The 144,179-nt window shown below is 37.4% G+C and overlaps 6 protein-coding genes, 1 non-coding gene and 6 pseudogenes across 8 annotated transcripts in view; 11 read left to right on the top strand and 2 right to left on the bottom strand.

Moving 5' to 3' along the window:
- LOC113287612 overlaps window positions 1–6,265 on the top strand; it is a 6,588-nt gene extending 323 nt beyond the window's left edge. The window contains exons 2-12 of the mRNA XM_026536400.1: window positions 501–565; window positions 773–871; window positions 1,100–1,232; window positions 1,738–1,797; window positions 2,405–2,464; window positions 3,135–3,257; window positions 3,877–3,948; window positions 4,029–4,166; window positions 4,429–4,584; window positions 4,873–4,977; window positions 5,984–6,265. Coding sequence (XP_026392185.1) covers window positions 501–565; window positions 773–871; window positions 1,100–1,232; window positions 1,738–1,797; window positions 2,405–2,464; window positions 3,135–3,257; window positions 3,877–3,948; window positions 4,029–4,166; window positions 4,429–4,584; window positions 4,873–4,977; window positions 5,984–6,019 — 1,047 coding nt within the window. The 3' untranslated portion in view covers window positions 6,020–6,265. The remainder of the gene's footprint in view (window positions 1–500; window positions 566–772; window positions 872–1,099; window positions 1,233–1,737; window positions 1,798–2,404; window positions 2,465–3,134; window positions 3,258–3,876; window positions 3,949–4,028; window positions 4,167–4,428; window positions 4,585–4,872; window positions 4,978–5,983) is intronic.
- Window positions 6,266–7,379: 1,114 nt separating this feature from the next.
- Window positions 7,380–8,911, bottom strand: LOC113287611 (early nodulin-like protein 2). Its single transcript, XM_026536399.1, has 2 exons — window positions 8,622–8,911; window positions 7,380–8,535 (listed from the first exon to the last, which is right to left on the bottom strand). The coding sequence occupies exons 1-2, from the start codon at window positions 8,785–8,787 to the stop codon at window positions 7,574–7,576; spliced, it is 1,128 nt and encodes a 375-aa protein (XP_026392184.1). The 5' UTR covers window positions 8,788–8,911; the 3' UTR covers window positions 7,380–7,573.
- Window positions 8,912–37,916: 29,005 nt separating this feature from the next.
- On the bottom strand, window positions 37,917–38,020 carry LOC113292210. The gene has a single exon (XR_003331714.1). It is a non-coding gene; the product is annotated as a small nucleolar RNA R71 (small nucleolar RNA).
- Window positions 38,021–57,086: 19,066 nt separating this feature from the next.
- On the top strand, window positions 57,087–61,523 carry LOC113287608 (annotated as a pseudogene).
- A 526-nt stretch (window positions 61,524–62,049) lies between these two features.
- Window positions 62,050–65,898, top strand: LOC113290812 (protein SMG7L-like). The gene is made up of 6 exons (XM_026540403.1): window positions 62,050–62,446; window positions 63,114–63,275; window positions 63,398–63,970; window positions 64,300–64,422; window positions 64,541–64,701; window positions 64,890–65,898. Exons 2-6 carry the CDS (start codon window positions 63,174–63,176, stop codon window positions 65,896–65,898), a joined length of 1,968 nt encoding a protein of 655 aa, XP_026396188.1. The 5' UTR covers window positions 62,050–62,446; window positions 63,114–63,173.
- Window positions 65,899–72,208: 6,310 nt separating this feature from the next.
- LOC113287606 (switch 2-like) lies at window positions 72,209–77,550 on the top strand. 2 transcript variants are annotated; one of them, XR_003330186.1, is made up of 8 exons: window positions 72,209–72,806; window positions 72,939–73,045; window positions 73,333–74,254; window positions 74,464–74,711; window positions 74,922–75,048; window positions 75,135–75,678; window positions 76,101–76,481; window positions 77,419–77,550. XR_003330186.1 is itself a non-coding variant. In XM_026536397.1 (7 exons), the coding sequence occupies exons 1-7, from the start codon at window positions 72,438–72,440 to the stop codon at window positions 76,424–76,426; spliced, it is 2,643 nt and encodes an 880-aa protein (XP_026392182.1). In that variant the 5' UTR covers window positions 72,209–72,437; the 3' UTR covers window positions 76,427–76,642. The 2 variants fall into 2 exon arrangements, 1 of the variants encoding a protein (XP_026392182.1); XM_026536397.1 differs by lacking the exon at window positions 77,419–77,550 and having other exon boundaries at window positions 76,101–76,642.
- LOC113287607 (protein SMG7L-like) lies at window positions 77,430–82,631 on the top strand. Its single transcript, XM_026536398.1, has 7 exons — window positions 77,430–77,565; window positions 78,233–78,394; window positions 78,518–79,090; window position 79,327; window positions 79,417–79,538; window positions 79,657–79,817; window positions 80,006–82,631. The coding sequence occupies exons 2-7, from the start codon at window positions 78,293–78,295 to the stop codon at window positions 82,143–82,145; spliced, it is 3,099 nt and encodes a 1,032-aa protein (XP_026392183.1). The 5' UTR covers window positions 77,430–77,565; window positions 78,233–78,292; the 3' UTR covers window positions 82,146–82,631.
- Window positions 82,632–87,326: 4,695 nt separating this feature from the next.
- On the top strand, window positions 87,327–91,765 carry LOC113287605 (annotated as a pseudogene).
- Window positions 91,766–92,541: 776 nt separating this feature from the next.
- LOC113290811 lies at window positions 92,542–97,483 on the top strand (annotated as a pseudogene).
- A 5,071-nt stretch (window positions 97,484–102,554) lies between these two features.
- Window positions 102,555–106,879, top strand: LOC113287603 (annotated as a pseudogene).
- A 776-nt stretch (window positions 106,880–107,655) lies between these two features.
- LOC113287604 lies at window positions 107,656–112,599 on the top strand (annotated as a pseudogene).
- Window positions 112,600–117,570: 4,971 nt separating this feature from the next.
- LOC113287602 lies at window positions 117,571–122,008 on the top strand (annotated as a pseudogene).
- A 647-nt stretch (window positions 122,009–122,655) lies between these two features.
- LOC113290810 (protein SMG7L-like) lies at window positions 122,656–127,508 on the top strand. The gene is made up of 6 exons (XM_026540401.1): window positions 122,656–122,930; window positions 123,596–123,757; window positions 123,880–124,452; window positions 124,782–124,904; window positions 125,023–125,183; window positions 125,372–127,508. Exons 2-6 carry the CDS (start codon window positions 123,656–123,658, stop codon window positions 127,506–127,508), a joined length of 3,096 nt encoding a protein of 1,031 aa, XP_026396186.1. The 5' UTR covers window positions 122,656–122,930; window positions 123,596–123,655.
- Window positions 127,509–144,179: the final 16,671 nt, after the last annotated feature.

Raw genomic sequence — 144,179 nt, 5'->3', positions numbered from 1 at the left:
ATTTATAGGTATTTGAAGGGTTTGATTTTTTGAGGTATTGTCTAATTTGCTCATTGTAAGGGATAAATGAATAAGATATTTCTTGATAGTTTAAATTGTTAAAGTGTAAACAAATAGGTAAAAGAATCATCATCTTAATACAAAGAAGAGAAACGAATGAACCCATTGTCAGAATGGTCATGTAATGCTAGGCAACCACCATTATTTTGCATTTGTTGAGCTCAGTTGGACTGCATTAACCCTAAGTTCGTATCAAAATGGCGTCCTTGTAAATTGAAATTCAAATGTGTGATGTTGTTGTTCTGTGAGCTGTCCTTGGTTGGGTTAAAATGAGGTCAGTTTTGTACTTAGAGAAGTCAATTTGTATGATTTATGAACTATCGTGATGAGCAGTAACTATCAAAATGTCCACTAGATTCTCTCAACTAAGGGATCTTTAGCAACTCTTGCTGCCTTTGGTGATTTTAGCATACGTTTATAGCATTCATGGTTACCTGCAGGTTGTTGCTACCCTAGGTACTTATGACGTTGCTTTGGAGCTCGGAAAGAAGGTTATATGTCAAAGGTATGCTTAATTTGCTGTGTTTTTATTACTTTTTCGAAGTACTGCTAGGGCACTTTCACCTAGTGGATTATTATTCTGAGGAACAGCAGGTTTTGTCAGTTGACTGTTTTTTGTTGCGTGGTAATTCTGAATTCCAAATGAAATTGAAATTTCTTCTGGTTTTCACAATGTTAATTTAATTTAACTGATTGCTTTTGTGGGCTACAGGGATTGTCGCACTTGCAATGGATGGCAGGCATTGCGATGTACCATGTGCAAAGGTACTGGGAAGGTGCACTATCAAGTGAAGAACTATACATTGAGAAGGTGCCTCTCTTCTTTGTATATTTGGTGTTTATTTAGTGATTCAAATATTTGATTCTCCCTTCATTTTTTGGATTTATTAAATAAGTCACACCTTAATGGTATTCTACGATGATTATCACACTTCTATATTAAATTTATCGCCGTCTTTAAGGGGTTTGATTGGGTTGGTGTGCAAGATCCTCCTGGATTACAAATCTTATTTCATTGGTTTTTTAACATTTCTTGCAGTGGCGAGAAGGCAACAGCCGAGTGTATTTCAGATGCTATAGCTGATAACCGGGCAGAGTTGGTGCACTTTCCTTCTTCTATTGATCTGCATTTGCCTTTACCCTGTAAGGATTGCCCAACATGCACTGGATCGGTAAGATCTATTTGGTTACGATTTTGATTTTTTGAGACCCCAAGTTACAAATTTCTCCATGTTTTTGTGTACACCTCTCTGTTTTGGTTCTTTTCTCCTGTTTTATATAGTCGTATATTCCCTTTCGAAGTTCTGTGTGAATGTACACTTATAAATTGATAAGGACATCTGGACATGTGTTAACTCATAACTCTCAAGTGTGTCTGAACTCTGATGCATTGTAACTATGATGTAACGGTTTTTGGAACCACAGAGGTTTATAAATCTAAGTCTTAGGAAATCATCTGTACTCGTGTTGTTACTTTTTGATTACTTTGTGTGGGAAAAATGTTTGTTTAGTTATTATACTTTCCAGTACTTAGTTTTCCCTGTTGTGTTTATACATATATATTCTGCATAAAACATTTGGAGGAAATAAACACCAATATCTTTTTTTTGTAACTTCATTTTGCTTCAAGTTATTCTGTTATTCTCTAATCTTTTATGGTTTTTCTTGGTATTGTAGGGTGTCATGAGCTGCCCTGAATGTAAGCACAAGTTGCAAGTCAAGATCTCTGCAGATAACGTGAGTCTCTTTCCAAAGTTGTAACTAGGTGTTTTGTAACTTTCTCACTGATGGTATTGATTTAAGGCGTCTTGCTTTGTTACCATCGGTTATCCACACAACTACATATCAGACATTTTCCATTCAATGTGCAATTTCTATACTAATATTATGGCCCTTAAACTAATATCAGCTGGAGACTGGAATATAAAGGAACGTTGTGTTTACAAAAGAGGAAATAAATTAGTATGAAATAGGACGTAAGTGATCCATTTGCTTTATCATGCTCATGGTTCACGAAATCAAATGGTGTAGAATGCTTCCTATGGAAGTTTTAGTGTTTAGAGTTATCACAGATTCACAGTGGAGATAACCAGGCTTTTTCATTAGCTCTAGTAGTACCAGTTCCATAAATTAGGCTGTAACTTTTCATGTCTGGCAATGTTTGGCAATATTTGATGACTGAAGCTAATATTGTTACTACTGGAAATCATATCAGTTGTAACTTCTCCAAAAATGAAAAATCTGGAGCACTACGGAAACATCCTTAGGAATGGTCATTTGTAGAAACAGTTTTCTTCTATTCATCTGATATAATGTGCTTTGTTCTTTATTGATTTTGCCTCAGATAATGGAGCCACCGTGGAAAGCATATAATGTCATGAGAAAGATGGATTACCCCTATGAGGTTAGTGTCACATCTTCTATTCCAGGCATTTTGTTGCGAGGTTACTCTGGCACAAAATTATACGGAGTATACTTTATGTCATGCTGGAGAGTAAATGCTTTGGTAAATGTGGATAAAGGGACTGTTGTGAGCTTGACGTCACTTTGTGGACATGAAAAAGAAAGCTGGAAGTCATGAGGTGGTTGAGAAAAAAAATTGGGGAAATAAAAAAAGAAGATAGAAACTTGTATTCCTTGTACATAAGCATGAAGCAGAGCAACAATGGCTCTTTAGTAACAACACAAAGTGTAGTACCGCACAGTATTCACAATTCTCTTCTCGTCCTCACAGGGCATGAAAAGGTTGTGGAGAGCACACAGTGAAAAATGTTTCTCGTCTTTCTGAGTGAAACAAAGGAACACTGGCCCTTTAATAACAACACAAAGTGCAGTACCACACAGTATTCACAATCCTCTTCTCGTCCTCACAGGGCATGAGAAGGTTGTGGAGACGCACACGGTGAAAAATGTTATTTGACTTTCCGAGGCGTTACTTCATTGTTGTTCGTTTTGCTGCCAGAATTTTGCTATTATATCTTAAGCATGTCGATCAGTGGTTATAATTACGAAAGGAAACAAGGTTCATGCATTTAAGATCTTCCAGCTTACCTATTTTTTCTTTTGCTATTCAGAACATTCTTCACAGCATGAAAGACCCTAGTGTTGCTGCATTTTGGTTGATCACAATGCCTCAGATAATGGGAGGTTTCGAATATGATGACGAGGTCAAGCAGAAAATTTGGTGGCAATATAAGGTCCGTGGCTATACTTTCTTAACTTTCATGTGTTCCTCTAAAGTTTCGTTTTCGTACAATCTTTATTCTTCAGCTTTATTATTTAGTTTATTGTTGGAAATACGATTTTATACTTAAATTGGTAGATAATGTGAATCAGCCTTCTCAAAAACCTTCGAGTCAAGAGTCTAACACTGATCCATAACATCTCAACTATATAAAGATTTCAGTTCTTGATTATGACAGTGCGATCTGATCGCATGACTTTTTAATTTTTAGAGTGCAGAGTATGTGTTTGCCTGAGCTGCATGTGTTCAGTATGTAGATAATTAGTCCATTTCTTTCATTATTGAATGACTGAGCAGCTGATTCTTTTTCTTTTCGATAAATTGAGTTTATGGTAATAAGTGAAACTAATAACTTAATAAACCTTGTTGAATCGGAAAATGAGGTAGTTGGTGCATTTCATAGGAGCTTGAGTGCTAGCAGGATTTGGTAGATTCCTTCTCTTCTCTTCTCTTCTCTTCATCAAGTTCAGTTTGTTTTTAAGTTTATTGTATAGCATATTGTTGTAGGTGAAATTTTTTCTTTTTCCTTCAGCTGCGTCAACAATTAAATTTGACGTGATTTTATGATGTAGGAATCTATGCATTATGATCAGCTCCGGGATGTGGTAGCTAAGCGAGAACCTGGCTGGGAGCATTTACAAGAAGTGAGCTGAGAAATAATGTCCTTCAATACTTGAATCATCTATGTGAATGTTCTGAGTTTTAAAGGATATCTTCATCACAGGGACTTATATCCATAGATCCAGACCGTGCAAAGGATGATCCAATTATCGTGAGGAACATTCCTTATTACAAAGCTAAGAAGGCACTGGAATCAGAAGTCATGAAACTTCAAGCTCCCCCACGACCACAAAATTGGGGTGTAAGTCTTCTTGATCCTTGTCTTTTTTCTTGCTTTTGTTGGGCTAGCATGGGTGTTTAAGTGTCTAGCTTTTTGGAGTTCAACTGACTCTGACGGCAAGTACTGAGAATGAAACTCATTTCTAGGCACTATAGGAATTTTATAAGTAATGATCATTTCCATTAAAGCTCCAGCGTTATGTGATTGATGCTTTGGAAAATTGATGGGTGTACTTGAAAATACAAATTTATTTATAGTTTTACTTACTGGAGAGATTTTATAGGAGTTGAACCTTCCATTGAATACCTCTTCATGGAGCGAGGAGGAGCTCAAAGATCCAAAGAAAATGTATGAGATGACAGTCCTTCTTAACGCTCAAAGAGAAATGGCAGACAAGATGTTGGATAATCAGTGGGAAACAAATTGGCGTCAAAACAAGGTACTTAAGAAATTTCTTATTAGATCAAAGATGAAAACTGTCTCCTATAAGCTTATTTACTAGAGCATGGATGTAAGAGTTTCGGAATGCTTGTATTCTTAGGAGTTGGTCCTAGATTTTTCATACCAGCAAAAATTCTGGTTCGATGCTGTGCAGCAGTTGTGATACTATCAAAGATATATATTTCCTAAAGTTTGATAAGTATTTATAATGGTGTATTCATCTAAATTGGTTCGATATTCTCGTGAGTTTATACGGCATTTGATGGTGCTCCTTTCTGCATTACAGTTGAATGAGCTATTGGAAGAGAAGGTTCGCCCATATCTTTCAAGCTTTGACAATGGCGTCCTTCCTGGTCCTATTGTTTTACAATCCCAACCACAAGACCAAAAGGTTTGTCTCTTCTATTCTCATCTCTGTTAATGTGTTTCATTCTGTCGTCTATTTGCTATGCCTTTTTCGTCCGTGCTATGTTGGAGGAGGCTAAAGTAGCTTTCTATTTAGTGAGTGAACTGGTAAAAACTCTGTACTCCTTTAATAAAAATAATCTCAACTTCTCCATAAAAAACCAGTCTTATTGGGAGCTTAGAACTTATCCAAGTAAGCTTTTGTTTCAAACACATCCTAAACCTTCATTCTGCAAAAAAAGAGAAGCTGTTCTTCATTCCTTGGTAGTAGAAGATGATAGAATGATACCTCTGCTTTCTTGCGGGCCATTTACTGCCTCAGTTGGAGAGCCTCGCAATTAGTCACTCATGCTCTCTTAAGCATTTATTATCTTTCTCTGATCCTACCTTCGTTCTATCGTCAATATCACCCCGATAAAAGCCCTGTTGTCATCTTCATATGAAAGCCACTACTATATTTTGCTTGTGGTTAGTATTCTTGTGTCCATCAGATGAGTGTAAGGGCTAAAAAATGACAAGTGGAAGACAAAAAATTGATGTGAATGGAACTTGGAATTGCTGCAAAACTAATGGTTCCAAAAAGATAAAGTGAAAGGCCAATAGTGGTTGGACTGACATTGCAAGGAAGATATGTAGAGCACATGCAATTATTGGCGATATTGATGGAGGAAGTAGGAAAGCGTTTCTGACCTGTAGTAGTAAACTAGTAATCATATATGGGATAGGCAACAAGGATTACCTCACATTGTCTTATACCCAAGTATGTTTTGATCCCCAGCTGTCTGATCAAAACAAAAACAAAAAAAAGTATGTTTTGACTTTCATGTGAATTTACTTTATGTTCTTCAAATTACTGCATTATTTGCCGGATGCTTTATTTTGAGTACCTGCTGAAAAATAAAAATCCATCAAATTTCTTCTCCGTGAAAACTTTGAAATGCATGTGTGTATGTTTTTATAATGGTCTTTGTTCTCTTTTACATTCTCTGCAGAAAAGGACCAAGCAACGGCGATGGTGGTTCTTTTGATAAAAAGTAAATCTTAGTTGCAGGTGCATTTAGTATGTATGAAAATTTTGTATGTTGGTATCATATGTTCTTTCTCCTAGTTCGTTACTGTGAGTAATTTAGCTTAATGCTCAGTAAATGTTTTCGTACTCTTTCTCCCCTCTACAGAGTATCCATGTAAGAGCCTGTACTTTCCTCACCGTGGTTTATGCTGACGTGAGTTTTTTTTGAATGTAAACCTTGTTATTTACAGTTTTACACGTCTAATTTTGTCTGTTATAATTGAGATGATGGAAACCACATATACCTGGCACCTTAAGAAGATGCTCACTGCAAATTAGATAACAAATCCTCTAGCTAATCATCGATCAGCTTAGAGTTTTAATTGAACAACACTATTGGATCTGTCATCCAATAATAAAAAGACAGATTTCTTATGGCCACCTCATATTTTTCATAGACGAAGTCGGCATTCTCCAAAGACAAAGACTAACAAAGGACACGAGAACTTTAAGTAATCGACCTTCAACCCATTTCATTCAAACTCAACAGTGTTCACTTGAGTCTTTGGAGTGGACATACTGTATCATTAAATGAGATTATCTTTCACAAGACTGACTCACGCCATTGTGATGGATGTGTTGTTCCCGGTTACTATGGTTACTTGTCTAGTCACTGGAGCCCACCACTGGGTCCGGCTTAAAAATGACCGACACTGGAAATGAAACAAATGGAACGTCAATTAAGTTGGTGGTGGGACAGGAAATAGACAAACCGAACAGAAGTTTGTATAAAAATGAAAAAGTGAACATCAAAGGCTGTTGTCCCAACCATGCAAATAGAACATACTAGACTAGTATAGCAAGCTACACGCTCCACTAACTCATGCCCACTCGAGATAACCTATTAAAGAAGATTATGCGAAATCCTGACACATGGAATAAATTCTGATATACAAGGTAGGATAGCATTTTGAGGAATGTAATAATCGCATATTAATGCAAGAATTTTATTATGATTTTGATGCGTGTAACCTTTATAAATGTAAAGAGAATTGATTTGGTTTTTACAAAGTAAAGCCATAGTTTATGGCGAAAGATATTGTAATCTTAGGGAAAGATTTTGCCGTTTTTTCATATCTTTTAACAACATTGATTGAAATTTACAAGTGGCTCTCTTTCTTTCTTTCTTTCCTTTTTTTTTTTTTCTTTTGCTCAATGGCAGTTGGTTTTGCATACCGGCTTTCGGGAAAAAAAACGGGAAAAAAAAGAAAATCGGTATGCAAAACCCTACAAAAATGTAACTCTAACTTTAAATCTGAAGGACTCGATATTTTTTCTCAAAAGCTTAGTATCCAACAATTATATAGATATCAAGATCATGAAAAGAAAGAAAAAGACTAGCTTTATTGAGTTTTGTAATGAGATTGAACAACTTGGAACTATATAAACACAAAAAATGATCATGACATCATCCAACAACCTGAACTGAATCAAAACCCAATCTCTTTAATACAAATAATATAAAGTGTGTTCTCATGAATTCCAAACATAAACACTATTCATCCTGCAACAATTAAAAGAAATAGCTCAGTAGCATACTAACAAAAACAAGGCCAATAGAAGAAAGTGATGAAGGGGCTGAAGAAGGAGCCGGTGCTGGTGCTGTAGTATATGCATCAGAACCCGAAGGCTCTGGTGCTCCATCATCCATAGGTGGTAAAGATGTGGGTGTTGTCGATGCAGGAGTAGGTGGGTAAGGCATTGGAGATGGTGAAGGAGAGGACTTAGGTGGGTATGGCACTGGAGATGGTGAAGGGGATGCAGACTTAGGTGGGGTTGCACTTGGTGAAGGTGAAGGCGATGCAAACTTGGGAGGGTTGGCAATTGGTGAAGGTGAAGGGGATGCAGATTTGGGAGGGTTTGCTGGTGATGGTGCTGAGGACATGGGAGGGTTTGCAACTGGTGCTGGAGATGGGGATGCAGATTTAGGTGGGTTTGCAATTGGTGCTGGGGAAGGGGATGCAGACTTGGGAGGATTTGCTGGTGATGGTGCTGAGGACATGGGAGGGTTTGCAATTGGTGCTGGTGAAGGGGATGTGGACTTAGGGGGGGTTGCAATTGGTGCTGGTGAAGGTGATGAGGACTTTGGTGGACTTGCCTTTGGTGCAGGTGATGGTGAACGGGAAGAACTCTTTGGTGGGTTAGCAATTGGTACTGGTGAAGGCGAAGGAGAGGATTTAGGCGGGTTAACAACTGGAGATGGTGAAGGTGAAGGTGAAGAAGATTTTGGTGGTGGAGATAGTGGAGAAGGAGATGAAGGTGGAGTTCTAACAGCAAGAACAACAACAATCAGTTTTTGACCTTGAGCACAGTTACCATCTTTACCACTGATGAAATAATATGGACCAGATTTTTCTAATTTAAAGCTGGAATCTCCACCATCCAAAGTCTGAATTGGATTCTTTGTGTTGCATGCGTAGTAGCCTTCTGAATTCACTACCAAAACAGAGTCTGTTCCTTTCTTGTACTTGAAAACTAGAAAAACAAAAACAAAAAATCAAAATCAACTAACAAAAATGAAGAAGAATTAATAAAGAGAAATGAGAAGAAGTTGTACATACCAAGTGAATCATTAACTGAAAATCTAGTCTTTTCTGCCCACTGATTTAAACTCTCAGAAGGAGTTGCAACCCAACCATCCTTTCCACCAACATATTTGTTAGCAGCTTCAGATGAATAAACAAACCCCATTAACATCACAAACAAGATGCAACTTCTAAACTCCATTCCTGTATGGAGTAAAAACAGGAAATGGTTTTGAAGATATCTAAATAAAAATCAAGGTTTTGAGGATCTTGGCTACTTTAAAGTGAGAAGAGAAGAGAAGAGAAGAAAAGATTGATTTGTGTTAGAGGAGAAAGATTATGTTATGCTTGGTATTTATAGAGAGGAAGGAAAAAGATTTAAGAGTCAAATGTGAAATAAATAGGGCTACAATGACCGTTGTATAGATGGAAACTTTGGTAACCTCGGCAAGAAATCAGGTCCGTGTGACCGTGTGTAATAATGTTGCTGCCGTTTTTAAAGTTTTCATTTGCTCTCCTTATTTTTGGAAATATTACATTGCAATTAGTCAATTACAGCTTTTGCTATATGACTACTGTCATTTGCTTTGGTTAATGCAGGGTGTAATTTTAGGGGATCAACGGTCAAATTATACATAAACTTTTTTTTTTCTTAATTATGAAGGAATGGATTAATTAGTATAGAGTCTGTTAAATGTGATTTAGGGTAGTATCTATCTATAGAAGTATGACAACCTGTCTTTAGCAGATCATGTAAGTGGGATGTTTTGAGGACATTTTGAAGGTGAAACAAAAAAACATCCCATTTAGCCCAAAAAATCAATAACTTCTTCATCGGATTATAGTATAAACTGTCAATAATAGTAAACAACATTGAGTGCGTACCAGCTAGTGAGTACCAACTAGTATTAATTGCGTTAACCTAACCTTGCAACAATTTTCCATAGTGACTTCGGCTTAAAACTATCAAAAAAAGTCAGAAAACAATAGGCACCACCATTGTTTAAGTGGACCAACTCGCATTTGCTGATGGGTTTCCTGGTTGCAGTTTAAAGAATGAAGTTGTTGCAATTATTCACCCTCAATCCTTTAAGTAGAAAATGTAGGTTGCCTTCATTTAATGTCCATACCCAAATTAGGTTACATGCCTAGGCAGAATGCACTCAAGTCTTGCTACATAGACACCTTGGCAGAATGCATAGTGGCATTGGCTTTTCCATTTTGCATGCATTTCACAGAATAGCTGTATACGCGTACCCCTTATAGTAAAACATACTGCTGATATTTAAAGATACGTATAAGATTTATGAATACGATGTCTTTGTAAAGTCCATGAAAAGATCTGTAAAACGTGAGCAAACATGATTATCTACCCCGAATGTTCTGCTTGCGCAGCAGCAGATTACACAAACGTCATTGTCTGCCTAGTTGATGACTATGCACATATACTCGCTTGGTTTAGATGTTAACTATGTACTGTGATTGTCTTCCTAACTTATAGGTTTAATCGAATTTGGACAAACATGAAACATAAAACTGGACTGGATATAAAGGACCAGAGTGACAGTTAACTGATCTCGTTATCTTGCATGTTAAAATATTTAATCATGACAATGTAAGGATCCAACTAAGATCAACTAAGATTAAAATATTTTCTCTGTAAGCAATCAAATAGCAAGGTCGATAACTATGCCTCTTGGATATTTTGTCGACTCACTAGCTAGACCCTACGACGGAGAGATGACTCACCAAGTGATAATCATTGCATTAGGCCTTTTGTCTCTAAAGGAAATTAATACAGAAAAGATACAAAACTAAGTGGTTCATTTCTTCACTCAACAAGATATTTTTAATTAATAATAAAAGCCTGGATTTTTTTTGTGTTCAAGCCCCAGCGTGTCCGAAACGTGTTGTGAAACCCGTGTGTGACAAATCTGACATTGTTTAAAGTCAGGATACGGGAGGAAAAAAAATATTGGTCGGGGATGGGGACTATCTGTTACAATCGGGTCGACATAATAAGTTCTAAGATGATAGATAAGCCGCATATAACCAATTAGTCAGAGAAGACTAGTTTCTCGGATACTGTAAGGATGATGCTTTCTACTTCTAGGAAAACCAGAATCTGTAAAATAAAATGTAATTTAGTGACTTTGATAGAGATTTCATTTCACAAAAATAAAGTTCTTTCTATGGCTCTAAATCTAATTTTCGGCCAGCAACTATAAGTTAAACCTCACTAATTTAGTCTAACAACTAACACTCAATTAACTCAATTAATCAAAATGACTAAACATATCAATTTTGGTTATTTGTTTACTTTATGAGGAGAGAGAATGTATGGTTTTCACACAACTGTTAAGGTTTAGCCATCATCATCTCATCTTATCTCATTGGAATAAAGAAGAGCTGGGGACGGCGATCAGCAAGGGTCTAGGAAAGAGCAACGAGCAAAAAAAATAGGTAAGCATCGCAAACTAAAAAAAATAGGTTGAAGCTGTTACAAAAGGAAATGAGAAATCAATTTCTCAGGTTTCTAAAGTTAGCAAAGAGAAGTCTGATTCTTGATCTGAGGATCAGAGTAAAGGTGAAGAATGAACTTATATCGTAAGGAAAATCCGAAATGTGAGACCATTCTTCGTTTTGATGGGGTGTAGTTTGTGAATATAAATCTTTTGTTTTGACTGTAAAATTTGATGTTGTTCTCCTTAAAGAGGAATCAAGAAGTACAAAGGATGATACTCATTTCAGTCTAAGCCGGTCTTCTTTAGTTTGGCTCAATAACATAATGAGAAAGGAATTTAAGAAGGATTTTTACGAAGCTTGCACTGGATTTTTGAAAGGGTGCAGTGAGAAGATATTTTTTGGTTCGTGACGAATACAAACATGGAAAGCTTCTTCGTGCTACTATAGTAGTTGAAAAACCAAATCTCTTTTAACTTTCATATTTTTCCTTTTGAAACACCAACGCGTTTTTCTTTTCTTCTATTAAATATAAGAACATCATGCTCATAAAGGGTCTCTGGGATTATGAGGCATGTTAATCCATTTTTATCCATGACATGCATCGACTAACCCTATTCTTCTTTCTGATGAGGACTCAGCCGGTTCATGGATTGAAGTTGAAAGTGTCTCATTCAACCTTTGGTACTAGAATATTTCTCATAATATTGTAGTCAAGTTTGGTGGTTTGTTAGAGGTCCACTTATCAGCTTTTAGTTGGGAAGATACCTCTGCAATTTGGATCAAGGTCATCAATTCTGATCACTTATGTTCCACTTTCTTATTCCACTATGATGGTATGTCTTTTATGATTCAATTTAAACCCTTAACTCTGACTAATGGATCCCATGATCAATCTCTCGGAAGAATTAGAGTTCATAAGATAATCAAAGATTCTTCGGAAACAGATTCTCCAAAAGTCAAATCCTACGTGAGAGAAATTATTATAAACTTAGCAAAAAAAAAAAAAAGATTCTCCATAAAAGTCAAGATAACAGTCTTAGAATTCAGATTCCAAATTGTGTTGCCAAGTCTATCGGAATCAAGATCTATTCATAACAATTCTTGTAAGCAATGAAGTTTAAAAAAATTCTCTGCAAATTGTTTCTGCCATTTGAAATTTGAATTTGAATATAAGAACGGTACATATACATGCGGGGGAACATATTCATTTTATTGATATGGATGCTTTAACTTCAGGTTCGAAGCAAGATTTCATCCTAATACCAGAACCTAGTATTTCAAAACATATTGAGGCACCACAAGTTTTAGACTTGGGCAACTAACCTTCAACATCTTTAACTTATATTCTAAATAAGAAATTGATGAGTTTCTCAAGCAGGTTATGTGAATTCCTTGTTTACAGAAGCTAGACGCTGGAAAATTCTGTATGTTTTGCAGACTTCTGAAGATGTTAAGGATAACAACTATTTCGGGGGCATTTAGTTTTTTTGTAAAAATGGAAGCTTATGAAATTCAAGATGGATAATGCCATAAGAACTCATTTTGAAGATCTTATTGCGCAAATAGTGTCTTTGGGGCCTAAATTGAGGTTATCTTATAATGGGGGTGAAGCAGAAATTTCTGAATTAATGACGAAATCTTTCAAGAATCATTTATTAACTGGTGGGGGATTTGCTTCTTAACTGCATCGAAATAAGTGACTGCCAGGGAGTGCATGGAAGGGGGCAGTGTCATTGACGCAATAAGTGGAAGGAAAACCACATACCTGAATGAAATTCTGAAGAGCCAACTGATAGGAAAATCCATTGTCGGTTGAGAAAGAGCTACCAAGTATTGCCTTCCGCACCGATGCAGTCTGACACTGAGAGGCAAGATAACAGTAAGTGCGTGCGTCAGCCATGGTGTATATGCCAAGACCACCATCTTTGATGGGAAGAGTAGCCAGTCTCTGTTGCAAGGGCCCAAAACCAGCTCCATCCCCTGTGATTAATAACCTCAAATATTGGAACAAATGGTCATCAAATGATCCAACCTTTGGTTGTTGATTTACATTGATTGACACTTGAACATTGGTCTTTGGTACCGTTCAAGTTATTTCACATAATAATCAGGCTCACGGATTTCTATCTGTTCGATTTGCTGATTATATTATGAAATAGAGATATTAGAACTCTTTGATATACTTTATTAAGATTGAGTCTAGTTGATTCTCTTGAAAGTATATTGGAGTTAGTCCATACAGATTGCTAATCGAAATATTGGGTGAGGTTGTTGTACCCCCGCATTTTTAATTGGTATCAGAGCAGGAAAACACGTTTAAAAGACCTTACAAGTCTGTGTTTGTAGCAATATGATTATGTGGAAAAAGTAGTACCTCATATCTACGCATAGTCTATGTCTTCCCATACGTTTGACTATGTCAAGTGTTTTGCTTTTTCCTCAAAGGATAATTCCTTAGCTGATTCTTCCGATTCCAGAGAAAGAAATGAGACAATTGACAGGATATCAGAAGTAGAAAGGAATATCACCAGAACAAAGAAAATCCAACTGAGACGATTGATTTTCACAATTATTCTCAACTCTTGGATGAATTTAAGAAGTCTCTTAGTCGAGAACGTGAACTCTGTAAAATCATTGAATCCTTCTCTAACAATATCAAAAGACTCACTCAAGAAAATATGCTACAAAAAGAAAAGATTAATATTCTTTAGAATATTGTTAAAGAGGGAACAATTAGAGAAAAACGTTTAATTGAGACACACTTCTCTGATTTGAACAACCTTCGTGTTAAAACAGAATATTGCTGCATCTCTTCACCTAGCCCAAAAACGGTCTATCTCCTTGACTAAGGAAAACACTGTAATGAGAAGTTCTTCCGTGTCACGTGCTGAGTCTCAATATGAGTTACCTGACATGAAGAAAAACTCACTAAAGGAAGTCCCTGCAAAATATAAACGACAAACTTCCAAACGGTACATGGGTTTGAAACAGATACCTTTCAACAATTTTCTTCCATGAACTTGTTCCTTCTGTGGGAAAAGGAATCATAGTGCTAAACATTGTTTTGCTAGGAAGAAACAGATCTCCGATCTTCAAAATCTTCTTCTATTTACCGTCAACCGAGTTAATCATCTGGCGGCATCAAAAATGGATTTCACTTCCACAGAAAACCAGAATTCTCGTAAAAAGATTTTTAATGACCAGTCATTTCAAAGTCTTTACAGGGATCGTGTCTATACTCATGGCTCAAACTACTTATGGTGGAAAATTGTTATGCGAGCTTTTCTTCAAGCACGTGATTTTCAATCATGGATATATGTAGTTAATGGCTATGATGCTCCCGTTGTGGTAATAGGTAACGTTACTGTTCTAAATAATATTTGTGAATACGATGCTGTTGAGATACTTGCTGCGAAGCAAAACTCTGGCGGTTTGAATGCCATCATACATGCCATTACCCTAAATCTTCAGCACCATGTGTCAAATTGCACTAGGTCTAAAGATGCGTGGGGATATCTTAGAAACCGTATTCGAAGGAAATACCAGTGAAAAGGAAGCCAGGCTTCACAACCTAAATTCTGATTGGGAAAACCTTCGTATGGCAGATGAAGATTCATTTGATGAGTTTAATCACAAAGTGTATGAAATTGTTAATGCATCTTTTGCATTGGGTGAGACTATTCCTGACAAGGACATTGTAATGAAAATTCTCAAATCGCTGCCATCTAGATACGATTCTAATAAGCATGCCATCTTTGAGGGAAATAACCTTCAGTTTCCAAAAATACTCTGGTTGGAAAGTTAAAGATTTTTTATCTTGAAATGCAACAGCGAGACAAACATCATTTGGTAGTAAACTTTGTTACCACATCTGATAAGAAATCTTGTCGCCCAAAAGTGGTTGAAGAAAATGAGAATAGATTTAATTCATCTCTTTCATTGTTCATACAACATTGAAAAAGACACTCAGACAGAGTAAAAGAAAGTCTCAAAAGAAAAATACCTCAATCAAAAAGGGGAATAATAAAGATGAAAAGAATCATGAAAATAAGTATTGTTTAAAGTGCTACAGAAGTGTTCATACTTTAAAAAACTCTGATGATGAAGTTAATGAGTTAACAAAGGCTTGGATGGCTACTCTTGACTACTGTACGGAGGAAGAAATCTTCGTAAGTTCCTTTAACTTCTTTGCTGACAATCACACGTGTCCTCCAAACAGACCAGTTCACTCCAAATTACTCGATCATGTTTATCCAAAAGAATAAAGTCGAATGAAAAGGATTGAATATTTGGAAGATCAACTGGATGTTCTGAGACATGAAATTGCAAGCTTTCGCAATATTGATTCCCATAATAAATAGCATCCCTCGATTATTTCTTCTCATCAAATTATACATGACTCTATATCTAATTAAAAGGATGATATTGAAAATCACAAGATTGTCTCAATTGATTCAAATTCTGGTATCTTGTGTGTTGATCAGGATCATCAAGAAAATATAAGCACAAAAAATCAAGAGATTATCTCCTCAGTCAAAACATGCTTGCAAAAAAAGAGAAAGAAATCTTCCATATATACTATTAAAAGTACAAAAGAGATTTCTAAGGCCACTCGTAGCCTTCAAAGACCAACAAACAGAGTCCTTAACACTGCTCTAAGACAAATGAGAAAAACTCTCAATTCTGTTCATACAAGGGGAGAACGGGATCAAGAGATAAGTACACCCTTAAGATGGAGACCTCTCAATCCTATTCTGGATCAGGAGACACTTATTCTGTAGTAAGAATATAAGATGGTTCTTGTACCCTTTGTTTTTTACAAGAACCATATCCTACTAAGAGGGTTGTATTTATGTACTTAGTCTGGTTCTTATCTTTGTTTGTTTTGGTTAAAAGCATTCATAAACGGTTACTCCTAGAATCGTTTCCTTGCACCTACCCTTGACTTAGGGTTTTAGTCAAAAGATCTTCTTGGAATATCTTTTTCTTTTTAAGAAGAAGTCTCTTCCCTTGAAGGTTGAGCATTTCATTTCTCTCCTCCGCCATGTCTTCTTCCAGTCTCTCAATCAAAGAGAGTGATGTGTGGACTGTTTCGTTTCCATCTAAGAAGATTCGTTTCGACTCATCAGATAATGAGTTATGCTCAGACAAGCATGATGTATCTTTTAATGGAAATCCATCTGTATCCCAGTTTGAGAAACTCTCCTTGACCATGGATCTCGTTTTGGAACAAGTAAGTTCTCTGAAAAACTAATTGGTTTTATCATCCAAGAAACTGGAAGAAAATATTGAAAATCTTGAATCAAGGATTGATCTAATTGAAGATGATATTTATGAATATAGGGAATACGAGAAGAATTCTGAAAGTAAGTGAAATATTTTTCTAGGAAACTTCTTAAGAGAATTTTTATTCTTGTTTTTGTTAGGGTAACTAGGGTTTGGAATAGCCATTATTGTGAGTACACATAGCTATGTCCAACGTTTTCATATTCATGTTTTTAGATTTATTTGTTTAAATTCTAAAGTCGGTTTGGAAGATGATTTTTGAAGTATTAATCTTTATGGTTTTATATATTGCAATATGTTATGGGATATGTTTGTTTGCATCCGTGAACTATTATTGTCCCATACATTGTCAAAAGTTATCTCGTTTATATGTCGATATGCATGTATTGATACAAGATCGATGAACTTTTGACAAACAAAAGTTAAGCCTATTATGTCATTTATTGATGGAAGATAGGTTAAAATCTTTTGTTTACGAGGATTATGTCTATTGTATGTCATTGTGCAAATAGTGATGGAAAATAGAATGAATCCTTGTATATTCCGCAGTATTGATCTTCCCTGATCCATATCTTATGTATATACTGTGTGGCTCCATAAGTATTCTTGTGTGAGCATTTCCAACTAAGCTAATCATAGATTCGTTTGTGGTTATTTTGGTTGTGTATTCCGATTAAATTAATCATGGGTTCTCTTGTGGTTAGTTTAATTGAGAATTTTGGATACAAAATCATTTTGTGCTTTTTTTTGTGTCCAAAGAAATCCTTCTTTTCTCGTAAAAGTAAGGTCGCTCTTATTGTTCTTTCGGGAATGACATCAAATGGGGGAGAGTTCTTTTGAACTTGCGCTTAATTTCCATATCTTTGTGGGGAGTGCGGCTGTGGAATATATCAGGGGTTATCTTATATCTTTGTAAACTCCTTAATGAATGCATTTAGCTTCGGATTTATGATTGCATGTAAACAAGTTGATATGTGCTTTTCTTTGGTCTTGAAGCATCTCCGTGGAAATTTCATTAGGATCCCGTTTTCATACCTTTTCCAATTTTATTGACAAAAAGGGGGAGAATTAATATGTAGTTCACACTACAAGTACATATGGTTTACGTGTTTTACAGATCATTATGTAAGGAGGAGTGGTTTTCATGTTGAGATGAAAGTATTGACTAAGGGTGGAGTGATACATATCACCATAGTATTGTTGTCGAAGTTGTGATATAATAACTTTGATACCGTGTAATAATACTATGACACTGTATAACAATGATCGAGAGATTTTGTTTTCTCATTGTTATGGCTACGGATCTTCAACAACTATGATGCAGAATTGAACATCTATGGAATCATGGGAGTACTTGGAAAAGAGGAATTTTTCGAGTAATGTTGAAGCACCAAGGAGATCAAGCATGTGGACAAGAAGCTACAAAGTTTTATTTATTTTATAATCCATATGTATTGATAGTTTTGCCAGTAAAATTGATAAAGGGGGATATTGTTAGAGCATTGCTCGGTCGAACTGGCATGCGTTGTTATCTCAAGCATGTTTGTCAAGTTTAGTTGTCAAAACTATATGTCTTGATTTCTAGACTACTTATAGCAAAGTCTCATTTTAGGACAATTTAGTGTAGTTAAGCTCCAGACTCCATGACGATCATCTTACGAAGACGAAGAACTACTCAAGGAACCAGTGGAACTTCATCCGACTAAAAGGTATGTGGAGACTTGAACTTATCTATCATTAAAAAGTCTATCTACTTTATCTCCTACTCTTGAGACAAAGTCGTATAAGTATGATAGTTTTCATACATACACATTTGCTATTTCGACCCGAGTTTACTCGCCTATCTTTTTATCGAAATATGTGTTGGTAATCTTTCGCTTTAACCACTTTCATCTTAACCAGTGACGAAAGTCATGATGACGTTTCAATCTTGAAAATAGCTTTGATGACGATAGTCGTGAATAACGATTGTTATAACATTATAGAAGAATGTTTCAACGATTGAAATGTAGAGTTGAGATTACGTAACCAACTATAGATATAAGCATATATAGTGTGTTCGCACATTAATATATAAATCTGTGTGCCGGAAACCAAGTGTGTGCATATGTGTACATACAGTATTCTTGAAGGAGACAGGTTGGGTACGCGTACCAGCGGAAGTTTTCGAACCGAAAATTTCTGCTGAGTTTGTAAGTTTGCGAACTTGTTAAACCAGTCACCTTGGGTACGCATACCCGTACGCGTACCCATGGAATTTTTCGACCGAAAAGTTATGCTGAGTTTCTAAACTCAATTCCGGTAGCTATGGTACACGTACCCAAGCTGATTATATTTCTCAAATCGGAAGTTCATGAACTTAAACAATAAATCAATAAGGAATGCAATCCTTGCAAACCATGTCTATATTGTTCATGAATTGATTCAAGTGAATCAATTGTGTCTATTCATAAAGACCTAAGAAATTGAACAACTCTTCAACTAGTTCTTATGAGTCATTTGAACTAGTTATATGAAGAAGATGAATATGGTTAATATGGAAGTACTCATATGGCAAACCATTGGTTAACTATTTGTGAACCAACTAAGTGTACGCGTTTAGGTACGGTTACTCAAGCCTAAATAAATACATTTCATTTGTGTGTGACAAGCTAAGTTTCGATCTAACGGTTGAAAGATATTAGCTTGGTCAAATCAGGTTTTTCATCTAATGGTGAATATTGAATGCTTTGTTACCAAGGTAACTTGGATTGCAAACCCTCATTTGAAAACTATATAAAGGAGACATCTAGCAACTGGAAAAACTAATCCCCACACCTCCAGTGTGATACTAGTTGGTTTTGCTAGAGTCGATTATCCTTTAACCTTAGATTTCTTCTTGAGACCCTGTAGGTTAACGACTGAAAGACTTCATTGGGATTGTGAAGCCAGACGAAACTACTTCTCTTGTAGTTGAGTGATCTGATCTTGCCATTTTCTATCGTACTAGTTCAATTGAATGATTGACTTGAGATTATATCTCCGATAGGGCAAGATAAAAAAATCACAAACATCTTCCTCTCATCGTTTGTGATTCCGCAATATCTAGTTTCGCTACCATACGATTTGGATTATTGTGAGGTGATTGATAATACTAGGTTGTTCTACGGGAATATAAGTCTGGGTTATCAATTAGTTCATGTTCACCTTGATTTATCAAAATACGGAACAAAACTCATAGGTTTATTTGTGGGAGACAAATTTATCTATTATCATAGACTTTTCTGTGTGATACAAATTTGTTTATTAAAGTCTTCGACTTTGGGTCGTAGCAACTCTTAGTTGTGGGTGAGATCAGTTAAGGGAATCAAGTGTGCGGTATCCTGCTAGGATCAGAGACGTAAGGAGTGCAACTGTACCTTGAATCAGTGGGAGATTGATTAGGGTTCAACTACAGTCCATACCGAAGTTAGTTTGTAGTAGGCTAGTGTCTGTAGTGGTTTAATACAGTGTGGTGTTCAATATGGACTAGGTCCCGGGTTTTTTCTGTGTTTGCGGTTTCCTCGTTAACAAAATTCTGATGTCTGTGTTATTTCTATTCTGCATTATATTTTATTATATAATTGAAATATCACGGGTTGCGCATTAAGATCAATTAATTAGAATATCCAACCTTTGGTTGTTGATTTACATTGATTGACACTTGAACATTGGTCTTTGGTACCGTTCAAGTTATTTCACATAATAATCATGCTCACGGATTTCTATCTGTTCGATTTGCTGATTACATTGTGAAATTGAGATATTATAACTCTTTGATATACTTTATTAAGATTGAGTCTAGTTGATTCGCTTGAAAGTATATCGGAGTTAGTTCATACAGATTGTTAATCGAAATATTGGGTGAGGTTGTTGTACCCCCGCATTTTCAACGTTCTTTACGCTCAAAGATATGGAATCTCACTAGATTAACTCTTAATCTTTTTGAGAAATACTATCGTGATGGATCAGTTGACAAAGATCTATTTAGAGCATGTGAAAACGTTTTTAGATTCTTAGAAAAGCTTAATTCAGTTAAGAAAAAGAATCTCTCTGATAAAAGTTGGGTACATGTCAAATCATGTAATCATGATGTACGAAGTAGACATTTTATCAACACAAGTAGGCCTAATGAAATGGGTTCTCATGTTGTTGATGTTGGTTTAAGATATCAGAAAAATCTCCTCTCTGGTCACATGAAAAAGAAGTTAGAAATCCCGGTTAACCCTGAGTATCAACATTACCATGATTATATCACTTGTACTGCTCACAAATATCAGCCAAAAATGATGCATGAGGATCTCTCTACACACCTTTCCACTTGGTAACTTGCTTGGCACTACCCCATTTGTATATATCTTGAGATGGGGCAAGAAATGGTTTGATTCATGTACAGTTGGGTTAATATACTATTTTTTTCTTCTAGGATATTCGAATAGACTTAATACTGCACCGGCTTTTTACACGTATGTGTGTTTTCACGAGTTGCATAACCTTGATGTATGAACATCAAAGAAATCCTACATTCCTTTGTGGGTCGCGGTTCAGAAACGGGTCGAAGCCCATTAGTGGGTATATAAAGAAGGAGTATGTGTACCTTATTCTTCCTCCCATCTTACCCGCGTACGTGAACTTTCTAGGGTTCATGAAATTTCTCCACTAAATCATCTTTGGAGAAAAATAAAAAAAAAGGTGTTCAAGACTCATTCCAAGTAAATTTCCTCTTGTTTTCCTTTCCAATTTCTAGATCTCATGATAAATTTCAAGGTTTCAAAAGGAACTTCAAAAAATTTGGGTTCTTCATATTCTAGCAAGGATTTTCCTATAGATCAAGATTCTCTTAGGATTAGATTTGTTAATGATTCTTGTGCTAGAGTTTTTGAAAGGATTTCGTCTAATGGATTTATTTTAGAAAAGAAATTGGATTTCTCTAGTGGACATAAGGAGGATTTAATTTTCTTTGAAAAATTCAAGCTTGGAAATATTTTTGATGGTCTTGGTGAAGGTTTTGACACTATTACAAGAATCTTCTATGCTAACATTTATGATGTTCATCAAGATGACATGGAATTCAAGACCATGGTTAATAGACAAAGGATTCATGTAACTAGAGAGTTAATTTTAAGAATTACTAATATTCCCGTCGGGAATTTTCGCCTTCCAAGACCTAGTCATGAACGTCCCTCTTATGAAACCATCTCCATTTGGTATTTGTGGTAAGAGTGTTGCTTGGAATGATGGGAAGCTTCCTACTAATAATCTTAATCTTGCTTTGATGTCCTTTGGTAAACTTGGAATATCTAATCTTTGTCCCTCCACGATTGAGAATTCTTGTTGGAGTCGTGAATTTGCGGAATTGGTATATTTTCTTGTGTTGGATTCTCAAAGTCTTGACATTTGCGGGTTTATCATTTATCAAATGTTGTCAATGACGTCTACCAACAAGAAACTTGGATTTCCTTGATTGATTGGGAGAATTTGTCACACCCTTGTTATAGATCCGATTAGGAACTATATTGGTACTCCCAAGCTAGTCTGCCCTTGCACCTTCAGTAGCATGAAGGAGAATGCTTGCAAGATACAAAGAAGCAACACACTTGATGGCTCATGTGATTCCTCCTCCATGAATATTCTTCATCAAATTCACAGAGTTGTTTGTAAGATTAGTGCCAAAGTAAGGTGTGTTCAAGAACAATTACTTGTAATTGCTACTAAGTCTCCGGATATCAAGGATGACATGTACAGGATTCAAGCCACTCTTATGGTTTCCGATGATGAAGATGTTGACTAGTCTCTCCATGTCTTATCTCTTGTGATTGTTTTTTTTTTTTGTTTTACTTTGTCTAGGAAACTTCTTATGAGAATTTATTTCTTGTGTTTTTAGAAGGATTACTAGTGTTTGGAATAGCCATTATTGTGAGTACACATAGCTATGTCCAACGTTTTCATCTTCATGTTTTTAGATTTATATATTTAAATTCTAAGTTTTTGGAAGATGATTTTTGCAATTTTAATCTTTATGATTTTATATATTGCAAATTGTTATGGGATATGTTGTTTACGTCCGTGAACCTGTGACTGTCCCATACTTATTCAAAAGTTATCTCTATTATGTCGGTATGAAAGTATTGATAAAAGATAGAATCTTTTATGTCATTATTTGATGGAAGAAAGGATAAAACTTTTGTTTACAAGGATTATGTCTATTGTATGACATTGTGCAAATAGTAATGGAAAATAAAATGAATTCTTGTGTATTCCGCAGTATTGGTCGATCTCCGATCCACATTTTTGTGCACATACTGTGTTGCTCCGTAAGTTCTCTTATGTCGAGCACGAGTTGATCATTTTTGTGGTTGATTTAATTGATATTCTTGGATACAAATTCATGTTTTCATGTGATTTGGTTATGTCCAAAGAAATCCTCTTTTTCTTGTAAAAGCAAGGTCTTGCCGAATGACATTTTATGGGGGAGAGTTCTTTTTGAACTTGTGCTTAATTGCCAAATCTTTGTGGGGAGTGCGGCTGTGGAATATTATAGGGGTTATCTTGTATCTTTATAAACTCCTTTATGAATGCATTTACCTTCGGCTTTATGATGGCATCTAAATAAGTTGATATGGTATTCTCTTTTGGTCATGAAGTATCTCTAAGAAAATTTCATGAGGATCCCACTAGTTTTCATACCTTTGCCAATTTATATTGACAAAAAGGGGGAGAATTAATGTGTAATGTGGTTCTACAAATACATATGGTTTACGGATCATTATAAAAGGGGGAGTGGTTTTCATGTCGAGATGAAGTATTGACTAAGGGGGGTGATAATATCACCATAGTATTGTTGTCAAAGTTGTGATACAATTGAACTTTGATAATGTGTAGTAATACTATGACACTATATAACAATGATTGAGATCATTTGTTTTCTCATTGTTATCGCTATGGATCTTCAACAACTATGATGTTGAACTCACAACCTTTAGGATCATTGAGTACTTGGAAGTGACGAAGATTTTGAGTCGCGTTGAAGATGCCAAGGAGATCAATCATTTGGATGAGAAGCTACAAATTTTTATTTATTTTATGATCCATATGTATTGATAGTTTTGTCACTAAAATTGACAGAGGAGATTGTTAGAGCACTGCTCGGTCAAACTCGCATGCGTTGCTATCTCAAGCATATTTGTCAATGTTAGAGATCAAAAATATAAGTCTTGATTTCTAGCCTATTTATAGATGTCTCGGACTAGGACATATATTGTGTAGTTGAGCTTAGTTTTCACGCCGTTCACCATTTGAAGACGAAGTACTACTAGGGGAAGCTTGTGGAACGTCATCGGCAAAAGGTATGTGGTGAATTAAACTCATCTATCACTTGGAAAGTATATTTCTACTCTATCTCCTAAATTGAGACATAAGCCGTATTACGATATAGTTTTCTATATACACATTTGAGATTTCGAGTTGAATTTAACTCGCTTACATATTTCTCGAAATATGTGTTGGCAAGCTTTCGATTCGACCAAGTTCAGCTTATATCATGTGAAAATTTTCGAGTAACATCTTACATAGTTTGTGTGATACAATCATTTGGTGTTGTCTTAGAATGTTTCGTAATGATTATTTCAATAACTTGAAAATTGCTTTGATGCTAATAGTGTGTGAAAAACGACTATTGTCATCCTCTAGTAAAGTTTTAGTGATTGAAATAAGAGTTTAGAACACTTAACCATTATTGGATATGTCATGTTGTGCACTCTTGCACATATGTAATCCATGTCCGGGAACCATAGTATGCGCACCCGTTTGCGTACCTGTTGGTTTGAGAAATCCGGGAACCTAAGTATGCGTACTCGTTTGCGTATTGGTGTACAGGTTCATGTATGACAATTTCTGCGGGGATTTGAAGTTTGCTTACCCGTTTGCGTACTGGCGTAACTAAATCTTAGTCCGGGTATTTCAAGTATGCGTACCCGTTTGCATACTTGAAGGTTAAAGTTCTAAAATCGGTTTTAAACATGAACATAAACATTTATATAATAAGGAATGCAATCTTTGCAAACCCTGGCTAAAATGTTCATGATTGATTCAAGTGAATCAAACCTATTTTGCTTCAATTGTGTTCTTGTTTAATTCTATGAGAATATAGCAATTGAACAACTCTTTAACTAGTTTCATTTGAGTCATTTGAACTAGTTATGGTTAAGATGAATAAGGTTGATATGAGAGTAATCATATGGATAACCTCGGTTAACTATTTTTGAACCAACATGGTGTACACGTTTAGGTACGGTTACATAAACCTAAATGAGGGTACATTTAATTTATGTGTAACAATCTAAGTTCGATCTAATGGTTGAAAGATATTAGCTTGGTAGAATCAGTTTTTTCATCTAACGGTGAATATTGAATGCTTTGTTACTAAGGTAACTTGGATTGCAAACCCTGATTTGAAACTATATAAAGGATAACTCTAGCAACTGGGATATCTAATCCTCACACCTCCTTTGTGTCACTAGTTGCATAACTAGTCAATTCTCCTTTAACCTTAGGTTTCTATCGAGACCATGTAGGTTAACGACTTCAAAGACTTCATTGGGATTGTGAAGCCAGACCCAACTATTTTCTTTTTAGTTACGTGTTCTGATCTTTCCCGATTCTATCGTATTGAGTACAATTGAAATAATTGACTCGAGATTAATTTCTCCGATAGGCAAGATAAAAGTAATCACAAACATCTTCATCTCAGCGTTTGTGATTCCACAATATCTTGTTTTGCCAGTCGATTAAGATTATTGTGAGGTGATTGATAATAAAAGGTTGTTCTTCGGGAATATAAGTCCGGTTTATCAATTGGTTCTTGTTCACCTTGATTTATCAAAAGACGGAACAAAAACTCTTGGGTATTTCTGTGAGAGACAGATTTATTCAATTTATAGACTTTTCTGTGTGAGATAGATTTTTTTATCAAGTCTTCGACTTTGGATCATAGCAACTCTTGGTTGTGGATGAGATCAACTAAGGGAATCAAGTGTGTAGTATCCTGCTGGGATGAGAGACGTAAGGTACGCAACTGTACCTTGAATCAGTGTGAGATTGATTAGGGTTCAATTACAGTCCATTCCGAAGTTAATTGGTAGTAGGCTAGAGTCTGTAATGGCTTAATACAGCGTGGTGTTCAATCTGGACTAGGTCCCGGGGTTTTTCTGCATTTGCGGTTTCCTCGTTAACAAAATTCTGGTGTCCGTGTTATTTCTTTTCCGCATTATATTTTGTTATAAAATTGAAATATCACACGTGCGTTAAGATCAATCGATTATAATATACAACCTTTGGTTGTTGATTTACATCGATTGACACTTGAACATTGGTCTTTGGTACCGTTTAAGTAACTCCTCTTATATACAATCGGTCTCGCAGATTTCTATTTGCTGATTGCGGATTGAATTAAGAGTTAGAGATATTAAGATCTTTGATATACTTTATTCTAGATTGAGTATGACTGTCTAGTTAATTCTCTAGAAAGTATATTGGAGTAAGTCCTCTCAGATTGCCAAACGAATTGTTGGGGGTGGTTGTTAGACCCCCGCATTTTCAGTGTCTTTCAATAAAATTAGGTTCAGATGAAGAGTTAAAAAAAATTACGCAAAGATCTTCTCAATTCTTCCTCTAAAGAACTTTTAGGAGGCTTCTTTATCGAGAGATTTCAAAATTATTTGTTGGAATGTTAGGGGTGTCAAGGACCTCAATTGAAGGGATATTATTGAACAGAAATCAAGGGATTAGATCCTAGTGTTGTTGTTCTTTAGGAAACCAAGATTTAACAATGCAATGACTTACCTTTTTGGCAAACATGGGGTAATAAAAATGTTAGGTGATTAGATTATCATTCTAAAGGAAGATCTGGTGGCATATTGTGCATATGGGGTCAATCCAAAATTATTTTAATGGATTTTTTAATTAGTTATTATTCCATCGGCATATATAATCAATTGTGTGATACTAATTTCGAATAGATATTCATTGGTATATTTTCTCATTTCAATCTTGTAGAAAGAAAGATTTTTTCGAAAGAAGTTGAAGAAGCTTTTTCAATAAGAGTAGATTTGTTCATGAAAGATCTTCAAGTGAATATGTTAGAGCAATGCTCGGTTGAACCACAAGTTTTGCTATCTCAAGTTGGTTGGAAATGTTAGATGATCAAAACTATTTCCTGACTTCTAATCTACTAAGTCAAGTCTCGGACTAGGTTAGAATTTGGTAGTTGAGTATCAGACATCACCCTCAAACACTAAAGATCGACAAAGACATTTGGAGAAATTTCATTTATGAAGTATGTGAAGACTGATCCATTATATTTTACTCACTATCTTACCATTCGATCTGTTGAGACTATGTCGTATGACTTCTAATAGATTTACAAAGAATAATTTTCGAGTCAAGCTTGCCTTGTTAAAAATCTCGAAATATGATTCAAGCGTAGATGTTCAAAGGTACTTAACAATATTAATTTGAAACATTTTATTGATCGAGAATTAATTTATGGATCACATGAAAATCCCCATATAAGTGTGGGAATGGTTCAAACATTATAAGAGAGTAATTCATGAACTTATGATATTTCTGCTCATGGTAGGTTGGCAAACAAGTTTGCAAACCATATGTATATGATTTCAGAAATACAGGAAAGGCTGGCGAACCCGTTTGCAAACCGCAAGTTCAGTTGGGAACAGTTCACGAACCGTGGTGAACTAAAATTTTGGTGTTGGTATAAAAAGCTTAAGGTTGGCGAACCCAGTTCACGAACTGTGTCAATCTGAGTTCAGAAACCGAGTCTGGTTGGCGAACCCAGTTCGCGAAAAGTGTACTTCCGAGTTCTCGACCCGAGTAGGTTGGCGAACCCGTTTCATGAACCGTAGCTCCTGACTCATGAACTTTAGCCTTACGGTCCACAAACCGTTTCACCGACGGTCCCATTAGTATTTAGCAGATTCTCAAAGACTTACTTTTTAATTATGTTTGGCATTTCCATGACTCTCTTAAACACTTCTAAGACTTCATTGATCACTTAAACACTTATATGTGTGCATTATGATTAAACTCTCGACTGTTTAATGAACATCAACTTGGTTTTAGTTCAAAAGGCATATTTTCCAAATTAGAACGACCATTATACACGGTTCCGTAACCGGACCATTGTGGATATTCTTCCACTGTATTTTCCAGATTAATTCTCATATATTTTAATTGAAACCCTAATTAGAGTTTCATCTTAATAGAGAAAGTGTTTGCTTGATTCTCAAATTATCTTAGTTTGAATTCTAAGCAACCCTCTGTCTTGAAAAACTATAGATGGAAAACGTTCTTTCAACTGGAAAATTCAATCCCTGACACTTTGTGTCCTAGTTTTGATATCTAGACATGTCCTCTATGAACCTAGGTTTCCTTTGAGAAACATAACTAGGTTTACAACTAAAAGACTTCGTTGTAGAGATCCGTGAATCAGGTCCGACTATCTTTACCTTGACACGTGTATCCCGATCTTGGTTTTTTGTTATCAAGGTCGATGTTCTCTTAATCTCATTCAGGCAATATAGATAGAAATTGCAAAGTATACCTTTGAATTTGCGTTCAAATGATTCGTCATTCATCTGATCCAAAACTTGGAATAACTTATTTAGTTCATTACCCAGATTTTGGAATGGAATCGACCAACCAAGTATTCTATTTCCTACTATTGTCTAGAATCAATTGTTTTATCCAGCAGTATCCTAACTAATATTGTAATATTAGGTGGTGAAGATGATGTTGTATTAATAATGTCACTGAACCATTTCACGTCTGTATTAACAGGTCCAGTAACACTTATATTGTATTCACCAAAACGAATTGTGGCATTAAACACGTTAAAGCAATTTATCCAAATTGATCCGACTCCTAATACTCGCATCATTATGTCTGCAGCGTTCTTCATTAGCTTTTAGACAAACTCTTTGAGCTAAAATAAAATGTTCTTCCGTTTCTACATATTATTTAATTTCTCTGTATCAAAAAACAAGCATTATTGTACACCAGTACAAAGTTGTTATTAGGTTTAACTTAGAGTGAACTCTTTGTCCCCTAAACTTTAAAATCTCTTCCAGTAGGCACTAAACCAACCAAAAAAGTTATTTCTAAAGATTTTATCTTTAGGTTTTTAAGATTCTGATATAGAATTGCACAATTCTCCATTTTCTCAAGATGATTAAGAATCTAAGACTTTAAATAAATGGTCTCGGAGGATCTCTCCAAAGTTGATAAAAATTCCTTATCTCCATTCATCTTGTTTTGTTTGGATGAACAATATTCATTGATAATGATTTTCATTTTTCCAGTAATTCATTTTCTACTACTCATTCGCGTGGAAAAAATATTAAGAGTATGACCAAATGATTCGACATGAAAGACAGACTGGCACTTTGATGAACTGGTTCAATTTTTTGATTTTATTATTTAATAAATACCATGAAAATTCACTAACATCAATTTTCGTTTATATCTTTTCAACCAGACCTTGTTTTAAGAAAGTATCATTATGTAAATAATTAAGATTCTTACAAATACCTCAGTTTTCACCTATCAAGTGTGTAGCATATCATCCATAGAGACTATGAGCATCATATTTCAACACACTATTGTAGCTTGTAGTTCTCTTAGCCAGAGTCTTGATACCCAAAGAAGCATTTACACCTGAAATACTGATTTTGTAAATAGATAATTGAATTGGATTACCGTCTAACTCCTCGAACAACACCAATACATTACTATTTGGTTTGGCCATTTAGTATGTAGAGTCCTACATTTGATGAAATTGTTTCTCACAACTCTTGAGACACTGGTTTGTAAAATAAATTCCTTTATAATGGAAAAAAGTATTGCAACCACTCTGTGAAGTTAAATTAATTGACCAACAATGGCCGACACATAGACCATTCACCCATGCTTTTGTCATGCTTATTCATGTGTAGTCTGGCATGATTGTATTACTGCAGCAGGCGTGCTGAAGCTCGTCTTATGCAATATAAGTTTAAGATTAATTTTCAAAATTTAGTAAAAAGGTATGCATCATCAAAATAGACACATGTAGTATCCTCACGAATATGTAATCCAACGCCCATGTATACTTCTTTGAACATCATATGGTGATGCCTTTCCAATTGAAAAAACTATTGGAAAACTAATAGGAAACAAAAAACCAACAAATTGAACCTTTCTATGGTTTATATAAGACTCATGTTTCACCATGAATAACAACTTGATTATTCTCAACTATAAAAAAATAACATATTTCACTATCAGGAATCATTAAATTTATCAATATTTGATAACTCACCATTAAACTCTAAAGGATTATGGAAAACCTCTTTGACCTGATTTCGTCGGTCCTTTTTAGAAGTAGTGTTTATCTCCTCCTCCTCAACTGATGCAACAGAAATAACTCCAATAGTTTTTGTTAGTTGAAAATGAATCTTCTTATGTTGACAATGAATATTCTTTATCGTCATGTGAAACCTCATCCTTCATATGAAAACATTCATTAATTCTAACAATATCAAACTTATATTGACGCTCAATTTCAACGAATTCTTTTGTTATTTTCTCGAAAAGTTTTGCATTAACTGTTCTCATAATTTTAAAGGAATAAAACTTTCTGGTGGAAAAAACAAAACTAGTTTTTTTTTCAGTTAGGGTTTTGATTCACGAAAGCGATATAAGGACTAAAATTCTTGGCTTTGATGCCATCCAATGTAGAATGATAACTGGACAATGCAGTATTGAGGTTACTAGGGATTCGAAGAGAAGAAAGAGATGCGAATAGATGATATGAAAGAAGAGATAGATAAAAGATAAAAGAAAATTTGTGTTAAGCGAATAAAATAAAATTGATAATAATGTGTTTGATAATAAGATCTGTTTTGGGACAACCCCATATGCCTGTTTATATAATACCTAACTTAACTAGATTTCCAAATAAAAGAAATACTAGACAAGGAAATAATTATAACTTCTAAATATACGATAGATATCCTACATCATATCATTAGAATTCAATTGATATATCAGAACTCGTTTTAAGTTTGTTTATTGTATTCTCTACCTGATGGGCTGAACCCAAAGAAAAACACAACCATTATATTGAAAACATTCAATTTTCAGATCTGTCACTCTTAACTTCTCTCTTAAACTCCGTTCCACCATAAATAATACTTACTGATTCTTCAATTTTGTAATCTTTTGTCAATTAGTCATTTTCAATTGTTGAAGATCCTAAATTTTTTGGGTATTACAAAAAGTAGCCACACTTTCATACTCCGATTTACAAAATGGTCACACTATTATAATGTTTTTGTAAAATGGTCATTTGCTATTAATATTAGAGTTATTTCACTTTTTGGAGTTAAATCTGACATTGTTAATAATATGATAGATATCCTATATCAGATCATTATAATTCTAAATAATTTGACATATCAGAACCCATTTTAAGTTTGTTGATTGTATTCTCTACATGATGGGTTGAACCCAAAAAAAAAACCCAATCATTATATTAATAACATTCAATTTTCAGATCACTCTTAACTTCTCTCTTAAACTCTTTCCCACCATTAATAATACTTACTGATTCTTCATTTTTTTTAATCATTTTCAATTGTTGAAGATCCTAAATTTTTTGGGTATCATAAAAAGTAGCCACACTTTCATAGACCGGTTTACAAAATGGTCACACTGTTATTATATTTTTGTAAAATGTTCATTTGTCTATTAATATTAGAGTTATTTCACATTTTAGAGTTAAATCTGAGAATGTTATTACCTAATTATCCCTAAAAATGGGTTCATAATCATTACATTACATTAGATGGCATTCATACCCTTAGGGTTCATCGCTTTCCTTATGGTGTTTGGCGAAACTCCAACCCAATTCGAGATCGTTACACATCATTCACCTTATGCTTCACCACATTCCTTCTGGGATTTCGCGAAGCTCCTTAAACTTTCCCCACCACCGCCACCACTTTGGTTAACCGAGAAGGGTTATTTAGGAGAAAGCTCAAACTACTTTTTCTTAATAGTTAAATCCGACTCAAAATGATCATTTTCTAAAACCAATTGGGACAACACCATTTTATAAAACACCATTAAATTTTATCACTACACAAGAAACCTTTGTCTTCAAATTCTATACCAATGGCAACTTTGAAAACTTCCATAGAAATCCTAGGTATACTAATATCTAAAAGGCACTCCGGTTAAGATGTGGTCGGGCCACATATATTTTGTATGTGGCCGCTCTTAATATTTTGACACGTAATGAAATTAAAAACCTTTCCCCTCTAAATCCCCGTAATTGCTTTACTTTTTTGAGAAAAAGTAGAAAGTTAAAGTAAAAAGTAAGGTAATAAAAAAAATTTGGAGAAAAAAAAATGTATGTATCATTATATAAAGATGGGCCACATACTGGAAAACCCGACCACATTGTAGACACACCGTCTAAAAAGTCACTTTTCTTTTGAAGCCTATTATTGAGGGGTCACATTTCAATAGAGGGGCTTCACCTAATAGGACAAAAACGGGTCACCCATAAGTAATTTCAAAAACCCCTTATCTAAAATAATTTTATAATGACTATGTTGCGGTGCCAACACCTCAACAAGACTAGTTTCCCTTATTTAGTTAAACTCTATTCTAGCTCAATTAGTTTCCTTATTTAGTTGGTTTCTTAAATTTGGTATTACTTGTTAAACGAATCTAGTTAGCTATAAATACTTCAACCCTGAGCTTGTAAAAGATATTCAATCAATACAAAACTCAGTTCTTTTATTGTTTCTTCACATCAGAGGTGGCTAATCCCCATAAAAAAGGATTTTATCTTAGGGTTCTAGTTAGTTTGTGTTCTTTAACAACTGTTTTGGTTTAGAACCCTAACATCTGGTACATAGTAGGTTTGATATATTCTTAGAATTTCAGCAATTTTTTTTGTTTCTATAACATGACGGCTGTGGAGTTAACATAAGAAGTTAAGGGTTTGAAGAACGAGATCAAAGAATTGGTAGAGGGTTTAGCACAACAACGTCTCGATGAGATTCGAAAGCTGAGATTAACGAAGGAGTTTCTAAGGCTATTCGAATTGGTAGAGGGTTTAGCACAACGACGTCTCGATGAGATTCGAAAGTTGAGATTAACGAAGGAGTTTCTAAGGCTAATCGTATAGAAGATATCTCTGCCCTAACAACAACATTAACAACATCTTTATCAAACAACTTTGACAACATCCTTGTCCACTGCGTTAGCCGTTGCTACGAAAGAAGTTATTGCTGATGCTTTTAGTACACGCAGACCTGATGATATTGGTTTTCCTTCTGGTAATCACCAACATACTAATGGTCATAATAATGGTAATGGGGGTAATGGTGGTGATGAAACTATACCCACTTTTCGTACTGGTACAATCAATCTCAAATTCCCAACTTTTGACGGCGCTGATCCTGATGGTTGGATTTTTCAAGCTGACCAGTATTTCAGTTTGCATGGAATATTTCCAGCTTTTAAAGTTCCTATAGATGCTGCTCATCTCAAGGGTGATGCCAACTCGTGGTATCGTTGGACTAAACAGTCTCTTCCAACATCGACTTGGGAAGAATTTTGTATGTTATTGCGTAGTCGATTTGCTGATCACAAATTTGTCAATCCTCATATAACTCTAAAAAAATCTATCTCAAACAGGTACGGTTCGAGAATTAATTTCTGAGTTTGAAAATTGCTTAATATTGTTCATGATCTTCCTACTCAATATCTGGTGGACCTATTTATTGCTGCCTTACGCATTGATATTGGTACGGGTGTGAGTTTGTTTGAACCAAAAACTCTATCTGATGCTTTTAAGAAAGCTATACAACAAGAGGACACTATTCTTGCAACTTCTTTTTTATTTAATCCATCTTTTCGTTCACCTCATTTCAAACCATCAACTAATTCAAACACACAGTTTAGGAAAACTACATTGCCTCCTGGAGCCAAGAGGTTAACGTGGGAAGAACAAAAAGAAAAACGATACAAAGGTCTCTGTTTTAATTGTGATGATTACTATAAGCCTGGCCATTTGTGTGTTCAACCAAGATTATTACTTCTAGATGTTGCTCCAAACATTAGTGATGATTCTGTCACTCAACTTTCTGAGGAGGAAATTATTCATGTTAATCCTGAAGAAACGGTTGTACAGATCGATGAAAATGTTGCTATTTCTTATAACTCATTAATGGGTTCTACTTTTCCCAATACGATGCGCATCTCAGGACATACAAAAGCTCGACCTCTTACAAACTTAGTTGATTCAGATGCTACTCATAATTTTCTTCACCCGATTCTTGGTAAGCAGTGTGGTTATTTCATTGAGCCCAAGAATTCGTCTCTCAGTGTTACAGTTGGTGATGGTGGTTAATTACAAACTAAGGGTTCTTGCTTCAACATACCAATTAAACTGCAAAACTATATTTTTAAGGTTGATTTTCATCTTTTGGATATTAGTGGTTGTGATGCAGTTTTAGGTATTCAATGGCTCCGTACTCTGGGACCTATCATATGGGGTTTCGCTAAGTTAACCATGCAGTTCAAATTTAATGAGGAAAATATTACCTTATTTGGAGAGAACTGATGAGTGCCAAATAATGTATATATTTATCCCTTTTTGTTGGCATTTAACTCATCTTTTGTGCAGTAATTCTACATTTTATCCCATATTCTGTATTTTCATTGTTTTCAAGAATAAATATTTTTCTTACTTAATTTTGCATTTTTAGGTAATAAATAAAGTTTGGATGAATAGCAGAGCGGAAAAGAGCAGAAAAGTAGTGAAAAGCCGGGAGGAATTACACAAGGAAGCCGCGAACAAGACCAAAAGGCTAGAAGTGGGCTTGAAGAAGAAGAATTGTCCTTAAAGAAGATATGGGCTTGGCATAACCAAGGCCCAAAACCCTTACTCAAACACATTTCCACTATCCAAGCCCGTCTCGGATTTCAGCCGTCAGATCGAAGCATTTCAGCATCCTACGGTCGCTCTATCATCGCACATCAAACTCCGAAGCCCCCGCTTTACATCGCAACGCCCATCTCCATCTTGGGTCGTCCGTTTTGCTACATCCCCTCATCCGACGGTCGCTCCACGCTTACCTCCGTATCGCCGTTGGATCCACCTACCATCTTCCCATCCATCGCTCCTTGTCGCAGATCATCAAACCTCGCTATCCCTGCTTCACACCCTAGTCACCGAATCTTATTACCCAACCAAACGGACCCTTCTTCTCCATCGGGTTCTTCCTCTCTTCTTCCCAAATTCTCTGCAACTCTGCCATCTCCATCACCACCATCTCTTCCATCTCCACCTCGAACACCACCACTACCACCTTCCCCCGACAAACTCAGGATTCAATCACCACCCTTGTCTCTTCCTTTCTCGTATGTAGCATCGAGTCCTGATGCTACAAACTCGACAGTGAGAGAAGCTAGGGTTCACAGAAGTCTAGGGCTAGGCCAACAGCGCAACAAGAGCTAGAGGAGGAGCAGTAGAACATCAACAGGGCATGGGTCGAAGCCAATTTACACATGGGTATGTCGAATTTGATTTTCCCCAAAAGTTAGGGTTTGCAAATTTAGGGTTTTGGTGAAATTAGGTACTTTGTTGTAAGCTATAAAAGGGAAGTGATGTAGGATGTTAAAGGGTGTTCTTGGTTAGCCGAGATACCCCCAAATTTGGGTTAATCACTGTTTAATTTTAGTTTTAATTTTCAATTTAATATTTAGGGTTCTTCAATTTCTGTTTATGTTTGTTCTTTGCTGTTTAATTCCATCTTTCAATTTTTGTTTCTCACATGCTAGTTAGTTTAATTTCCTGTTTAAAACTTGACGAAGCCCTAGCCCTGTTGTGTTGTTCTTGTTATTCATGTGTTGTTCCTGTTGATCATGTTTAGTTCCATTGTAGTGTTAATTATGTTCTGAGTTCACTGCTGAGGCTCAGATGAAGCTGTAGTGCACTGTTAGATAGTGGAATGCTAGGTTAGAGCCTTAGTGCAGTGTGTTGATTGAGCAATGGGAAGAGATTGATGCTCATAGTTCCTGTGATTGATTGTTCTGTCAAAAGACAGTCAATGCTAGGGGCAAACTAGTGAGCAAATTAGTTTTCCTCCCATTCTAGATGTATGCATAGGATTTTCAACTCAACCTAGGATCACATTGTTTGGCTAGGACACAAGGGTGGATTCAAAGCCTTAGTTTAACCCACATTTTGTTTTCACAGTCACTTGCAACTTAACTGTTTTGTTACTTCTTCTCCTCCCTGCCCTTGGCTAACAGCCTTGGTTTATTTGGTTTTGTTTCCTGTTAACTACCACTGTTACCATTTGTTTCATTGCTGCTCCCTTGCCTTAGGCTAACTGCCTTTGTGCCTCATTGCCACTGATTTTTGCTTCTTTCCCATGATCATTGTTAGTTTGTTTCACTGCCATTGTTAATCCTTTAGTTATTGTTCCCTATTCTTCCCTGTTCCTCATCTCTGTCTGTGTTCTCTTTTATTCTCTTTCTTTTGCTATCTTTTGCTCTTCTAGTTTCTTTGTTTTGCTCCCCATTAGTCCATTGAAGCTCACTGTGGCCTAAGTGCATTGATCATTAAGAGCCCAGTCCAGTTCACTGTGGACTCATTCAAAAACCAAACTGATAGCTCTATCAAGCCCAGCTCACAGTTCACTTTCCAAGCTAAGGCCTGTCACTGTCAAGCCCAGATCCTCATACAAGCCAACTGAGCCCAAAGCTCACTTCAACACTGAGCCCAAGTTCAGTTCATTGAAACCAAAGGCTAAAAGCCCAGGTTCATAGCTAAAAATCCTAGCTCCAGCTAAGGCCCAAATCATACCAAAAGCCCAGGTTTAATCCCAAGCTCAGTTCACTATACTGAGCCCAAGGCCTAAAGCACTTCATCATTACAACAAACCCATTAAGCCCAATTTACTCAAAGGGTATTCAAAGCCCAACAGTTCCAAAGGGTATTCATAACCCATTGGTACCACAACCCTTTGATACCTAAAGCCCAATAGCAATTTAGAACCCAAATAGCTAGAAACTCCAAACACCCCCAGTCTCTGTGGATCGACCCGTACTTGCACGAGCTAAAACTGACGACCGTGCACTTGCGGTATTACTGTAGGCCCGTTTTCATTTCACTTCAATTTTATACGCTTTCCCGGGTCCACCAAGTTTTTGGCGCCGCTGCCGGGGATTGGTGCTGTGTTTTTCTTGTAGTTTTATTAGCTATTTTTGCATTTCACTACATAGCATTTGCATCTGCATCTGCTTCACTTCATTTGTTGTTGGACCTGCTGTTCTGAACCAGTTTTTCCTCTGCTGGGACGCCACCAAGGAAAAGAACCAAAGCCCAACTGGGTTTTTGCAACAATATCAGAGCAGCTGGGCTGTGCTTAAAAGGTAAACCATTTAAGAGAACCCGAATTGTGGGCTTCCAATTTTTAATTGTGGGCTTGTAATATTAAAGCCAATTTTTGGGCTTTTTATTTTCTGTTGGGTTTGTAATTAATTTTTGTGGGCTTGTTTGTTTAATTTGTGGGCTTGTATTTAATTTTTGTGAGCTTGTTTAATTTGGACTTGTATTTTGTATTCTGGGTTTTTAAACCTAGCTGAGCTTGTAACCGATCACGCTAGGTTAACTCGTTAGTGGGCCGAGTACCCAAATTCTAGGCCGAGATTTTGGACTCAGTTTCACCAAACGTTTTCAAAACCAGCTGAGCCAAAGCAAACACAAAACCAACAGTGGGCTTGCTCCCATTCAAAAACCAAATTTTATTTTCTGTTAAAAAAAAAAAAAAAAAAAAAAAAAACCAAAATTTTGCTCCTAATTTCAAAAACCAAAACTTTTCTCCCATTCAAAAACCAAATTTTACTTGCTCCCATTTTAACAACCAAATTTTTTCTTCTTATCCCATTAAAACCAAACTTGCTCCCAAATTTTAAAAAAAAAAAAAAAAAAAAATTTGCTCCTTATTTCAAAAACCAAAATTTTCCCAAAAATCCAAACCCATTAAAACCAAATATTTTTCCCAAAAATCCAAACCCATTAAAACCAAATAGTGGGCTTTGTGTCTTTTCAATATGGGCCAACCTAGTGCTCTCCATGAATACATGTATCCCACAATAAAAATTCCATTATCATGTATTGTATTACCTCAAACCAATACCCCTTTTAAAATAAATGCAAGCATGATACAAATACTTCCTATATTTCGAGGGTTCGATTCTGAGAACCCCTATACTCATGTAAGAGAGTTTGAACAAATTTGTCGGACTATGCAACCTGATCATATGTCCGAAGACTCTCTGAAATTGCGTTTGTTTACATTTTCTCTAAAGGAAAGGGCCAAAACATGGTTTTACGGTTTGAGACCACAATCAATCACCACTTGGGAACAACTCACTAATCAATTTTTCCAAAGATTTTTTCCACATCATAGGACCATCGCTATTCGTCAAAATATCAATTGTTTTGTCCAGTTGGATGAGGAAACTGTTTTTGACTATTTTGAACGTTTTAATGATTTGTTGAGCGAATGTCCACACCATGGATTTGAGAAGTGGAGACTTGTCGCTATCCTCTATGAGGGACTAGACTTTAAATCTCGAGCCATGGTTGAGTGTATGTGTAATGGTGAATTTCTTGATAAAACTGTGGATGATGCATGGAAATTTTTAGCTGAGATTGCAGAGAAAACCCGTCACTGGGAGTCCATTAGGGAAACTGAGACACTGTCACATGATATTGGTGGTAATGAATTGAACTTTGGAAATAGCATGTCTAGTCCTTCTCATGTGTATGATATTGAATATGAACCTAATCTAGAGGAACATGAGTTGACTAATGACACCACACTGTAATAGGACAATATGCATGCTATGATGATGATTATGATGATTGATGTATGTTAGAAGAACACTATGAAAATATTGTGGAACCTTTGGGTTCAAATACATTAGGCTTCTCGCCTCGACCTTCATGATGTTGTTCTTCTAATACTCATTGTATTCATATGATTTTGATATGACATGGGATTGTCCTATGAAGATGAGTGACATAGGAATAGTTGAATCTTCTGTTGACACTAATATGCATGAAAATATATTTGTGTCTGATTCTCTACCTGGTCACATTGTGATATTTCTCCTGATTTGCCGATGCATGAGAATAATCTTTGATGATGTTGATGACTGATTGTGATTTGCATTTGTTGATGATGAGCATGTTATGACACTTGTAGAAGACTTAGGAGATGTTGATGTGATTAATAATGATGTGCCTATCTTCCTACATAAGTCACAATCTGATGGCCTTCCACCCAACCTAGATTTGGTTTGTACCCATATTGTCAAACCGACTTTTTGAGAGTCCCTAATCTAGGTTTGGAACTGTGTGCTTCCCAAGTCCTCTTGGACTATTTTGCTCTAAGTATAATACTTTGAGGAACCACAGTTGGAATTAGCATGTTTGCCCGTCCCTAGCACAGTTCATTTCGAGCTAGACCTTGTGCATGATGAACCCCCGAAACTGCGCGATTTTGTTTTCAAAATTATATCTTCTGTAAAATCCAGGTTTGGGGGTAGCTCATTTTGTTTCACAGCTTCACTTGCATGCCTACCATATTATTATTGTGTGAAGCTGTTGAAACCTCTACACTTTGTCTTTTGGGTTGATCCTCAACTCTTTAGATTGTTAGTGGATGGTGAATTTTTGTATATAATCCAGTAGATAAAATTTCTTAAAAACCTTTTTGTTCCTTTTGTATATATTTTGCTAATCCAATATGATCTCGGCTGACATATGTTGGATTCTTGCCTTGAATAACGGAGTTCTAATATTGCTTTCGCCGAAATCGGGTATTCTCTTTCCTTTTTCTCTACTCAACATGATCCTCTTCATATGTTGTATTATAATTTTGTTCATATTTTGAAACATTGAGGACAATGTTTAGTTTAGGTTTGGGGGTGAAAAGTAGATACTTTGATATATGCCATAATTGAAAACAAGAACTCCTTTTTTGAAAAAAAAAAAAAATGAAAAAAAAAAAAAAAATTAAAAAATTGAAAAAAAAAACATAAAAATGGAGCTCATTTACCTTGAAATGTTGACTCTTGTGCAAATATGTAATTATTAGGAGTCTTAGTCTAGATATTTAGGCACCCTGATTCTAGCACAATTCACATAGTGATAAGAAATTTGCACGCGCACGATCTACCAATACATGTATGGCCTCGATCTTCAAGGTGTTTGATAGGAAGTCACGATTGCCAATCACTTTAGAATACTGAACGAAACTTGACTAGCTTGTTCTTTGGTTGGTTGGGATAGAAGGTGGAGGTTACATTAAGAAAAACAACCATCGAATTTAACTGGGTGCATCAAAAAGGGCTACCTCTTGCAAAGTGTCATGTAATTTTTTGTTTCCTTTTGTATATGTATCAAAAGTGTTTCTTTCAAAAAAAAAAAAAAAAAAAAAAAAAAAAAAAAAAAAAAAAAAAAAAAAAAAAAAAAAAAAAAAAAAATATATCAGAAAAAATATCAAAAAATACAAAAAATAAAAAAATAAAAATCAAGTATTTATCAATTCCATCATCTCTTGTTCCAAAAATAAAAGAGAGTAGTCAATGAAATAAGAGTCATGTAAATAGTCATTTTGCTGTTTCATTGTAATAAGCAAGGAGGGTGTATGCCATTGATGTACAACGCGAGTAATTGTGAAATACCTCCTACTCATTCACAATTCTCGTAAAGTCCGGACAGCTAGCTAGATTTCGACCTTGGTTCTTAGCCTGAGAAACTATCTCTTGGTGATTAGTAGTCATAACATCCGATCTTTCTTTACACATGTGTAGATACACTTTACACTCTTATCACATGTCTTTATTTGTTATCAGTGCTAGGATTGTGCCTTGGATAGCTAGATTGACATCTCCATTTTGCTGTGAGCTTAAACTGACTTGCACATGTCACATTTGATGGAATCTGAGCTTATATTTTGACCTAGAACTTTGTAGGTACGTTCTAAGCAAACCTTCACGAGACTTCAACTCGTCCACTAGGGACACTTAGTGGTTTAAAAGGCTTAGTGCATACGCTAAATGCATTCGAGAGACCAACGACAGTGGTATAGGTAGGATTTCCTTAGTTTTGTTTTACTTGAGGACAAGTAAAATTCAGGTTTGGGGGTATTTGATGAGTGCCAAATAATGTATATATTTATCCCTTTTTGTTGGCATTTAACTCATCTTTTGTGCAGTAATTCTACATTTTATCCCATATTCTGTATTTTCATTGTTTTCAAGAATAAATATTTTTCTTACTTAATTTTGCATTTTTAGGTAATAAATAAAGTTTGGATGAATAGCAGAGCGGAAAAAAGCAGAAAAGTAGTGAAAAGCCGGGAGGAATTACACAAGGAAGCCGCGAAGAATGTTGTGCACAAGACCAAAAGGCTAGAAGTGGGCTGAAGAAGAAGAATTGTCCTTAAAGAAGATATGGGCTTGGCATAACCAAGGCCCAAAACCCTTACTCAACACATTTCCACTATCCAAGCCCGTCTCGGATTTCAGCAGCCGTCAGATCGAAGCATTTCAGCATCCTACGGTCGCTCTATCATCGCACATCAAACTCCGAAGCCCCCGCTTTACATCGCAACGCCCATCTCCATCTTGGGTCGTCCGTTTTGCTACATCCCCTCATCCGACGGTCGCTCCACGCTTACCTCCGTATCGCCGTTGGATCCACCTACCATCTTCCAATCCATCGCTCCTTGTCGCAGATCATCAAACCTCGCTATCCCTGCTTCACACCCTAGTCACCGAATCCTATTACCCAACCAAACGGACCCTTCTTCTCCATCGGGTTCTTCCTCTCTTCTTCCCAAATTCTCTGCAACTCTGCCATCTCCATCCCACCATCTCTTCCATCTCCACCTCGAACACCACCACTACCACCTTCCCCCGACAAACTCAGGATTCAATCACCACCCTTGCCTCTTCTTTCTCGTCTGTACATCGAGTCCTGATGCTACAAACTCGACAGTGAGAGAAGCTAGGGTTCACAGAAGTCTAGGGCTAGGCCAACAGCGCAACAAGAGCTAGAGGAGGAGCAGTAGAACATCAACAGGGCATGGGTCGAAGCCAATTTACACATGGGTATGTCGAATTTGATTTTCCCCAAAAGTTAGGGTTTGCAAATTTAGGGTTTTGGTGAAATTAGTATTTTTGTTGTAAGCTATAAAAGGGAAGTGATGTAGGATGTTAAAGGGTGTTCTTGGTTAGCCGAGATCCCCCAAATTTGGGTTAATCACTGTTTAATTTTAGTTTAATTTTCAATTTAATATTTAGGGTTCTTCAATTTCTGTTTATGTTTGTTCTTTGTTGTTTAATTCCATCTTTCAATTTTTTGTTTCTCACATGCTAGTTAGTTTTAATTTCCTGTTTAAAACTTGACGAAGCCCTAGCCCGTTGTGTTGTTCCTGTTATTCATGTGTTGTTCCTGTTGATCATGTTTTAGTTCCATTGTATGTTAATTATTGTTCTGAGTTCACTGCTGAGGCTCAGATGAAGCTAGTGCACTGTTAGATAGTGGAATGCTAGGTTAGGGCCTTAATGCAGTGTGTTGATTGAGCAATGGGAAAGATTGATGCTCATAGTGCCTGTGATTGATTGTTCTGTCAAAGACAGTCAATGCTAGGGGCAAACTGAGCAAATTAGTTTTCTCCTCCCATTCTAGATGTATGCATAGGATTTTCAACTCACCTAGGATCACATTGTTTGGCTAGGACACAAGGGTGGATTCAAGCCTTAGTTTACCCACATTTTGTTTTCACAGTCACTTGCAACTTAACTGTTTTGTTACTTCTCTCCTCCCTGCCCTTGGCTAACAGCCTTGTTTATTGGTTTTGTTTCCTGTAACTGCCACTGTTACCATTTGTTTCATTGCTGCTCCCTTGCCTTAGGCTAACTGCCCTTTGTGCCTCATTGCCACTGATTTTTGCTTCTTTCCCATGATCATTGTTAGTTTGTTTCACTGCCATTGTTAATCCTTTAGTTATTGTTCCCTATTCTTCCCTGTTCCTCATCTCTGTCTGTGTTCTCTTTTATTCTCTTTCTTTTGCTATCTTTTGCCCTTCTAGTTTCTCTGTTTTGCTCCCCATTAGTCCATTGAAGCTCACTGTGGCCTAAGTGCATCGATCATTAAGAGCCCAGTCCAGTTCACTGTGGACTCATTCAAAAACCAAACTGATAGCTCTATCAAGCCCAGCTCACAGTTCACTTTCCAAGCTAAGGCCTGTCACTGTCAAGCCCAGATCCTCATACAAGCCAACTGAGCCCAAAGCTCACTTCAACACTGAGCCCAAGTTCAGTTCATTGAAACCAAAGGCTAAAAGCCCAGGTTCATAGCTAAAAAGCCTAGCTCCAGCTAAGGCCCAAATCATACCAAAAGCCCAGGTTTAATCCCAAGCTCAGTTCACTACACTGAGCCCAAGGCCTAAAGCACTTCATCATTACAACAAACCCATTAAGCCCAATTTACTCAAAGGGTATTCAAAGCCCAACAGTTCCAAAGGGTATTCATAACCCATTGGTACCACAACCCTTTGATACCTAAAGCCCAATAGCAATTTAGAACCCAAATAGCTAGAAACTCCAAACACCCCCAGTCTCTGTGGATCGACCCGTACTTGCACGAGCTACAACTGACGACCGTGCACTTGCGGTATTACTGTAGGCCCGTTTTCATTTCACTTCAATTTTATACGCTTTCCCGGGTCCACCAAGAACTCATCATCTGTAATGATTATGGACTCAATTCCGATGCAGCGTTTATTATGCAGTGAGACTTATGGTCTTTTTCTTCAATTATCCACAGTCACCACAGAAGTTAATGCTACTCCAGTTTTGCCACCTGAGATTCAGAAATTGCTCACAAAGTATGTTGATATTTTTAACATTCCAACTACACTTCCTCCTGAACGTATGCATGATCACCATATTCCATTACTACTTGGTTGTGCTCCTGTTAATGTTCAACCTTATCGCTACCCGCATTTTCAAAAAGATGAAATTGAGAAGATTGCTTCTGAATTACATCAAGTTGGTTTTATTCGACCTAGCTCCAGTCCTTATTCTTCTCCTATCCTAATGGTACGTAAAAAAGATGGCTCATGGAGAATGTACGTTGATTATCGTGCTTTGAATAAGATAACCATTAAGGATAGATTTCCAATTCCTATGGTGGATGAATTGTTGGATGAATTACATGATGCATTGATATTTTCTAAGTTGGATTTTCGCTATGGTTATCATCAAGTGAGAGTGCATAAACCAGACATTCCCAAGACGACATTTCGCACTCATGATGGTCACTATGAGTTTCTTGTTATTTCTTTTGTCCTTTCAAATGCACCAGCTACCTTTCAGAGTTTCATGAATCATATCTCCAGGCCCTTTTTGCGCAGGTTCGTGCTTGTTTTGTTTGATGATATTTTAATTTATAGTAAATTTTTTGAGGATCATCTCAAACACTTATCTATAGTGTTTGAACTTTTACGTACTCATAAACTTTTCGTCAAGGAATCAAAGTGTAGTTTTGCACAGAATCTATTGGATATCTCGACCATGTGATCTCTTCCGAAGGAGTTTCGGTTGACAATGACAAAATACAAGATATATCATCTTGGCCAATTCCTACTACAGTTAAATAATTAAGAGGTTTTTTGGGCTTAGCTGGATATTGCCGTAAGTTTGTGAAGAATTTTGGTATTATTAGTACTCCAGTAACTCAGTTGCTTAAGAAAGATGCTTTTGTATGGAATGACAAAGCCACTGCTGCTTTCAAGTTACTGCAACAAGCTCTATCAACAACACCAGTCTTAATACTTCCAGATTCTTCAAAAGAATTTGTGTTGGAATGTGATGCCTTTGGAAATGGTTTGGGTGTTGTTCTTATGCAATCTAAAAGGAAAATTGCATATTACAGTAAACCCTTATCTGGAAAGAATTTAAATCTCTCTATCTATGATAAGGAGATGCTTGCTATTGTTTCAGCTGTACAAAAATGGTGAACATATTTACTTGGAAGACACTTCAAAATATATACAGACCATCGTAGTCTGAAATATTTTCTATATCAAAAATTATCTTCCATGGAGCAGCAAAAATGGTTATCTAAACTATTAGGATATGATTATGAGATCATTTTCCGTCAAGGTAAGGAAAATATTGCTGCTGATGCTTTGTCACGAATTTCAGGTTCTGCTTTTCTTCTTTCTGCACCAATTTTCTCTGGTATTATTGACATCATTCAAGAATGCCATAGTGACGCAGAATTGAGTAATTTGATTCAACATCTAAGCATAAATCCCATCTACAAATTGCATTATTCTTATACAGATGGTACACTACGTTGTAAAGGACGTTTAGTGGTTCCTTCATCTTCTACTTGGTGCAATAAGTTGTTGTAGGAGTTTCATTCTAATACGATAGGTGGTCATTCTGGTTACCTACGTACGTACAAACGATTACAACAAAGTTTATACTTGACAGGTATGAAGACTTCAGTCAAAACTTTTATTTCTCATTGTGATGTTTGCCAACGTAATAAATCTGAGGCAGTAGCTCCACCAGGATTGTTAAATCCCCTTCAAATACCTGCTGATGTTTGGTTGGATATTTCTATGGATTTTGTTGATGGATTTCCTCCTTCAAAGCGCAAAACTTCTATTCTTGTGGTTGTAGATCGATTGTCCAAATATACACATTTTATAGAACTTAAGCATCCATATACAGCTAGCTCGGTTGCTGAATTATTTATACAAGAAATTGTACGACTACATGGTATGCCAATAAGTATCGTCAGTGATCGTGATCCAATTTTTATGAGCAATTTTTGGGAAGCTTATTTTACCTTGCAGAGTACTAAGTTATCTCGTAGCTCTGCCTATCACCCTCAATCTGATGGACAAACAGAGGTTACTAATAGAACCATAGAATGCTACTTAAAATGTTTTCCTGGAAATAAGCCTAGTGAATGGTCTAAATGGTTTTCTTGGGAGAAATGGCGGTATAACACAAGCTTTCATTCTGCAATCCAGATGTCTCAATATCAAGAAATTTATAGTCGACTACCACCAACAATATCATTTTATTTGCCAGGGTCTACTTCTGTGAATGTTGTTGATGCTAACTTAAGAGCTTGAGACCATACTCTACAGCTTTTGAAATCACATTTGCAAGCTGCTCAAGTACGAATGAAGAATTATGCTGACTCACATCGTACTGACCGAAATTTTGAAGTGAATGACTTGGTTTTCCTTCGTTTACAACCATATATACAAAGCACGGTAGCTACTCAAGATTATTCTAATCTTTATCCTAAATTTTATGGACCATTTCGTGTTTTAGAGAAGATTGGAGATGTTGCTTATAGGTTGGACTTACCTAATACAATCCGTATCCATCCAGTGTTTCATGTTTATCAGTTGAAGTTGAAACTTGGTTCTTTAATCCTGGTTGATACAAATTTGCCTGTTACTATGGATTACGAAAAATGGGAACTAGATACAATTTTGGAACGTAAAATGTTCAAAAAAGGAGCTCGCGCAGGTACTAAATGGTTAATCAAATTGAAGGACCATCCAACTAAGGAGGCTACTTGGGAATATGCTGACGAACTACTACTTCGTTTTCCAGATTTTGATGCTTGAGGACAAGCAATTTTTCGAGCAGGGAGGGATGTTACGGTGCCAACACCTCAACAAGACTAGTTTCCCTTTTTAGTTAAACTCTATTCCAGCTTAGTTAGTTTCCTTATTTAGTTGGTTTCTTAAATTTGGTATTACTTGTTAAACGAATCTAGTTAGCTATAAATACTTCAACCCTGAGCTTGTAAAAGATATTCAATCAATACAAAACTCAGTTCTTTTATTGTTTCTTCACAGCAGAGGTGGCTAATCCCCATAAAAAAAGATTTTATCTTAGGGTTCTAGTTAGTTTGTGTTCTTTAACAACTGTTTTGGTTTAGAACCCTAGCAGACTAAATAACCCTTATGTGATTAGTGCTAATAGTCTAATTAACTAATAATTAGAATAATACGATTTTTAATATAATTAGTGATAAAAAATCATATTAAGTTATTTTGGTGGGAAGAAAAAGTTGAAAAAAATGAGAAACTTTGGAGATTTTTTCTAACTAAAACCCTAGATTTTAAATCACCAAATCAATGTTCTTTTTATTTCTCAAAATTGATGAAAGTAAGTAAAAAAAATCGAATTTTTTAGCTTTTCAGAGCGGTTTACGGTTGAGTTTTTCCTTCGTAGCCAACCGTAAGAAGAATTTACGGTTAGGTGATCACGAACTCCTAACCGTAACTAGGTAAAATTAGGAAAACCCAATTTTAAACCAGTTACGGCTGAGTTTTTTTGGTCGAAACCCAACTGTAAATCAGTTACGTGTGGGTTTTTTTTGTCGAACCCAACTATAAAACAGTTACGGCTGAGTTTTTTTTAGTCGAAACCCAACTGTAAATCAGTTACCGCGGGTTTTTTTTTGTCGAGCCCAACTGTTAAACAATTACGGCTGGGTTTTTTGTGATCGAACCCAATTGTAAATCAGTTACGGCTAGGTTTTTTTTGGCCGAACCCAACTACAAAACAGTTACGGTTGTTTTTTTTTTTGGGAAAACCCAACCGTAACTGGTTCTGAAACCTAATTTTTTCTATTTTTTTAATCAATCTAACCATTTCAGATGCAATTGGTTTGTTGATTACCATCACTTCTATCAATATGCTTCTTCCGTACCTTTAATAGAGAATTCAATCGACGATTATAAGTTTTTCGAACCATCGATTGATCGAAGATGGTGAAATGATTTTGATTGAAAAAAAGAAGGGAATGATTTATGGTTGATGAAGGAGAGGAAGTTAAGAAGAAGAAGAGCAGATCTTTAAGTGAGAATTATGTTTTAATTTTAGTTTTAGTTTTTAGGTTTTGATTTTAGTTGAAGGTTATTTTAGACATTTGGTATTGAATCACAAATATCCATAATCAATTTTTTGGTCACTAAAAATCCAAGTGAAGCCCCTTTATTGGAATGTGACGCTTTCTTTTTGCGTTTTGGTCTCTCTGCATTCGAGTAGACAAAAGTAAGTTGTGAGGAAATTCTTGGATCATTAGTCAACTTTTCTTCCCACTTGAGTTCTTTCTCTCTCATCATGTACGACTCCCTCTCTCTCCTTCCCACCTGAGTTCTCTTCCTTCTCTCTTCTCTCCGGCTTTTTCTAGCCGTTTCTCCTGTCTTGTAGCTTCCTAACGGCTACTTTTCACCTGAGTTCTATCGTAATTTATGCCAGAATTATAATTTAGCTTCCTGTTTCTTCAATCTTTTCTTCATGAATCACATTTAAGCTCATCGAAACCACAGGCAATCCAACAATCATAGAAAGCTCTAGTATCTCAGAAATCACAAATAACTCAGGCGACACAAACATCACAAATATCATTCACCAGAAACAGTATCCTTAAGTTCTCTACCAATAGCATCAACACCTCTAAAAACAATTCCGCTCTCAGTATGACTAAATTAGGCTCTACCAATTCTATAATTATCACCAAAATTGATCCAGGAATACTTTATAAACACTTAAAACTCAATCATCAATTAGTCTCCCCTGGAAATTGCTATAGTATGTTCAAACCCATCATACCCCTCCAGTTTTGTTCCTAATTTCGAATTAAATCAAAAGATTATTACCTATATTACTCAACCTAAGGATAGATACCTTCAGAAATTTATTGATCACAACCACATTATCAACATTCATAACCATCAGAAGGGAATCATCCAAAATATCAGTAAAATTGCATCCAATAAACATTCACCCAAAGTTAAACACAAAGCCAGAAACCGAAATTGTTCATACAAAGCTACGACCACAAAACAGAGAAGTTCGAAATTCAAAGAAAGCATTATCCTCAAAATAAACAAGCACCATCATAAAACCAAATTTAAAACCCAATGTACTGCAAAGATCAGAAGTAAAATTAAAAGATCCAACTTTCTCTTACTTGTGGAAGAGGCGAGTCCTACTCCGAGTCCCTTGGATCCGGCTTCGAGTCATCGGAACTCTGGACACAATAGATCGTCTCTCAGGCACTGGAGTTTGATTCTCACCATCGGGACCAACATCATTGGCTTCATCTTCAATGGGGGAACCAGTCGACATTTCCATCGAAGGTGCAGATTCATCCATCTCAGGATCTATTCCCGGATCGGCGGAAGGAAACGCGGTTGGATCAACAACTGAAATGGTGGAGGCACTAGTTTTTGGATTCTCAAATCCTGCAAAAATTGCTCGACCGATTCTTCCAGTGGTTGGACACAAAGAATCCATCACTGGAAAGCGCATAGGCTCATCATGATGCCAAGGTTGGCCAGCCATCTGACGAACCATCATTCTCTCATGTGCATCAAGAGTGATGGACTGATATCCAACTAGGCTCACACAAGACACCAAGAACCGATCAGCCACAACAACTACACCCTCATGAACCTCAAACGGGACATATTTGGGATGAAATGCGTACAAAACCCAGTGATCTCTAGAACCCATATGTGGATGTTCGGAAGATTTTGGAACACCAGTAACATAGCAACCTTCAACATCAATACCTTCTCTAGTAGTCCTCCGCTTTCCGTCACCAGTTGCATGTACATTTCTGCTTCCAACCTCATATTGGGCATCCAATTCAGCGAATGGGTTGCTAATATCCTGATTTATAGGCACATACTTTGGTTGATTGAAATGCTGACGAAGACGCTCTACTGGAGAATCCATCATCAACTCATGCACAATCCCTGGTGGCCCCTTTTCCTGCAGACACTCTTCTATTTTCACTTCATAGTTATATTGGAGATCATCCAAATACCATGTGAAATTCCTCTTGTTACCAGGAGACTCACATCCCAGTGGAAAAACAATTCCATAAGGCAATCGAGTAACCAAATGCTCTCTCGGATACCAGTGGATGCGTGGCTCATCTTCAACCTCAATCAATTTCTGCTTGCCCTTTCGATCTGTACTTGCATTAGCATCAGCCATGGAGATTGGAGTAAAAGATTTTTTCTCACGGAAAACAAAGGAAAAGAAAAAGAAAAGAATAAGAAACTGAAAATTTTCTCATTTCCAGCAGAGGCTCTTATATTGGATCTCATCGGTTGGTGTTGGGTCGTCTCAACATTAAGTGGCGACATTTCCGAAAGAGCAAAACCTTCCGTCTCCAATACTCAAAAACTCATCATTGTCGTTTCATTTCTCTAGCAACATAGGCATAATTACATGCATCCTATGCAAAGCAAATGCTCTTTCTCTAGGTTCACTAATCCAAATCACAACTTTTTGACAGATGGAGCAAGGAGAATAACCAGCATTACACTTGGCAGTTCAACCCACTCGGCGCCAATAACTGTTTCTTCCTTCGCATGCCAAGATCACAAGAATGCGACTCAGCTCCCTATCTGTCTGACTCAGTCAAGCAACAAAACTGAGTGGAGGTGTAAGCAATCATTAATAACGCAAGAGGCCACCGCCAAGACCAATGGGCAACGGGCTCATTCCAGGCACAGTTTGGCTAAACTCATTACCCTTTATAAAAACTTATATAATACTGCTAAACTGTTTCCTAGATATTTCAACTTAGATACAGGATAAGTCACCTTTCATGTTAGCTGTCATCACTATATTAGCCACTATACTAGTACTACTACTAAAAACACTGGAATTTTCCCACTAAAAGAACTCACGGATTAACCAAATTTTATCACCATAATATCTTGTATTTTTTTAGCATTTGGCTCTATGACAGGTCTCTCTCGTTAAGACTTCCAGTAGTCAACAGCACCAACTCAGTCAGCAAAGCCATACATCATAGTTACTGGGATCAACTGGAATGCACATGGGACTTGTACTTAAACTCTGATTCCATTTGGATTATAGAGCATCATACTTATCACATGCAACAAAACAACAAATAGTACTTTCAGAGAACTAAATTCCTACATCACAAAATTCAAATTAAAGTGTTGAAAGCCAGTACTACTCAAACCATCATCATAACTCTCAATACCACCAACACTACTAGAAACCATTTCATGGCCTCTTCATCAGGAACTAAATCTTCGGATCCAGTTGCAAACTTAGTAGATCAAATGAACTCTTCTCTTAACATTCCTGAAGACCTTTTCCCAAAAGTTTTCATTAATGTTGAGAACACACTACCAAAAAAGGAAGAAGACTGGAAATGGGTCTTCATTGGCATATACACTAGCAAGATATCCCATGAAACAAGAACAATCTCAAGATTTATCAATTCTAACTGGAAACTTAAAAAAAATACTGAAGTCAATCTTTGGAAAAAGATAAGAAACTATTACTCAATCAAACTTGGCAGCATAGAAGATTAAAAAGTCTTTAAGAAAGGAGGTACCAGAGGTATTTTTGATAAACTCATACTCTTAACCGAAGTACCTCCTTCTGGTCCTGATTTCATTGATGAAGCTAACTTCTACAAGGTGAGGATTTGGGCTTTGGTTAAAAGGATTCCAAAGCACATCATTCCAGATATCAAAAATATCATCAAACCGGCTGGAATCCATCAAGAGTCTAGGAAAGCTTATGGCAGAGATGGAGATGAAAAGAACCTAGAAATTCTTCTAACTATTGATGTAACTAAAGCTCTCATGTATGGCATTGGTGATTATGAAAACCCTACTACCTCCTACTAACTTGAGATAGCTTATGCTCTGAATGGTATTTCTTTCTGCAAAGTTTGCAGAATCCTTGACCATCGTGGTCCTCTCTGTGAAGAAAAAGAAACTCAACCTCAACATACCTCTCACCACAACCATCCTTCATATCTCAATAACTTATACCCCCCATCTTCCAGCAACCCTACAAACTCAAATACCCCCAAAAATTCCAACATCAATAGTCCTAAAAAACCCATCAAGATAAGGCACTACTCTGACAAGGATGCTGCTAAAGAGCTTGCCATCAAAATTAGACTAGCTCAAAGACAGATTCTCCTTAAGAACAGCTCTGAAGAACTTGATGGACCAGAGGACTACATAATCTATAAAGCTGGTCTACATCAACCTATCAGTGGAGAAATTCCTACTACTAATTCTGAAGCTCTTGCTTGTCAAAAGAAGCATCGAAAAATCATTGAGAGTAATAGAAACAAGGAGAAACTTTTGAAGAAAAAAGGCATCAACATTAAGGCTGCTGCTAGGAAATTGCATTTTACCAATACTGCTGGTGTGGATAATTCTACTACTCCTGATACTTTTTTCCAAAAGTCAATAACCACCATCACTTACCAAACCCCTCTGATGTCACCCCCAATGTGTTTGAAGCTCTCCCATATTTAACTGAAATACAAAACCAAATCAATGAGGACTTTAATAAACAGAAACAACTTCTATGGGAAACAAGAAAACATGAGTTCAAACTCAAGGCTGTGGATACTAATTTCCACCCTCAGTTAATTGATCCAAAAATAAAGTTCTTCATTTCAGAGGGTTCAACTGGTAACCTCTTACATCACTGGGACCAAATTCAACCTACCAAGAGAAGCCATAATCAAATTATGCAAATGGAAGAGGACCATCTGAATGATATGACTACTGGCAGTCTTGAGGGAGCCAATCCTTTCATAACTTCTCAGGTAACAAATTCTATCCCCAACTTTTTCTGTCAGAGATTACATTCCATATATCTCAAAATTACCATTATTATGCCTACTCTTATTTAAATTAGTATAACTATTCATCTCAATTCTATACTAAATAATAGACTAGGATACATCATTATAATCTTTACATATCCTATTGTTTCATACTTCTGACAATTTTACTCTATTTTGGCTTGGAACTGTCAAGGGCTAGGTCAACCAAACACTAGTAGGCAACTGAATCATATTCTAAATAAGCATAATCCTGACATATTCTTTTTATCTGAAACCAGACAACAATCAAGAAACCTAAAGGTTATCCTTAGCAATATAGGAGTCACAATTTTTTAGTTTGTAGAACCTAGTGGTAAATCTAAAACTGCTGGTGGACTACTTTTAGCCTGGAAAACAAATCTCAACCTCACTATAAAGGACTTCTCTAACTATCATATAAGTGCTACTGTTTATCCTATTGATGGGGAACCTTGGCTTTTCACAGGCTACTATGGTAGCCCCTACACTATCCTAGATAAATTGCATTCCTGGAAATGATAGAAAATACTCATACCAACAACACTCTTCCTTGGCTGATAATGGGTGATATGAACTTTGTCTTGCATGATCATGAAAAATTCAGCCATCATCATATTGATTATAATGAAGCTAACATCTTTATTCAGAAATTGGAAGCAGCTGAGCTAACTGATTTGGTCTATACTGAATGTTCATTCACATGGACTAACAAAAGAGTTGGTACTCAGTTAATAGAACAAAGACTAGACAGAGGCCTTGCTACTGAAAGTTGTCTTGAAATACACCCTAACTCTACCATTTCAACCTTCCAGCCATTGACTCTGATCATAACCCAATCATTCTCAATACCAATCCATCCTGGAAACAAGGTCACATACCATTTAAATTTTTTGGACCCTAGCTGGATCATAAAGATTGCAAAGAGACTATAGCTGAATGTTGGGAGATGGAACACAAAGGATCCCTTGCTATCAAGATAGCTAGGAAGCTAAGAGATGTAAAAATCAAATTAAAGAAATTGAATAAAGAAATATATGGCAATATCAAGACAAATTTAGAAGACAGTATTAAACACTTGGAATGCATTACTAAGAACACTTTTAACAGCTCTAGAGGTCAAGCTATTAGAGACGCCAAGAAAAAAGTGGAACATTGGCAAGATATTCAAGAAAAGTTATGGAAGACTAAAATCAGAGATCAGCTCATCAAACTTGGAAACAAAAACACAAGCTTTTTCCATATTTCTGCCAAGAAAAGATACAAGAGAAACAAAATTGTCTCCATTCAGAATGAAGAAGGCACCTGGCTGCACAACATCAATGAAATTCATCTTTGCTTCACTAACCATTTTTCTAATATGGATACAGCTGAACCTATCATCATCAATCAATCCCTCATAGATCTTATACCCGTTACCATCACCAACAATGAGAACATCAACCTTCTCAAGACTCCAGATGCCTTGGAAATCAAAAACATACTCTTCAGCATGGCATGTGACAAATCCCCAAGCCCTAATGTCTTCCCACCAAATTTCTTTCAAGCTAACTGGGAGGTAGTTGGTGAATACATCATCAGCATGGTTCAAATTTTTTTCACTTCTGGCTTCATTCATAAAGAGATGAACTCCACTTTCATTTCTCTCATGCCTAAAACTGAAAACCTAACTACCCCAGCCCAATTCAGGCCTATTTCTTTATGCAATACCACCTACAAAATCATATCCAAATTTCTTGCCCAAAGACTCAAACCTCTTATTCCGAAACCTATTTCTCCCTTTCAGTCTGCATTCATCCATGGCAGACAAATATCTGACAACATTGTCATTTCCCATGAGATTATACACCATATGAATACCAGAAAAGGGAAAAAAAATGAGCCAATGGCACCATGGGAATTAAGATTGATATGGCCAAAGCCTTTGACAGGGTCAACTGGGAATTCCTCATCAAAGTTATGTCAAAGATGGGTTTCAGCAAGCAATGGTGCAACCTTATACATTAATGCATTTCTACCACCAACCTTTCTGTCTTAATAAATGGATCTCCTGGTAAATTCTTCAAACCAACTAGAGGGATCAGACATGGAGATCCATTATTCCCATATTTATTCTTATTCTGTATGGAGGCTCTATCAAGATATCTGATATCTGCTGAAACTCAAGGGCTCATTCATGGAACCAAAATATGTAATGATGCTCCTACTATCAACCATCTCCTATTTGCTGATGACTGCATGATCTTCTGCAAAGCCAACATGACAGAATGCAACAACCTCATCAAGATCTTCCAAGACTTTGGTCAATCCTCTGGACAACTGATCAACTTTGCTAAATCATGAACTTTCTTCAGTAAAAACACTTCCCCAAACATTGCAGATGATATCAGTGAAGCTATGCATGTTCAAAGGATTAGCAACACTGATAAATACTTAGGCTCACCCCTCTTCACCAATAGAAGTAAGATACAAGCTTTCAAACCTTGTGTGGAAAAACTAAAGCAAAGATTTGTTGGTTGGAAAACCAATCTCTCTACAACTAGAAAAGTCAATCTCATCCAAACTGTTACTTCTACTTCAAGTATTTACCAAATGAATTGCTTCAAGATTCCCAAAGTTACCTGCAAAGAATTAAATGCTATTCAAAGGGATTTGTTCTGGAACAAGGAGCCAGACAAATCTAAAGGTTTATTCTACATTGCTTGGGATGTTGTTAACAAACCAAAAGAACTAGGTGGTTTGGGCTTCAAAAATATGGAATACTTCACCTTAGCAATGATCTCTAAAATTGCCTGGAGATTAGTTGAAGAGCCAAATTCCCTCCGGAACACTACTATGAAAGCCTCCCATTACCCTAATTAAGAAGTTATCAGAATGGACACCAAACCAAACAACACTGATTCTTGGATATGGAAAGGAATTCTAGAGGGTATCTCTTGCATTCAACAATACTACATTTGGAAGATTGGAAATGGAACAAGAATTAAAATCTGGGGTGACATATGGATTGAAGGTTTTTTAGACACCATCCAAAAACCTCCTCACTGCCCACCTAATCTCAAAACTATCAACCAACTCTTCAATGCTCATGGAAAATGGGACACTACAATCTTAGCCCTCTGGTTTACCCAAGACATTTAATACCTCATTACCCACACTCATCACAACCCAAATGCTGAAGATACTATAACCTGGAAACTGACTAATACAGGAAAATTCTATGTCAAATCCCTGTATGACAAACATCACTGACAAGTACGCTAATGATATAAACATAGCTCCTTGGATGAATTGGAGTCATTTGGAGTCTAGACACCTCTCTAGCTATCCATATTTTCATCTGGAAATGTGCTCATGACATTATTCCTACCAATGCCAAGACTGCTAGTATCCTGCATTATATTGATCCAATTTGCTCCATTTGTAAGAATTCTTCTGAAGATACCACTCATGCCCTTCTAGCCTGTCCAGATGCCTCTGATGTTTGGGCTAAACTGTTTGGGGCAAATCACCAACTCTTTTCCACCTTCAGGTCTTTCCATGAGTGGTTCAACAACTGGTTTACTCAGAATAATCCAACAGCTAGCTGGAATGCAACCTTTGCTACCATTTGCTGGTTCATCTAGAAAGCTAGATGTGATCATATTTTCAGGAATATAAATCCTTCTGCTCCTGGTGCTGCTCTGAAGATCACTCAATACCTATGCAACTACTATAGAGTGCATCACAACCCATGCCATATCTTAAACAATCCTTACTATCAGAAGGATTCTAATGCTCAACATACAAGCTCCATCAGTCTGGACAAAATCTTGGGGGATATTTTGGCATCACTATTAGCATACATTCTAGAAGTAAACAATAATGAGGCTAATAGTGATTTACCATCTTATACTAACTTTGCGTTTTTGGCAATGTCTTTTACAGGTCAATGCATGGGATCAAGAAACATCAAAGACATTATAACTGGCTTCAGTAGAACAAACAGAGAAAGCAGATGAGCTCAACTTGCACTGAACTGGGGGAAGGAAATGCACCAGCAGCACATTGATTATGCAGCAGAAGAAGAAGGAATTCTACAAACCATTCAGTCTCTCTATCAGATACAAGTCCAGGAAAGATTTCAAGGAGATTACACACAAAACATCGACAGAAGCAAAGAACCTATGATTTTGTGTTGGGAAGGCTCATCAAGCTGACGCCTCAACAAAACACCACAACATCCAACTTATCTAGAATAGCTAGCCACTCTATCTTGTTGCAAAACTTTAACTGGAAAGATCCTAACCTCCAGTCTTTTTGGACATATTACAGTACCCAACAAACACTACTCTTAAAGATAACTGTAATATTCGTACTCATATTTTGATGGATCACCCTGAAGCTAGAATTAGCTCAGATAATCCTTTGGCTGTAAAGCAGAGTAGTTAGCTTTGACGAGCTCTCTTACTCTTTTTTTTATAAAAAAAAGAGTAGACAAAAGTAAAAAGGAAACGGAAAATGGGTCATTTGTCCAAATATTTTTAAAACATGGTTCAAATGGACGAGTAAAAATTAGTATGGCTGAAATGGACAAAATTTTTTAGCAAGGATGAAACTGGATTCATCCTTGCTTAAACTTAAAAAATAGCTAGGATGAAACTGGATGCATCCTGTGTAAATCAAAAAATAAGAAAAAATATTTGAAAATTGGCAGGATGAAACTGTTTACATCCTAGCTATTTTTATATTTTTGTCCATTTAAACAGAATCAAAATACAAGTGTCATTTTCACCCGAGAATTATTGGTTTTGGTCTTTTTAACGAATTTCGTGAAAAAGAAAAAGTTGGCCCTGAGAATATCTGCGGTCTTTCCGATATCATTTGATTCTCAACTAATCGGAACTCCATCGACGGACCATCCGAAGACCTGAGAAGTGAGTACTCAATCCTCGCTGCCGAGTGTTCTATATAGCCTGTGGCGCGTGGCTAATTTAAAACATGTCTGGCTCTCGTGATAATTGGAGGAAGGAAATAAAAACAAACATTTAGAGAGGTTTCGATATAGCATCTGAAATCTTTTCTGTGTTTAGGGCTCATTAACCGCCAAATGTCGTTTACGAGTTTCAAACAAACCCTAAAACGTTGTTCTGATTTCCCTAATCCTTCTTCATCCCAACCTTCAATTCTCAATGAAGATTTAAAATCACCACAACTTCCAAGAAAACCCCCAAAATCTTCTCTTTCACAACAACTCCAACGACTTCAAGATCCTCTATCTCTTCCCCCACCAAAACAGAATCAAGAGCAACCTGTGAAGGAAAATGCACAAGAAGTTGACGATGATGATGACGGTGATGCAGAAGAAAGTGGTATTGGAATTAGTAGAGAACCAGTTTCTACTCATTTTCAATTTGATCCAACTGGACCCTTTGAACCCATGGTCCTTTCTTCCCCCGGCGAGTCTCCAGTAGTTCAGGTGCTTCCAAGTTTAAAAACCCTAGTTTTAATGTGTGTTTCCAGTGAAATTTATTTGTCACCTAACTTGTATTTACTTTTGTGCATTGATAATATATTTTGAAAATTTAATGAGGGTACTCTTTTGTCTCAGGTCCCTGCAGCTATCAACTGCCGTCTACTTGAGCATCAGAGGGAGGGAGTGAGATTCTTATATGGTTTATATAAAGAAGAATCATGGCGGTATTCTTGGAGATGACATGTTAGTTAATTATTTTCTTGTTCATTCCTCTTTGAATCTTCTTAAAGCATGATCATTTACACTATTGTATAGGACTAGCAAGGGTTTTCCATAGTTATTTTGATTTCTGTACTCTTTTTTGTTATAAATTCCTTTAGATTCTGTAAACACGTTCAATGTGATAGCGGAGATTTTACTAATAAGCATAATGCATACTGCGAAAGCCAAAAAGGCACCGACTTGGAGACAAATATTCTTCTGCTTGTGGTGTACTTTTTGGAATTTTAATACTTTTTATCCTTGTATAGGGGTCTAGGGAAAACCATCCAAACAATTGCTTTTCTGGCTGCTGTAGTTGGGGATGAAGCTGAAAATGGTGACTCTAAAATGTTAAAGCGTGTAGGGAAAAAGAATCCTGTACTGATTATTTGCCCTACTTCGATTATTCAAAATTGGGAAAATGAATTCTCTAAATGGGCAAAGTTTAGTGTTTCTGTTTATCATGGAGCAAATCGCGATCTCATAATCGAGAAGCTTGAATCACATGGTATTGACGTAGTCATTACTAGTTTTGACTCATTCAGAATTCACGGTAAAATCCTATCAGAGGTCGATTGGCATATTGTAGTTGTGGATGAGGCACACAGGTTAAAAAATGATAAGTCGAAACTATACGGTGCTTGCTTAGGAATAAAAACCAGAAATCGCTATGGCCTAACAGGAACTGTAATGCAGAATAAAATCATGGAGCTGTTCAATCTTTTTGATTGGGTTGCACCTGGTTCCTTAGGCACGAGGGAACATTTTCGGGACTTTTATGATGAGCCACTTAAGCTTGGTCAAAGGTCCAGTGCTCCGGAAAGATTTGTCCAGGTTGCTGATGAGCGCAAGCAGCATCTAGCATCAGTTCTCCGGAGGTATCTATTAAGAAGAACCAAGGAAGAGACCATTGGACATTTAATGATGGCAAGGAAGATAATGTTGTGTTTTGTGCAATGAGCGATCTGCAAAGACGTGCATACAGGAGGATGTTGCAGTTACCAGATATCCAATGTCTGGTAAATAAGGATCTTCCCTGTAGCTGCGGAAGCCCTTTAAAACAGGTGGAATGTTGCAATAGGATTGTACCAAATGGCATAATCTGGTCTTATCTTCATAGGGAAAACCCTGATGGTTGTGATTCATGCCCATTCTGCTCGTTCTTCCTTGCCTTGTGAAGCTTCAGCAGGTAATTTAGCTTTTTGTATTTTTGCTTACGGTTTCCCATAAGGGACATGTTTTGTTTAGCTGAATTGGCCATTTTGGCATTTTAACCCCACCAATTATACTTCTGTTGTCATTTTTGTTAGTTGTAGTAGCGATAGTCAGGTCTACTCCCATGTGTTATATTCTTTTTAAGTTAATTTGTTTGACATTGTTTCCTGTGGATTTTCTCAGCTTAGCAATCACTTGGAGTTGATTAAGCCTAACCCGAAGGATGACATAGAGAAACAAAAGAAAGATGCAGAATTAGCTTCTGCTGTCTTTGGTACTGATATTCACTTGGTTGGTGGCAATACCCAAAGCGAGAGTTTCATGAACCTTAGCGACGTTGAGCACTGTGGAAAAATGCGAGCTTTGGAGAAGTTAATGTCTACTTGGGTTTTACATGGTGACAAAATTCTTGTGTTCAGCTACTCTGTAAGGTGAGTTGTGTGAAGAACTTAATCAAACCATTATTTTCCTCTCACTGAAGTGAGCTTTCTTATGCAATCTTTTTACAAAATCTCTTGCTTTATCTGTGGATTTCATTTCTGTAGAAAGTCGTATATGTTTCTGCACTCTCATTGAGTTTCCGTACCCTGAATTTTTCATCTGTCTTTTATATCATACCTGAAGTTGAATTTATGCATCAGAATGCTGGATATACTGGAAAAATTTCTTATACGCAAAGGATATTGCTTCTCTAGACTTGATGGTTCAACCCCAACGAGTTCCCGTCAGCCCCTTGTTGATGATTTCAATTCAAGTCCAAGCAAGCAGGTACATATTAACACCTAAATCTTCAAAATCTTTTTGGGGAATTCCATGGAAACCAATCATCATTATGACAAGTCTTTTCGTTTTAGGTCTTCCTTATATCAACCCGAGCTGGTGGTCTGGGACTGAATCTCGTTAGTGCAAATCGTGTTGTTATATTTGATCCAAATTGGAACCCTGCGCAAGATTTACAGGCGCAAGATAGGTCATTCCGTTATGGGCAGAAACGGCATGTTGTGGTTTTTCGCCTTCTTGCTGCTGGTTCCCTTGAGGAGCTTGTATATTCACGTCAGGTCTACAAACAACAGCTATCAAATATTGCTGTATCTGGAAAAATGGAAAAAAGGTATTTTGAAGGTGTCCAGGATTGCAAAGAATTTCAAGGGGAGCTTTTCGGAATCTCCAATCTATTCCGTGATTTATCTGATAAGCTTTTCACCAGTGAGATCATTGAATTAAATGGAAAACATGATCAAAACCACGGAAATCATAATGATCAAGCTGAGGATATAGTCGGGACATGTCCTCCTTCAAATGAAGAGAATGAAACATCTCCCGCGGATTCTAAGGGCAGCAGATACGACAACTTGGATGTTGCTGTCTCAAATAAAACAACAATGCTCGAAGCTTTAGGTAAGCTTATACTTAATTTTTGTTTTCTTCAACATCCATAGAAGAGTAGGGACTAGATGACCTAATCCCCAATGACCTTAGTGTGGGATAAAACATCAATGAGTGAATGAATCTAATGGCTGTTGGTCTTTCTTATTTGACCTGTGTTAAATCTGTTGAGGCCCTTTTACTAGATCTTGGTATACCCTCTAATGAATTGCCCCTTAGCATCCTTGGCAAAAATCAGCCAGTGAATAGTCCTCAGATGTGCTACTCCAGCTTAGGTCACATAGGGATAGGGTAGTATGGGTTCGTGCCAGATTCATGAAGTACATTTATCATCTTGGACAATTTTTGTTTGTGTTTTTGTTTTTTTAAAGATCACCAAGTTTATTTCTCTAGCAGTCTTGTGAGAAAAGAATTTATGGTTTCCCCTTATACAGGAATTGTATACACTCATCGCAATGAAGACGTCGTCAATTATAAACCCGTAGTTCAAGCAAAGAAAGATATGACAGTGGCTGAACCTGATAGCACCCAACATCAGAGAGTCACATCTTCAGTAAAAATGCATAGTAAATCAACTTCAGATTTAAGTAAGCGAGAATTATCTTTGTCCAAGAAAAAGAGCCAGTATAGCTGTCTTGCCCAGTTTATGGGCATGACTGATATCAAATTCAGCAAGTGGTTACTGTCTGTGTCAAATTCTGAAAGAGAAAAAGTGCTTCGAGACTACAAAAAGCAGAAGGAAAAGATTCAAAATGGTTGAAGGGGTTGACACCACATTAATTACCATCATTCTGCAGCGGTATTTGTTCCACGAGGTATTTGTATATAAGTGTTCTCCAACTCTTTTAAGTTCAGTTGTTTTATACTAGTATAGTGTGCAAATTAATATGCTGGAACAGAAACAGTAATCCTAACTCATGATGTAATGAGGATTAAAGCTTTCAGGGGTATCAGAATCTCAAGAATTTATTCCCTAGATTTCTGAATTTTGGAGTTTTCTGGTGGATGGGGATTTGGTTGTTGCCTGTTGCAATAGACTTGAAAAGACACTGAAGACAAACAAATGTGAGTTTGCGGGTTAAACAACAACAAACCCAAATGTTTCATGGATTTGGACTAGAAAAGGTCTTTCACCAATCAATGAGAGACCACAAAATCTCACTAAGATAACATTTTGGACCACCTATACTATTAGAGTTTTAATACACATTAATCCCACGGTCCTTAAGCTGACAGAAGGGATTCTACTCATTTATTAACCACCTACCCACTACTTGTTCGTAATCGGAGAGTCTTTCTTTATGAAATTAGTCCATCAAGTGGGTCCATGAAACCAAATAAGTTCGACCCAAATTGAAGTATTCATGGGCTTAAAATTACTCGGCACATCCTGTTACTATATGCTGCGAAGTATTATATCGAACTGATTGTTTAATGTTGAAAGGACACGACGAGGTTTAGCTTGAGATACAGGTGATCCATTTTATCTAATCCGAGTCACAACATTATACTTTTACCACCATCCTCAGGAAGACATGATTCATGTGTTCAAGTATCTTTGGATTAACTTTAAGGAGTGACTCGAAATATCCAACGGCTTTAAAGTAATAAGAGATATGTGCATCTTAAGGATGACAGCAGTCTTTCTGTACCTTTCCTTTTGTCTTCCGACAGAAAATGGTCTATCAGTCTTCTTCTTCTCATCCGTCCGCCATTAAATGTTGTCTGTCCCTTTCTTTCTTTTTTTCACAGCACAGGTGTCCCCTTTCTCCAACTCTCCCTCTCTTTAGAATTCTCCCTTTCACACACCCTCTTCTTGGTTGGGCGTTGAAATTTGGAAGAGCAAAGCTGAAGTAAGCTACAGTGACTTGCTGAATTTTGTCTAGCTGATATCTCAGTGTAAGATTTTCCTCTCTTTCTGTTGTTTAAAAGGTTAAATTTGTTTTCAGCTGAAATTTGTTATTTTGTTGTGTTTAAGATTCGTTGTTTCTAAGTATCTTAGTTCTCTTTGTTGAACAGCTGATTTCTCAGGGAGAAATATTTTTCCTTGATGATAATTTTGTATATATATGTTCTTTGTTTCTAAGAAACGCTAGTGGTTTTGGGTTTAAGTTGGGAACCATGTTTTTGATACTCTGTTATGCTTGTTTTGTTTTGATAGATTCCTTCCTAAGTTCCTTCTGGGGCTTACAATTCTCTGCTAGAGTTTCTTAGGTTGAATTGGTTTCCTTCAAATGTTTTCTTATACAATAAATTGAGTGGTTTTAGGCTCTTAGCTCAATTTACGGTACGATGGTCTTTTTCCTATAAGATAAATTTCTGTAGGTTCATTCTAGATCTTCTTGGTCAGTTTTCTGTATCAAGCTTTATTGTAGAACTAGGAAATTTTCACAAAGCGGTGCACTTAGGATTTTTGTTTTTGGCTGATGCTGTTTCTTCATTACGTTCTTAACGGATAAGAGCTATATCTGCTTAGTTTGTTGTGTCACATTGATAGTTGGTGTATCTAGATGACTGAAGTTTTGAGTGTTTCTGGTTACCACTCAACACATGTAGATTTTTGCAGGTATACTAGAGTGGATGACTTAAATTTTGGAGAAACCAACGGGTGTTTTTGTGGTACAAAATGTCTGGAGATAAGCGGGCGAGTGGATATGTTATATCTGCTCCAGTCGTTCATAATAATGCAATGGGACTTCTCAATGATCAGAAAAGCGTTATTGTCGAGGTAATAACTGAAGTTCTCTTTGAAGTATAGTTGTTACAAATAAGCACTACTTACTGAACTACGAATAGTAAGTTAGTAACGAAAAATATTGTATCCTGACATTGGTAATTTCCGTGGTTTAGGCTGTTAATGCAGAAAAACAGTTGTGGCAGTTGATTCATTCCAAGGGTCCAATGAACACTGATGTTCAAGAGTTATACCGCAAAGCTCGTTCAAGTTACGAGGAAATCATTGTGAATGACCATGAGTTAGCAGAACTTCAAGATATCGAATATTCCTTGTGGAAGCTTCATTATAAACACATTGATGAATTTCGCAATAGAATAAGGAAAGCTTCTGTCCAAAGGAAAGGTGCAAACTTGGAGAATGAGACTCTCCTTGAAGGACTGAAATCCTTTGTGTCAGAAGCTACTGATTTTTACCAAAATTTGATTGCAAAAATCAGAAGAAGCTATGGACTTCCGAAGGATGTCTCGGTCAGCAGTGGCATTGGTATTTCTAGGTCCATAGAATCAGCGGACATGGGAAGATGCCAGTTTTCTTGCCACCGTTCTTTAGTTTTCCTTGGAGATCTTGCTCGATACAGGGAGCTATATGGAAATCCTGATGCTCAAGATCGGAAGTGGTCAACTGCTGCCAGACACTACTTAGATGCATCACTGATTTGGCCAGATAGTGGCAACCCACAAAATCAGGTACTTCTTTCGATATCCATGCACACACCCAATTGCTACCTATTTGTACTTATGATCTTATTTGGGCGACAATAAACATGGTTTAGAAAGCAGTATGTGGTTGTTTTGGACTTGAAATTATGGAGTAGTGCAACGATGGAGATAGACTCTCGGGTCACTCAAATGACTTGGATCTCTTAGATCAATATCAAACCTTTCCAGATGTTCAAAATTGATAATTTTTGCTTGTCCTTAAAGTGTAGGAATTGTTAGACCATCTTTTTTGTTCTTGCTGTTATATGCTTACTTAATATGGTGTTTGTGCATGTATGCAATTATGTCAAGCACAGTTGGCTGTTTTGGCAACATATCTTGGCGATGAATTCCTAGCTTTATACCATTGCACAAGAAGTCTCGCTGTTAAAGAACCTTTCCCTGATGCTTGGAATAACCTCATTTTGCTTTTTGAGAAGGTTCGCTTTCTCCTTTCTCGCGTATCTGGGTTAAATTTTCATTTCGTTCTTCTTATTTCAAGCTGCTCATTTATTATCTTTATACTGATTTCTGGATCGTTTTCACTTATGATCACAGAATAGGTCATATGGGCTTTCTGACAAGGCCATTTTCGATTTTTCCAAACCATCTAAAAGGAGCACAATTCAAAATACCACTGTAGATGATGTCTTGACTGAGCAGTTTGGTATTTGGCCTCTCATGGTTCGGGTGATGGGCTTCTTCTATGTCAAATCAAGGTGGTGTTGCCAGAAACTGGAAAAGCAATATTTTTATCGAAATTTTCTGATGTTGTTGATGAGTGTTATAATGGATCTCTCCGAGTTATATATGTCCCTATGAATGATTTGCAATTTGATGATGAATTTCCTTTTCCTATCTGGTTCTCACAGTATTAGTTTTTTTGTTGTTTTGATGTGTGTTGCAGTTTGGAGGAGTTCCCTGGCATATTTGGTTCGTCCATAAGCCAATTGGAGACCTTATTCTCTCTTGATGATGTCCATGTGAAAACTTTTCTAGAGTCATATCAGTTGTTGGATGGAGCAAGAAAAGGTCCTTTCCGAGGGTTACAACTTGTTTGTGTACTCATTTTTACTGTTCAGACCCTACTTGAATCAAAAAGCCAAAAGTCTAGCCATGCTAAGTACAAGCTGCAACCTGCCTTGATTCAGCGAGCATTAGCTTCTGCTTACATCATTATGGGTCGGATAGTTGAAAGATGTGTGATGGGTAATCCTCTAGATCATAGTTATCTTTTACCATCTATATTAGTATTTGTTGAATGGTTGGTAGAATTTCTGGACAAACCGGAAAGCAGCGAGGCTGATGAAATACGTATAAATGCAGCAAGTTACTTCTTTGGGGTTTTTGTGAACTTTTTGAATCAGTTAGAAAATATGGGTTGTGAATTCAAGTCTCACGATTTTGCAGCCCTTTGGGAAGATCACGAGTTACGAGGGTTTTTACCTGTCAGTCAATCCCATGAATGTTTAGATTTTTCAACTGACAGAGAGTCGAGAAGAGAATACGGTGACAATCATGAATGTGAAGTTCGCATATCTCGCATCCTTCTTGCTTCTATGAAGATTGTTAACAAACCAAGTGGATCACAGAGCTTGATCTTTTATGAGAAAATGGGAAGAAAAATTTACGCTGCTGAGGCAAAGGAACTACAGTGCAAGAGAGACTTAGAAGCAATTGAAGGGGTTTCTGATTCCGTAGGAAGAGACTTGTTGCATAACTCTCCACAAAATATTCAGTCACCATGTGAACCAACAAAAGAAAGTGAAGTGAAAAGTAAGGAGGCTATTAAATATAACCTTGATGTGGATAGAACATCCACTCATGTAGAGGAGGAAGAAGTCATTCTCTTTAAGCCAATTGTGAGATATAACTTGCACCACTTCAAAATCTTCTTGCTACAACTGAAAAAGTAGTTGCATCTTCTGGTGAACCATTGCAGCGAAACTCTTCATTAATTTTTCAAAGACAGAAATATGGTGATCCTTCTGGTTTTCGTCAAAACCTAGGTGGTTCTAGGTTGAAAAAAATATCATGGCAAGAACCTCTTACAGAGAGTTATACTATCACGGATCCAGTCATTGAACAGTTGGTAGATTCATCTAGATTTGGAATGGCAGGTGATGAAATAGGTGCAGTATCATCTACGGAAGGGCCTCCCTCCCTCAGCGGATGGGTCCTTGAAAGAGAGAGTTTTGGCGTTAGTGGAGAGAAGGGTAAATTTGATCCAAGCAAGTATGACTTGGGAAAAAACGATTGCATTGCTTCTGCAGGTGTAAGTAGTCTCTCCCTTGGAGAGGCTGCAATAAGAGATCAAGATGCTAAGGTAACATCTTCATATGCATCACCTCATTTTGTGTGCCGGTTTTCTTCGGAGGGTGACACTGCTGTTAATGGGTTAAGTTCTTTTGCAACTACCCCCTATTCAGCACCTCCCTTTCTCCCTCAACAGCCTTCTGCTCCATTATTGCCCGATGATGCACTTTGGTCTAGTAGTGATTCGTCAAGTTATTCCGAGTACAAGGATTCAGAAGAAATGAAAGAACAGTTTTTTGAGGCATCACGGGTTAATAAATATTCAAATTTGCCAGGAGTACAGAATTGTGCACCCACTTTTGATCCTCTGACCATTCCTAGGTTCAACTATGAAGATTCCACGTCAAGGTTTCATCACTACGAAGGAAATTTTGGACAAGCCCAAGCTAGTAGCGAGCCAGTTCAACGCAATCCACCGAGTAACCTTGGGAGGTTCCAGGACGAAGATCTTTCAAGGTCGAGTCTTTTTGATCGGTGGACGAATGGTTTAACATTTGATCAGAAGGAAAAATTGCGGGACCCCCAGTGGAATCCAGGATTTCAGAAAGTTTATGGTAATAGTGATGAGCATGAAAGGGAGAAGCTTTTTCATGCCCAGCGAAGTCCCAATCCTTACTGGGGTGGTGCTGCCATGAAGTTGAAGTCTGAGCAGCAGTTGCTTCTACAATATCTGAAAGAGAAGGAGCTACGACTGCAGTTAGAGTCTCAATTGAGAGCCATTCAGAGGTGATCTTAAACCGCCCAACATCAATGTTTTATCTCTCAAAAAGCATCTCATAAGTAGAAATGTAGAGTAGGATTTACCAATGAGTTGAGTTCTGTATATCCAGTATATATACCAAGGGTAAGGTATGCATTACGTATTTGATCTGTGATAATTTATGAACTCATGGAGGTTCTGCACATGATAATAGACAGATTGCTGCCTAACTGTCAGGTGTTACAGCTGTATGTCTATCTGTCTATTACTACAGCTGTACCATTCTTATTTGGCCACTTGTCTACTTCTTGTAGGTTCCCTGTTGACTAATCTGATGGGTTCTTGTCATCAGTAGATACATTAAATGCTTCTCTAATTCTTTTGTATCATGTAATGAACAGACAGCTTTTGTCTGACCCTTTTAGGGTTTCTCTGTAATCTTTGATTCATTTCATTTTCTTGTTTTTAATCAAGAACAGTTTGTCTAATATGGTATCAATCGTGTTTCGATCCTTCTTCTGCTGCCTTTTTCATTGATCTTTGATCATTCCGTTTCTTCTTTGTAATTCAATCTTTGATCTCCAATGGCGTACAATCACTATGATTCTCATATTTCTCAAGTTCCATTAAATCATATTTCCAATATTATTCATTTCAAACTCACAAAAGAGAATTTTCTCACTTGGAAGAGTGTTCTATTTCCTTATTGAAGAAATACAAGGTTTCAGGATTTCTGGATGGTTCAATTCCTTGTCCTCGTAAATACATTCAAGAATGGATTGATGGTGATGACAGAGAAATCATTAATCAATCTTACACTAACTGGATTGAGGATGATAATACCCTAATTCTTTGGATCCAATTGACTATTTCAGATGTTCTTCTTTCCTATGTTGTTGGTGCTTCTTCTGCTAAGTAACTTTGGGATAACATCGAATTACGATTCGCTCGAAGCTCAACCACAAATTCAATTCAATTGCGTACTCGACTTCAATCTTTGAAGCTTGGATCTGGATCCATGTCGACTTATCTTGGTGAAATCAAGAAGATTGCCGATCAATTAGCTGCTTCTGGTTCTCCAGTTTCTGATGATGAACTTGTTGTGACTATCTTAAATGGAATTGGTCAAGATTATCAAGCATTCAGTACTTCGATTCGAGTTCGTTTTCCACCTGTTGATTTAACGGAATTATACAATCTTCTGCTTTCTGAAGAGGTTGATGTTCAAAATCGATCATCAACTCTACTTTCAGAAGCTCATAGTCGTGCCTTTGCCGCTTTTCAAGCCTCTGTGCGCAATCAGTATGGATCTCGAGGTCGTGGTAGAGGTAATCCCTTTCATCAATCACCTAGGAGTAATTTTCAATTTCATCCAAGATCTCTTTCTCCTAGCTATTTCAACTTCAATTCTGTACCACCACCACCACTACCAGCACAACCATCCACTTCATCAGCCTTAGATGCTACTGTGTGTCAAATCTGCATCAAACCTGGTCATGATGCTCTCTCCTGTCGTCATCGCTTGAATTTTGCCTATCAAAATACCAAGACACCATCTCATCTCAGTGATATGTTAGCCTCTACAAATATTTTGGAGGAGAATCCTTGGTATGCAGATACTGGAGCTAATCAACACATTACAGCTGATGAACCTGAGTTATATTCTTCCAATCCTTTTGATGGTTCTGAGGAGATTCACTGCTAATGGTCCAGGTATGAAAATACATCATATTGGTTCTGCTCTTAAATATACTTCTGCTCAGCTATTTGCTTTGAATAATATACTTCATGTACCTCAAGCCTCAGCCAATCTGTTGTCAGTCCACAAGTTTACATCAGATAACAAATGCTCAGTTACTTTTGATCCCCTTGGTTTCACTGTGAAGGATCTCCTCATTGGGAAGATTACTTTACAAGGCCCTCACAATAATGGACTCTATATATTACCTTAAATGGCAACAGCTTAGCTAAAGATTCACCAGCTACAGGACATCATGCTTACTCAAGCACTTCATCACCTTCTGCAGCCATATGGCATAACAGACTTGGCCATCCTTCATTTACCACAATGCAACATGTCAGTAGACAACTTTGTTTGCCCAACATAGTCAAAACACCTGTTTTTTTGTCATGAATGTAAACTTGGTAGAAGTCACAGACAAATCATATCCAAATTTCTTGCCCAAAGACTCAAACCTCTTATCCCGAAACCTATTTCTCCCTTTCAGTCTACATTCATCCATGGCAGACAAATATCTGACAACATTGCCATTTCCCATGAGATTATACACCATATGAATACCAGAAAAGGGAAAAAAATGAGCCAATGGCACCATGGGAATTAAGATTGATGCAACCTTATACATTAATGCATTTCTACCACCAACCTTTCTGTCTTAATAAATGGATCTCCTGGTAAATTCTTCAAACCAACTAGAGGGATCAGACACGGAGATCCATTATCCCCATATTTATTCTTATTCTGTATGGAGGCTCTATCAAGATATCTGATATCTGCTGAAACTCAAGGGCTCATTCATGGAACCAAAATATGTAATGATGCTCCTACTATCAACCATCTCCTATTTGCTGATGACTGCATGATCTTCTGCAAAGCCAACATGACATAATGCAACAACCTCATCAAGATCTTCCAAGACTTTGGTCAATCCTCTGGACAACTGATCAACTTTGCTAAATCATGAAATTTCTTCAGTAAAAACACTTCCCCAAACATTGCAGATGATATCAGTGAAGCTATGCATGTTCAAAGGATTAGCAGCACTGATAAATACTTAGGCTCACCCCTCTTCACCAATAGAAGTAAGATACAAGCTTTCAAACCTTGTGTGGAAAAACTAAAGCAAAGATTTGTTGGTTGGAAAACCAATCTCTCTACAACTGGAAAAGTCAATCTCATCCAAACTGTTACTTCTACTTCAAGTATTTACCAAATGAATTGCTTCAAGATTCCCAAAGTTACCTGCAAAGAGTTAAAGCTATTCAAAGGGATTTGTTCTGGAACAAGGAGCAAGACAAATCTAAAGGTTTATTCTACATTGCTTGGGATGTTGTTAACAAACCAAAAGAACTAGGTGGTTTGGGCTTCAAAAATATGGAATACTTCACCTTAGCAATGATCTCTAAAATTGCCTGGAGATTAGTTGAAGAGCCAAATTCCCTCGGAGCACTACTATGAAAGCCTCCCATTACCCTAATTAAGAAGTTATCAGAATGGACACCAAACCAAATAACACTGATTCTTGGATATGGAAAGGAATTCTAGAGGGTATCTCTTGCATTCAACAATACTACATTTGGAAGATTGGAAATGGAACAAGAATTAAAATCTGGGGTGACATATGGATTGAAGGTTTTTTAGACACCATCCAAAAACCTCCTCACTGCCCACCTAATCTCAAAACTATCAACCAACTCTTCAATGCTCATGGAAAATGGACACTACAATCTTAGCCCTCTGGTTTACCCAAGACATTTAATACCTCATTACCCACACTCATCACAACCCAAATGCTGAAGATACTATAACCTGGAAACTGACTAATACAGGAAAATTCTATGTCAAATCCCTGTATGACAAAAATCACTGACAAGTACGCTAATGATATAAACATAGCTCCTTGGATGAAAATTTGGAGTCTAGACACCTCTCTAGCTATCCATATTTTCATCTGGAAATGTGCTCATGACATTATTCCTACCAATGCCAAGACTGCTAGTATCCTGCATTATATTGATCCAATTTGCTCCATTTGTAAGAATTCTTCTGAAGATACCACTCATGCCCTTCTAGCCTGTCCAGATGCCTCTGATGTTTGGGCTAAACTGTTTGGGACACCAACTCTTTTCCACCTTCAGGTCTTTCCATGAGTGGTTCAACAACTGGTTTACTCAGAATAATCCAACAGCTAGCTGGAATGCAACCTTTGCTACCATTTGCTGGTTCATCTAGAAAGCTAGATGTGATCATATTTTCAGGAATATAAATCCTTCTGCTCCTGGTGCTGCTCTGAAGATCACTCAATACCTATGCAACTACTATAGAGTGCATCAAACCCATGCCATATCTTAAACAATCCTTACTATCAGAAGGATTCTAATGCTCAACATACAAGCTCCATCAGTCTGGACAGAAATCTTGGGGGATATTTTGGCATCACTATTAGCATACACATTCTAGAAGTAAACAATAATGAGGCTAATAGTGATTTACCATCTTATACTAACTTTGCGTTTTTGGCAATGTCTTTTACAGGTCAATGCATGGGATCAAGAAACATCAAAGACATTATAACTGGCTTCAGTAGAACAAACAGAGAAAGCAGATGAGCTCAACTTGCACTGAACTGGGGGAAGGAAATGCACCAGCAGCACATTGATTATGCAGCAGAAGAAGAAGGAATTCTACAAACCATTCAGTCTCTCTATCAGATACAAGTCCAGGAAAGATTTAAGGAGATTACACACAAAACATCGACAGAAGCAAAGAACCTATGATTTTGTGTTGGGAAGGCTCATCAAGCTGACGCCTCAACAAAACACCACAACATCCAACTTATCTAGAATAGCTAGCCACTCTATCTTGTTGCAAAACTTTAACTGGAAAGATCCTAACCTCCAGTCTTTTTGGACATATTACAGTACCCAACAAACACTACTCTTAAAGATAACTGTAATATTCGTACTCATATTTTGATGGATCACCCTGAAGCTAGAATTAGCTCAGATAATCCTTTGGCTGTAAAGCAGAGTAGTTAGCTTTGACGAGCTCTCTTACTCTTTTTTTTATAAAAAAAAAGAGTAGACAAAAGTAAAAAAGGAAACGGAAAATGGGTCATTTGTCCAAATATTTTTAAAACATGGTTCAAATGGACGAGTAAAAATTAGTATGCTGAAATGGACAAAAATTTTTTAGCAAGGATGAAACTGGATTCATCCTTGCTTAAACTTAAAAAATAGCTAGGATGAAACTGGATGCATCCTGTGTAAATCAAAAAATAAGAAAAAATATTTGAAAATTGGCAGGATGAAACTGTTTACATCCTAGCTATTTTTATATTTTTGTCCATTTAAACAGAATCAAAATACAAGTGTCATTTTCACCCGAGAATTATTGGTTTTGGTCTTTTTAACGAATTTCGTGAAAAAGAAAAAGTTGGCCCTGAGAATATCTGCGGTCTTTCCGATATCATTTGATTCTCAACTAATCGGAACTCCATCGACGGACCATCCGAAGACCTGAGAAGTGAGTACTCAATCCTCGCTGCCGAGTGTTCTATATAGCCTGTGGCGCGTGGCTAATTTAAAACATGTCTGGCTCTCGTGATAATTGGAGGAAGGAAATAAAAACAAACATTTAGAGAGGTTTCGATATAGCATCTGAAATCTTTTCTGTGTTTAGGGCTCATTAACCGCCAAATGTCGTTTACGAGTTTCAAACAAACCCTAAAACGTTGTTCTGATTTCCCTAATCCTTCTTCATCCCAACCTTCAATTCTCAATGAAGATTTAAAATCACCACAACTTCCAAGAAAACCCCCAAAATCTTCTCTTTCACAACAACTCCAACGACTTCAAGATCCTCTATCTCTTCCCCCACCAAAACAGAATCAAGAGCAACCTGTGAAGGAAAATGCACAAGAAGTTGACGATGATGATGACGGTGATGCAGAAGAAAGTGGTATTGGAATTAGTAGAGAACCAGTTTCTACTCATTTTCAATTTGATCCAACTGGACCCTTTGAACCCATGGTCCTTTCTTCCCCCGGCGAGTCTCCAGTAGTTCAGGTGCTTCCAAGTTTAAAAACCCTAGTTTTAATGTGTGTTTCCAGTGAAATTTATTTGTCACCTAACTTGTATTTACTTTTGTGCATTGATAATATATTTTGAAAATTTAATGAGGGTACTCTTTTGTCTCAGGTCCCTGCAGCTATCAACTGCCGTCTACTTGAGCATCAGAGGGAGGGAGTGAGATTCTTATATGGTTTATATAAGAAGAATCATGGCGGTATTCTTGGAGATGACATGTTAGTTAATTATTTTCTTGTTCATTCCTCTTTGAATCTTCTTAAAGCATGATCATTTACACTATTGTATAGGACTAGCAAGGGTTTTCCATAGTTATTTTGATTTCTGTACTCTTTTTTGTTATAAATTCCTTTAGATTCTGTAAACACGTTCAATGTGATAGCGGAGATTTTACTAATAAGCATAATGCATACTGCGAAAGCCAAAAAGGCACCGACTTGGAGACAAATATTCTTCTGCTTGTGGTGTACTTTTTGGAATTTTAATACTTTTTATCCTTGTATAGGGGTCTAGGGAAAACCATCCAAACAATTGCTTTTCTGGCTGCTGTAGTTGGGGATGAAGCTGAAAATGGTGACTCTAAAATGTTAAAGCGTGTAGGGAAAAAGAATCCTGTACTGATTATTTGCCCTACTTCGATTATTCAAAATTGGGAAAATGAATTCTCTAAATGGGCAAAGTTTAGTGTTTCTGTTTATCATGGAGCAAATCGCGATCTCATAATCGAGAAGCTTGAATCACATGGTATTGACGTAGTCATTACTAGTTTTGACTCATTCAGAATTCACGGTAAAATCCTATCAGAGGTCGATTGGCATATTGTAGTTGTGGATGAGGCACACAGGTTAAAAAATGATAAGTCGAAACTATACGGTGCTTGCTTAGGAATAAAAACCAGAAATCGCTATGGCCTAACAGGAACTGTAATGCAGAATAAAATCATGGAGCTGTTCAATCTTTTTGATTGGGTTGCACCTGGTTCCTTAGGCACGAGGGAACATTTTCGGGACTTTTATGATGAGCCACTTAAGCTTGGTCAAAGGTCCAGTGCTCCGGAAAGATTTGTCCAGGTTGCTGATGAGCGCAAGCAGCATCTAGCATCAGTTCTCCGGAGGTATCTATTAAGAAGAACCAAGGAAGAGACCATTGGACATTTAATGATGGGCAAGGAAGATAATGTTGTGTTTTGTGCAATGAGCGATCTGCAAAGACGTGCATACAGGAGGATGTTGCAGTTACCAGATATCCAATGTCTGGTAAATAAGGATCTTCCCTGTAGCTGCGGAAGCCCTTTAAAACAGGTGGAATGTTGCAATAGGATTGTACCAAATGGCATAATCTGGTCTTATCTTCATAGGGAAAACCCTGATGGTTGTGATTCATGCCCATTCTGCCTCGTTCTTCCTTGCCTTGTGAAGCTTCAGCAGGTAATTTAGCTTTTTGTATTTTTGCTTACGGTTTCCCATAAGGGACATGTTTTGTTTAGCTGAATTGGCCATTTTGGCATTTTAACCCCACCAATTATACTTCTGTTGTCATTTTTGTTAGTTGTAGTAGCGATAGTCAGGTCTACTCCCATGTGTTATATTCTTTTTAAGTTAATTTGTTTGACATTGTTTCCTGTGGATTTTCTCAGCTTAGCAATCACTTGGAGTTGATTAAGCCTAACCCGAAGGATGACATAGAGAAACAAAAGAAAGATGCAGAATTAGCTTCTGCTGTCTTTGGTACTGATATTCACTTGGTTGGTGGCAATACCCAAAGCGAGAGTTTCATGAACCTTAGCGACGTTGAGCACTGTGGAAAAATGCGAGCTTTGGAGAAGTTAATGTCTACTTGGGTTTTACATGGTGACAAAATTCTTGTGTTCAGCTACTCTGTAAGGTGAGTTGTGTGAAGAACTTAATCAAACCATTATTTTCCTCTCACTGAAGTGAGCTTTCTTATGCAATCTTTTTACAAAATCTCTTGCTTTATCTGTGGATTTCATTTCTGTAGAAAGTCGTATATGTTTCTGCACTCTCATTGAGTTTCCGTACCCTGAATTTTTCATCTGTCTTTTATATCATACCTGAAGTTGAATTTATGCATCAGAATGCTGGATATACTGGAAAAATTTCTTATACGCAAAGGATATTGCTTCTCTAGACTTGATGGTTCAACCCCAACGAGTTCCCGTCAGCCCCTTGTTGATGATTTCAATTCAAGTCCAAGCAAGCAGGTACATATTAACACCTAAATCTTCAAAATCTTTTTGGGGAATTCCATGGAAACCAATCATCATTATGACAAGTCTTTTCGTTTTAGGTCTTCCTTATATCAACCCGAGCTGGTGGTCTGGGACTGAATCTCGTTAGTGCAAATCGTGTTGTTATATTTGATCCAAATTGGAACCCTGCGCAAGATTTACAGGCGCAAGATAGGTCATTCCGTTATGGGCAGAAACGGCATGTTGTGGTTTTTCGCCTTCTTGCTGCTGGTTCCCTTGAGGAGCTTGTATATTCACGTCAGGTCTACAAACAACAGCTATCAAATATTGCTGTATCTGGAAAAATGGAAAAAAGGTATTTTGAAGGTGTCCAGGATTGCAAAGAATTTCAAGGGGAGCTTTTCGGAATCTCCAATCTATTCCGTGATTTATCTGATAAGCTTTTCACCAGTGAGATCATTGAATTAAATGGAAAACATGATCAAAACCACGGAAATCATAATGATCAAGCTGAGGATATAGTCGGGACATGTCCTCCTTCAAATGAAGAGAATGAAACATCTCCCGCGGATTCTAAGGGCAGCAGATACGACAACTTGGATGTTGCTGTCTCAAATAAAACAACAATGCTCGAAGCTTTAGGTAAGCTTATACTTAATTTTTGTTTTCTTCAACATCCATAGAAGAGTAGGGACTAGATGACCTAATCCCCAATGACCTTAGTGTGGGATAAAACATCAATGAGTGAATGAATCTAATGGCTGTTGGTCTTTCTTATTTGACCTGTGTTAAATCTGTTGAGGCCCTTTTACTAGATCTTGGTATACCCTCTAATGAATTGCCCCTTAGCATCCTTGGCAAAAATCAGCCAGTGAATAGTCCTCAGATGTGCTACTCCAGCTTAGGTCACATAGGGATAGGGTAGTATGGGTTCGTGCCAGATTCATGAAGTACATTTATCATCTTGGACAATTTTTGTTTGTGTTTTTGTTTTTTTAAAGATCACCAAGTTTATTTCTCTAGCAGTCTTGTGAGAAAAGAATTTATGGTTTCCCCTTATACAGGAATTGTATACACTCATCGCAATGAAGACGTCGTCAATTATAAACCCGTAGTTCAAGCAAAGAAAGATATGACAGTGGCTGAACCTGATAGCACCCAACATCAGAGAGTCACATCTTCAGTAAAAATGCATAGTAAATCAACTTCAGATTTAAGTAAGCGAGAATTATCTTTGTCCAAGAAAAAGAGCCAGTATAGCTGTCTTGCCCAGTTTATGGGCATGACTGATATCAAATTCAGCAAGTGGTTACTGTCTGTGTCAAATTCTGAAAGAGAAAAAGTGCTTCGAGACTACAAAAAGCAGAAGGAAAAGATTCAAAATGGTTGAAGGGGTTGACACCACATTAATTACCATCATTCTGCAGCGGTATTTGTTCCACGAGGTATTTGTATATAAGTGTTCTCCAACTCTTTTAAGTTCAGTTGTTTTATACTAGTATAGTGTGCAAATTAATATGCTGGAACAGAAACAGTAATCCTAACTCATGATGTAATGAGGATTAAAGCTTTCAGGGGTATCAGAATCTCAAGAATTTATTCCCTAGATTTCTGAATTTTGGAGTTTTCTGGTGGATGGGGATTTGGTTGTTGCCTGTTGCAATAGACTTGAAAAGACACTGAAGACAAACAAATGTGAGTTTGCGGGTTAAACAACAACAAACCCAAATGTTTCATGGATTTGGACTAGAAAAGGTCTTTCACCAATCAATGAGAGACCACAAAATCTCACTAAGATAACATTTTGGACCACCTATACTATTAGAGTTTTAATACACATTAATCCCACGGTCCTTAAGCTGACAGAAGGGATTCTACTCATTTATTAACCACCTACCCACTACTTGTTCGTAATCGGAGAGTCTTTCTTTATGAAATTAGTCCATCAAGTGGGTCCATGAAACCAAATAAGTTCGACCCAAATTGAAGTATTCATGGGCTTAAAATTACTCGGCACATCCTGTTACTATATGCTGCGAAGTATTATATCGAACTGATTGTTTAATGTTGAAAGGACACAACGAGGTTTAGCTTGAGATACAGGTGATCCATTTTATCTAATCCGAGTCACAACATTATACTTTTACCACCATCCTCAGGAAGACATGATTCATGTGTTCAAGTATCTTTGGATTAACTTTAAGGAGTGACTCGAAATATCCAACGGCTTTAAAGTAATAAGAGATATGTGCATCTTAAGGATGACAGCAGTCTTTCTGTACCTTTCCTTTTGTCTTCCGACAGAAAATGGTCTATCAGTCTTCTTCTTCTCATCCGTCCGCCATTAAATGTTGTCTGTCCCTTTCTTTCTTTTTTTCACAGCACAGGTGTCCCCTTTCTCCAACTCTCCCTCTCTTTAGAATTCTCCCTTTCACACACCCTCTTCTTGGTTGGGCGTTGAAATTTGGAAGAGCAAAGCTGAAGTAAGCTACAGTGACTTGCTGAATTTTGTCTAGCTGATATCTCAGTGTAAGATTTTCCTCTCTTTCTGTTGTTTAAAAGGTTAAATTTGTTTTCAGCTGAAATTTGTTATTTTGTTGTGTTTAAGATTCGTTGTTTCTAAGTATCTTAGTTCTCTTTGTTGAACAGCTGATTTCTCAGGGAGAAATATTTTTCCTTGATGATAATTTTGTATATATATGTTCTTTGTTTCTAAGAAACGCTAGTGGTTTTGGGTTTAAGTTGGGAACCATGTTTTTGATACTCTGTTATGCTTGTTTTGTTTTGATAGATTCCTTCCTAAGTTCCTTCTGGGGCTTACAATTCTCTGCTAGAGTTTCTTAGGTTGAATTGGTTTCCTTCAAATGTTTTCTTATACAATAAATTGAGTGGTTTTAGGCTCTTAGCTCAATTTACGGTACGATGGTCTTTTTCCTATAAGATAAATTTCTGTAGGTTCATTCTAGATCTTCTTGGTCAGTTTTCTGTATCAAGCTTTATTGTAGAACTAGGAAATTTTCACAAAGCGGTGCACTTAGGATTTTTGTTTTTGGCTGATGCTGTTTCTTCATTACGTTCTTAACGGATAAGAGCTATATCTGCTTAGTTTGTTGTGTCACATTGATAGTTGGTGTATCTAGATGACTGAAGTTTTGAGTGTTTCTGGTTACCACTCAACACATGTAGATTTTTGCAGGTATACTAGAGTGGATGACTTAAATTTTGGAGAAACCAACGGGTGTTTTTGTGGTACAAAATGTCTGGAGATAAGCGGGCGAGTGGATATGTTATATCTGCTCCAGTCGTTCATAATAATGCAATGGGACTTCTCAATGATCAGAAAAGCGTTATTGTCGAGGTATATAACTGAAGTTCTCTTTGAAGTATAGTTGTTACAAATAAGCACTACTTACTGAACTACGAATAGTAAGTTAGTAACGAAAAATATTGTATCCTGACATTGGTAATTTCCGTGGTTTAGGCTGTTAATGCAGAAAAACAGTTGTGGCAGTTGATTCATTCCAAGGGTCCAATGAACACTGATGTTCAAGAGTTATACCGCAAAGCTCGTTCAAGTTACGAGGAAATCATTGTGAATGACCATGAGTTAGCAGAACTTCAAGATATCGAATATTCCTTGTGGAAGCTTCATTATAAACACATTGATGAATTTCGCAATAGAATAAGGAAAGCTTCTGTCCAAAGGAAAGGTGCAAACTTGGAGAATGAGACTCTCCTTGAAGGACTGAAATCCTTTGTGTCAGAAGCTACTGATTTTTACCAAAATTTGATTGCAAAAATCAGAAGAAGCTATGGACTTCCGAAGGATGTCTCGGTCAGCAGTGGCATTGGTATTTCTAGGTCCATAGAATCAGCGGACATGGGAAGATGCCAGTTTTCTTGCCACCGTTCTTTAGTTTTCCTTGGAGATCTTGCTCGATACAGGGAGCTATATGGAAATCCTGATGCTCAAGATCGGAAGTGGTCAACTGCTGCCAGACACTACTTAGATGCATCACTGATTTGGCCAGATAGTGGCAACCCACAAAATCAGGTACTTCTTTCGATATCCATGCACACACCCAATTGCTACCTATTTGTACTTATGATCTTATTTGGGCGACAATAAACATGGTTTAGAAAGCAGTATGTGGTTGTTTTGGACTTGAAATTATGGAGTAGTGCAACGATGGAGATAGACTCTCGGGTCACTCAAATGACTTGGATCTCTTAGATCAATATCAAACCTTTCCAGATGTTCAAAATTGATAATTTTTGCTTGTCCTTAAGTGTAGGAATTGTTAGACCATTTTTTGTTCTTGCTGTTATATGCTTACTTAATATGGTGTTTGTGCATGTATGCAATTATGTCAAGCACAGTGGCTGTTTTGGCAACATATCTTGGCGATGAATTCCTAGCTTTATACCATTGCACAAGAAGTCTCGCTGTTAAAGAACCTTTCCCTGATGCTTGGAATAACCTCATTTTGCTTTTTGAGAAGGTTCGCTTTCTCCTTTCTCGCGTATCTGGGTTAAATTTTCATTTCGTTCTTCTTATTTCAAGCTGCTCATTTATTATCTTTATACTGATTTCTGGATCGTTTTCACTTATGATCACAGAATAGGTCATATGGGCTTTCTGACAAGGCCATTTTCGATTTTTCCAAACCATCTAAAAGGAGCACAATTCAAAATACCACTGTAGATGATGTCTTGACTGAGCAGTTTGGTATTTGGCCTCTCATGGTTCGGGTGATGGGCTTCTTCTATGTCAAATCAAGGTGGTGTTGCCAGAAACTGGAAAAGCAATATTTTTATCGAAATTTTCTGATGTTGTTGATGAGTGTTATAATGGATCTCTCCGAGTTATATATGTCCCTATGAATGATTTGCAATTTGATGATGAATTTCCTTTTCCTATCTGGTTCTCACAGTATTAGTTTTTTTGTTGTTTTGATGTGTGTTGCAGTTTGGAGGAGTTCCCTGGCATATTTGGTTCGTCCATAAGCCAATTGGAGACCTTATTCTCTCTTGATGATGTCCATGTGAAAACTTTTCTAGAGTCATATCAGTTGTTGGATGGAGCAAGAAAAGGTCCTTTCCGAGGGTTACAACTTGTTTGTGTACTCATTTTTACTGTTCAGACCCTACTTGAATCAAAAAGCCAAAAGTCTAGCCATGCTAAGTACAAGCTGCAACCTGCCTTGATTCAGCGAGCATTAGCTTCTGCTTACATCATTATGGGTCGGATAGTTGAAAGATGTGTGATGGGTAATCCTCTAGATCATAGTTATCTTTTACCATCTATATTAGTATTTGTTGAATGGTTGGTAGAATTTCTGGACAAACCGGAAAGCAGCGAGGCTGATGAAATACGTATAAATGCAGCAAGTTACTTCTTTGGGGTTTTTGTGAACTTTTTGAATCAGTTAGAAAATATGGGTTGTGAATTCAAGTCTCACGATTTTGCAGCCCTTTGGGAAGATCACGAGTTACGAGGGTTTTTACCTGTCAGTCAATCCCATGAATGTTTAGATTTTTCAACTGACAGAGAGTCGAGAAGAGAATACGGTGACAATCATGAATGTGAAGTTCGCATATCTCGCATCCTTCTTGCTTCTATGAAGATTGTTAACAAACCAAGTGGATCACAGAGCTTGATCTTTTATGAGAAAATGGGAAGAAAAATTTACGCTGCTGAGGCAAAGGAACTACAGTGCAAGAGAGACTTAGAAGCAATTGAAGGGGTTTCTGATTCCGTAGGAAGAGACTTGTTGCATAACTCTCCACAAAATATTCAGTCACCATGTGAACCAACAAAAGAAAGTGAAGTGAAAAGTAAGGAGGCTATTAAATATAACCTTGATGTGGATAGAACATCCACTCATGTAGAGGAGGAAGAAGTCATTCTCTTTAAGCCAATTGTGAGATATAACTCTGCACCACTTCAAAATCTTCTTGCTACAACTGAAAAAGTAGTTGCATCTTCTGGTGAACCATTGCAGCGAAACTCTTCATTAAATTTTCAAAGACAGAAATATGGTGATCCTTCTGGTTTTCGTCAAAACCTAGGTGGTTCTAGGTTGAAAAAAATATCATGGCAAGAACCTCTTACAGAGAGTTATACTATCACGGATCCAGTCATTGAACAGTTGGTAGATTCATCTAGATTTGGAATGGCAGGTGATGAAATAGGTGCAGTATCATCTACGGAAGGGCCTCCCTCCCTCAGCGGATGGGTCCTTGAAAGAGAGAGTTTTGGCGTTAGTGGAGAGAAGGGTAAATTTGATCCAAGCAAGTATGACTTGGGAAAAAACGATTGCATTGCTTCTGCAGGTGTAAGTAGTCTCTCCCTTGGAGAGGCTGCAATAAGAGATCAAGATGCTAAGGTAACATCTTCATATGCATCACCTCATTTTGTGTGCCGGTTTTCTTCGGAGGGTGACACTGCTGTTAATGGGTTAAGTTCTTTTGCAACTACCCCCTATTCAGCACCTCCCTTTCTCCCTCAACAGCCTTCTGCTCCATTATTGCCCGATGATGCACTTTGGTCTAGTAGTGATTCGTCAAGTTATTCCGAGTACAAGGATTCAGAAGAAATGAAAGAACAGTTTTTTGAGGCATCACGGGTTAATAAATATTCAAATTTGCCAGGAGTACAGAATTGTGCACCCACTTTTGATCCTCTGACCATTCCTAGGTTCAACTATGAAGATTCCACGTCAAGGTTTCATCACTATGAAGGAAATTTTGGACAAGCCCAAGCTAGTAGCGAGCCAGTTCAACGCAATCCACCGAGTAACCTTGGGAGGTTCCAGGACGAAGATCTTTCAAGGTCGAGTCTTTTTGATCGGTGGACGAATGGTTTAACATTTGATCAGAAGGAAAAATTGCGGGACCCCCAGTGGAATCCAGGATTTCAGAAAGTTTATGGTAATAGTGATGAGCATGAAAGGGAGAAGCTTTTTCATGCCCAGCGAAGTCCCAATCCTTACTGGGGTGGTGCTGCCATGAAGTTGAAGTCTGAGCAGCAGTTGCTTCTACAATATCTGAAAGAGAAGAAGCTACGACTGCAGTTAGAGTCTCAATTGAGAGCCATTCAGAGGTGATCTTAAACCGCCCAACATCAATGTTTTATCTCTCAAAAAGCATCTCATAAGTAGAAATGTAGAGTAGGATTTACCAATGAGTTGAGTTCTGTATATCCAGTATACATACCAAGGGTAAGGTATGCATTACGTATTTGATCTGTGATAATTTATGAACTCATGGAGGTTCTGCACATGATAATAGACAGATTGCTGCCTAACTGTCAGGTGTTACAGCTGTATGTCTATCTGTCTATTACTACAGCTGTACCATTCTTATTTGGCCACTTGTCTACTTCTTGTAGGTTCCCTGTTGACTAATCTGATGGGTTCTTGTCATCAGTAGATACATTAAATGCTTCTCTAATTCTTTTGTATCATGTAATGAACAGACAGCTTTTTGTCTGACCCTTTTAGGGTTTCTCTGTAATCTTTGATTCATTTCATTTTCTTGTTTTTAATCAAGAACAGTTTGTCTAATATGGTATCAATCGTGTTTCGATCCTTCTTCTGCTGCCTTTTTCATTGATCTTTGATCATTCCGTTTCTTCTTTGTAATTCAATCTTTGATCTCCAATGGCGTACAATCACTATGATTCTCATATTTCTCAAGTTCCATTAAATCATATTTCCAATATTATTCATTTCAAACTCACAAAAGAGAATTTTCTCACTTGGAAGAGTGTTCTATTTCCTTTATTGAAGAAATACAAGGTTTCAGGATTTCTGGATGGTTCAATTCCTTGTCCTCGTAAATACATTCAAGAATGGATTGATGGTGATGACAGAGAAATCATTAATCAATCTTACACTAACTGGATTGAGGATGATAATACCCTAATTCTTTGGATCCAATTGACTATTTCAGATGTTCTTCTTTCCTATGTTGTTGGTGCTTCTTCTGCTAAGTAACTTTGGGATAACATCGAATTACGATTCGCTCGAAGCTCAACCACAAATTCAATTCAATTGCGTACTCGACTTCAATCTTTGAAGCTTGGATCTGGATCCATGTCGACTTATCTTGGTGAAATCAAGAAGATTGCCGATCAATTAGCTGCTTCTGGTTCTCCAGTTTCTGATGATGAACTTGTTGTGACTATCTTAAATGGAATTGGTCAAGATTATCAAGCATTCAGTACTTCGATTCGAGTTCGTTTTCCACCTGTTGATTTAACGGAATTATACAATCTTCTGCTTTCTGAAGAGGTTGATGTTCAAAATCGATCATCAACTCTACTTTCAGAAGCTCATAGTCGTGCCTTTGCCGCTTTTCAAGCCTCTGTGCGCAATCAGTATGGATCTCGAGGTCGTGGTAGAGGTAATCCCTTTCATCAATCACCTAGGAGTAATTTTCAATTTCATCCAAGATCTCTTTCTCCTAGCTATTTCAACTTCAATTCTGTACCACCACCACCACTACCAGCACAACCATCCACTTCATCAGCCTTAGATGCTACTGTGTGTCAAATCTGCATCAAACCTGGTCATGATGCTCTCTCCTGTCGTCATCGCTTGAATTTTGCCTATCAAAATACCAAGACACCATCTCATCTCAGTGATATGTTAGCCTCTACAAATATTTTGGAGGAGAATCCTTGGTATGCAGATACTGGAGCTAATCAACACATTACAGCTGATGAACCTGAGTTATATTCTTCCAATCCTTTTGATGGTTCTGAGGAGATTCACTGCTAATGGTCCAGGTATGAAAATACATCATATTGGTTCTGCTCTTAAATATACTTCTGCTCAGCTATTTGCTTTGAATAATATACTTCATGTACCTCAAGCCTCAGCCAATCTGTTGTCAGTCCACAAGTTTACATCAGATAACAAATGCTCAGTTACTTTTGATCCCCTTGGTTTCACTGTGAAGGATCTCCTCATTGGGAAGATTACTTTACAAGGCCCTCACAATAATGGACTCTATCCTATTACCTTAAATGGCAACAGCTTGGCTAAAGATTCACCAGCTACAGGACATCATGCTTACTCAAGCACTTCATCACCTTCTGCAGCCATATGGCATAACAGACTTGGCCATCCTTCATTTACCACAATGCAACATGTCAGTAGACAACTTTGTTTGCCCAACATAGTCAAAACACCTGTTTTTTTGTCATGAATGTAAACTTGGTAGAAGTCACAGACAAAATCATATCCAAATTTCTTGCCCAAAGACTCAAACCTCTTATCCCGAAACCTATTTCTCCCTTTCAGTCTGCATTCATCCATGACAGACAAATATCTGACAACATTGCCATTTCCCATGAGATTATACACCATATGAATACCAGAAAAGGGAAAAAAATGAGCCAATGGCACCATGGTAATTAAGATTGATGCAACCTTATACATTAATGCATTTCTACCACCAACCTTTCTGTCTTAATAAATGGATCTCCTGGTAAATTCTTCAAACCAACTAGAGGGATCAGACACGGAGATCCATTATCCCCATATTTATTCTTATTCTGTATGGAGGCTCTATCAAGATATCTGATATCTGCTGAAACTCAAGGGCTCATTCATGGAACCAAAATATGTAATGATGCTCCTACTATCAACCATCTCCTATTTGCTGATGACTGCATGATCTTCTGCAAAGCCAACATGACATAATGCAACAACCTCATCAAGATCTTCCAAGACTTTGGTCAATCCTCTGGACAACTGATCAACTTTGCTAAATCATGAAATTTCTTCAGTAAAAACACTTCCCCAAACATTGCAGATGATATCAGTGAAGCTATGCATGTTCAAAGGATTAGCAGCACTGATAAATACTTAGGCTCACCCCTCTTCACCAATAGAAGTAAGATACAAGCTTTCAAACCTTGTGTGGAAAAACTAAAGCAAAGATTTGTTGGTTGGAAAACCAATCTCTCTACAACTGGAAAAGTCAATCTCATCCAAACTGTTACTTCTACTTCAAGTATTTACCAAATGAATTGCTTCAAGATTCCCAAAGTTACCTGCAAAGAGTTAAAGCTATTCAAAGGGATTTGTTCTGGAACAAGGAGCAAGACAAATCTAAAGGTTTATTCTACATTGCTTGGGATGTTGTTAACAAACCAAAGAACTAGGTGGTTTGGGCTTCAAAAATATGGAATACTTCACCTTAGCAATGATCTCTAAAATTGCCTGGAGATTAGTTGAAGAGCCAAATTCCCTCAGGAGCACTACTATGAAAGCCTCCCATTACCCTAATTAAGAAGTTATCAGAATGGACACCAAACCAAATAACACTGATTCTTGGATATGGAAAGGAATTCTAGAGGGTATCTCTTGCATTCAACAATACTACATTTGGAAGATTGGAAATGGAACAAGAATTAAAATCTGGGGGTGACATATGGATTGAAGGTTTTTAGACACCATCCAAAAACCTCCTCACTGCCCACCTAATCTCAAAACTATCAACCAACTCTTCAATGCTCATGGAAAATGGACACTACAATCTTAGCCCTCTGGTTTACCCAAGACATTTAATACCTCATTACCCACACTCATCACAACCCAAATGCTGAAGATACTATAACCTGGAAACTGACTAATACAGGAAAATTCTATGTCAAATCCCTGTATGACAAACAATCACTGACAAGTACGCTAATGATATAAACATAGCTCCTTGGATGAAAATTTGGAGTCTAGACACCTCTCTAGCTATCCATATTTTCATCTGGAAATGTGCTCATGACATTATTCCTACCAATGCCAAGACTGCTAGTATCCTGCATTATATTGATCCAATTTGCTCCATTTGTAAGAATTCTTCTGAAGATACCACTCATGCCCTTCTAGCCTGTCCAGATGCCTCTGATGTTTGGGCTAAACTGTTTGGGGCAAATCACCAACTCTTTTCCACCTTCAGGTCTTTCCATGAGTGGTTCAACAACTGGTTTACTCAGAATAATCCAACAGCTAGCTGGAATGCAACCTTTGCTACCATTTGCTGGTTCATCTAGAAAGCTAGATGTGATCATATTTTCAGGAATATAAATCCTTCTGCTCCTGGTGCTGCTCTGAAGATCACTCAATACCTATGCAACTACTATAGAGTGCATCACAACCCATGCCATATCTTAAACAATCCTTACTATCAGAAGGATTCTAATGCTCAACATACAAGCTCCATCAGTCTGGACAGAAATCTTGGGGGATATTTTGGCATCACTATTAGCATACACATTCTAGAAGTAAACAATAATGAGGCTAATAGTGATTTACCATCTTATACTAACTTTGCGTTTTTGGCAATGTCTTTTACAGGTCAATGCATGGGATCAAGAAACATCAAAGACATTATAACTGGCTTCAGTAGAACAAACAGAGAAAGCAGATGAGCTCAACTTGCACTGAACTGGGGGAAGGAAATGCACCAGCAGCACATTGATTATGCAGCAGAAGAAGAAGGAATTCTACAAACCATTCAGTCTCTCTATCAGATACAAGTCCAGGAAAGATTTCAAGGAGATTACACACAAAACATCGACAGAAGCAAAACCTATGATTTTGTGTTGGGAAGGCTCATCAAGCTGACGCCTCAACAAAACACCACAACATCCAACTTATCTAGAATAGCTAGCCACTCTATCTTGTTGCAAAACTTTAACTGGAAAGATCCTAACCTCCAGTCTTTTTGGACTATTACAGTACCCAACAAACACTACTCTTAAAGATAACTGTAATATTCGTACTCATATTTTGATGGATCACCCTGAAGCTAGAATTAGCTCAGATAATCCTTTGGCTGTAAAGCAGAGTAGTTAGCTTTGACGAGCTCTCTTACTCTTTTTTTTATAAAAAAAAAGAGTAGACAAAAGTAAAAAAGGAAACGGAAAATGGGTCATTTGTCCAAATATTTTTAAAACATGGTTCAAATGGACGAGTAAAAATTAGTATGGCTGAAATGGACAAAAATTTTTTAGCAAGGATGAAACTGGATTCATCCTTGCTTAAACTTAAAAAATAGCTAGGATGAAACTGGATGCATCCTGTGTAAATCAAAAAATAAGAAAAAATATTTGAAAATTGGCAGGATGAAACTGTTTACATCCTAGCTATTTTTATATTTTTGTCCATTTAAACAGAATCAAAATACAAGTGTCATTTTCACCCGAGAATTATTGGTTTTGGTCTTTTTAACGAATTTCGTGAAAAAGAAAAAGTTGGCCCTGAGAATATCTGCGGTCTTTCCGATATCATTTGATTCTCAACTAATCGGAACTCCATCGACGGACCATCCGAAGACCTGAGAAGTGAGTACTCAATCCTCGCTGCCGAGTGTTCTATATAGCCTGTGGCGCGTGGCTAATTTAAAACATGTCTGGCTCTCGTGATAATTGGAGGAAGGAAATAAAAACAAACATTTAGAGAGGTTTCGATATAGCATCTGAAATCTTTTCTGTGTTTAGGGCTCATTAACCGCCAAATGTCGTTTACGAGTTTCAAACAAACCCTAAAACGTTGTTCTGATTTCCCTAATCCTTCTTCATCCCAACCTTCAATTCTCAATGAAGATTTAAAATCACCACAACTTCCAAGAAAACCCCCAAAATCTTCTCTTTCACAACAACTCCAACGACTTCAAGATCCTCTATCTCTTCCCCCCAAAACAGAATCAAGAGCAACCTGTGAAGGAAAATGCACAAGAAGTTGACGATGATGATGACGGTGATGCAGAAGAAAGTGGTATTGGAATTAGTAGAGAACCAGTTTCTACTCATTTTCAATTTGATCCAACTGGACCCTTTGAACCCATGGTCCTTTCTTCCCCCGGCGAGTCTCCAGTAGTTCAGGTGCTTCCAAGTTTAAAAACCCTAGTTTTAATGTGTGTTTCCAGTGAAATTTATTTGTCACCTAACTTGTATTTACTTTTGTGCATTGATAATATATTTTGAAAATTTAATGAGGGTACTCTTTTGTCTCAGGTCCCTGCAGCTATCAACTGCCGTCTACTTGAGCATCAGAGGGAGGGAGTGAGATTCTTATATGGTTTATATAAGAAGAATCATGGCGGTATTCTTGGAGATGACATGTTAGTTAATTATTTTCTTGTTCATTCCTCTTTGAATCTTCTTAAAGCATGATCATTTACACTATTGTATAGGACTAGCAAGGGTTTTCCATAGTTATTTTGATTTCTGTACTCTTTTTTGTTATAAATTCCTTTAGATTCTGTAAACACGTTCAATGTGATAGCGGAGATTTTACTAATAAGCATAATGCATACTGCGAAAGCCAAAAAGGCACCGACTTGGAGACAAATATTCTTCTGCTTGTGGTGTACTTTTTGGAATTTTAATACTTTTTATCCTTGTATAGGGGTCTAGGGAAAACCATCCAAACAATTGCTTTTCTGGCTGCTGTAGTTGGGGATGAAGCTGAAAATGGTGACTCTAAAATGTTAAAGCGTGTAGGGAAAAAGAATCCTGTACTGATTATTTGCCCTACTTCGATTATTCAAAATTGGGAAAATGAATTCTCTAAATGGGCAAAGTTTAGTGTTTCTGTTTATCATGGAGCAAATCGCGATCTCATAATCGAGAAGCTTGAATCACATGGTATTGACGTAGTCATTACTAGTTTTGACTCATTCAGAATTCACGGTAAAATCCTATCAGAGGTCGATTGGCATATTGTAGTTGTGGATGAGGCACACAGGTTAAAAAATGATAAGTCGAAACTATACGGTGCTTGCTTAGGAATAAAAACCAGAAATCGCTATGGCCTAACAGGAACTGTAATGCAGAATAAAATCATGGAGCTGTTCAATCTTTTTGATTGGGTTGCACCTGGTTCCTTAGGCACGAGGGAACATTTTCGGGACTTTTATGATGAGCCACTTAAGCTTGGTCAAAGGTCCAGTGCTCCGGAAAGATTTGTCCAGGTTGCTGATGAGCGCAAGCAGCATCTAGCATCAGTTCTCCGGAGGTATCTATTAAGAAGAACCAAGGAAGAGACCATTGGACATTTAATGATGGGCAAGGAAGATAATGTTGTGTTTTGTGCAATGAGCGATCTGCAAAGACGTGCATACAGGAGGATGTTGCAGTTACCAGATATCCAATGTCTGGTAAATAAGGATCTTCCCTGTAGCTGCGGAAGCCCTTTAAAACAGGTGGAATGTTGCAATAGGATTGTACCAAATGGCATAATCTGGTCTTATCTTCATAGGGAAAACCCTGATGGTTGTGATTCATGCCCATTCTGCCTCGTTCTTCCTTGCCTTGTGAAGCTTCAGCAGGTAATTTAGCTTTTTGTATTTTTGCTTACGGTTTCCCATAAGGGACATGTTTTGTTTAGCTGAATTGGCCATTTTGGCATTTTAACCCCACCAATTATACTTCTGTTGTCATTTTTGTTAGTTGTAGTAGCGATAGTCAGGTCTACTCCCATGTGTTATATTCTTTTTAAGTTAATTTGTTTGACATTGTTTCCTGTGGATTTTCTCAGCTTAGCAATCACTTGGAGTTGATTAAGCCTAACCCGAAGGATGACATAGAGAAACAAAAGAAAGATGCAGAATTAGCTTCTGCTGTCTTTGGTACTGATATTCACTTGGTTGGTGGCAATACCCAAAGCGAGAGTTTCATGAACCTTAGCGACGTTGAGCACTGTGGAAAAATGCGAGCTTTGGAGAAGTTAATGTCTACTTGGGTTTTACATGGTGACAAAATTCTTGTGTTCAGCTACTCTGTAAGGTGAGTTGTGTGAAGAACTTAATCAAACCATTATTTTCCTCTCACTGAAGTGAGCTTTCTTATGCAATCTTTTTACAAAATCTCTTGCTTTATCTGTGGATTTCATTTCTGTAGAAAGTCGTATATGTTTCTGCACTCTCATTGAGTTTCCGTACCCTGAATTTTTCATCTGTCTTTTATATCATACCTGAAGTTGAATTTATGCATCAGAATGCTGGATATACTGGAAAAATTTCTTATACGCAAAGGATATTGCTTCTCTAGACTTGATGGTTCAACCCCAACGAGTTCCCGTCAGCCCCTTGTTGATGATTTCAATTCAAGTCCAAGCAAGCAGGTACATATTAACACCTAAATCTTCAAAATCTTTTTGGGGAATTCCATGGAAACCAATCATCATTATGACAAGTCTTTTCGTTTTAGGTCTTCCTTATATCAACCCGAGCTGGTGGTCTGGGACTGAATCTCGTTAGTGCAAATCGTGTTGTTATATTTGATCCAAATTGGAACCCTGCGCAAGATTTACAGGCGCAAGATAGGTCATTCCGTTATGGGCAGAAACGGCATGTTGTGGTTTTTCGCCTTCTTGCTGCTGGTTCCCTTGAGGAGCTTGTATATTCACGTCAGGTCTACAAACAACAGCTATCAAATATTGCTGTATCTGGAAAAATGGAAAAAAGGTATTTTGAAGGTGTCCAGGATTGCAAAGAATTTCAAGGGGAGCTTTTCGGAATCTCCAATCTATTCCGTGATTTATCTGATAAGCTTTTCACCAGTGAGATCATTGAATTAAATGGAAAACATGATCAAAACCACGGAAATCATAATGATCAAGCTGAGGATATAGTCGGGACATGTCCTCCTTCAAATGAAGAGAATGAAACATCTCCCGCGGATTCTAAGGGCAGCAGATACGACAACTTGGATGTTGCTGTCTCAAATAAAACAACAATGCTCGAAGCTTTAGGTAAGCTTATACTTAATTTTTGTTTTCTTCAACATCCATAGAAGAGTAGGGACTAGATGACCTAATCCCCAATGACCTTAGTGTGGGATAAAACATCAATGAGTGAATGAATCTAATGGCTGTTGGTCTTTCTTATTTGACCTGTGTTAAATCTGTTGAGGCCCTTTTACTAGATCTTGGTATACCCTCTAATGAATTGCCCCTTAGCATCCTTGGCAAAAATCAGCCAGTGAATAGTCCTCAGATGTGCTACTCCAGCTTAGGTCACATAGGGATAGGGTAGTATGGGTTCGTGCCAGATTCATGAAGTACATTTATCATCTTGGACAATTTTTGTTTGTGTTTTTGTTTTTTTAAAGATCACCAAGTTTATTTCTCTAGCAGTCTTGTGAGAAAAGAATTTATGGTTTCCCCTTATACAGGAATTGTATACACTCATCGCAATGAAGACGTCGTCAATTATAAACCCGTAGTTCAAGCAAAGAAAGATATGACAGTGGCTGAACCTGATAGCACCCAACATCAGAGTCACATCTTCAGTAAAAATGCATAGTAAATCAACTTCAGATTTAAGTAAGCGAGAATTATCTTTGTCCAAGAAAAAGAGCCAGTATAGCTGTCTTGCCCAGTTTATGGGCATGACTGATATCAAATTCAGCAAGTGGTTACTGTCTGTGTCAAATTCTGAAAGAGAAAAAGTGCTTCGAGACTACAAAAAGCAGAAGGAAAAGATTCAAAATGGTTGAAGGGGTTGACACCACATTAATTACCATCATTCTGCAGCGGTATTTGTTCCACGAGGTATTTGTATATAAGTGTTCTCCAACTCTTTTAAGTTCAGTTGTTTTATACTAGTATAGTGTGCAAATTAATATGCTGGAACAGAAACAGTAATCCTAACTCATGATGTAATGAGGATTAAAGCTTTCAGGGGTATCAGAATCTCAAGAATTTATTCCCTAGATTTCTGAATTTTGGAGTTTTCTGGTGGATGGGGATTTGGTTGTTGCCTGTTGCAATAGACTTGAAAAGACACTGAAGACAAACAAATGTGAGTTTGCGGGTTAAACAACAACAAACCCAAATGTTTCATGGATTTGGACTAGAAAAGGTCTTTCACCAATCAATGAGAGACCACAAAATCTCACTAAGATAACATTTTGGACCACCTATACTATTAGAGTTTTAATACACATTAATCCCACGGTCCTTAAGCTGACAGAAGGGATTCTACTCATTTATTAACCACCTACCCACTACTTGTTCGTAATCGGAGAGTCTTTCTTTATGAAATTAGTCCATCAAGTGGGTCCATGAAACCAAATAAGTTCGACCCAAATTGAAGTATTCATGGGCTTAAAATTACTCGGCACATCCTGTTACTATATGCTGCGAAGTATTATATCGAACTGATTGTTTAATGTTGAAAGGACACGACGAGGTTTAGCTTGAGATACAGGTGATCCATTTTATCTAATCCGAGTCACAACATTATACTTTTACCACCATCCTCAGGAAGACATGATTCATGTGTTCAAGTATCTTTGGATTAACTTTAAGGAGTGACTCGAAATATCCAACGGCTTTAAAGTAATAAGAGATATGTGCATCTTAAGGATGACAGCAGTCTTTCTGTACCTTTCCTTTTGTCTTCCGACAGAAAATGGTCTATCAGTCTTCTTCTTCTCATCCGTCCGCCATTAAATGTTGTCTGTCCCTTTCTTTCTTTTTTTCACAGCACAGGTGTCCCCTTTCTCCAACTCTCCCTCTCTTTAGAATTCTCCCTTTCACACACCCTCTTCTTGGTTGGGCGTTGAAATTTGGAAGAGCAAAGCTGAAGTAAGCTACAGTGACTTGCTGAATTTTGTCTAGCTGATATCTCAGTGTAAGATTTTCCTCTCTTTCTGTTGTTTAAAAGGTTAAATTTGTTTTCAGCTGAAATTTGTTATTTTGTTGTGTTTAAGATTCGTTGTTTCTAAGTATCTTAGTTCTCTTTGTTGAACAGCTGATTTCTCAGGGAGAAATATTTTTCCTTGATGATAATTTTGTATATATGTTCTTTGTTTCTAAGAAACGCTAGTGGTTTTGGGTTTAAGTTGGGAACCATGTTTTTGATACTCTGTTATGCTTGTTTTGTTTTGATAGATTCCTTCCTAAGTTCCTTCTGGGGCTTACAATTCTCTGCTAGAGTTTCTTAGGTTGAATTGGTTTCCTTCAAATGTTTTCTTATACAATAAATTGAGTGGTTTTAGGCTCTTAGCTCAATTTACGGTACGATGGTCTTTTTCCTATAAGATAAATTTCTGTAGGTTCATTCTAGATCTTCTTGGTCAGTTTTCTGTATCAAGCTTTATTGTAGAACTAGGAAATTTTCACAAAGCGGTGCACTTAGGATTTTTGTTTTTGGCTGATGCTGTTTCTTCATTACGTTCTTAACGGATAAGAGCTATATCTGCTTAGTTTGTTGTGTCACATTGATAGTTGGTGTATCTAGATGACTGAAGTTTTGAGTGTTTCTGGTTACCACTCAACACATGTAGATTTTTGCAGGTATACTAGAGTGGATGACTTAAATTTTGGAGAAACCAACGGGTGTTTTTGTGGTACAAAATGTCTGGAGATAAGCGGGCGAGTGGATATGTTATATCTGCTCCAGTCGTTCATAATAATGCAATGGGACTTCTCAATGATCAGAAAAGCGTTATTGTCGAGGTAATAACTGAAGTTCTCTTTGAAGTATAGTTGTTACAAATAAGCACTACTTACTGAACTACGAATAGTAAGTTAGTAACGAAAAATATTGTATCCTGACATTGGTAATTTCCGTGGTTTAGGCTGTTAATGCAGAAAAACAGTTGTGGCAGTTGATTCATTCCAAGGGTCCAATGAACACTGATGTTCAAGAGTTATACCGCAAAGCTCGTTCAAGTTACGAGGAAATCATTGTGAATGACCATGAGTTAGCAGAACTTCAAGATATCGAATATTCCTTGTGGAAGCTTCATTATAAACACATTGATGAATTTCGCAATAGAATAAGGAAAGCTTCTGTCCAAAGGAAAGGTGCAAACTTGGAGAATGAGACTCTCCTTGAAGGACTGAAATCCTTTGTGTCAGAAGCTACTGATTTTTACCAAAATTTGATTGCAAAAATCAGAAGAAGCTATGGACTTCCGAAGGATGTCTCGGTCAGCAGTGGCATTGGTATTTCTAGGTCCATAGAATCAGCGGACATGGGAAGATGCCAGTTTTCTTGCCACCGTTCTTTAGTTTTCCTTGGAGATCTTGCTCGATACAGGGAGCTATATGGAAATCCTGATGCTCAAGATCGGAAGTGGTCAACTGCTGCCAGACACTACTTAGATGCATCACTGATTTGGCCAGATAGTGGCAACCCACAAAATCAGGTACTTCTTTCGATATCCATGCACACACCCAATTGCTACCTATTTGTACTTATGATCTTATTTGGGCGACAATAAACATGGTTTAGAAAGCAGTATGTGGTTGTTTTGGACTTGAAATTATGGAGTAGTGCAACGATGGAGATAGACTCTCGGGTCACTCAAATGACTTGGATCTCTTAGATCAATATCAAACCTTTCCAGATGTTCAAAATTGATAATTTTTGCTTGTCCTTAAAGTGTAGGAATTGTTAGACCATCTTTTTTGTTCTTGCTGTTATATGCTTACTTAATATGGTGTTTGTGCATGTATGCAATTATGTCAAGCACAGTTGGCTGTTTTGGCAACATATCTTGGCGATGAATTCCTAGCTTTATACCATTGCACAAGAAGTCTCGCTGTTAAAGAACCTTTCCCTGATGCTTGGAATAACCTCATTTTGCTTTTTGAGAAGGTTCGCTTTCTCCTTTCTCGCGTATCTGGGTTAAATTTTCATTTCGTTCTTCTTATTTCAAGCTGCTCATTTATTATCTTTATACTGATTTCTGGATCGTTTTCACTTATGATCACAGAATAGGTCATATGGGCTTTCTGACAAGGCCATTTTCGATTTTTCCAAACCATCTAAAAGGAGCACAATTCAAAATACCACTGTAGATGATGTCTTGACTGAGCAGTTTGGTATTTGGCCTCTCATGGTTCGGGTGATGGGCTTCTTCTATGTCAAATCAAGGTGGTGTTGCCAGAAACTGGAAAAGCAATATTTTTATCGAAATTTTCTGATGTTGTTGATGAGTGTTATAATGGATCTCTCCGAGTTATATATGTCCCTATGAATGATTTGCAATTTGATGATGAATTTCCTTTTCCTATCTGGTTCTCACAGTATTAGTTTTTTTGTTGTTTTGATGTGTGTTGCAGTTTGGAGGAGTTCCCTGGCATATTTGGTTCGTCCATAAGCCAATTGGAGACCTTATTCTCTCTTGATGATGTCCATGTGAAAACTTTTCTAGAGTCATATCAGTTGTTGGATGGAGCAAGAAAAGTCCTTTCCGAGGGTTACAACTTGTTTGTGTACTCATTTTTACTGTTCAGACCCTACTTGAATCAAAAAGCCAAAAGTCTAGCCATGCTAAGTACAAGCTGCAACCTGCCTTGATTCAGCGAGCATTAGCTTCTGCTTACATCATTATGGGTCGGATAGTTGAAAGATGTGTGATGGGTAATCCTCTAGATCATAGTTATCTTTTACCATCTATATTAGTATTTGTTGAATGGTTGGTAGAATTTCTGGACAAACCGGAAAGCAGCGAGGCTGATGAAATACGTATAAATGCAGCAAGTTACTTCTTTGGGGTTTTTGTGAACTTTTTGAATCAGTTAGAAAATATGGGTTGTGAATTCAAGTCTCACGATTTTGCAGCCCTTTGGGAAGATCACGAGTTACGAGGGTTTTTACCTGTCAGTCAATCCCATGAATGTTTAGATTTTTCAACTGACAGAGAGTCGAGAAGAGAATACGGTGACAATCATGAATGTGAAGTTCGCATATCTCGCATCCTTCTTGCTTCTATGAAGATTGTTAACAAACCAAGTGGATCACAGAGCTTGATCTTTTATGAGAAAATGGGAAGAAAAATTTACGCTGCTGAGGCAAAGGAACTACAGTGCAAGAGAGACTTAGAAGCAATTGAAGGGGTTTCTGATTCCGTAGGAAGAGACTTGTTGCATAACTCTCCACAAAATATTCAGTCACCATGTGAACCAACAAAAGAAAGTGAAGTGAAAAGTAAGGAGGCTATTAAATATAACCTTGATGTGGATAGAACATCCACTCATGTAGAGGAGGAAGAAGTCATTCTCTTTAAGCCAATTGTGAGATATAACTGCACCACTTCAAAATCTTCTTGCTACAACTGAAAAAGTAGTTGCATCTTCTGGTGAACCATTGCAGCGAAACTCTTCATTAATTTTTCAAAGACAGAAATATGGTGATCCTTCTGGTTTTCGTCAAAACCTAGGTGGTTCTAGGTTGAAAAAAAATCATGGCAAGAACCTCTTACAGAGAGTTATACTATCACGGATCCAGTCATTGAACAGTTGGTAGATTCATCTAGATTTGGAATGGCAGGTGATGAAATAGGTGCAGTATCATCTACGGAAGGGCCTCCCTCCCTCAGCGGATGGGTCCTTGAAAGAGAGAGTTTTGGCGTTAGTGGAGAGAAGGGTAAATTTGATCCAAGCAAGTATGACTTGGGAAAAAACGATTGCATTGCTTCTGCAGGTGTAAGTAGTCTCTCCCTTGGAGAGGCTGCAATAAGAGATCAAGATGCTAAGGTAACATCTTCATATGCATCACCTCATTTTGTGTGCCGGTTTTCTTCGGAGGGTGACACTGCTGTTAATGGGTTAAGTTCTTTTGCAACTACCCCCTATTCAGCACCTCCCTTTCTCCCTCAACAGCCTTCTGCTCCATTATTGCCCGATGATGCACTTTGGTCTAGTAGTGATTCGTCAAGTTATTCCGAGTACAAGGATTCAGAAGAAATGAAAGAACAGTTTTTTGAGGCATCACGGGTTAATAAATATTCAAATTTGCCAGGAGTACAGAATTGTGCACCCACTTTTGATCCTCTGACCATTCCTAGGTTCAACTATGAAGATTCCACGTCAAGGTTTCATCACTACGAAGGAAATTTTGGACAAGCCCAAGCTAGTAGCGAGCCAGTTCAACGCAATCCACCGAGTAACCTTGGGAGGTTCCAGGACGAAGATCTTTCAAGGTCGAGTCTTTTTGATCGGTGGACGAATGGTTTAACATTTGATCAGAAGGAAAAATTGCGGGACCCCCAGTGGAATCCAGGATTTCAGAAAGTTTATGGTAATAGTGATGAGCATGAAAGGGAGAAGCTTTTTCATGCCCAGCGAAGTCCCAATCCTTACTGGGGTGGTGCTGCCATGAAGTTGAAGTCTGAGCAGCAGTTGCTTCTACAATATCTGAAAGAGAAGGAGCTACGACTGCAGTTAGAGTCTCAATTGAGAGCCATTCAGAGGTGATCTTAAACCGCCCAACATCAATGTTTTATCTCTCAAAAAGCATCTCATAAGTAGAAATGTAGAGTAGGATTTACCAATGAGTTGAGTTCTGTATATCCAGTATATATACCAAGGGTAAGGTATGCATTACGTATTTGATCTGTGATAATTTATGAACTCATGGAGGTTCTGCACATGATAATAGACAGATTGCTGCCTAACTGTCAGGTGTTACAGCTGTATGTCTATCTGTCTATTACTACAGCTGTACCATTCTTATTTGGCCACTTGTCTACTTCTTGTAGGTTCCCTGTGACTAATCTGATGGGTTCTTGTCATCAGTAGATACATTAAATGCTTCTCTAATTCTTTTGTATCATGTAATGAACAGACAGCTTTTGTCTGACCCTTTTAGGGTTTCTCTGTAATCTTTGATTCATTTCATTTTCTTGTTTTTAATCAAGAACAGTTTGTCTAATATGGTATCAATCGTGTTTCGATCCTTCTTCTGCTGCCTTTTTCATTGATCTTTGATCATTCCGTTTCTTCTTTGTAATTCAATCTTTGATCTCCAATGGCGTACAATCACTATGATTCTCATATTTCTCAAGTTCCATTAAATCATATTTCCAATATTATTCATTTCAAACTCACAAAGAGAATTTTCTCACTTGGAAGAGTGTTCTATTTCCTTTATTGAAGAAATACAAGGTTTCAGGATTTCTGGATGGTTCAATTCCTTGTCCTCGTAAATACATTCAAGAATGGATTGATGGTGATGACAGAGAAATCATTAATCAATCTTACACTAACTGGATTGAGGATGATAATACCCTAATTCTTTGGATCCAATTGACTATTTCAGATGTTCTTCTTTCCTATGTTGTTGGTGCTTCTTCTGCTAAGTAACTTTGGGATAACATCGAATTACGATTCGCTCGAAGCTCAACCACAAATTCAATTCAATTGCGTACTCGACTTCAATCTTTGAAGCTTGGATCTGGATCCATGTCGACTTATCTTGGTGAAATCAAGAAGATTGCCGATCAATTAGCTGCTTCTGGTTCTCCAGTTTCTGATGATGAACTTGTTGTGACTATCTTAAATGGAATTGGTCAAGATTATCAAGCATTCAGTACTTCGATTCGAGTTCGTTTTCCACCTGTTGATTTAACGGAATTATACAATCTTCTGCTTTCTGAAGAGGTTGATGTTCAAAATCGATCATCAACTCTACTTTCAGAAGCTCATAGTCGTGCCTTTGCGCTTTTCAAGCCTCTGTGCGCAATCAGTATGGATCTCGAGGTCGTGGTAGAGGTAATCCCTTTCATCAATCACCTAGGAGTAATTTTCAATTTCATCCAAGATCTCTTTCTCCTAGCTATTTCAACTTCAATTCTGTACCACCACCACCACTACCAGCACAACCATCCACTTCATCAGCCTTAGATGCTACTGTGTGTCAAATCTGCATCAAACCTGGTCATGATGCTCTCTCCTGTCGTCATCGCTTGAATTTTGCCTATCAAAATACCAAGACACCATCTCATCTCAGTGATATGTTAGCCTCTACAAATATTTTGGAGGAGAATCCTTGGTATGCAAATACTGGAGCTAATCAACACATTACAGCTGATGAACCTGAGTTATATTCTTCCAATCCTTTTGATGGTTCTGAGGAGATTCACTGCTAATGGTCCAGGTATGAAAATACATCATATTGGTTCTGCTCTTAAATATACTTCTGCTCAGCTATTTGCTTTGAATAATATACTTCATGTACCTCAAGCCTCAGCCAATCTGTTGTCAGTCCACAAGTTTACATCAGATAACAAATGCTCAGTTACTTTTGATCCCCTTGGTTTCACTGTGAAGGATCTCCTCATTGGGAAGATTACTTTACAAGGCCCTCACAATAATGGACTCTATCCTATTACCTTAAATGGCAACAGCTTAGCTAAAGATTCACCAGCTACAGGACATCATGCTTACTCAAGCACTTCATCACCTTCTGCAGCCATATGGCATAACAGACTTGGCCATCCTTCATTTACCACAATGCAACATGTCAGTAGACAACTTTGTTTGCCCAACATAGTCAAAACACCTGTTTTTTTGTCATGAATGTAAACTTGGTAGAAGTCACAGACAAAATCATATCCAAATTTCTTGCCCAAAGACTCAAACCTCTTATCCCGAAACCTATTTCTCCCTTTCAGTCTCATTCATCCATGGCAGACAAATATCTGACAACATTGCCATTTCCCATGAGATTATACACCATATGAATACCAGAAAAGGGAAAAAAATGAGCCAATGGCACCATGGGAATTAAGATTGATGCAACCTTATACATTAATGCATTTCTACCACCAACCTTTCTGTCTTAATAAATGGATCTCCTGGTAAATTCTTCAAACCAACTAGAGGGATCAGACACGGAGATCCATTATCCCCATATTTATTCTTATTCTGTATGGAGGCTCTATCAAGATATCTGATATCTGCTGAAACTCAAGGGCTCATTCATGGAACCAAAATATGTAATGATGCTCCTACTATCAACCATCTCCTATTTGCTGATGACTGCATGATCTTCTGCAAAGCCAACATGACATAATGCAACAACCTCATCAAGATCTTCCAAGACTTTGGTCAATCCTCTGGACAACTGATCAACTTTGCTAAATCATGAAATTTCTTCAGTAAAAACACTTCCCCAAACATTGCAGATGATATCAGTGAAGCTATGCATGTTCAAAGGATTAGCAGCACTGATAAATACTTAGGCTCACCCCTCTTCACCAATAGAAGTAAGATACAAGCTTTCAAACCTTGTGTGGAAAAACTAAAGCAAAGATTTGTTGGTGGAAAACCAATCTCTCTACAACTGGAAAAGTCAATCTCATCCAAACTGTTACTTCTACTTCAAGTATTTACCAAATGAATTGCTTCAAGATTCCCAAAGTTACCTGCAAAGAGTTAAAAGCTATTCAAAGGGATTTGTTCTGGAACAAGGAGCAAGACAAATCTAAAGGTTTATTCTACATTGCTTGGGATGTTGTTAACAAACCAAAAGAACTAGGTGGTTTGGGCTTCAAAAATATGGAATACTTCACCTTAGCAATGATCTCTAAAATTGCCTGGAGATTAGTTGAAGAGCCAAATTCCCTCAGGAGCACTACTATGAAAGCCTCCCATTACCCTAATTAAGAAGTTATCAGAATGGACACCAAACCAAATAACACTGACTTGGATATGGAAAGGAATTCTAGAGGGTATCTCTTGCATTCAACAATACTACATTTGGAAGATTGGAAATGGAACAAGAATTAAAATCTGGGGTGACATATGGATTGAAGGTTTTTTAGACACCATCCAAAAACCTCCTCACTGCCCACCTAATCTCAAAACTATCAACCAACTCTTCAATGCTCATGGAAAATGAGACACTACAATCTTAGCCCTCTGGTTTACCCAAGACATTTAATACCTCATTACCCACACTCATCACAACCCAAATGCTGAAGATACTATAACCTGGAAACTGACTAATACAGGAAAATTCTATGTCAAATCCCTGTATGACAAACAATCACTGACAAGTACGCTAATGATATAAACATAGCTCCTTGGATGAAAATTTGGAGTCTAGACACCTCTCTAGCTATCCATATTTTCATCTGGAAATGTGCTCATGACATTATTCCTACCAATGCCAAGACTGCTAGTATCCTGCATTATATTGATCCAATTTGCTCCATTTGTAAGAATTCTTCTGAAGATACCACTCATGCCCTTCTAGCCTGTCCAGATGCCTCTGATGTTTGGGCTAAACTGTTTGGGCAAATCACCAACTCTTTTCCACCTTCAGGTCTTTCCATGAGTGGTTCAACAACTGGTTTACTCAGAATAATCCAACAGCTAGCTGGAATGCAACCTTTGCTACCATTTGCTGGTTCATCTAGAAAGCTAGATGTGATCATATTTTCAGGAATATAAATCCTTCTGCTCCTGGTGCTGCTCTGAAGATCACTCAATACCTATGCAACTACTATAGAGTGCATCAAAACCCATGCCATATCTTAAACAATCCTTACTATCAGAAGGATTCTAATGCTCAACATACAAGCTCCATCAGTCTGGACAGAAATCTTGGGGGATATTTTGGCATCACTATTAGCATACACATTCTAGAAGTAAACAATAATGAGGCTAATAGTGATTTACCATCTTATACTAACTTTGCGTTTTTGGCAATGTCTTTTACAGGTCAATGCATGGGATCAAGAAACATCAAAGACATTATAACTGGCTTCAGTAGAACAAACAGAGAAAGCAGATGAGCTCAACTTGCACTGAACTGGGGGAAGGAAATGCACCAGCAGCACATTGATTATGCAGCAGAAGAAGAAGGAATTCTACAAACCATTCAGTCTCTCTATCAGATACAAGTCCAGGAAAGATTTTAAGGAGATTACACACAAAACATCGACAGAAGCAAAACCTATGATTTTGTGTTGGGAAGGCTCATCAAGCTGACGCCTCAACAAAACACCACAACATCCAACTTATCTAGAATAGCTAGCCACTCTATCTTGTTGCAAAACTTTAACTGGAAAGATCCTAACCTCCAGTCTTTTTGGACCATATTACAGTACCCAACAAACACTACTCTTAAAGATAACTGTAATATTCGTACTCATATTTTGATGGATCACCCTGAAGCTAGAATTAGCTCAGATAATCCTTTGGCTGTAAAGCAGAGTAGTTAGCTTTGACGAGCTCTCTTACTCTTTTTTTTATAAAAAAAAGAGTAGACAAAAGTAAAAAAGGAAACGGAAAATGGGTCATTTGTCCAAATATTTTTAAAACATGGTTCAAATGGACGAGTAAAAATTAGTATGGCTGAAATGGACAAAATTTTTTAGCAAGGATGAAACTGGATTCATCCTTGCTTAAACTTAAAAAATAGCTAGGATGAAACTGGATGCATCCTGTGTAAATCAAAAAATAAGAAAAAATATTTGAAAATTGGCAGGATGAAACTGTTTACATCCTAGCTATTTTTATATTTTTGTCCATTTAAACAGAATCAAAATACAAGTGTCATTTTCACCCGAGAATTATTGGTTTTGGTCTTTTTAACGAATTTCGTGAAAAAGAAAAAGTTGGCCCTGAGAATATCTGCGGTCTTTCCGATATCATTTGATTCTCAACTAATCGGAACTCCATCGACGGACCATCCGAAGACCTGAGAAGTGAGTACTCAATCCTCGCTGCCGAGTGTTCTATATAGCCTGTGCGCGTGGCTAATTTAAAACATGTCTGGCTCTCGTGATAATTGGAGGAAGGAAATAAAAACAAACATTTAGAGAGGTTTCGATATAGCATCTGAAATCTTTTCTGTGTTTAGGGCTCATTAACCGCCAAATGTCGTTTACGAGTTTCAAACAAACCCTAAAACGTTGTTCTGATTTCCCTAATCCTTCTTCATCCCAACCTTCAATTCTCAATGAAGATTTAAAATCACCACAACTTCCAAGAAAACCCCCAAAATCTTCTCTTTCACAACAACTCCAACGACTTCAAGATCCTCTATCTCTTCCCCCACCAAAACAGAATCAAGAGCAACCTGTGAAGGAAAATGCACAAGAAGTTGACGATGATGATGACGGTGATGCAGAAGAAAGTGGTATTGGAATTAGTAGAGAACCAGTTTCTACTCATTTTCAATTTGATCCAACTGGACCCTTTGAACCCATGGTCCTTTCTTCCCCCGGCGAGTCTCCAGTAGTTCAGGTGCTTCCAAGTTTAAAAACCCTAGTTTTAATGTGTGTTTCCAGTGAAATTTATTTGTCACCTAACTTGTATTTACTTTTGTGCATTGATATATATTTTGAAAATTTAATGAGGGTACTCTTTTGTCTCAGGTCCCTGCAGCTATCAACTGCCGTCTACTTGAGCATCAGAGGGAGGGAGTGAGATTCTTATATGGTTTATATAAGAAGAATCATGGCGGTATTCTTGGAGATGACATGTTAGTTAATTATTTTCTTGTTCATTCCTCTTTGAATCTTCTTAAAGCATGATCATTTACACTATTGTATAGGACTAGCAAGGGTTTTCCATAGTTATTTTGATTTCTGTACTCTTTTTTGTTATAAATTCCTTTAGATTCTGTAAACACGTTCAATGTGATAGCGGAGATTTTACTAATAAGCATAATGCATACTGCGAAAGCCAAAAAGGCACCGACTTGGAGACAAATATTCTTCTGCTTGTGGTGTACTTTTTGGAATTTTAATACTTTTTATCCTTGTATAGGGGTCTAGGGAAAACCATCCAAACAATTGCTTTTCTGGCTGCTGTAGTTGGGGATGAAGCTGAAAATGGTGACTCTAAAATGTTAAAGCGTGTAGGGAAAAAGAATCCTGTACTGATTATTTGCCCTACTTCGATTATTCAAAATTGGGAAAATGAATTCTCTAAATGGGCAAAGTTTAGTGTTTCTGTTTATCATGGAGCAAATCGCGATCTCATAATCGAGAAGCTTGAATCACATGGTATTGACGTAGTCATTACTAGTTTTGACTCATTCAGAATTCACGGTAAAATCCTATCAGAGGTCGATTGGCATATTGTAGTTGTGGATGAGGCACACAGGTTAAAAAATGATAAGTCGAAACTATACGGTGCTTGCTTAGGAATAAAAACCAGAAATCGCTATGGCCTAACAGGAACTGTAATGCAGAATAAAATCATGGAGCTGTTCAATCTTTTTGATTGGGTTGCACCTGGTTCCTTAGGCACGAGGGAACATTTTCGGGACTTTTATGATGAGCCACTTAAGCTTGGTCAAAGGTCCAGTGCTCCGGAAAGATTTGTCCAGGTTGCTGATGAGCGCAAGCAGCATCTAGCATCAGTTCTCCGGAGGTATCTATTAAGAAGAACCAAGGAAGAGACCATTGGACATTTAATGATGGCAAGGAAGATAATGTTGTGTTTTGTGCAATGAGCGATCTGCAAAGACGTGCATACAGGAGGATGTTGCAGTTACCAGATATCCAATGTCTGGTAAATAAGGATCTTCCCTGTAGCTGCGGAAGCCCTTTAAAACAGGTGGAATGTTGCAATAGGATTGTACCAAATGGCATAATCTGGTCTTATCTTCATAGGGAAAACCCTGATGGTTGTGATTCATGCCCATTCTGCCTCGTTCTTCCTTGCCTTGTGAAGCTTCAGCAGGTAATTTAGCTTTTTGTATTTTTGCTTACGGTTTCCCATAAGGGACATGTTTTGTTTAGCTGAATTGGCCATTTTGGCATTTTAACCCCACCAATTATACTTCTGTTGTCATTTTTGTTAGTTGTAGTAGCGATAGTCAGGTCTACTCCCATGTGTTATATTCTTTTTAAGTTAATTTGTTTGACATTGTTTCCTGTGGATTTTCTCAGCTTAGCAATCACTTGGAGTTGATTAAGCCTAACCCGAAGGATGACATAGAGAAACAAAAGAAAGATGCAGAATTAGCTTCTGCTGTCTTTGGTACTGATATTCACTTGGTTGGTGGCAATACCCAAAGCGAGAGTTTCATGAACCTTAGCGACGTTGAGCACTGTGGAAAAATGCGAGCTTTGGAGAAGTTAATGTCTACTTGGGTTTTACATGGTGACAAAATTCTTTGTTCAGCTACTCTGTAAGGTGAGTTGTGTGAAGAACTTAATCAAACCATTATTTTCCTCTCACTGAAGTGAGCTTTCTTATGCAATCTTTTTACAAAATCTCTTGCTTTATCTGTGGATTTCATTTCTGTAGAAAGTCGTATATGTTTCTGCACTCTCATTGAGTTTCCGTACCCTGAATTTTTCATCTGTCTTTTATATCATACCTGAAGTTGAATTTATGCATCAGAATGCTGGATATACTGGAAAAATTTCTTATACGCAAAGGATATTGCTTCTCTAGACTTGATGGTTCAACCCCAACGAGTTCCCGTCAGCCCCTTGTTGATGATTTCAATTCAAGTCCAAGCAAGCAGGTACATATTAACACCTAAATCTTCAAAATCTTTTTGGGGAATTCCATGGAAACCAATCATCATTATGACAAGTCTTTTCGTTTTAGGTCTTCCTTATATCAACCCGAGCTGGTGGTCTGGGACTGAATCTCGTTAGTGCAAATCGTGTTGTTATATTTGATCCAAATTGGAACCCTGCGCAAGATTTACAGGCGCAAGATAGGTCATTCCGTTATGGGCAGAAACGGCATGTTGTGGTTTTTCGCCTTCTTGCTGCTGGTTCCCTTGAGGAGCTTGTATATTCACGTCAGGTCTACAAACAACAGCTATCAAATATTGCTGTATCTGGAAAAATGGAAAAAAGGTATTTTGAAGGTGTCCAGGATTGCAAAGAATTTCAAGGGGAGCTTTTCGGAATCTCCAATCTATTCCGTGATTTATCTGATAAGCTTTTCACCAGTGAGATCATTGAATTAAATGGAAAACATGATCAAAACCACGGAAATCATAATGATCAAGCTGAGGATATAGTCGGGACATGTCCTCCTTCAAATGAAGAGAATGAAACATCTCCCGCGGATTCTAAGGGCAGCAGATACGACAACTTGGATGTTGCTGTCTCAAATAAAACAACAATGCTCGAAGCTTTAGGTAAGCTTATACTTAATTTTTGTTTTCTTCAACATCCATAGAAGAGTAGGGACTAGATGACCTAATCCCCAATGACCTTAGTGTGGGATAAAACATCAATGAGTGAATGAATCTAATGGCTGTTGGTCTTTCTTATTTGACCTGTGTTAAATCTGTTGAGGCCCTTTTACTAGATCTTGGTATACCCTCTAATGAATTGCCCCTTAGCATCCTTGGCAAAAATCAGCCAGTGAATAGTCCTCAGATGTGCTACTCCAGCTTAGGTCACATAGGGATAGGGTAGTATGGGTTCGTGCCAGATTCATGAAGTACATTTATCATCTTGGACAATTTTTGTTTGTGTTTTTGTTTTTTTAAAGATCACCAAGTTTATTTCTCTAGCAGTCTTGTGAGAAAAGAATTTATGGTTTCCCCTTATACAGGAATTGTATACACTCATCGCAATGAAGACGTCGTCAATTATAAACCCGTAGTTCAAGCAAAGAAAGATATGACAGTGGCTGAACCTGATAGCACCCAACATCAGAGAGTCACATCTTCAGTAAAAATGCATAGTAAATCAACTTCAGATTTAAGTAAGCGAGAATTATCTTTGTCCAAGAAAAAGAGCCAGTATAGCTGTCTTGCCCAGTTTATGGGCATGACTGATATCAAATTCAGCAAGTGGTTACTGTCTGTGTCAAATTCTGAAAGAGAAAAAGTGCTTCGAGACTACAAAAAGCAGAAGGAAAAGATTCAAAATGGTTGAAGGGGTTGACACCACATTAATTACCATCATTCTGCAGCGGTATTTGTTCCACGAGGTATTTGTATATAAGTGTTCTCCAACTCTTTTAAGTTCAGTTGTTTTATACTAGTATAGTGTGCAAATTAATATGCTGGAACAGAAACAGTAATCCTAACTCATGATGTAATGAGGATTAAAGCTTTCAGGGGTATCAGAATCTCAAGAATTTATTCCCTAGATTTCTGAATTTTGGAGTTTTCTGGTGGATGGGGATTTGGTTGTTGCCTGTTGCAATAGACTTGAAAAGACACTGAAGACAAACAAATGTGAGTTTGCGGGTTAAACAACAACAAACCCAAATGTTTCATGGATTTGGACTAGAAAAGGTCTTTCACCAATCAATGAGAGACCACAAAATCTCACTAAGATAACATTTTGGACCACCTATACTATTAGAGTTTTAATACACATTAATCCCACGGTCCTTAAGCTGACAGAAGGGATTCTACTCATTTATTAACCACCTACCCACTACTTGTTCGTAATCGGAGAGTCTTTCTTTATGAAATTAGTCCATCAAGTGGGTCCATGAAACCAAATAAGTTCGACCCAAATTGAAGTATTCATGGGCTTAAAATTACTCGGCACATCCTGTTACTATATGCTGCGAAGTATTATATCGAACTGATTGTTTAATGTTGAAAGGACACGACGAGGTTTAGCTTGAGATACAGGTGATCCATTTTATCTAATCCGAGTCACAACATTATACTTTTACCACCATCCTCAGGAAGACATGATTCATGTGTTCAAGTATCTTTGGATTAACTTTAAGGAGTGACTCGAAATATCCAACGGCTTTAAAGTAATAAGAGATATGTGCATCTTAAGGATGACAGCAGTCTTTCTGTACCTTTCCTTTTGTCTTCCGACAGAAAATGGTCTATCAGTCTTCTTCTTCTCATCCGTCCGCCATTAAATGTTGTCTGTCCCTTTCTTTCTTTTTTTCACAGCACAGGTGTCCCCTTTCTCCAACTCTCCCTCTCTTTAGAATTCTCCCTTTCACACACCCTCTTCTTGGTTGGGCGTTGAAATTTGGAAGAGCAAAGCTGAAGTAAGCTACAGTGACTTGCTGAATTTTGTCTAGCTGATATCTCAGTGTAAGATTTTCCTCTCTTTCTGTTGTTTAAAAGGTTAAATTTGTTTTCAGCTGAAATTTGTTATTTTGTTGTGTTTAAGATTCGTTGTTTCTAAGTATCTTAGTTCTCTTTGTTGAACAGCTGATTTCTCAGGGAGAAATATTTTTCCTTGATGATAATTTTGTATATATATGTTCTTTGTTTCTAAGAAACGCTAGTGGTTTTGGGTTTAAGTTGGGAACCATGTTTTTGATACTCTGTTATGCTTGTTTTGTTTTGATAGATTCCTTCCTAAGTTCCTTCTGGGGCTTACAATTCTCTGCTAGAGTTTCTTAGGTTGAATTGGTTTCCTTCAAATGTTTTCTTATACAATAAATTGAGTGGTTTTAGGCTCTTAGCTCAATTTACGGTACGATGGTCTTTTTCCTATAAGATAAATTTCTGTAGGTTCATTCTAGATCTTCTTGGTCAGTTTTCTGTATCAAGCTTTATTGTAGAACTAGGAAATTTTCACAAAGCGGTGCACTTAGGATTTTTGTTTTTGGCTGATGCTGTTTCTTCATTACGTTCTTAACGGATAAGAGCTATATCTGCTTAGTTTGTTGTGTCACATTGATAGTTGGTGTATCTAGATGACTGAAGTTTTGAGTGTTTCTGGTTACCACTCAACACATGTAGATTTTTGCAGGTATACTAGAGTGGATGACTTAAATTTTGGAGAAACCAACGGGTGTTTTTGTGGTACAAAATGTCTGGAGATAAGCGGGCGAGTGGATATGTTATATCTGCTCCAGTCGTTCATAATAATGCAATGGGACTTCTCAATGATCAGAAAAGCGTTATTGTCGAGGTAATAACTGAAGTTCTCTTTGAAGTATAGTTGTTACAAATAAGCACTACTTACTGAACTACGAATAGTAAGTTAGTAACGAAAAATATTGTATCCTGACATTGGTAATTTCCGTGGTTTAGGCTGTTAATGCAGAAAAACAGTTGTGGCAGTTGATTCATTCCAAGGGTCCAATGAACACTGATGTTCAAGAGTTATACCGCAAAGCTCGTTCAAGTTACGAGGAAATCATTGTGAATGACCATGAGTTAGCAGAACTTCAAGATATCGAATATTCCTTGTGGAAGCTTCATTATAAACACATTGATGAATTTCGCAATAGAATAAGGAAAGCTTCTGTCCAAAGGAAAGGTGCAAACTTGGAGAATGAGACTCTCCTTGAAGGACTGAAATCCTTTGTGTCAGAAGCTACTGATTTTTACCAAAATTTGATTGCAAAAATCAGAAGAAGCTATGGACTTCCGAAGGATGTCTCGGTCAGCAGTGGCATTGGTATTTCTAGGTCCATAGAATCAGCGGACATGGGAAGATGCCAGTTTTCTTGCCACCGTTCTTTAGTTTTCCTTGGAGATCTTGCTCGATACAGGGAGCTATATGGAAATCCTGATGCTCAAGATCGGAAGTGGTCAACTGCTGCCAGACACTACTTAGATGCATCACTGATTTGGCCAGATAGTGGCAACCCACAAAATCAGGTACTTCTTTCGATATCCATGCACACACCCAATTGCTACCTATTTGTACTTATGATCTTATTTGGGCGACAATAAACATGGTTTAGAAAGCAGTATGTGGTTGTTTTGGACTTGAAATTATGGAGTAGTGCAACGATGGAGATAGACTCTCGGGTCACTCAAATGACTTGGATCTCTTAGATCAATATCAAACCTTTCCAGATGTTCAAAATTGATAATTTTTGCTTGTCCTTAAAGTGTAGGAATTGTTAGACCATCTTTTTTGTTCTTGCTGTTATATGCTTACTTAATATGGTGTTTGTGCATGTATGCAATTATGTCAAGCACAGTTGGCTGTTTTGGCAACATATCTTGGCGATGAATTCCTAGCTTTATACCATTGCACAAGAAGTCTCGCTGTTAAAGAACCTTTCCCTGATGCTTGGAATAACCTCATTTTGCTTTTTGAGAAGGTTCGCTTTCTCCTTTCTCGCGTATCTGGGTTAAATTTTCATTTCGTTCTTCTTATTTCAAGCTGCTCATTTATTATCTTTATACTGATTTCTGGATCGTTTTCACTTATGATCACAGAATAGGTCATATGGGCTTTCTGACAAGGCCATTTTCGATTTTTCCAAACCATCTAAAAGGAGCACAATTCAAAATACCACTGTAGATGATGTCTTGACTGAGCAGTTTGGTATTTGGCCTCTCATGGTTCGGGTGATGGGCTTCTTCTATGTCAAATCAAGGTGGTGTTGCCAGAAACTGGAAAAGCAATATTTTTATCGAAATTTTCTGATGTTGTTGATGAGTGTTATAATGGATCTCTCCGAGTTATATATGTCCCTATGAATGATTTGCAATTTGATGATGAATTTCCTTTTCCTATCTGGTTCTCACAGTATTAGTTTTTTTGTTGTTTTGATGTGTGTTGCAGTTTGGAGGAGTTCCCTGGCATATTTGGTTCGTCCATAAGCCAATTGGAGACCTTATTCTCTCTTGATGATGTCCATGTGAAAACTTTTCTAGAGTCATATCAGTTGTTGGATGGAGCAAGAAAAGGTCCTTTCCGAGGGTTACAACTTGTTTGTGTACTCATTTTTACTGTTCAGACCCTACTTGAATCAAAAAGCCAAAAGTCTAGCCATGCTAAGTACAAGCTGCAACCTGCCTTGATTCAGCGAGCATTAGCTTCTGCTTACATCATTATGGGTCGGATAGTTGAAAGATGTGTGATGGGTAATCCTCTAGATCATAGTTATCTTTTACCATCTATATTAGTATTTGTTGAATGGTTGGTAGAATTTCTGGACAAACCGGAAAGCAGCGAGGCTGATGAAATACGTATAAATGCAGCAAGTTACTTCTTTGGGGTTTTTGTGAACTTTTTGAATCAGTTAGAAAATATGGGTTGTGAATTCAAGTCTCACGATTTTGCAGCCCTTTGGGAAGATCACGAGTTACGAGGGTTTTTACCTGTCAGTCAATCCCATGAATGTTTAGATTTTTCAACTGACAGAGAGTCGAGAAGAGAATACGGTGACAATCATGAATGTGAAGTTCGCATATCTCGCATCCTTCTTGCTTCTATGAAGATTGTTAACAAACCAAGTGGATCACAGAGCTTGATCTTTTATGAGAAAATGGGAAGAAAAATTTACGCTGCTGAGGCAAAGGAACTACAGTGCAAGAGAGACTTAGAAGCAATTGAAGGGGTTTCTGATTCCGTAGGAAGAGACTTGTTGCATAACTCTCCACAAAATATTCAGTCACCATGTGAACCAACAAAAAGTGAAGTGAAAAGTAAGGAGGCTATTAAATATAACCTTGATGTGGATAGAACATCCACTCATGTAGAGGAGGAAGAAGTCATTCTCTTTAAGCCAATTGTGAGATATAACTCTGCACCACTTCAAAATCTTCTTGCTACAACTGAAAAAGTAGTTGCATCTTCTGGTGAACCATTGCAGCGAAACTCTTCATTAATTTTTCAAAGACAGAAATATGGTGATCCTTCTGGTTTTCGTCAAAACCTAGGTGGTTCTAGGTTGAAAAAAATATCATGGCAAGAACCTCTTACAGAGAGTTATACTATCACGGATCCAGTCATTGAACAGTTGGTAGATTCATCTAGATTTGGAATGGCAGGTGATGAAATAGGTGCAGTATCATCTACGGAAGGGCCTCCCTCCCTCAGCGGATGGGTCCTTGAAAGAGAGAGTTTTGGCGTTAGTGGAGAGAAGGGTAAATTTGATCCAAGCAAGTATGACTTGGGAAAAAACGATTGCATTGCTTCTGCAGGTGTAAGTAGTCTCTCCCTTGGAGAGGCTGCAATAAGAGATCAAGATGCTAAGGTAACATCTTCATATGCATCACCTCATTTTTGTGCCGGTTTTCTTCGGAGGGTGACACTGCTGTTAATGGGTTAAGTTCTTTTGCAACTACCCCCTATTCAGCACCTCCCTTTCTCCCTCAACAGCCTTCTGCTCCATTATTGCCCGATGATGCACTTTGGTCTAGTAGTGATTCGTCAAGTTATTCCGAGTACAAGGATTCAGAAGAAATGAAAGAACAGTTTTTTGAGGCATCACGGGTTAATAAATATTCAAATTTGCCAGGAGTACAGAATTGTGCACCCACTTTTGATCCTCTGACCATTCCTAGGTTCAACTATGAAGATTCCACGTCAAGGTTTCATCACTACGAAGGAAATTTTGGACAAGCCCAAGCTAGTAGCGAGCCAGTTCAACGCAATCCACCGAGTAACCTTGGGAGGTTCCAGGACGAAGATCTTTCAAGGTCGAGTCTTTTTGATCGGTGGACGAATGGTTTAACATTTGATCAGAAGGAAAAATTGCGGGACCCCCAGTGGAATCCAGGATTTCAGAAAGTTTATGGTAATAGTGATGAGCATGAAAGGGAGAAGCTTTTTCATGCCCAGCGAAGTCCCAATCCTTACTGGGGTGGTGCTGCCATGAAGTTGAAGTCTGAGCAGCAGTTGCTTCTACAATATCTGAAAGAGAAGGAGCTACGACTGCAGTTAGAGTCTCAATTGAGAGCCATTCAGAGGTGATCTTAAACCGCCCAACATCAATGTTTTATCTCTCAAAAAGCATCTCATAAGTAGAAATGTAGAGTAGGATTTACCAATGAGTTGAGTTCTGTATATCCAGTATATATACCAAGGGTAAGGTATGCATTACGTATTTGATCTGTGATAATTTATGAACTCATGGAGGTTCTGCACATGATAATAGACAGATTGCTGCCTAACTGTCAGGTGTTACAGCTGTATGTCTATCTGTCTATTACTACAGCTGTACCATTCTTATTTGGCCACTTGTCTACTTCTTGTAGGTTCCCTGTTGACTAATCTGATGGGTTCTTGTCATCAGTAGATACATTAAATGCTTCTCTAATTCTTTTGTATCATGTAATGAACAGACAGCTTTTTGTCTGACCCTTTTAGGGTTTCTCTGTAATCTTTGATTCATTTCATTTTCTTGTTTTTAATCAAGAACAGTTTGTCTAATATGGTATCAATCGTGTTTCGATCCTTCTTCTGCTGCCTTTTTCATTGATCTTTGATCATTCCGTTTCTTCTTTGTAATTCAATCTTTGATCTCCAATGGCGTACAATCACTATGATTCTCATATTTCTCAAGTTCCATTAAATCATATTTCCAATATTATTCATTTCAAACTCACAAAGAGAATTTTCTCACTTGGAAGAGTGTTCTATTTCCTTATTGAAGAAATACAAGGTTTCAGGATTTCTGGATGGTTCAATTCCTTGTCCTCGTAAATACATTCAAGAATGGATTGATGGTGATGACAGAGAAATCATTAATCAATCTTACACTAACTGGATTGAGGATGATAATACCCTAATTCTTTGGATCCAATTGACTATTTCAGATGTTCTTCTTTCCTATGTTGTTGGTGCTTCTTCTGCTAAGTAACTTTGGGACAACATCGAATTACGATTCGCTCGAAGCTCAACCACAAATTCAATTCAATTGCGTACTCGACTTCAATCTTTGAAGCTTGGATCTGGATCCATGTCGACTTATCTTGGTGAAATCAAGAAGATTGCCGATCAATTAGCTGCTTCTGGTTCTCCAGTTTCTGATGATGAACTTGTTGTGACTATCTTAAATGGAATTGGTCAAGATTATCAAGCATTCAGTACTTCGATTCGAGTTCGTTTTCCACCTGTTGATTTAACGGAATTATACAATCTTCTGCTTTCTGAAGAGGTTGATGTTCAAAATCGATCATCAACTCTACTTTCAGAAGCTCATAGTCGTGCCTTTGCCGCTTTTCAAGCCTCTGTGCGCAATCAGTATGGATCTCGAGGTCGTGGTAGAGGTAATCCCTTTCATCAATCACCTAGGAGTAATTTTCAATTTCATCCAAGATCTCTTTCTCCTAGCTATTTCAACTTCAATTCTGTACCACCACCACCACTACCAGCACAACCATCCACTTCATCAGCCTTAGATGCTACTGTGTGTCAAATCTGCATCAAACCTGGTCATGATGCTCTCTCCTGTCGTCATCGCTTGAATTTTGCCTATCAAAATACCAAGACACCATCTCATCTCAGTGATATGTTAGCCTCTACAAATATTTTGGAGGAGAATCCTTGGTATGCAGATACTGGAGCTAATCAACACATTACAGCTGATGAACCTGAGTTATATTCTTCCAATCCTTTTGATGGTTCTGAGGAGATTCACTGCTAATGGTCCAGGTATGAAAATACATCATATTGGTTCTGCTGCTCTTAAATATACTTCTGCTCAGCTATTTGCTTTGAATAATATACTTCATGTACCTCAAGCCTCAGCCAATCTGTTGTCAGTCCACAAGTTTACATCAGATAACAAATGCTCAGTTACTTTTGATCCCCTTGGTTTCACTGTGAAGGATCTCCTCATTGGGAAGATTACTTTACAAGGCCCTCACAATAATGGACTCTATCCTATTACCTTAAATGGCAACAGCTTAGCTAAAGATTCACCAGCTACAGGACATCATGCTTACTCAAGCACTTCATCACCTTCTGCAGCCATATGGCATAACAGACTTGGCCATCCTTCATTTACCACAATGCAACATGTCAGTAGACAACTTTGTTTGCCCAACATAGTCAAAACACCTGTTTTTTTGTCATGAATGTAAACTTGGTAGAAGTCACAGACAAAATCATATCCAAATTTCTTGCCCAAAGACTCAAACCTCTTATCCCGAAACCTATTTCTCCCTTTCAGTCTACATTCATCCATGGCAGACAAATATCTGACAACATTGCCATTTCCCATGAGATTATACACCATATGAATACCAGAAAAGGGAAAAAAATGAGCCAATGGCACCATGGGAATTAAGATTGATGCAACCTTATACATTAATGCATTTCTACCACCAACCTTTCTGTCTTAATAAATGGATCTCCTGGTAAATTCTTCAAACCAACTAGAGGGATCAGACACGGAGATCCATTATCCCCATATTTATTCTTATTCTGTATGGAGGCTCTATCAAGATATCTGATATCTGCTGAAACTCAAGGGCTCATTCATGGAACCAAAATATGTAATGATGCTCCTACTATCAACCATCTCCTATTTGCTGATGACTGCATGATCTTCTGCAAAGCCAACATGACATAATGCAACAACCTCATCAAGATCTTCCAAGACTTTGGTCAATCCTCTGGACAACTGATCAACTTTGCTAAATCATGAAATTTCTTCAGTAAAAACACTTCCCCAAACATTGCAGATGATATCAGTGAAGCTATGCATGTTCAAAGGATTAGCAGCACTGATAAATACTTAGGCTCACCCCTCTTCACCAATAGAAGTAAGATACAAGCTTTCAAACCTTGTGTGGAAAAACTAAAGCAAAGATTTGTTGGTTGGAAAACCAATCTCTCTACAACTGGAAAAGTCAATCTCATCCAAACTGTTACTTCTACTTCAAGTATTTACCAAATGAATTGCTTCAAGATTCCCAAAGTTACCTGCAAAGAGTTAAAAGCTATTCAAAGGGATTTGTTCTGGAACAAGGAGCAAGACAAATCTAAAGGTTTATTCTACATTGCTTGGGATGTTGTTAACAAACCAAAAGAACTAGGTGGTTTGGGCTTCAAAAATATGGAATACTTCACCTTAGCAATGATCTCTAAAATTGCCTGGAGATTAGTTGAAGAGCCAAATTCCCTCAGGAGCACTACTATGAAAGCCTCCCATTACCCTAATTAAGAAGTTATCAGAATGGACACCAAACCAAATAACACTGATTCTTGGATATGGAAAGGAATTCTAGAGGGTATCTCTTGCATTCAACAATACTACATTTGGAAGATTGGAAATGGAACAAGAATTAAAATCTGGGGTGACATATGGATTGAAGGTTTTTTAGACACCATCCAAAAACCTCCTCACTGCCCACCTAATCTCAAAACTATCAACCAACTCTTCAATGCTCATGGAAAATGAGACACTACAATCTTAGCCCTCTGGTTTACCCAAGACATTTAATACCTCATTACCCACACTCATCACAACCCAAATGCTGAAGATACTATAACCTGGAAACTGACTAATACAGGAAAATTCTATGTCAAATCCCTGTATGACAAACATATCACTGACAAGTACGCTAATGATATAAACATAGCTCCTTGGATGAAAATTTGGAGTCTAGACACCTCTCTAGCTATCCATATTTTCATCTGGAAATGTGCTCATGACATTATTCCTACCAATGCCAAGACTGCTAGTATCCTGCATTATATTGATCCAATTTGCTCCATTTGTAAGAATTCTTCTGAAGATACCACTCATGCCCTTCTAGCCTGTCCAGATGCCTCTGATGTTTGGGCTAAACTGTTTGGGACAAATCACCAACTCTTTTCCACCTTCAGGTCTTTCCATGAGTGGTTCAACAACTGGTTTACTCAGAATAATCCAACAGCTAGCTGGAATGCAACCTTTGCTACCATTTGCTGGTTCATCTAGAAAGCTAGATGTGATCATATTTTCAGGAATATAAATCCTTCTGCTCCTGGTGCTGCTCTGAAGATCACTCAATACCTATGCAACTACTATAGAGTGCATCAAAACCCATGCCATATCTTAAACAATCCTTACTATCAGAAGGATTCTAATGCTCAACATACAAGCTCCATCAGTCTGGACAGAAATCTTGGGGGATATTTTGGCATCACTATTAGCATACACATTCTAGAAGTAAACAATAATGAGGCTAATAGTGATTTACCATCTTATACTAACTTTGCGTTTTTGGCAATGTCTTTTACAGGTCAATGCATGGGATCAAGAAACATCAAAGACATTATAACTGGCTTCAGTAGAACAAACAGAGAAAGCAGATGAGCTCAACTTGCACTGAACTGGGGGAAGGAAATGCACCAGCAGCACATTGATTATGCAGCAGAAGAAGAAGGAATTCTACAAACCATTCAGTCTCTCTATCAGATACAAGTCCAGGAAAGATTTTAAGGAGATTACACACAAAACATCGACAGAAGCAAATAACCTATGATTTTGTGTTGGGAAGGCTCATCAAGCTGACGCCTCAACAAAACACCACAACATCCAACTTATCTAGAATAGCTAGCCACTCTATCTTGTTGCAAAACTTTAACTGGAAAGATCCTAACCTCCAGTCTTTTTGGACTATATTACAGTACCCAACAAACACTACTCTTAAAGATAACTGTAATATTCGTACTCATATTTTGATGGATCACCCTGAAGCTAGAATTAGCTCAGATAATCCTTTGGCTGTAAAGCAGAGTAGTTAGCTTTGACGAGCTCTCTTACTCTTTTTTTTATAAAAAAAAAGAGTAGACAAAAGTAAAAAAGGAAACGGAAAATGGGTCATTTGTCCAAATATTTTTAAAACATGGTTCAAATGGACGAGTAAAAATTAGTATGGCTGAAATGGACAAAAATTTTTTAGCAAGGATGAAACTGGATTCATCCTTGCTTAAACTTAAAAAATAGCTAGGATGAAACTGGATGCATCCTGTGTAAATCAAAAAATAAGAAAAAATATTTGAAAATTGGCAGGATGAAACTGTTTACATCCTAGCTATTTTTATATTTTTGTCCATTTAAACAGAATCAAAATACAAGTGTCATTTTCACCCGAGAATTATTGGTTTTGGTCTTTTTAACGAATTTCGTGAAAAAGAAAAAGTTGGCCCTGAGAATATCTGCGGTCTTTCCGATATCATTTGATTCTCAACTAATCGGAACTCCATCGACGGACCATCCGAAGACCTGAGAAGTGAGTACTCAATCCTCGCTGCCGAGTGTTCTATATAGCCTGTGGCGCGTGGCTAATTTAAAACATGTCTGGCTCTCGTGATAATTGGAGGAAGGAAATAAAAACAAACATTTAGAGAGGTTTCGATATAGCATCTGAAATCTTTTCTGTGTTTAGGGCTCATTAACCGCCAAATGTCGTTTACGAGTTTCAAACAAACCCTAAAACGTTGTTCTGATTTCCCTAATCCTTCTTCATCCCAACCTTCAATTCTCAATGAAGATTTAAAATCACCACAACTTCCAAGAAAACCCCCAAAATCTTCTCTTTCACAACAACTCCAACGACTTCAAGATCCTCTATCTCTTCCCCCACCAAAACAGAATCAAGAGCAACCTGTGAAGGAAAATGCACAAGAAGTTGACGATGATGATGACGGTGATGCAGAAGAAAGTGGTATTGGAATTAGTAGAGAACCAGTTTCTACTCATTTTCAATTTGATCCAACTGGACCCTTTGAACCCATGGTCCTTTCTTCCCCGGCGAGTCTCCAGTAGTTCAGGTGCTTCCAAGTTTAAAAACCCTAGTTTTAATGTGTGTTTCCAGTGAAATTTATTTGTCACCTAACTTGTATTTACTTTTGTGCATTGATAATATATTTTGAAAATTTAATGAGGGTACTCTTTTGTCTCAGGTCCCTGCAGCTATCAACTGCCGTCTACTTGAGCATCAGAGGGAGGGAGTGAGATTCTTATATGGTTTATTAAGAAGAATCATGGCGGTATTCTTGGAGATGACATGTTAGTTAATTATTTTCTTGTTCATTCCTCTTTGAATCTTCTTAAAGCATGATCATTTACACTATTGTATAGGACTAGCAAGGGTTTTCCATAGTTATTTTGATTTCTGTACTCTTTTTTGTTATAAATTCCTTTAGATTCTGTAAACACGTTCAATGTGATAGCGGAGATTTTACTAATAAGCATAATGCATACTGCGAAAGCCAAAAAGGCACCGACTTGGAGACAAATATTCTTCTGCTTGTGGTGTACTTTTTGGAATTTTAATACTTTTTATCCTTGTATAGGGGTCTAGGGAAAACCATCCAAACAATTGCTTTTCTGGCTGCTGTAGTTGGGGATGAAGCTGAAAATGGTGACTCTAAAATGTTAAAGCGTGTAGGGAAAAAGAATCCTGTACTGATTATTTGCCCTACTTCGATTATTCAAAATTGGGAAAATGAATTCTCTAAATGGGCAAAGTTTAGTGTTTCTGTTTATCATGGAGCAAATCGCGATCTCATAATCGAGAAGCTTGAATCACATGGTATTGACGTAGTCATTACTAGTTTTGACTCATTCAGAATTCACGGTAAAATCCTATCAGAGGTCGATTGGCATATTGTAGTTGTGGATGAGGCACACAGGTTAAAAAATGATAAGTCGAAACTATACGGTGCTTGCTTAGGAATAAAAACCAGAAATCGCTATGGCCTAACAGGAACTGTAATGCAGAATAAAATCATGGAGCTGTTCAATCTTTTTGATTGGGTTGCACCTGGTTCCTTAGGCACGAGGGAACATTTTCGGGACTTTTATGATGAGCCACTTAAGCTTGGTCAAAGGTCCAGTGCTCCGGAAAGATTTGTCCAGGTTGCTGATGAGCGCAAGCAGCATCTAGCATCAGTTCTCCGGAGGTATCTATTAAGAAGAACCAAGGAAGAGACCATTGGACATTTAATGATGGGCAAGGAAGATAATGTTGTGTTTTGCAATGAGCGATCTGCAAAGACGTGCATACAGGAGGATGTTGCAGTTACCAGATATCCAATGTCTGGTAAATAAGGATCTTCCCTGTAGCTGCGGAAGCCCTTTAAAACAGGTGGAATGTTGCAATAGGATTGTACCAAATGGCATAATCTGGTCTTATCTTCATAGGGAAAACCCTGATGGTTGTGATTCATGCCCATTCTGCCTCGTTCTTCCTTGCCTTGTGAAGCTTCAGCAGGTAATTTAGCTTTTTGTATTTTTGCTTACGGTTTCCCATAAGGGACATGTTTTGTTTAGCTGAATTGGCCATTTTGGCATTTTAACCCCACCAATTATACTTCTGTTGTCATTTTTGTTAGTTGTAGTAGCGATAGTCAGGTCTACTCCCATGTGTTATATTCTTTTTAAGTTAATTTGTTTGACATTGTTTCCTGTGGATTTTCTCAGCTTAGCAATCACTTGGAGTTGATTAAGCCTAACCCGAAGGATGACATAGAGAAACAAAAGAAAGATGCAGAATTAGCTTCTGCTGTCTTTGGTACTGATATTCACTTGGTTGGTGGCAATACCCAAAGCGAGAGTTTCATGAACCTTAGCGACGTTGAGCACTGTGGAAAAATGCGAGCTTTGGAGAAGTTAATGTCTACTTGGGTTTTACATGGTGACAAAATTCTTTTGTTCAGCTACTCTGTAAGGTGAGTTGTGTGAAGAACTTAATCAAACCATTATTTTCCTCTCACTGAAGTGAGCTTTCTTATGCAATCTTTTTACAAAATCTCTTGCTTTATCTGTGGATTTCATTTCTGTAGAAAGTCGTATATGTTTCTGCACTCTCATTGAGTTTCCGTACCCTGAATTTTTCATCTGTCTTTTATATCATACCTGAAGTTGAATTTATGCATCAGAATGCTGGATATACTGGAAAAATTTCTTATACGCAAAGGATATTGCTTCTCTAGACTTGATGGTTCAACCCCAACGAGTTCCCGTCAGCCCCTTGTTGATGATTTCAATTCAAGTCCAAGCAAGCAGGTACATATTAACACCTAAATCTTCAAAATCTTTTTGGGGAATTCCATGGAAACCAATCATCATTATGACAAGTCTTTTCGTTTTAGGTCTTCCTTATATCAACCCGAGCTGGTGGTCTGGGACTGAATCTCGTTAGTGCAAATCGTGTTGTTATATTTGATCCAAATTGGAACCCTGCGCAAGATTTACAGGCGCAAGATAGGTCATTCCGTTATGGGCAGAAACGGCATGTTGTGGTTTTTCGCCTTCTTGCTGCTGGTTCCCTTGAGGAGCTTGTATATTCACGTCAGGTCTACAAACAACAGCTATCAAATATTGCTGTATCTGGAAAAATGGAAAAAAGGTATTTTGAAGGTGTCCAGGATTGCAAAGAATTTCAAGGGAGCGTTTCGGAATCTCCAATCTATTCCGTGATTTATCTGATAAGCTTTTCACCAGTGAGATCATTGAATTAAATGGAAAACATGATCAAAACCACGGAAATCATAATGATCAAGCTGAGGATATAGTCGGGACATGTCCTCCTTCAAATGAAGAGAATGAAACATCTCCCGCGGATTCTAAGGGCAGCAGATACGACAACTTGGATGTTGCTGTCTCAAATAAAACAACAATGCTCGAAGCTTTAGGTAAGCTTATACTTAATTTTTGTTTTCTTCAACATCCATAGAAGAGTAGGGACTAGATGACCTAATCCCCAATGACCTTAGTGTGGGATAAAACATCAATGAGTGAATGAATCTAATGGCTGTTGGTCTTTCTTATTTGACCTGTGTTAAATCTGTTGAGGCCCTTTTACTAGATCTTGGTATACCCTCTAATGAATTGCCCCTTAGCATCCTTGGCAAAAATCAGCCAGTGAATAGTCCTCAGATGTGCTACTCCAGCTTAGGTCACATAGGGATAGGGTAGTATGGGTTCGTGCCAGATTCATGAAGTACATTTATCATCTTGGACAATTTTTGTTTGTGTTTTTTTTTTTTAAAGATCACCAAGTTTATTTCTCTAGCAGTCTTGTGAGAAAAGAATTTATGGTTTCCCCTTATACAGGAATTGTATACACTCATCGCAATGAAGACGTCGTCAATTATAAACCCGTAGTTCAAGCAAAGAAAGATATGACAGTGGCTGAACCTGATAGCACCCAACATCAGAGAGTCACATCTTCAGTAAAAATGCATAGTAAATCAACTTCAGATTTAAGTAAGCGAGAATTATCTTTGTCCAAGAAAAAGAGCCAGTATAGCTGTCTTGCCCAGTTTATGGGCATGACTGATATCAAATTCAGCAAGTGGTTACTGTCTGTGTCAAATTCTGAAAGAGAAAAAGTGCTTCGAGACTACAAAAAGCAGAAGGAAAAGATTCAAAATGGTTGAAGGGGTTGACACCACATTAATTACCATCATTCTGCAGCGGTATTTGTTCCACGAGGTATTTGTATATAAGTGTTCTCCAACTCTTTTAAGTTCAGTTGTTTTATACTAGTATAGTGTGCAAATTAATATGCTGGAACAGAAACAGTAATCCTAACTCATGATGTAATGAGGATTAAAGCTTTCAGGGGTATCAGAATCTCAAGAATTTATTCCCTAGATTTCTGAATTTTGGAGTTTTCTGGTGGATGGGGATTTGGTTGTTGCCTGTTGCAATAGACTTGAAAAGACACTGAAGACAAACAAATGTGAGTTTGCGGGTTAAACAACAACAAACCCAAATGTTTCATGGATTTGGACTAGAAAAGGTCTTTCACCAATCAATGAGAGACCACAAAATCTCACTAAGATAACATTTTGGACCACCTATACTATTAGAGTTTTAATACACATTAATCCCACGGTCCTTAAGCTGACAGAAGGGATTCTACTCATTTATTAACCACCTACCCACTACTTGTTCGTAATCGGAGAGTCTTTCTTTATGAAATTAGTCCATCAAGTGGGTCCATGAAACCAAATAAGTTCGACCCAAATTGAAGTATTCATGGGCTTAAAATTACTCGGCACATCCTGTTACTATATGCTGCGAAGTATTATATCGAACTGATTGTTTAATGTTGAAAGGACACGACGAGGTTTAGCTTGAGATACAGGTGATCCATTTTATCTAATCCGAGTCACAACATTATACTTTTACCACCATCCTCAGGAAGACATGATTCATGTGTTCAAGTATCTTTGGATTAACTTTAAGGAGTGACTCGAAATATCCAACGGCTTTAAAGTAATAGAGATATGTGCATCTTAAGGATGACAGCAGTCTTTCTGTACCTTTCCTTTTGTCTTCCGACAGAAAATGGTCTATCAGTCTTCTTCTTCTCATCCGTCCGCCATTAAATGTTGTCTGTCCCTTTCTTTCTTTTTTTCACAGCACAGGTGTCCCCTTTCTCCAACTCTCCCTCTCTTTAGAATTCTCCCTTTCACACACCCTCTTCTTGGTTGGGCGTTGAAATTTGGAAGAGCAAAGCTGAAGTAAGCTACAGTGACTTGCTGAATTTTGTCTAGCTGATATCTCAGTGTAAGATTTTCCTCTCTTTCTGTTGTTTAAAAGGTTAAATTTGTTTTCAGCTGAAATTTGTTATTTTGTTGTGTTTAAGATTCGTTGTTTCTAAGTATCTTAGTTCTCTTTGTTGAACAGCTGATTTCTCAGGGAGAAATATTTTTCCTTGATGATAATTTTGTATATATATGTTCTTTGTTTCTAAGAAACGCTAGTGGTTTTGGGTTTAAGTTGGGAACCATGTTTTTGATACTCTGTTATGCTTGTTTTGTTTTGATAGATTCCTTCCTAAGTTCCTTCTGGGGCTTACAATTCTCTGCTAGAGTTTCTTAGGTTGAATTGGTTTCCTTCAAATGTTTTCTTATACAATAAATTGAGTGGTTTTAGGCTCTTAGCTCAATTTACGGTACGATGGTCTTTTTCCTATAAGATAAATTTCTGTAGGTTCATTCTAGATCTTCTTGGTCAGTTTTCTGTATCAAGCTTTATTGTAGAACTAGGAAATTTTCACAAAGCGGTGCACTTAGGATTTTTGTTTTGGCTGATGCTGTTTCTTCATTACGTTCTTAACGGATAAGAGCTATATCTGCTTAGTTTGTGTGTCACATTGATAGTTGGTGTATCTAGATGACTGAAGTTTTGAGTGTTTCTGGTTACCACTCAACACATGTAGATTTTTGCAGGTATACTAGAGTGGATGACTTAAATTTTGGAGAAACCAACGGGTGTTTTTGTGGTACAAAATGTCTGGAGATAAGCGGGCGAGTGGATATGTTATATCTGCTCCAGTCGTTCATAATAATGCAATGGGACTTCTCAATGATCAGAAAAGCGTTATTGTCGAGGTAATAACTGAAGTTCTCTTTGAAGTATAGTTGTTACAAATAAGCACTACTTACTGAACTACGAATAGTAAGTTAGTAACGAAAAATATTGTATCCTGACATTGGTAATTTCCGTGGTTTAGGCTGTTAATGCAGAAAAACAGTTGTGGCAGTTGATTCATTCCAAGGGTCCAATGAACACTGATGTTCAAGAGTTATACCGCAAAGCTCGTTCAAGTTACGAGGAAATCATTGTGAATGACCATGAGTTAGCAGAACTTCAAGATATCGAATATTCCTTGTGGAAGCTTCATTATAAACACATTGATGAATTTCGCAATAGAATAAGGAAAGCTTCTGTCCAAAGGAAAGGTGCAAACTTGGAGAATGAGACTCTCCTTGAAGGACTGAAATCCTTTGTGTCAGAAGCTACTGATTTTTACCAAAATTTGATTGCAAAAATCAGAAGAAGCTATGGACTTCCGAAGGATGTCTCGGTCAGCAGTGGCATTGGTATTTCTAGGTCCATAGAATCAGCGGACATGGGAAGATGCCAGTTTTCTTGCCACCGTTCTTTAGTTTTCCTTGGAGATCTTGCTCGATACAGGGAGCTATATGGAAATCCTGATGCTCAAGATCGGAAGTGGTCAACTGCTGCCAGACACTACTTAGATGCATCACTGATTTGGCCAGATAGTGGCAACCCACAAAATCAGGTACTTCTTTCGATATCCATGCACACACCCAATTGCTACCTATTTGTACTTATGATCTTATTTGGGCGACAATAAACATGGTTTAGAAAGCAGTATGTGGTTGTTTTGGACTTGAAATTATGGAGTAGTGCAACGATGGAGATAGACTCTCGGGTCACTCAAATGACTTGGATCTCTTAGATCAATATCAAACCTTTCCAGATGTTCAAAATTGATAATTTTTGCTTGTCCTTAAAGTGTAGGAATTGTTAGACCATCTTTTTTGTTCTTGCTGTTATATGCTTACTTAATATGGTGTTTGTGCATGTATGCAATTATGTCAAGCACAGTTGGCTGTTTTGGCAACATATCTTGGCGATGAATTCCTAGCTTTATACCATTGCACAAGAAGTCTCGCTGTTAAAGAACCTTTCCCTGATGCTTGGAATAACCTCATTTTGCTTTTTGAGAAGGTTCGCTTTCTCCTTTCTCGCGTATCTGGGTTAAATTTTCATTTCGTTCTTCTTATTTCAAGCTGCTCATTTATTATCTTTATACTGATTTCTGGATCGTTTTCACTTATGATCACAGAATAGGTCATATGGGCTTTCTGACAAGGCCATTTTCGATTTTTCCAAACCATCTAAAAGGAGCACAATTCAAAATACCACTGTAGATGATGTCTTGACTGAGCAGTTTGGTATTTGGCCTCTCATGGTTCGGGTGATGGGCTTCTTCTATGTCAAATCAAGGTGGTGTTGCCAGAAACTGGAAAAGCAATATTTTTATCGAAATTTTCTGATGTTGTTGATGAGTGTTATAATGGATCTCTCCGAGTTATATATGTCCCTATGAATGATTTGCAATTTGATGATGAATTTCCTTTTCCTATCTGGTTCTCACAGTATTAGTTTTTTTGTTGTTTTGATGTGTGTTGCAGTTTGGAGGAGTTCCCTGGCATATTTGGTTCGTCCATAAGCCAATTGGAGACCTTATTCTCTCTTGATGTCCATGTGAAAACTTTTCTAGAGTCATATCAGTTGTTGGATGGAGCAAGAAAAGGTCCTTTCCGAGGGTTACAACTTGTTTGTGTACTCATTTTTACTGTTCAGACCCTACTTGAATCAAAAAGCCAAAAGTCTAGCCATGCTAAGTACAAGCTGCAACCTGCCTTGATTCAGCGAGCATTAGCTTCTGCTTACATCATTATGGGTCGGATAGTTGAAAGATGTGTGATGGGTAATCCTCTAGATCATAGTTATCTTTTACCATCTATATTAGTATTTGTTGAATGGTTGGTAGAATTTCTGGACAAACCGGAAAGCAGAGAGGCTGATGAAATACGTATAAATGCAGCAAGTTACTTCTTTGGGGTTTTTGTGAACTTTTTGAATCAGTTAGAAAATATGGGTTGTGAATTCAAGTCTCACGATTTTGCAGCCCTTTGGGAAGATCACGAGTTACGAGGGTTTTTACCTGTCAGTCAATCCCATGAATGTTTAGATTTTTCAACTGACAGAGAGTCGAGAAGAGAATACGGTGACAATCATGAATGTGAAGTTCGCATATCTCGCATCCTTCTTGCTTCTATGAAGATTGTTAACAAACCAAGTGGATCACAGAGCTTGATCTTTTATGAGAAAATGGGAAGAAAAATTTACGCTGCTGAGGCAAAGGAACTACAGTGCAAGAGAGACTTAGAAGCAATTGAAGGGGTTTCTGATTCCGTAGGAAGAGACTTGTTGCATAACTCTCCACAAAATATTCAGTCACCATGTGAACCAGCAAAAGAAAGTGAAGTGAAAAGTAAGGAGGCTATTAAATATAACCTTGATGTGGATAGAACATCCACTCATGTAGAGGAGGAAGAAGTCATTCTCTTTAAGCCAATTGTGAGATATAACTCTGCACCACTTCAAAATCTTCTTGCTACAACTGAAAAAGTAGTTGCATCTTCTGGTGAACCATTGCAGCGAAACTCTTCATTAATTTTTCAAAGACAGAAATATGGTGATCCTTCTGGTTTTCGTCAAAACCTAGGTGGTTCTAGGTTGAAAAAAATATCATGGCAAGAACCTCTTACAGAGAGTTATACTATCACGGATCCAGTCATTGAACAGTTGGTAGATTCATCTAGATTTGGAATGGCAGGTGATGAAATAGGTGCAGTATCATCTACGGAAGGGCCTCCCTCCCTCAGCGGATGGGTCCTTGAAAGAGAGAGTTTTGGCGTTAGTGGAGAGAAGGGTAAATTTGATCCAAGCAAGTATGACTTGGGAAAAAACGATTGCATTGCTTCTGCAGGTGTAAGTAGTCTCTCCCTTGGAGAGGCTGCAATAAGAGATCAAGATGCTAAGGTAACATCTTCATATGCATCACCTCATTTTGTGTGCCGGTTTTCTTCGGAGGGTGACACTGCTGTTAATGGGTTAAGTTCTTTTGCAACTACCCCCTATTCAGCACCTCCCTTTCTCCCTCAACAGCCTTCTGCTCCATTATTGCCCGATGATGCACTTTGGTCTAGTAGTGATTCGTCAAGTTATTCCGAGTACAAGGATTCAGAAGAAATGAAAGAACAGTTTTTTGAGGCATCACGGGTTAATAAATATTCAAATTTGCCAGGAGTACAGAATTGTGCACCCACTTTTGATCCTCTGACCATTCCTAGGTTCAACTATGAAGATTCCACGTCAAGGTTTCATCACTACGAAGGAAATTTTGGACAAGCCCAAGCTAGTAGCGAGCCAGTTCAACGCAATCCACCGAGTAACCTTGGGAGGTTCCAGGACGAAGATCTTTCAAGGTCGAGTCTTTTTGATCGGTGGACGAATGGTTTAACATTTGATCAGAAGGAAAAATTGCGGGACCCCCAGTGGAATCCAGGATTTCAGAAAGTTTATGGTAATAGTGATGAGCATGAAAGGGAGAAGCTTTTTCATGCCCAGCGAAGTCCCAATCCTTACTGGGGTGGTGCTGCCATGAAGTTGAAGTCTGAGCAGCAGTTGCTTCTACAATATCTGAAAGAGAAGGAGCTACGACTGCAGTTAGAGTCTCAATTGAGAGCCATTCAGAGGTGATCTTAAACCGCCCAACATCAATGTTTTATCTCTCAAAAAGCATCTCATAAGTAGAAATGTAGAGTAGGATTTACCAATGAGTTGAGTTCTGTATATCCAGTATATATACCAAGGGTAAGGTATGCATTACGTATTTGATCTGTGATAATTTATGAACTCATGGAGGTTCTGCACATGATAATAGACAGATTGCTGCCTAACTGTCAGGTGTTACAGCTGTATGTCTATCTGTCTATTACTACAGCTGTACCATTCTTATTTGGCCACTTGTCTACTTCTTGTAGGTTCCCTGATGACTAATCTGATGGGTTCTTGTCATCAGTAGATACATTAAATGCTTCTCTAATTCTTTTGTATCATGTAATGAACAGACAGCTTTTTGTCTGACCCTTTTAGGGTTTCTCTGTAATCTTTGATTCATTTCATTTTCTTGTTTTTAATCAAGAACAGTTTGTCTAATATGGTATCAATCGTGTTTCGATCCTTCTTCTGCTGCCTTTTTCATTGATCTTTGATCATTCCGTTTCTTCTTTGTAATTCAATCTTTGATCTCCAATGGCGTACAATCACTATGATTCTCATATTTCTCAAGTTCCATTAAATCATATTTCCAATATTATTCATTTCAAACTCACAAAAGAGAATTTTCTCACTTGGAAGAGTGTTCTATTTCCTTTATTGAAGAAATACAAGGTTTCAGGATTTCTGGATGGTTCAATTCCTTGTCCTCGTAAATACATTCAAGAATGGATTGATGGTGATGACAGAGAAATCATTAATCAATCTTACACTAACTGGATTGAGGATGATAATACCCTAATTCTTTGGATCCAATTGACTATTTCAGATGTTCTTCTTTCCTATGTTGTTGGTGCTTCTTCTGCTAAGTAACTTTGGGATAACATCGAATTACGATTCGCTCGAAGCTCAACCACAAATTCAATTCAATTGCGTACTCGACTTCAATCTTTGAAGCTTGGATCTGGATCCATGTCGACTTATCTTGGTGAAATCAAGAAGATTGCCGATCAATTAGCTGCTTCTGGTTCTCCAGTTTCTGATGATGAACTTGTTGTGACTATCTTAAATGGAATTGGTCAAGATTATCAAGCATTCAGTACTTCGATTCGAGTTCGTTTTCCACCTGTTGATTTAACGGAATTATACAATCTTCTGCTTTCTGAAGAGGTTGATGTTCAAAATCGATCATCAACTCTACTTTCAGAAGCTCATAGTCGTGCCTTTGCCGCTTTTCAAGCCTCTGTGCGCAATCAGTATGGATCTCGAGGTCGTGGTAGAGGTAATCCCTTTCATCAATCACCTAGGAGTAATTTTCAATTTCATCCAAGATCTCCTTCTCCTAGCTATTTCAACTTCAATTCTGTACCACCACCACCACTACCAGCACAACCATCCACTTCATCAGCCTTAGATGCTACTGTGTGTCAAATCTGCATCAAACCTGGTCATGATGCTCTCTCCTGTCGTCATCGCTTGAATTTTGCCTATCAAAATACCAAGACACCATCTCATCTCAGTGATATGTTAGCCTCTACAAATATTTTGGAGGAGAATCCTTGGTATGCAGATACTGGAGCTAATCAACACATTACAGCTGATGAACCTGAGTTATATTCTTCCAATCCTTTTGATGGTTCTGAGGAGATTCACTGCTAATGGTCCAGGTATGAAAATACATCATATTGGTTCTGCTCTTAAATATACTTCTGCTCAGCTATTTGCTTTGAATAATATACTTCATGTACCTCAAGCCTCAGCCAATCTGTTGTCAGTCCACAAGTTTACATCAGATAACAAATGCTCAGTTACTTTTGATCCCCTTGGTTTCACTATGAAGGATCTCCTCATTGGGAAGATTACTTTACAAGGCCCTCACAATAATGGACTCTATCATATTACCTTAAATGGCAACAGCTTAGCTAAAGATTCACCAGCTACAGGACATCATGCTTACGCAAGCACTTCATCACCTTCTGCAGCCATATGGCATAACAGACTTGGCCATCCTTCATTTACCACAATGCAACATGTCAGTAGACAACTTTGTTTGCCCAACATAGTCAAAACACCTGTTTTTTTTTGTCATGAATGTAAACTTGGTAGAAGTCACAGACTTCCTTTTTCTTCACCTTCTCATTGTAGATACAAACCCTTAGATTTACTCCATCTTGATCTTTGGGGTCAGGTACTATGTTAACATCATAGATGATTATTCCAAGTATTGTTTGATATTTCCTTCGTATGACAAATCAGATTTCAAGACCGTTTTCTTTCATTTTAAATCTCAAGTTGAAACTATGCTTGGTCACTCTGTTTGCATTATTAGAACAGATGGAGGTGGTGAATTTCTCCATAATGAATTACAATCTTTTTTATCCTTATCTGGTATATTACATGAATTTTCATGTCCTCATACTCCACAACAAAATGGAGTTGCAGAACTGAAGCATAAACATTTATTTGAAGTGGGCAAAACATATCTTATTCAATCAGGTCTTCATGATGCCTTTTGGGTTGAATCATTTCAAACTGCTAACTACACCATTAATAGGTTGCCAACCAAATCTACTACTTATAAATCACCTTATGAGGTTCTTTTCAACAGGGATCCAGACTATCATTTTTTAAAATCCTTTGGTTGTCTTTGCTACCCATGGCTCAAACCTTACACAACTCACAAATTAGAGCGCAGAAGTCTTCAATGTATTTTTCTTGGCTATAGTCTTACTCACAAGGGTTACAGGTGTCTTCATCCAGCTTCTGGCAAAGTTTACATTTCAAGAAATGTGATCTTTAATGAGTTTTCTTATCCCTTAAGACATGCACCACTGGTATCTACAGTAGTTGAACAATCTCCTACTGATTCTTCTTCAGTTGTGGCTACAGATACTTCAACTATTTTATCTCATGCTTTGGATAATTCTTCTTCAGCAGTTGCTTCTTCTGCTTCTAATCCTCCAGAGGTTTTGCCTTCATCTACTTCAGCTCCACCACCATCTGATACTTCACCTGCTATTGTTTCTTCTGTTGTATTGCCACCTATTATACCTGAGGTATGTCTTTCTCCTACTGGATCTTCTTCATCTGTTGTGATCAATCAGCATAACATGGTTACAAGGGGTAAAATGGGTATTAGAAAACTAAAGACATATTGCTCCGAATATGCTTTATCAGCCTCTCTGGTCTCTACTACTCCTCCTACTTTACCCACTTATGTTTCTTAGGCTAGAAAGAATCCAAAATGGGATGTTTCCTTAGTCAATGAACATACTGCTCTACAAACTGCAGGTACACGGTCCTTAGTTGACCCTGATTCATCTCAAAATTTAGTAGGATGCAAATGGGTGTTTAAAATCTAGTACAATCCAGATGGTAATATTGACAAGTATAAAGCTAGACTGGTTGCAAAAGGTTTTCATCAGCAAGCTGGTCTAGACTATGATGTAACTTTCAGTCCAGTGGCAAAGCCAACTACTATAAGAGTTCTAATTTCTTTGGCTTTTCAATTTGGATGGAAAATCAGCCAACTTGATGTGAGCAATGCTTTTTTGAATGGTGATTTACAAGAGGAGGTTTACATGACTTAGCAACCAGGTTTCATTGATCTTGTTCATCCTCACAAAGTTTGTAAACTTCACAAATCTATTTATGGGTTGAAGCAAGCCCCTAGGGCATGTATGAGAAGTTAATGAATGTATTACTTTCTTACAATTTTTTTGCTTCTTCAGCAGACACTTCTCTCTTTGTTCAGAAGGTTGGGTCAAGAATTACTATGATTCTTGTTTATGTAGATGACATCCTCATCACAGGTAATTCTTCTACATACTGTTCTGAGCTTATTTCTCTTCTTCAAACCCAATTTTCCACTCAAGAATTTAGGAGACTCACACTATTTCTTGGGTTTGGAAGTTAAAAGAGATGATTCAAGCATTTTTATTTCTCTAACAAAATATGCCCTGGACTTGCTTAATAAGCATGACATGCTGGGTGCTAAGCCTTGTTCTTTCCCAGTTTGTGTTGGCACCAAACTCTCAGCTACTGATGGTGTGCTCCTCTCTAATCCAACTCCCTATGGATCTTTAGTTGGAGCTTTACAATACCTTACTTGGACCAGAACTGAAATAAGCTATGCAGTTAATCAAGTGTGTCAGTTCATGCAGTCTCATACTTCTGAGCACTACACAGCTGCTAAGAGAATTCTCAGATACATTAAGTCTACTATAGATTATGGGATTCTTTTCAATAAGGGTTTATTGGATATCCATGGCTTTAGTGATGCAGATTGGGCAGGTTCTCCTGACACTAGAAGAAGCACAGGAGGTTATTGCATATTCTTTGGCACTAATCCTATCTCTTGGTCTAGTAAAAGACAAGCTATTGTTGCCAGGTATAACACAGAAGCTGAGTACAGGTTACTAGATGATTCTGCTGCTGAAGTTGCATGGGTTTATCAGCTTCTCAAGGATCTTTATGTTTTTCTGCAACTTACTCCAGCCTTACACTGTGATAATATTAGTGTTATTTCTTTGTCCTCCAATCTTGTTTTTCCCAGCAGAATGAAGCACTTAGCTGTTGATTTTCATTTTGTCAGAGAGCTTGTGCACTCAAAGCATTTACAGGTTCATTATATTTCCACTTTTGTTCAAGTTGCAGACATCTTCACTAAGGGTTTTCCAGTCCAAGATTTCAATTTCTCAGGGAAAAGTTGAAAGTTCATCCTACTGGGCACTTCAACTTGAGGGGGGCTAATAGACAGATTGCTGCCTAACTATCAGGTGTTACAGTTGTATGTCTATCTGTCTATTACTACAGCTGTACCATTCTTATTTTTCCACTTATCTACTTCTTATAGGTTCCTCTGTTGACTAATCTGATGGGTTCTTGTCATCAGTAGATACATTAAATGCTTCTCTAATTCTTTTGTATCATGTAATGAACATACAACTTTTTGTCTGTCCCTTTTAGAGTTTCTCTGTAATCTTTGATTCATTTCATTTTCTTGTTTTTAATCAAGAACAATATGTATAATAGGTGAAAAATATTGATGTTCTTACTCTCTCGGTCTCAGCTTACTGTTTAACTCTACTCCTCTTTTATCATCAAGAAGAAATAATACAAGAGAAATTGGGGGATTGTGTCTATCCTCCCCGTGCATAACAGAAACTTTCATATAACCACCAGAAATAAACTGAGTGCTTTGTTACCGTACGGAAAAAACCAATCTGATCTTTTGGGTTGCACAAATTATTTGAGGCCTGGACAAATTTTGTTCCCAAGGGTGTCTATGTTAGATAAAACTGCCAATTTATCCTCTATAAAGTGTATTAATGTTATCACTTTATGCTCATTAAATCTTATTACTAAAATCTAAATCTGCGTTCTCTTTCATTTCCTTTTCCACAAAGGTCGATTTTTTTTTCTTTTTTGGGAGATCTACAAAACAGTCCTACAATTATGACCCGATTTGCAAATTAGTCATACTGCTACAATCAATTAACAAAAGAGTCACACTTCTTTTAAAATGGGCATTAAGTCAGTGGGTCCCACCAATCCAGATAGGGCTGTCAATGGATGTTAACGTAACGGATATTGTCTCTTCCGCTGCCGCTGCCATTAAAAATTAGCGGATATCCGTTATCCGTTAAGTTCCGGCGGAAATAGGAAAACCAAAAACGTTGTCGTTACGTTGGATTTACCGGATAACGGATATTTATCCGTTACCATCCGGCACAAACAAAAAATAGGCTAAAAACACATATCAGCTATTAAATCCAACAAAACAGGTTCTAAATCCATGCCACACACACACAAAAACAGACATACAAATATTCAGATGTTGTAAGCTTCTAGCAAAAGAAAAATCATATTTTTTGAAAAGAAAAAGACATCTCCATGACTCCATCTCTATTTTCGACGATACACAAACACAACACAAGTGAAAAATTTTACACGTGCAATACGCACGTTAGCGGATAACGGAACTAAACCTAACGGAAATGCACGGTTCCACTATCGTTACGTTAAGAAGGAATTATCCGTTAACTTATCGGTATCGGATATCCGTTTACCGCTATGTCGGACGGTAGCGGTAATGGCTAACGGATTACCGGTATTGGCTAACGAAAAATCGGTATCCATTGACAGGCCTAAATCCAGAGTTAAATGCACTCATAAATTTATGAGACTGTCATTAACCTGACCACATGAAATCAGAGACCATAGATCTTATGAGTATTCATCTCGAGGAAGTGTTATACGGCCATGATTGGTGCGCTTAACTGAAATTATGGTTATATCCTTGACCTACTGATATTATATCTATTACCATACATCGTACGATTGGTACATCTCGATGAAATACGGATGGACAGGATCGGTCAAAGCAAGACACGATCTATAACAATTTAGGGTTAAGGAAAAATATTTTCATTTTCTCCTCAGTCGTTTCTCTATCTAAACTCTTTGCATAAAAATGGCGATTCACCGAAAATCGAGAGATATCGGGAGATTTCATGTGATTTTCATCGCAAACAGATCCTTAATACATTAGAGAGTTCTTGTGTATGGTTTTGATCCATTTATAATGTTATTTCGTGAAGATTTTCAAGCAAAGGTAACTAATTGTAAGACTGCGGTGGTTTTCTTACAAGATATCATCACTATATACGCGAACATCATGAGGTTGGTAATCAAAACCACATTCATTCAATTTCATAATAGATTTTAGAAACCTTAATTTATCGATTTTAGTTTACTTTTGTAAACCCTAATTTGTGAAAATTAAGTAGTTTATCAACCTTTTTCGTAAACCCTAATTAGTGAAAATTGGGTATTTTATCTGTTACTAATTCATTTTATATTGTAAATTTTATGTGTATATGCAGGAAATACGTGAAAAATCCAGTTAGGAGTTTAGGTTTGAAGAATCAGATCCATTTTACTACTATTGAAGATTGGGTTTCCGCTGCTATTGGGAGCTCAGTGAAGGGAGAATCTGAAGTTAGGTTTGATTTGATGCTTACTGAAATTAGAGATGGGGATAGTGATTGAAGTCAGATCGAGAATAAGATGGTAGAGAAATTGATGTCTGTGGTAAGATGGTTGAAAGATGGTGATAGTGATTGAATCCAGGGAAAAAGATGGTTGTTGTGTGGTGTTTGACACAAAAACTGAGATGGTGTTGATGTGTAGGTGAAATTGCAGGAGATGGAGTTGAGGTGTTGATTGAAGTGATGAATGGAAGAGAGAAAATGACTGATGGGTTTGAGGAATTGAATTGCAACGGTACAGTTGAAATGGCTTGATTGAATTGTAGGAGATGTGCTGAGATGAACCAAGTATTGATGATGGTGGGTTTGGACAAGGTGTTTGAGTATTATGTATGTGTCTGTGTGTGTGTATGCTGAGATGCAGATAAGCTGGGAACGATGGTGCAATGGTGGCTATGAGCTGAGAAGAACTGAAATGGGTCGAGTTAATTTAGCTGAGAGGAGCTATAGTTCTCTGGTGAGTTGAGGTTGTCTGCAATTGACGATGATGTTGTAGGGAAGAGCAGTTGTTGTTGATGGCTAGTTGTGTACTGCAGTGGTGATTGTGATGGAGTTGCATCTTTAGTTTTAGATGTTTCTTGGTGGTACTATGTGTTTGGTAGTGCAATGTCCAGGCAGTGGTGTTGCATTACAGGGAAGGAAGTTGCAGGATGAAGCGCCATCATGGTGCAATATTAGGCATAAGTCATGCAAATGGATCACTCCTTGGCAATTATACTAGTTAGCCTACCAATTTTCTGGTCACAAAGTTGTCGCCACGTGTCATCACGTCAGCGTGTTACCACGTCAGCAAGTTTCTGGGTTAACTGCAGTTATTAAATATGATGCGTTAGGATGGAGGGTATTTTGGAGAAGATTAACACCATTTTTTTCCGAAACCGTTATGCCGCCCAAAGTATGATCATTTTGTAATCCATCTACAAAACTATGATCATTTTGTAACTGAATTATAAAAAGTATGACCATTTTGTAAATAGCCATTTTTTTTCATTTTTAAACGAAAACATCGTCGATTGAAAAATGATCAATTGTTTTTCTTTCTATATGATGTCGAAACAAAATATTCCAACAGGCCACTGGAGTTACTTGTCCGAGTGAGAGTGATCCAGGAATCAGTAAAGCGGTTTAGAACAAAGGATTGAAGAAGAAAACGGTTGCGGAAGACGAGCCAACTCTGAGCGTATACAAGCAGAGGAAAATGGCTCGAATTAGGTACTTTTCTATCAACCTAATCCTCTAAATTAGGTTTTTAATAATATGCGATCACTCAAAAATCGAATTTTCTGAAATCAAAGCTTCTTAGGTTTACCAGAATCGGTCTACGTAAATGTACTTGTAGACCGATTTCTTTACGAAACGGTCGTTGTCCATTCCCACATCAACCGATTAATATGGATGAAGAACATTTAACTAAAATAGGTCGATATTCATGTCCACATTTCCCGATTCTGGTACGGAAGAGATAATCGTTTTTCTGTATATTTTTATGCTAGAATCAGATTATGTGTACGTTCACATAAACCGATTATATGGCCTTTGATTTCTTAACTTCCAAACCCACAATCAGTTTATGTAAGTGCCTACATAAACCGATTTTTGGTGGAAAAAATGCCTAAACTTTTAGTCTACTAAAGTCAGTCTCGGACTAGGATTAGAGCATGGTAGTTGAGTATCATAAATCACCAATCAACCTTGATGATTGAAGACTGAAGACGGCGTCAATGAGAACTTCATCAACAAGGGTATGTGAAGACTGACTATCCTATTTACTCATATTATCTACCGTTCTATCTGCTGAGACAAGTCATATGATTTTAATATAATGATGAACTTCGCAAAGAAGATTGAAAGCTACAAGGAGTAGTCAAGTTAGTTCTTAAAGTTCAAAAATTGTTTTACCTGTTCACGAGCTTGAACTTATAAATATAAAGACTTGATTTTTAATATCTCAATTAACTCGTGTACACAAACTGAATTGTTCAGTTTATGAACTACTTGATTTTGAGATAGTACTGGACACTATCTATTTCAACATTAACGAACTGTTTTGACAGTTTGCGAACTAGTTGATTTTTGATGTTTCATGTAGACTTTTTTACTTTCAAGTTCACAAATTGTTTTGCACAGTTTTCAAACTTGTTAATATAAAACTCCAAAAGTTACGAGACGACTTTTCATGTTCACAAACTGTTCTAAAAGTTCGCGAACTGAATCAATCTTGTGACATATTAAGCTTGTCGGTTTCAGAACTCGATAGCTCTCTGGAAAAACATATGGTGCACTCTGGTTGCATACATCTTCTTTGTGATTCAAGGGAAACTTCTCACATGCTTCATGCACAATCTATACAAATAAGTTTTGTTTACTTGGAAATTATATACAAGGAAATAGTTTATGAACTTAACTTTGTTTGTAGATCCAAGGTTGTTCATCAATATAAACAGAGGACTCCCTGCACACTAGAAACTTAATCTCGGTACTTCTTTGTCCTAGTTGAGGACTAGAGTCGTTCTCTAGAAATCTAAGTTTCATCATTTGAAATTAGTTTCCTCTGTGAAAATATATTAGATTTACGACTTGGAAAGACTTCACTAAGGGTTTCGTGAAGCCCGGTCAGACTATCTTTTACCTGATAGTTCTTGTTATCCGGATATTGTTTTTATTGACCTTCTAAGTTCTCGAAACTTTAGGTAAGGAACTTGATTGATAGAAATTACAAAGTACTCTTCGTCTTAAACTTTTTGATTCCACAAGATAGATATGTAAATCACTTTTGATTTGATTTGTTTATATTTTTCTTATGAGGTAGAATTGACTAGGCATCTCTATAGCTTTTGAATAGAATGAGTTCAAACTAATCTCGAGTTTGCTTAATATATTGTTTTCCTGAATATCCCTCATAAGTATTAGTATATAGATTTCCACTACCTTGATTGCATATCTTTCTAAAGGAAATCAAATATGCTTTCTGTTAGAGGCTGAATAGTCATAAAATTATTCACTAAGGTTGAAGCAACTTCTAGGCCTGTAAAGGACGTCATCTAGGGGAATCGTGTTGCGCAGGGTCTTACGAGATCCAAGAGACATAGAGCAGCGTAACTTAAACTGAATTTCTTGTAGGATTGCTTCGGTCTCATATACATTGCAGTCCGAAGTCGGATAGTATGCTAGTGTTTATAGCGGCTTAATATGGTGTGGTGCTTAAATTCTGGACTAGGTCCCGAGGTTTTTATGCTTTGCAAATTTCCTCGTTAACAAAATTTCTGGCATCTTGTGTTAAGTCATTTCAACATTATATCATTTATCTGTACAAGTGAAATATCGCAAGAAGTACGTGTTAGAGCACTGCTCGGTCGAAATCACAAGTTTTTTTTATCTCAAGTTTGTTGTCAATGTTAGATGTACAAAAATGTATCTTGATTTCTAGTCTGCTTAAGTCAAATCTTGGATTAGGATTAGAGTTTGGTAGTTGAGTATCAGACATCACTGAATAACCCTCGAATATCGAAGACTTAACATCAAACGAAGACATTTGGAGAACTTATCAACAAAGAGGTATGTGAAGACTGAACCATTCTATTTACTCACAAGTATTACCATTTTATCTATATGAGACTATAACGTATTATTTCGAGTGGATTTAGTACTGCAAAGAAGAAGTTTTGAGTCAATATTTTCTTGTTATACATCTCGAAATATGATTCAAGCAATGGATGTTCATAGGTCCTTAGCAATCTTATTTTGAAACACTTTATTGTTCAAGAACTATATTTGTGGATAATTTGAAAACTGCCCAAGGAATGATATTTATATATATGGCGTTTGAGAATGTCTCAAACATCAAAAATAGAGTTTTCAGAACTACTGAAATATGGACTCAGGGTAGGTACGTACGCATACCCAGTACGCGTACCATGGATATATGAAGCTCCGAAATATAGGTAGGTATGCATACCTTGTATGCGTACAATGGTATTCTGAATTCTTGAATTGGGGAGGTACGCATACAGGAGTCTGAGTTTGTGAATAACCTTAGGGTACGCATACCCAGTACGTGTTCCTTGGCCATTTGAATTCACGAACTGGTTCGTAGGTACACGCAATGTTAGCTTTAAAATATATGCAACTTTGCATGTTACCTATCGTATGGGTTCATGTTATGCATGATGAGTTAAATCAATTCAAAGGAGAAGATATTTTGAACCTTGTTCCTTTCTCTTGCAATGTAAAGCAAGACTTGTCGCTCAAGGATACTAACAGATTGAAGGGATTGATTTTGATGAAACCATCGCTCATGTTGCACGCCTTGAGTCCATACGTTTGATAGAGATGATAAAACACTATTTAGAAAATGGAGTGGAGAGGATGTTTTAATATCTCAGATCTATGTAGATGATATCATCTATGGATCAACATCCAGGAAGCTTGGGGAAGAATTCCAAATCTCTCTAGGTGATGAATTTGAAATGAGAAATTTTGGTGAATTGAAATTCTACCCGGGGTTACAAATTCAATAACATAAGGATGGGATTTACATCTCTCAAGAACAATATGACAAGGAACTTTTCAAAAGGTTTGGCCTTGATAAATTCACTCTGAAGCTTACTCCCATGTACACAACTAGGAAACCGCAAAGGGACGAGAATAGTGCCAAGGTTGATCATAATCTCTACATATCTATTATTGGAAGCATGTTATATCTAATAGCAACAAGACCTGTGAATGATTTCAAGCATATCCCAAAAAGTCTCATCTCGCAGCTGTAAAAAGGATCATACGATATGTTAATTATACTATAGGTTATGGTCTATTTTATACCTTTATTACTACTAACACTGAACTTACTGCTTATTCTGATGCAGATTGGGAAGGATGTGTGGAGACAGAAAGAGTACATCCAGAGGATTTTTTTCTTCATGTGGGACTAAATAGTGTTGCTTGGCATAAAAACAAACAAAACTCACAATCCTTATAAATATGTGATGATAAATACATTACTGCAGGTTCGTGTTGTACTCAACTTTTATGGATGAAACAAATGCTTATTGATTATGGAATAGACACTGGAACTATGAAGATCTTTTGTGATAACTCAACTTTAAATTACTGAGAATCTCGTTGAGAACTCAAGCACAAAGCACGTTGACATAAAATATCATTTCTTCAGAGATCTCTTTGAGAATGATGTTAGAACACTGCTCGGTCGAACTCGCAAGCGTTGTTATCTCAAGCTTGTTTGTCAAGTTTAGTTGATCAAAACTATATCTTGGTTTTTAGTCATTTATAGCTATGTATCAGATTAGGATAAAAGTGTGTAGTTGAGCATTAGATTTCACGGCGTTCACCAATTGAAGAAGAAGATCTACTAAAGAGCTTGGAGGAACTTCGACGACAATAGGTATGTGGAGACTGAAACTTATCTATCACTCAAAAGTCTATGCAATTCTATCTACTAATGAGACTAAGTCGTATATCTATATAGACTTTGTGTTATACACAATTGAAATTTTAAGTCGAGTTTATCTCGTTTATAATTCTCGAAATACGAGTTTAAATCTTAGAAGTCTTCATTATCTACTTGACAACTTTAGTTGTAAACAGTTCAGTTGTTGGAAACTAAATATTAAGTCAAGATGATCATGTGAAAATTACCTTGAACATCTTACATGATTTGTGTGAGACAATCATTTGATGTTAACTTGGGATGTTTCGTATTGATTATTTAATCATTTGAAAATTACTTTAAGTTAGTGGTATGCGTAATATTACCAGTGTTGTCTTCTAAGGATGTTTCAAATCGATTAAACGAGAGTTTTAGAACTACTACCAATGACTGCATACAACACAGTATGCGTACCTAGTATGTAAACTGTGAAATACTAGATGGTTCCGGAACTCTTATTTGCGAACTGTGTTTGCAAACAGGTTTATCTGTTGGGTTCGGAACTCTTGTTTGCGAAATGTGTTTGCGAACAACAAGACTAGGTAAGGTCCGAAACTGTAGTTTGAGAACAGGGTGGGTAGGTTCTAAATCGGCAGTTGACAAGTTGTTCACATACTTCGTATGCAAACCATTTGTCTTTACACATGAACTCAGTTTAGTTTGCGAACTTTGTTTGCAAACCGTGGCATTATGTTCATGAATTGGTTCTTGTATAAGTACTTGGTACACTTACAAACCAAGCCGAATATGTTTCAAATGGTTCATGGATATTTCTACGAGATAGTGAACATTTGAACAACTCTCTTAAAAACACGTTTAGATGCATTTTATTATCTATCATGATTGATTGATTATCAGATTGAGTCTAGAATTGTTAGATGAATATAGCTAAGCTAAAAGTGTTCATATGGCTAAATTCGGTTAACTGTTATTGAGCCAACTTGTTATACACGTTTAGGTACAATTCATCCATACCTAAATATAGGTATATTTCATTTGTATGTATGAAGCTAAACCATCTAACGGTGGAGATTGATTGTTTATTTTATAAGCAATCTTATCTTGAATATTAAATCACGAGTTCATATAACTGTGGGTATTAATTGCTTTGTTACTAAGCTATCTTAGCTTTGATTGTAAGGAACCCTAATTTGAAATACTATATAAGGAGGAACTCTAGCATCTGGAAAACCTAATCCCGACACTTCTGTGTGTCCTAGTTGCAAACTAGAGTCGATTCTCCATTAACCTAGGTTTCAAGTTCTTCTGAAAACCATTACTAGGTTTAACGACTTAAAGACTTTGCTTGGAATTCGTGAAGCCAGGTCCAACTATTTTCTCTGTAGTTGCGTATCCTAATCTTAATTTTTCTATCATATTGAGTTTAATCTTCTTTAAGGTTTTCTCGAGCTTTATCTCTGTTAGGTAAGATATAACAAGTAATCACAATAGTTTCTTCTCCTCGGACTCTTGTGATTCCGTAATAACGTTTTCTGTATATCAGTTGGGTTATTATAAGGTGACTAATATTTCTAGGCTGCTCTACGGGAGTATAAGACCGGAACATTAGTTGTGCTTCCTGTTCACCCTGATCTTTATCTTAAGACGAAAACTAAAAATAGAATAAACTTATCTGTGTGAGACAGATCTGTTTATAAGTCTTCGACTTTGGGTCGTAGAAACTTCTAGGTTGTAAAGGACGTCATCTAGGGGAATCAAGTGCGCAGAGTCTTGCGAGATTCAAGAGGCGTAAGGAACGCGATTGTACCTTAATCAGGGTGAGACTTGGTTAGCGTTCAACTTCATTCCAGTCCAAAGTTAACTTGTAGTAGACTAGAGTTTGTAGAAGCTTAATACAGTGTGGTGTTCAAGTCTGGAATAGGTCCCGAGGTTTTTCCGCATGTGTGGTTTCCTCGTTAACAAAATTTCTGGTGTCTGTGCTATTTCTTTTCCGCATTATATTTTCTTTATATAATTGAAATATCAAAGGTTGTGCTTTGCTCAATCATAGTTGATAAATCCGACCTTGTTTGTTGGAGAACTTGATTGACACTCAGACATTGATCTTTGGTACTATCCGAGTTATTCTCATAACAATCAGGTTCGTGGATTCCTATCTGTTTGATTTACTGATTGCGTTGAGAAAGAGATAAATCTCTTTGATATATTTCTTGATTGAGACTCATTAGGTTGGTTATCTCGGAATTATATTGGAGTTTAGTCTATACATATTTCCGAACGAAATAGTTGGGTGTGGTTGTTGTACCCCCCTCGTTTTCAAATGATATTGCCAAAATTGAATTTGTGAATTCTGAACAACAATTGGATGATATTCTCACCAAACTTCTAGTTACCCGAACGTTCCTGAAATGCGGGGGGTCTAACAACCACACCCAACAATTCGTTTGGAAATCTGATAGGACTTACTTCAATACACTTTCTAGAGAATCAACTAGACAGTCCGACTCAATCTAGATAAAAGTATATCAAAGAGTATTATATCTCTAACTCTTTAATTCAATCTGTAATCAGCAAATAGAAACCTGCGAGCCCGGTTGAATATAGAGGAGTAAACTTGAACGGTACCAAAGACCAATGTTCAAGTGTCAATCAATGTAAATCAACAACCAAAGGTTGGATATTCTAATTGACCGATCTTAACGCACAACCTGTGATATTTCAATTATATAACAAAATATAATGCGGAAAAGAAATAACACAGACACCATAATTTTGTTAACGAGGAAACCGCAAATGCAGAAAAACCCCGGGACCTAGTCCAGTTTGAACACCATACTGTATTAAGCCGCTACAAACACTAGCCTACTACCAATTAACTTCGCACTGGACTGTAGTTGAACCCTAATCAATATCACACTGATTCAAGGTACAATTGCGCTCCTTACGTCTCTGATCCTAGCAGGATACTATGCACTTGATTCCCTTAGCTGATCTCACCCACAACCAAGAGTTGCTACGACCCAAAGTCGAAGACTTGATAAACAAATCTGTCTCACACAGGAAAAGTCTATAAGAATGAATAAATCTGTCTCCCACAAAAATACCCAAGAGTTTTTGTTCCGTCTTTTGATAAATCAAGGTGAACATGAACCAATTGATAAACCGACTTATATTCCCGAAGAACAGCCTGGTGTTATCAATCACCTCACAATAATATAAATCGTATGATGGCGAAACTAGATATTGTGGAATCACAAACGATGAGATGAAGTTTGTTTGTGACTACTTTTCTATCGTGCCTATCGGGGAAATAAATCTCAAGCCAATTTTACAATTGTACTCGTACGATAGAAACATCAAGATCAGATCACACAACTACAAGAGAAGTAGTATCAGTCTGGCTTCACAATCCCAATGAAGTCTTCAAGTCGTTAACCTACGGGGTCTCGAGAAGAAACCTAAGGTTACAGGAGAATCGACTCTAGCTATACAACTAGTATCACACAGGAGGTGTAGGGATTAGGTTTCCCAGTTGTTAGAATTCTCCTTTATATAGTTTTCAAATCAGGGTTTGCAATCCAAGTTACCTTGGTAACAAAGTATTCAATAATCACTGTTAGATGAAAAACCTGATTCAACCAAGCTAATATCTTTAAACCGTTATATCGAACTTAGCTTGTTACACACAAATGAAAATGTACCCTAATTTAGGTTTATGAACCGTACCCAAACGTGTACACTCATGTTGGCTCATCAAATAGTTAACCGAGGTTAGAAACATGGTTACTCTCATATTAACCTTATTCATCTTATCCATAACTAGTTCAAATGACTCAAACGAAACTAGTTAAAGAGTTGTTCAATTGCATAGAAGATACAATCGAAATCAAATCGGTTTGATTCACTTGAATCAATCATGAACATTATAGCCATGGTTTACAAAGATTGCATTCCTTAAGATTTAAATGTTTAAGTTCATGAACTGACCGATTTAACAAACTAACCAGCTTAAGTATGCGTATGGGTATGCGTACTTAAGCAACCGTATTTGAGTTTGTCAAGTTTCTAAACTCAGCAGAAATTTTCGGTTGGAAAACTTCCGCCAGTATGCGTACGGGTACTCACACTTAAGGTGACCAGTTTAGGAGTTTGTAATTCCCAAACTCATCAGATATTTTCGGTTCGAAAACTCCTACC

The sequence above is a fragment of the Papaver somniferum genome, chromosome 6 (genome assembly GCF_003573695.1).
Source record: "Papaver somniferum cultivar HN1 chromosome 6, ASM357369v1, whole genome shotgun sequence".
NCBI classification, from domain to species: Eukaryota; Viridiplantae; Streptophyta; class Magnoliopsida; order Ranunculales; family Papaveraceae; genus Papaver; species Papaver somniferum.
Note: the sequence above shows the minus strand (reverse complement) of the source record. Positions and strands in the feature narration are given on the sequence as shown.

What these genes read in the sequence shown, in the direction of transcription:
- LOC113287607 (XM_026536398.1), top strand. Translation starts at nt 78,293, where the DNA reads ATGTCTGGAGATAAGCGGGCGAGTGGATATGTTATATCTGCTCCAGTC. An exon ending in AGAAAAGCGTTATTGTCGAG is followed by an intron (nt 78,395 to 78,517) that starts GTATATAACTGA and finishes TCCGTGGTTTAG; the next exon opens with GCTGTTAATGCAGAAAAACA. An exon ending in TTCTTCTATGTCAAATCAAG is followed by an intron (nt 79,818 to 80,005) that starts GTGGTGTTGCCA and finishes TGTGTGTTGCAG; the next exon opens with TTTGGAGGAGTTCCCTGGCA.
- LOC113287606 (XM_026536397.1), top strand. Translation starts at nt 72,438, where the DNA reads ATGTCGTTTACGAGTTTCAAACAAACCCTAAAACGTTGTTCTGATTTC. An exon ending in GCGAGTCTCCAGTAGTTCAG is followed by an intron (nt 72,807 to 72,938) that starts GTGCTTCCAAGT and finishes CTTTTGTCTCAG; the next exon opens with GTCCCTGCAGCTATCAACTG. An exon ending in AACAATGCTCGAAGCTTTAG is followed by an intron (nt 75,679 to 76,100) that starts GTAAGCTTATAC and finishes CCCCTTATACAG; the next exon opens with GAATTGTATACACTCATCGC.
- LOC113287611 (XM_026536399.1), bottom strand. Translation starts at nt 8,787, where the DNA reads ATGGAGTTTAGAAGTTGCATCTTGTTTGTGATGTTAATGGGGTTTGTT. An exon ending in TTCAGTTAATGATTCACTTG is followed by an intron (nt 8,536 to 8,621) that starts GTATGTACAACT and finishes TTGTTTTTCTAG; the next exon opens with TTTTCAAGTACAAGAAAGGA.
- LOC113290810 (XM_026540401.1), top strand. Translation starts at nt 123,656, where the DNA reads ATGTCTGGAGATAAGCGGGCGAGTGGATATGTTATATCTGCTCCAGTC. An exon ending in GTGGCAACCCACAAAATCAG is followed by an intron (nt 124,453 to 124,781) that starts GTACTTCTTTCG and finishes TGTCAAGCACAG; the next exon opens with TTGGCTGTTTTGGCAACATA. An exon ending in TCATTTTGCTTTTTGAGAAG is followed by an intron (nt 124,905 to 125,022) that starts GTTCGCTTTCTC and finishes TTATGATCACAG; the next exon opens with AATAGGTCATATGGGCTTTC.
- LOC113290812 (XM_026540403.1), top strand. Translation starts at nt 63,174, where the DNA reads ATGTCTGGAGATAAGCGGGCGAGTGGATATGTTATATCTGCTCCAGTC. An exon ending in GTGGCAACCCACAAAATCAG is followed by an intron (nt 63,971 to 64,299) that starts GTACTTCTTTCG and finishes TGTCAAGCACAG; the next exon opens with TTGGCTGTTTTGGCAACATA. An exon ending in TTCTTCTATGTCAAATCAAG is followed by an intron (nt 64,702 to 64,889) that starts GTGGTGTTGCCA and finishes TGTGTGTTGCAG; the next exon opens with TTTGGAGGAGTTCCCTGGCA.